The 144,179-nt window shown below is 45.2% G+C and overlaps 1 protein-coding gene across 1 annotated transcript; it reads right to left on the bottom strand.

Moving 5' to 3' along the window:
* Window positions 1–59,100: 59,100 nt before the first annotated feature.
* Window positions 59,101–120,124, bottom strand: LOC138662913 (zinc finger protein 665-like). The gene is made up of 11 exons (XM_069748914.1): window positions 120,070–120,124; window positions 69,148–69,297; window positions 68,839–69,018; window positions 68,633–68,756; window positions 68,452–68,549; window positions 66,805–66,954; window positions 66,496–66,675; window positions 66,290–66,413; window positions 66,109–66,206; window positions 65,822–65,912; window positions 59,101–60,938 (listed from the first exon to the last, which is right to left on the bottom strand). Exons 1-11 carry the CDS (start codon window positions 120,094–120,096, stop codon window positions 59,161–59,163), a joined length of 3,000 nt encoding a protein of 999 aa, XP_069605015.1. The 5' UTR covers window positions 120,097–120,124; the 3' UTR covers window positions 59,101–59,160.
* Between the last annotated feature and the right edge of the window lie 24,055 nt (window positions 120,125–144,179).

The raw sequence follows: 144,179 nt of genomic DNA, 5'->3' as shown, positions 1-144,179 counted from the left end.
ACACAGCCTAAGAACTAGCTAGCCCTAGAGATAGAAAATAAAGCCTACCTTGCCTCAGAGAAATTTCCCCAAAGGAAAAGGCAGCCCCCCACAAATATTAACTGTGAGTAAAGATGAAAGTCACAAACACAGAAAAGAAACAGGTTTTAGCAAAGGGAGGCGAGACTAACTAAACAGACAGAGGATAGGAAAGGTATCTTTGCGGTCAGCACAAAAAACTACAAAAGACCACGCAGAGTGTGCAAAAAGAGGTGCCACTCTGCATCCCAGAGCTTCCAGCTAGCAAAGAAAAATCATGAAAGCAAGCTGGACAAGAAAACAACAGAAAATAACAATCGGGGACTTAGCTTCTTGCAGGAAGAGACAGGTCACCAGAAAGATCCAAGAGCGAACTGAACCAGTACAGGAACATTGACAGCTGGCATGGAGTAACGATCTGAGTGGAGTTAAATAGAGAAGCCAGCCTAAGAATAACCTAGGTCACCTGTGGAAGAAACATCAGAACCATTAATTCCACTCACAGCCACCAGAGGGAGTCCATGGACAGAACTCGCCGAGGTACCATTCATGACCACAGGAGGGAGTTCGATAACAGAATTCACAACAGGCCCCCGTGTGGCCCCATATATTACTACTGGTCCCTGTGTGGCCCCATATATTACTACTGGCCCCTGTGTGGCCCCATATATCACTACTGGCCCCTGTGTGGCCCCATATATTATTTCTGACCCCCGTGTGCCCCCATATATTACTACTGGCCCCTGTGTGGCCCCATATATTACTCCTGGCCCCTGTGTGGCCCTATATATTATTACTGACCCCCGTGTGCCCCCATATATTACTACTGGTCCCTGTGTGCCCCCATATATTAGTAATGTCCCTATAGATAGAAGATTACAGTGCGGGGAAGACGGGATACCTTCATATAGACGGCCGGTGGGGATGGAGTCAGTGACCGACTCTGGCCAAATCTGTCTCTAGAGCCGTAGTAGAAGATGAAGATGTCATCTTCATCATGAAGTAGTTATTTCTCATGTCGTGTGTAATGAATATCTCCTGCAGTATTGCTAATGCCGATCCCAGGGTCGGTAAATGAGACGAGAATTAGCGTTATGGAAGATGAGTCTATGAGAAACGTATTCCGCTGCCGACTCCGAGGAGGAAACTGCTTGTTGTCTGTGGCCTAAATATATAGGATTTATTAGTAGATGTCAAGAAGGAAACTAAATACTGTAAAATAATAAATCTCCTCATATGTTCCCCTTATTATCTCCAGTAATTGTATTATTACATAGGATTCTTATGGTGTTACATCGGCTCATCTTCTCATTCAGGTCTCCACAACATTGGATCCTCTCAGTGAAGATCTTCTACAAAAGAACATTTTCCTGATTTACCCATCAAAGATGGATATGGACAGAGACAAGATGGCGGAGAGGATATTACACCTCACCCTAGAGATCCTCTTCCGGCTTACTGGAGAGGTGAGAGATTCTGATGACGTCACATTACATCATTCTTATCCATGGGAATAACAGATGGATAGAACTGGAGAGGTGAGGACTCTGGAAATGTCTGTAGTGAGATTTATTAATGTGTTCTCCATTACCAGGATTACACAGTGGTGAAGAAGACCTCTAGTGATCGCTGTCAGGACCCTGTGTCTGAGGGATGGGGAAGACCCCTGAGCCCAATCACGGGGCCTCCACCTCACTCCCTGATCCATGAGGACATCAATGACCAGAAGATCCTAGAACTCATCTACAAGATGATTGAGCTGCTGACTGGAGAGGTGACACTGCTGGGAATGCTGGGACATTATACAGTAACACTATGAAGGGATCGGGGATGACGGTATCATTGTATGTGTCAGGTTCCTATAAGGTGTCAGGATGTCGCCGTCTATTTCTCCATGGAGGAGTGGGAGTATTTAGGACACAGAGATCTGTACAAGGACGTCATAATGGAGGTTCCCCAGCCCCTCACATCTCCAGGTAATAGACAGGACTAAATACACACGGCCTATAATTATCTGTATGTAAAGAATGAATTCACTCCCTGTATGTGTTTCCTCCAGATCTATCCAGTAAGAGGACAACACCAGAGAGATGTCCCCGTCCTCTTCTTCCACAGGACTGTAACCAAGAAGATCCCAATGTTCCTCAGGACCATCAGGTAGATGGAGAGAAGGTGTCAGGAGATCTCCCCTATAATGTGTAGACGCCGGTGAAGGTCTTGTGCTCAGTCTTGTTTTATCCACCAGTATTATATGTTTTATACTTGTGTAATGAGAGCGGTGGAGATGGCAGGATTAGAGCTGATCTCAATCCCATATATAGTAAATCAAAATACCATGTAAACATATTCCCCTTAAAAAACCTTTTAATAGATAATTTTAATTTAACACCTTCCCAGTTAAAAACTAGGGTTAGATACCCAAGTAACCAGGCCGATCATCATGGCATCCGGCATGTTGGACATATGTATTACCTCCTGATGGACCGTGATTGACGGGGAAAAGCATTGGGGTGCATCCAGCTCATGCTAAGTTTACTTTTTATCATCCATCACTGTGATTTATCCTCCAGTTCTAAGTATCTGGTCTATATCGGATGTATGTGCTGAGAGCATTATGGTGGGCCATGGTGTGGATTCTCAGAAGGGGTGTACTGAACTCCGAATATTATCTGGCCTTTAATCATCACCACTAATATGACTGTCCATGTACTTGGCCTATATGTTGACTCTACGTCATAAATGGTTTTTTGTGTGGAATATTGTGGAGTACTAGACCTTGGTTGTGATGATAATGGAGACTTTGTCTTGTTGCCAATAAGATACCTGCAGGAAATCTATATGGAGTGTTGTTGGATTCATAAAAAGACTCTTCATGTCTATTCTATATTATATTGTTGTCCAACCTATATTTATAGGGGTGTGATAGGGAAGTGAGGGGCGCCAAAAAATTGTTCTTAGGATGCCAACCTCCCAGCCAGGCAGGGGCAACTCCAGGTCTACTGTAGGGTTTCTATAGGTAAATTTGTCAATTATTTGGGTACCTAATCCTAGTTTTTCACTGGCTAGATGTTATTTTAAAATTATCTATTAAAACGTTTTTTTTAAGGGGAATTTATGTTCACAGGATTAGAGCTGATCGTAGATGTGACTTCTCCATCTGTCGGTGACTTTTACAATATTTGTGTCAGGGTGAAGATCTGACCCATATTAATACTACAGAGACATATGTGAGGGGGGATGAGCGGTGTAAAGTGGAGATTCCTACATATGACTACCCAGGTGAGTAGTAACCACTAAATGCAGAGAAGTCACAGATTCACTCGACCTCATAAATTACATTGTTTTTGATCCTAAGAAATTCAGATTACTGCACAATCTCTCCTGGAACGGGGAGCAATATTATTTCCTCTAATATTCTGGTCAGGATTCATAGTAGCTCCAATGGTCCACCATAAATGAGTACAACTCTGGTTTACTGTTGTGTAATCTGTATTTGCAGTTTTGTTAATGAGATTCTCAGGCTTTGTGGGTGGGGCTTTATGTGGTGCTCTGGGGCGGTGCTGTGGGTGGGGCTTTATGTGGTGCGCTGATTACATATTCATCTGTATTGGCTTATGATAGGTCGCTGATCCCTCCCTGACCTGCTCCCCATTTTCACATAATGCATATAATAGCATTGATATTATTGTTGATAATGCCTATAATATCGTGACTATTGGGAGGCTTAGAAAAAAATTACATCTAGCAAAATGTCACCAGCGGCGCCTGTCCAGTATCATCTCTCTTTTACTTATAGATGCTACTGCGCAGGCGCCGCCATTGACCTTATGACCTGCTATAAGCCAATACACATGCATATGTAATCAGAGCACCACATAAAGCCCCGCCCACAGCCCCGCCTCAGAGCACCACATAAAGCCCCGCGTACAGCCCTGCCCAGAGCACCACATAAAGCCCCGCCCACAGCCCTGCCCCAGAGCACGAGAATCTCATTAGCTGAAAACTACAAATACAGATAAAACAACAACCACAAGATGGATTTCATCACCAGGTATCAGTGTAATCGGTATAACGGCACCGACCTGACAGTGTCTGTAGTCACTGAGCACAATCCTGCTGACAGGTTCCCTTTAAGACATCTCCGCTCTGCACTATTATACACAGTTCTCTTTAAATGTGTAATATTTCTTCTTGAAACTCATCTGACAGACAATATTGGAGCTTCCGATAGTTTAGATTGTTAACCCCTTCCCGACCTTTGACGCCACGTAGGCGTCATGAAAGTCGGTGCCATTCCGACCCATGACGCCTATGCGGCGTCATGGAAAGATCGCGTCCCTGCAGATCGGGTGAAAGGGTTAACTCCCATTTCACCCGATCTGCAGGGACAGGGGGAGTGGTAGTTTAGCCCAGGGGGGGTGGCTTCACCCCCTCGTGGCTACGATCGCTCTGATTGGCTGTTGAAAGTGAAACTGCCAATCAGAGCGATTTGTAATATTTCACCCATTATAACGGGTGAAATATTACAATCCAGCCATGGCCGATGCTGAAATATCATCGGCCATGGCTGGAAATACTAGTGTGCCCCCACCCCACCCCTCCGATCGCCCCCCCAGCCGTCCGATCTGGCCGGTACACTGCTCCGGCTCCCCTCCGTCCAGTGCTCCGCTCCCCCCCGTGCTCTTGTCCGCTCCCCCCGTGCTCCAATCACCCCCCCGTGCTCCAATCACCCCCCCTGCACTCCGATCCACCCCCCCCGGTGCTCCGTTCCACCCCCCCGTGCTCCATTCCAGCCCCCCCGTGCTCCGTTCCACGCCCCCCGTGCTCCGTTCCACCCCTCCCGCACTCCGATTCCCCCCCGTGCTCCGATCCCCCCCCCCGTGCTCCCCCCCCCCACCCCATCATACTTACCGATCCAGCCGGGGTCCCGTCCGTCTTCTCCCTGGGCGCCGCCATCTTCCAAAATGGCGGGCGCATGCGCAGTGCGCCCGCCGAATCTGCCGGCCGGCAGATTCGTTCCAAAGTGCATTTTGATCACTGAGATATAATCTATCTCAGTGATCAAAATAAAAAAAATAATAAATGACCCCCCCCCTTTGTCACCCCCATAAGTAGGGACAATAAAAAAATAAAGAAATTTTTTTTTTTCCACTAATGTTAGAATAGGGTTAGGGTTAGGGGTAGGGTTAGGGGTAGGGTTAGGGTTAGGGCTAGGGGTAGGGGTAGGGTTAGGGTTAGGGCTAGGGTTAGGGCTAGGGTTAGGGTTTCGGTATGTGCACACGTATTCTGGTCCTCTGCGGATTTTTCCGCTGCGGATTTGATAAATCCGCAGTGCTAAACCGCTGCGGATTTATGGCGGATTTACCGCGGTTTTTCTGCGCATTTCACTGCGGTTTTACAACTGCGATTTTCTATTTGAGCAGTTGTAAAACCGCTGCGGAATCCGCACAAAGAAGTGACATGCTGCGGAATGTAAACCGCTGCGTTTCCGTGCAGTTTTTCCGCAGCATGGGCACAGCGATTTTTGTTTCCCGTAGGTTTACATTGAACTGTAAACTCATGGGAAACTGCTGCGGATCCGCAGCGTTTTCCGCAGCGTGTGCACATACCTTTAGAATTAGGCTATGTGCACACAGTGCGGATTTGGCTGCGGATTCGCAGCAGTGTTCCATCAGGTTTACAGTACCATGTAAACATATGGAAACCAAATCCGCTGTGCCCATGGTGCAGAAAATACCACGCGGAAACGCTGCGTTGTACTTTCCGCAGCATGTCAATTCTTTGTGCGGATTCCGCAGCGTTTTACACCTGTTCCTCAATAGGAATCCGCAGGTGAAATCCGCACAAAAATCACTGGAAATCCGCGGAAAATCCGCAGGTAAAACGCAGTGCCTTTTACCCGCGGATTTTTCAAAAATGGTGCGAAAATATCTCACACGAATCCGCAACGTGGGCACATAGCCTTAGGGTTAGGGTTGGAATTAGGGTTGTGGTTATGGTTAGGGGTGTGTTGGGGTTAGGGTTGTGGTTAGGGGTGTGTTGCGGTTAGGGTTGTGTTTAGGGTTATGGCTACAGTTGGGATTAGGGTTAGGGGTGTGTTGGGGTTAGTGTTGGAGGTAGAATTGAGGGGTTACCACTGTTTAGGCACATCAGGGGTCTCCAAACGCAACATGGCGCCACCATTGATTCCAGCCAATCTCGTATTCAAAAAGTCAAATGGTGCTCCCTCACTTCCGAGCCCTGACGTGTGCCCAAACAGTGGTTTACCCCCACATATGGGGTACCAGCATACTCAGGACAAACTGCGCAACAATTATTGGGGTCCAATTTCTCCTGTTACCCTTGTGAATCAAAAAAAATGCTTGCTAAAACATAATTTTTGAGGAAAGAAAAATGATTTTTTATTTTCACGGCTCTGCGTTGTAAACGTCTGTGAAGCACTTGGGGGTTCAAAGTGCTCACCACATATCTAGATAAGTTCCTTGGGGGGTCTAATTTCTAAAATGGGGTCACTTGTGGGGGTTTCTACTGTTTAGGCACACCAGGGGCTCTGCAAACGCAACGTGACACCCGCAGACCATTCCATCAAAGTCTGCATTTCAAAAGTCACTACTTCCCTTCTGAGCCCCGACGTGTGCCCAAACAGTGGTTTACCCCCACTCATGGGGTATCAGCGTACTCAGGAGAAACTGGACAACAACTTTTGGGGTCCAATTTCTCCTGTAACCCTAGGGAAAATAAAAAATTCTGGGCTAAATAATTATTTTTGAGGAAAGAAAACGTATTTATTATTTTCACGGCTCTGCATTATAAACTTCTATGAAGCACTTGGGGGTCAAAGTGCTCACCACACATCTAGATAAGTTCCTTTCGGGGTCTAGTTTCCAAAATGGGGTCACTTGTGGGGGGTTTCTACTGTTTAGGCACATCAGGGGCTCTGCAAACGCAACGTGACGCCCGCAGAGCATTCCATCAAAGTCTGCATTTCAAAACGTCACTACTTCAATTCCAAGCCCCGGCATGTGCCCAAACAGTAGTTTACCCCCACATATGGGGTATCACCATACTCAGAAGAAACTGGACAACAAATATTGGGGTCAAATTTCTCCTGTTACCCTTGGGAAAATTAAAAAATTCTGGGCTAAATAATTATTTTTGAGGAAAGAAAACGTATTTATTATTTTCACGGCTCTGCATTATAAACTTCTATGAAGCGCTTGGGGGTTCAAAGTGCTCACCACACATCTAGATAAGTTCCTTTCGGGGTCTAGTTTCCAAAATGCGGTCACTTGTGGGGGGTTTCTACTGGTAAGCCACATCAGGGGCTCTGCAAACGCAACGTGACGCCCACAGAGCATTCCATCAAAGTCTGCATTTCAAAACGTCACTACTTCACTTCCGAGCCTCGGCATGTGCCCAAACAGTGATTTACCCCCACATATGGGGTATCAGCGTACTCAGGAGAAACTGGACAACAACTTTTGGGGTCCAGTTTCTTCTGTAACCCTTGGGAAAATAAAAAATTCTGGGCTAAATAATTATTTTTGAGGAAAGAAAACGTATTTATTATTTTCACGGCTCTGCATTATAAACTTCTATGAAGCACTTGGGGGTTCAAAGTGCTCACCACACATCTAGATAAGTTCCTTTGGGGGTCTAGTTTCCAAAATGGGGTCACTTGTGGGGGGTTTCTACTGTTAAGCCACATCAGGGGCTCTGCAAACGCAACGTGACGCCCACAGAGCATTCCATCAAAGTCTGCATTTCAAAACGTCACTACTTCACTTCCGAGCCCCGGCATGTGCCCAAACAGTGATTTACCCCCACATATGGGGTATCAGCGTACTCAGGAGAAACTGGACAACAACTTTTGGGGTCAAATTTCTCCTGTTACCCTTGGGAAAATAAAAAATTGCAGGCTAAAAGATCATTTTTGAGAAAATAATTTTTTTTTTTTTTTCATGGCTCTGCGTTATAAACTTCTGTGAAGCACTTGGGGGTTCAAAGTCCTCACCACACATCTAGATTAGTTCCTTTGGGGGTCTAGTTTCCAAAATGGTGTCATTTCTGGGGGATCTCCAATGTTTAGGCACACAGGGGCTCTCCAAACGTGACATGGTGTCCGCTAATGATTGGAGCTAATTTTCCATTTAAAAAGCCAAATGGCATGCCATCCCTTCCGAGCCCTGCCGTGCGCCCAAACAGTGGTTTACCCCCACATATTGGGTATCTGCGTACTCAGGACAAACAGGACAACAATATTTGGGGTCCAATTTCTCCTATTATCCTTGGCAAAATAGGAAATTCCAGGCTAAAAAAATCATTTTTGAGGAAAGAAAAATTATTTTTTATTTTCATGGCTCTGCGTTATAAACTTCTGTGAAGCACCTGGTGGTTTAAAGTGCTCAATATGCATCTAGATAAGTTCCTTGGGGGGTCTAGTTTCCAAAATGGGGTCACTTGTGGGGGAGCTCCAATGTTTAGGCACACAGGGGCTCTCCAAACGCGACATGGTGTCCGCTAACAATTGGAGCTAATTTTCCATTCAAAAAGTCAAATGGCGCGCCTTCCCTTCCGAGCCCTGCCGAGTGCCCAAACAGTGGTTTACCCCCACATATGAGGTATCGACGTACTCGGGAGAAATTGCCCAACAAATTTTATGATCCATTTTACCCTACTGCCCATGTGAAAATGAAAAAATTGAGGCGAAAAGAATTTTTTTGTGAAAAAAAAGTACTTTTTCATTTTTACAGATCAATTTGTGAAGCACCTGAGGGTTTAAAGTGCTCACTAGGCATCTAAATAAGTTCCTTGGGGGGTCTAGTTTCCAAAATGGGGTCACTTGTGGGGGAGCGCCAATGTTTAGGCACACAGGAGCTCTCCAAACGCGACATGGTGTCCGCTAACGATGGAAATAATTTTTCATTCAAAAAGTCAAATGGCGCTCCTTCCCTTCCGAGCCTTACCATGTGCCCAAACAGTGGTTTACCCCCACATGTGAGGTATTGGTGTACTCAGGAGAAATTGCCCAACACATTTTAGGATCCATTTTATCCTGTTGCCCATGTGAAAATGAAAAAATTTAGGCTAAAAGAATTTTTTTGTGAAAAAAAATTACTTTTTCATTTTTACGGATTAATTTGTGAAGCACCTGGGGGTTCAAAGTGCTCACTATGCATCTAGATAAGTTCCTTGGGGCGTCTAGTTTCCAAAATGGGGTCACTTGTGGGGGAGCTCCAATTTTTAGGCACACGGGGGCTCTCCAAACGTGACATGGTGTCCGCTAAAGAGTGGAGCCAATTTTTGATTCAAAAAGTCAAATGGCGCTCCTTCCCTTCCAAGCCCTGCCGTGCGCCCAAACAGTGGTTTACCCCCACATATGAGGTATCAGCGTACTCAGGACAAATTGGACAACAACTTTCGTGGTTCAGTTTCTCCTTTTACCATTGGGAAAATAAAAAAATTGTTGCTAAAAGATAATTTTTGTGACTAAAAAGTTAAATGTTCATTTTTTCCTTCCATGTTGCTTCTGCTGCTGTGAAGCACCTGAAGGGTTAATAAACTTCTTGAATGAGGTTTTGAGTACCTTGAGGGGTGCAGTTTTTAGAATGGTGTCACTTTTGGGTATTTTCAGCCATATAGACCCCTCAAACTGACTTCAAATGTGAGGTGGTCCCTAAAAAAAATGGTTTTGTAAATTTCGTTGTAAAAATGACAAATCGCTGGTCAAATTTTAACCCTTATAACTTCCTAACAAAAAAAAATTTTGTTTCCAAAATTGTGCTGATGTAAAGTAAACATGTGGGAAATGTTATTTATTAACTATTTTGTGTCACATATCTCTCTGGTTTAACAGAATAAAAATTCAAAATGTGAAAATTGCGAAATTTTCAAAATTTTCGCCAAATTTCCGTTTTTATCACAAATAAACGCAGAATTTATTGACCTAAATTTACCACTAACATGAAGCCCAATATGTCACGAAAAAACAATCTCAGAACCGCTAGGATCCGTTGAAGCGTTCCTGAGTTATTACCTCATAAAGGGACACTGGTCAGAATTGCAAAAAACGGCAAGGTCCTTAAGGTCAAAATAGGCTGGGTCATGAAGGGGTTAAGTCACCGAGCCCCGAGCTCTAATTACCCCAGAGAGGTTTCACCACTAGCTGCTCATTTATTACTGATGGAGACTGTTCAGTTTCAGCATTTCAGTAGATGTTATTGTCTATAGTCAGTTTTTGATTACAGTAGTGTCCAGAATCCTCTGATTTAACCTCTTCCAGTTTTGTGTTCTTAATCCGGCCCCATTTTTACAATCTGATGTGTGTCACTTTATGTGGAGATAACTTTGGAATTATTCACAAAGGATAATAGAAAACAAATGGATCTTACAAATTTATTTTCCAGCTTCTCACAATACCCTACATACGATTGTACACTACTCTCTGGGCACACGGCAGTGTTCAGAAGGGACGGAGCGCCATTTAGCTGTTTGAATGACAAACTCATGTTCAGTGGCCAGTGTCAGGCTGGTTTCACATTTGCGTTTTTTGCCGCTGCGTTTGTAACGCATAAAAACGCATGCGTCTTGTTTTCCTATATTTAACATTAAAAACTGTTTTTTTTGTACTCTTTTGACAACGCATGCGTCGTTTCGATGCTTGCATCTTGGCGCGGAAATGCAAGGGGGGACTGGATACCTTTCTGGAAAAGTATAATGTTACAGGATATATACACTAGATTTCTTGTTAGGACGGAGTCACACTACAGCGAGATACGGCCGAGTCTCGCAGGTTAAAAACAAGTTGTGGCACCAGCACTCCGGAGGGGAGCATGCGGCTCCATGTATTGCTATGCGGCCGCACTCTTCACTCTGGAGTGCTGGTGCCAGAGCTTGGTTTTAACCTGCGAGACTCGGACGTATCTCGCTGTGTGTGATCCCGGCCATAGGGCGTTTATCCAGGGAACTAGTCTGATTGCCATGTGTGGAGTTGGGAAGGAATTTTTTTCCCCAATGTGGAACTTACTCTTTGCCACATGGTTTTTTTTTTGCCTTCCTCTGGATTAACATGTTAGGGCATGTTAGGTTAGGCTATGGGTTAAACTACATAGTAACATAGTTATTAAGGTTGAAGGAAGACTTTAAGTCCATCTAGTTCAACCCATAGCCTAACCTAACATGCCCTAACATGTTGATCCAGAGGAAGGCAAAAAAAAACCATGTGGCAAATAGTAATATCCACATTGGGGAAAAAAATTCCCTCTCGACTCCACATACGGCAATCCGACTAACAAGAAATCTAGTATATATATATATATACCCTGTAACATTATACTTTTCCAGAAAGGTATCCAGTCCCCTCTTAAATGTAAGTAATGAATCACTCATTACAACATCATACGGCAGAGAGTTCCATAGTCTCACTGCTCTTACAGTAAAGAATCGGCGTCTGTTATTATGCTTAAACCTTCTTTCCTCCAGATGTAGAGGATGCCCCCTTGTCCCTGTCTCAGGTCTATGATTAAAAAGATCATCAGAAAGGTGTTTGTACTGTCCCCTCATATATTTATACATTAACATAAGATCACCCCTTAGTCTTCGATTTTCCAAACTAAATAGCCCCAAGTGTAATAACCCATCTTGGTATTGCAGACCCCCCAGTCCTCTAATAACCTTGGTCGCTCTTCTCTGCACCCGCTCCAGTTCAGCTATGTCTTTCTTATACACCGGAGACCAGAACTGTGCACAGTATTCTAAGTGTGGTCGAACTAGTGACTTGTATAGAGGTAAAATTATGTTCTCCTCATGAGCATCTATGCCTCTTTTAATGCATCCCATTATTTTATTTGCCTTTGTAGCAGCTGCCTGACACTGGCCACTGAATATGAGTTTGTCATTCACCCATACACCCAGGTCTTTTTCATTGACGGTTTTGCCCAGAGTTTTAGAATTAAGCGCTGTAAGACTCATGCTGGTGTGGTAGTTGGAGGCAGGTATATCTCGCCCAGGTGTTTGTCCTATGTGAATTAGGCCACTCAGTATCTTCAGGGTGCTAATGGGTTAATGATTGCAGGAATAAAAGATGACCAGCTGGGGGTTTCCAGTGTCTGCCTGGGGCACACAGATTGCCTGCCTGTGTGAGACAAACGTGAGTGAAGAGCTGTGCTCAAGATCTGTGTGATGTTAGCTGGGTGGGAGAAGCCCCCCAGTTGTTGAGATAGCAACGTATTTGTTTAGTTAGTGCCGGACAGGCTAGGATTTATTTTTATGTTTTGTTTTGTTCATGTTGCTTTCACGTTAATAAATCTGACCTGAGGTCAGCCTGCTCAGAAACCTGCTGTACGCCTCAGATTCAATGCACAAACTACGTGACCTTTGACCCCAGCAAAGGCGATCCCAGAGTGTTTTGTCACAGCGCATAGTTATTCATCTTATTACTTCTACCCAAGTGCATGACTTTACATTTATCCCCATTAAAGCTCATTTGCCATTTATCAGCCCAAGCTTCTAGTTTACATAAATCATCCTGTAATATAAAATTGTCCTCCTCTGTATTGATTACCCTGCAGAGTTTAGTGTCATCTGCAAATATTGAAATTCTACTCTGAATGCCCCCTAGAAGGTCATTAATAAATATGTTAAAAAGAAGAGGGCCCAATACTGACCCCTGTGGTACCCCACTGTTAACCGCGACCCAGTCCGAGTGTGCTCCATTAATAACCACCCTTTGTTTCCTATCCCTGAGCCAGCTCTCAACCCACTTGCACATATTTTCCCCTATCCCCATTATTCTCATTTTATGTATCAACCTTTTGTGTGGCACCGTATCAAAAGCTTTTGAAAAGTCCATATACACTACGTCCACTGGGTTCCCTTGGTCCAGTCCGGAACTTACCTCTTCATAGAAACTAATCAAATTAGTCTGACATGAACGGTCCCTAGTAAACCCGTGCTGATACTGGGTCATGAGGTTTTTCCTCTTCAGATACTCCAGTATAGCATCCCTTAGAATACCGTCCAGGATTTTACCCACAGTAGAGGTTAAGCTTACTGGCCTATAATTTCCGAGTTCAGTTTTTGTCCCCTTTTTGAATATTGGCACCACATTTGCTATACGCCAGTCCTGTGGTACAGACCCTGTTATTATGGAGTCTTTAAAGATTAAAAATAATGGTCTATCAATGACTGTACTTAATTCCTGCAGTACTCGGGGGTGTATCCCATCCGGGCCCGGAGATTTGTCAATTTTAGTGATTTTAAGACGCCGCCGCACTTCCTGCTGGGTTAAGCAGGTGACACTTAATGGGGAATTTTTGTTATCACTGATCATATTGTCGCCATGGGATTTTCTTTTGTAAATACTGACGAAAAAAAGTCATTTAGCAGATTGGCTTTTTCCTCATCCTCATCCACCATTTCACCCAGACTATTTTTTTTTTTTAAATTCGTTTATTGATTCCAAAATAAATCAAACATTACACAGAGATGCATTCGTTATTATCAATTATAACATGAAACACAAATAATTACAGTGCATCATCATATCCAAAGTTTTACAGAAATAGCAAACTGTGCATGTTAAATCATTAGTATCTTATAAATCACCTATTGTATAACATTAACTACTTTAACTACCAATAGTGAGTCGCCAAAAGGAAATTATACATAAGTCCCGCCCTGTAAGTGATGCCCCCCGAAACCATAAACTCAACTTCTTGCATAAGTGTCCAGTTAGTGTAGACTATAGAGTATGATAAGAGTTCCATCTACCCCAAATCTTCTCAAATTTACCAGGACATCCTCTATTTTGGTACAGTGTTCTTTCATACGGGATAATCGAGTTTACTAAATCAATCCAAGCTCTGAGAGACGGGTGAGAACCACCCATCCACCTTAACGCTAACACCTTTCGTGCCATAAAGAGCGTCTCTCAAAAGGTCCCAGTGTAATGATCCCAGGTTTCGGCATCCCATACCCCGAACAAACAGGTCAGCGGCTCAAGTGGGACAGGGATCGACAATAAAGATGTTAGTAATGTTGTCACCTCCTTCCAATAATGAAAAACTACAGGGCACCTCCAAATCATATGAATGAAATCTGCATCACAAGTATGTCACCACAAGCAATCTGACGAGTGGAGGTGACCCATTTTAAAAAGTTGTGTCGAGGTCAGATAAGATTGATATATAATATATAATTGGGTCATCCTATTATTAATTGAAGGGGAGACTTTAGTTGGAGATTCCAGAATATCTTCCCATTCCTCTCCCAATACATCGGGAAGAAGTCCCTACCACTTCCCTTTGATAGAGTCTATGGTAGACCCAAGTCCTAAGGACAGCAAATATGTATATAAAGATGAAATGAGTCCTTGTGGACCCTGTGAGTTGAGGATACCTATCAAAGTAAAAGATGAGATCACTCAACCTGTACCCATATCCCGCAAATGCGATTGGAAAGCTGACCTTAGCTGCAGATAACGGAAGAATTGAGATCTCGGGATATTGTAAATATTCTGTAGTTGTTCGAAGGATATAAAAACCCCTCGATTATGTATGTTGCCCACTGAGAGAACAAATGAAATCCAAAAATCGGTAGACGGGTGGTTCAGCAGCCCCGGGAAATAACTATTGTTCCACAATGGCACTTCAGCTACTATATCTACAAATCTAATGACTCTTTTAATTTGCCTCCATGTTAATCTTGCCAGTCGGAGTAAAGGCAACAGACGAGGAGCACTAACTTTCTCCATCTCCAAAAACCCCAGTGGACAGTAAATCCTGGTAGAGTGAAACACATGACTCTCAGAATTAGGTAGGGAATTATTAGGCATCCATTTGTTTATCGCCTTAGCCTGCCCGGCAAGATAGTACAAATAAAAGTCTGGCAAGGCCGCCCCGCCCCTCTGTTTCGGTCTCTGCAAAGCAGACAACTTAAGTTTGGGCCTGGTCTTCCCCCATATAAAAGATGCAATTAGGGAGTTTAAACGGCCAGCAACAGAGAGAGGGAGTTTGTTCCAGATTGCAAATTTAGATATGACCAAATCCAATAATGGACAGATATTAAGTTGTAGGTCAAGTCAACTATGTTGAGACATATGGATACCTAAATATTTGAAATTAGTGACGATGGGTAGTGATGAGAGAGTTTCAAGATGGGGTATTGGGGTATGAGAAAGAGGCAACAGAGTAGATTTATCCCAATTTATATAGAGACCGGAGAATTTACTAAATTTATCTATGGTCGCTATTACTTGTGGTAACGTTTCCTCTACTTTATCTATAAATATTATCATATCTTCAGCATAAAGACCGATGGTATCCACACGACCCACAATATTTATTCCCTTAATCTCCGTGGAGGATCTGATGCGTATTGCCAAGGCCTCTATCGAAAGGGCAAAAAGAGCCGGGGACAGCGGACATCCTTGGCGAGTACTCCTATGTAGGGCAAAAGGTTCATGGAGTTATTCACAATTATAGGCGCCCTGGGATTCCTATATAGTGTACCTATCCCTCTCAAAAACTTGTCCCCAAAACCGGATTTCCGTAAACATGCGGAAAGAAAGAGCCATTCAAGAGAATCAAAATCCTTGGCCGTGTCTAGCGATGCTAGTGCCCAATTATTATCTGACTCTAGAGAACTATATTGAATCACTGACTGGACCCGCCTGATGTTGATAGAAGTATTTTTTCCAGGCATGAAACCAGTTTGGTCTGGGTGTATAAGGTCTACTATGATCGTGTTCAGTCTAGTAGCCAAAATTTTGGTGAAAATGTTCTAATCTATGTTTATCAGAGATATGGGACGATACAATCCACATTCCAAGGAGTCCTTCCCCTCTTTCTTAAGCATAATAATATTTGCATCGTAAAATGCTTAAAAAAAAAAAAAAAAAAACAATCAGGTTCCTCGCATCATGTTCTCATTCACTTTATGCAGTTAATAGCCCTCTGTGTCTGTACTGCTACATACTTAGGCAATTAACTGGTTCATGCAGCTTTACATGAACACCCGAGCCTTATAGTATGGCCGGTCCAAATAACTAAAGCAATTGTTACCATCCACCTCTCGTGTCTCCCCTTTTCCTCATAGTTTGTAAGCTTGCGAGCAGGGCCCTCATTCCTCCTGGTATCTGTTTTGAACTGTATTTCTGTTATGCTGTAATGTCTATTGTCTGTACAAGTCCCGTCTATAATTTGTAAAGCGCTGCGGAATATGTTGGCGCTATATAAATAAAAATTATTATTATTATTATGTTTCAGGCACGGATTCTCCCTCCCATATTCCCCGGAGCACCTTCAACAAAAGTGGTGCCAGGTGGTCTCGATATTTTCTATAAAACTCAATGGGAAACCCGTCAGGTCCAGGGGCTTTTCCAGTAGCCATATCTGCTATAGCATGTTCTACTTTCTCCAAAGTGAACTCAGCATCCATAAAGGCCTGTTGGGTTGAGCTTAGTAAGGGGAACGTTATATCTGATAAATAGTCTAAACATTCAGAAGCATCAAGACCACTACTAGACCTATACAATACGATACGATACGATACGATACACTTTATTGATCCCGTGGGAAATTATGGTATCACAGCAGCACGACTTAAAACATAAAAATCATAAAGGAATTACATAGTTGACATGACAGTTTGTTGACAGAAGAACATTATACATTAGAATAGGACATACACAACGAGTGAACTGAAATGTAGAGAAATAAGTAGACATTCACCTTGGATTTATAGTAATCATGAAAACACCAAAGTATTTCATTAGTAGAAGATACCAATGAACCATCAAGTGCCCGAATCTGTGATATTGTATTAGAAGCATTATGTTTCCGCACTAAGAATGCTAGGAATGTACTGGCTTGATTCCCCAATTCGAAGTAGGACTGACGGGTAAAGAATAATTTGCGTTTCGATTTAGTGTCTATATGTTGAGCATACAACCTCTGGGAGGTAAGCCATTCAACCCTATTACCACTGGTTTGATTAGTTACATAAGCGGCCTCCGAATCTTTCAGCCGCTGCTCCATCTCATCATCCTCCCTCGCTGTTATCCTTTTAATATAAGAAATTGTGGAGGACAAACACCCCCTTAGGTATGCTTTTAGAGTATCCCAAAACAGACTAAGATTTGGAGGATCCGGATGGGTTGAGATAAAGCAGTTCAGCTGTTCAACCGTTCTATCACTAGAATCTATTAATTTCAACCAGAAAGGGTTTAATTTCCATGGCATATTATTATTTGATTGACCGTATTTAAGTTTAAGAATAACTGGACTGTGATCCTATATCCCCCTATTGCCATGCTCAACACTATCCACCCACAATACCAGGTCACTAGATCCAAATATATAATCTATACGAGATAGAGATCGCCTGGTTGAGGAGTGTCAGGTATTCCCCTTCGTCTCAGGGTGACGCATTCTCCACAGGTCCAGCCATCCGCTACCACCCATAAACAGTGCCAGTTGGGAGGGGGACTGAGGAAGGAGCCCTCCAGATATCATGTCGTCCAATCTCAATCTATCCATGGAGTTATCCATAACTTGATTAAAATCTCCCATACAGATAACACTAGCATCAGGATAATTTAGGGAGAAACCCATTGCCATACGGAGGACTGATGTACTAGCCGGAGGGGGGTTATAAACACATAATATCATGAATTTGCGTGAATTGATGAAGGCATGCACAAAAACAAAGAGACCCTCAAGATCCCGTCGTGCTTCCCTGGCCTCCCATCTGACATCCCTGTGTATCAGCAGAGAATCCCCTCTCGAGTAGCTAGTGTGGAATGTGTGAAGACACCACTGTACCCATGGCTTTTGTGTATATCTAGCTGTGTCTCTAGTCAGATGTGTCTCCACCAGAGCTACAACATGAGGATGATAATGTTTAATCTGCGAAAATACCTTGACTTTCTTTCGAGGAGTCTTAATGCCCCGTATATTCCAGGTCATGCATATAATCTCAGACCCCATATCCACACCTAAAAGAGTGATATGCATCATTACTTGAGCAGGAATCAGGGACATCACACAGAGCACAAAAATACTAATGACGGCGACCGTACACATCATACAATCAAAACTGGAATAAAAACCCAAACAAAACAAAACTTGAACAGTAGAGGAGCATGATCCTATACTCCTACAGTCAAATAGAAAGGGGGATACCCTCACTGAATCCAGTGTCCGGTATTGTTGATAAGCTCAGCACCTGTATGGAGAGCTCCATTTATACTGCCATTAAACGAGGAGAACAAATTAGGAGTCTGACACATTAGACACCCTATAGGACCGTAACCATTCAGCTACCTCCGCCGGATCTGTAAAAAATAAGGAGGAACCTTAATGGACAATGCGGAGTCAAGCTGGATAAAGCATGGAATAAATAATGTTTCTATCTCTAAGATGTTTCTTAATTTCCATAAATCACGCCGCTGTTTTTGAAGCTCCTTGGAGAAGTCCAGGAAGATCGATATGGTAGCGTTGTTGAATTTGATAGGGCCCTTCTGCCTCGCCAAATGAAGAATTTCATCCCTGTCTCTACAGTTGAGAAGACGCACCAGAAAAGGCCGGGGTGGGGTTCCAGGGGGAAGAGGTCTCGTTGGGTTCCACGGAGAATGTTGAGGAGAATCCATTCCCAGGGAGGTCTTAAGCCAGTCTTCCAGAAATTGCTCAGGTTGCTGACCCTCTGAGCGTTCCGGCAAGCCGATAATTCGGATATTATTGCGGCGTAATCTATTTTCAAAGTCATCTGCCTTTTGTTTCCAGGTGTTCACAGAGCCAGCGGCTTTTGTCAATTTAGCCTCCATAGGGGTAATGGTATCCTCTATATGAGACACTCTTGTTTCAACCTCTGAGATACGCCCTCTCATAGCTTGCATATCATGTCGCAGGCGACCCACTTCAGTATGTACGTCCTCTATTTTTTCCGTTAGAGAAGATCTAGTGAGGGATATAGCCTATATCAATTGCTCAGACGCTTGTTTAAGAGTCAGTTTGTCTTGTTCTCCCTCCTCATTACTATCAGAAAGACAATTTTTACGTTGGGCTTGTGTAGGATTATTTCTGAGAATGCGCACATTATCAGGGGCATATTCCCTGGCGTACCGCTACAATCTGTCAGCAGCCCCTGTTCCTTTGGATTGATCCATGGCAAATGGCAAAAGGACTCCACAAGATGACCACACTTGTAATTATGGCTGATCCACTCCCCAGTAACAGACACGACAGGGTTAAATACTGGAGTATATGCCAGAGACCACCGGGCGGGCAGGGAGAATGTCAAAGATTGTGAAAACAGTAACTGAATATTCAACCAGGCACTGTGTCTTAGAGCAGCCTCACAGCCCCCACAGGCAGAACAGCAGGGAGGGGGTTAATCCCTCCAAAGTTATGGCACTGACAGGAGAAATATCTGTCTGATAAGGGAGTGCAGGGGGCCCAATCTTCCAGGGCGCACACCGCACTACTCCTCTGGTATCTCAGGTCAGGCTACCCGCTCACCTCCTGAGCAGCACCGCAGGTATAATGTGAAGCGCCGTTCCCCTTACTGCTGAGGTGCATGTTGCAGTGATGGCCGCCATCCCCCTCAGGCACTGCAGACCACTCCAGACCCCAGCACCTGTGCTCCGGGTGTTCCACAGCGTTCCCCCGCTGCAGTGTGAAGATCCGCTGTGTCTCGGGGGAAAAAGGACGGCACCGACAGAGGCTGGCGCTGCGTCCTGTCTGTCGGAGCGTGTTTAAAGATGGCCGCCACTGCTCATGGGCCTCTCCGCTCGTTCAGGCCGCTCCAGTCTCCGACGTCCCGGGGCTCCACAGCTGCCGTCCAGAGAGGCCACCAGACTCCCGGGGTCCCAGAGTTATAGTACCAGCCGGTACAAACTGTAAATCAGGGTTTTTTATGGCAGGATGAGTCAGAATGGCAGGAGCTCTCACAAGGTGCGTCCTCTCTGCTGTGTTACATAGCCATGCCCCCCCAGACTATTTTTAAGGGGCCAACACTATCATTTTTTAGTTTCTTACTGTTTACGTAGTTAAAGAATATTTTGGGATTATTTTTACTCTCTCTGGCAATGAGTCTCTGTCTCAATCTTTGCTGCCTTGATTTGCTTTTTACAGAATCTACAGTACAGACCAAAAGTTTGGACACACCTTCTCATTTAAAGATTTTTCTGCATTTTCATGACTATGAAAATTGTACATTCACACTGAAGGCATCAAAACTATGAATTAACACATGTGGAATTATATACTGGAATTATATACTTAACAAAAAAGTGTGAAACAACTGAAAATATGTCTTATATTCTAGGTTCTTCAAAATAGCCACCTTTTGCTTTTATGAATGCTTTGCACACTCTTGGCATTCTCTTGATGAGCTTCAAGAGGTAGTCACCGGGAATGGTTTTCACTTCACAGGGTGTGCCCTGTCAGGTTTAGTAAGTGGGATTTCCTGCCTTATAAATGGGGTTGGGACCATCAGTTGGGTTGAACAGAAGTCTGGTGGATACACAGCTGATAGTCCTACTGAATAGACTGTTAGAATTTGTATTATGGCAAGAAAAAAGCAGCTAAGTAAAGAAAAACGAGTGGCCATCATTACTTTAAGAAATGAAGGTCAGTCAGTCTAAAAAATTGGGCAAACTTTGAAAGTGTCCCCAAGTGCAGTTGCCAAAACCATCAAGCCCTACAGAGAAACTGGCTCACATGAGGACCGCCCCTGGAATGGAAGACCAAGAGTCACCTCTGCTTCTGAGGATAAGTTTATCCGAGTCACCAGCCTCAGAAATCGCAGGTTAACAGCAGCTCAGACTAGAGACCAGGTCAATACCACACAGAGTTCTAGCAGCAGACACATCTCTACAACAACTGTTAAGAGGAGACTTTGTGCAGCAGGCCTTCATGGTAAAATAGCTGCTAGGAAACCACTGCTAAGGACAGGCAACAAGCAGAAGAGACTTGTTTCGGCTAAAGAACACAAGGAATGGGCATTAGACCAGTGGAAATCTGTGCTTTCGTCTGATGAGTCCAAATTTGAGATCTTTGGTTCCAACCACCTTGTCTTTGTGCGACGTAGAAAAGGTGAACAGATGGACTCTACATGCCTGGTTCCCGCCGTGAAGCATGGAGGAGGAGGTGTGATGGTGTGCAGGTGCTTTGCTGTTGACACTGTTGGGAATTTATTCAAAATTGAAGGCATACTGAACCAGCATGGCTACCACAGCATCTTGCAGCGGCATGCTATTCCATCCGGTTTGCGTTTAGTTGGACCATCGTTTATTTTTCAACAGGACAATGACCACAAACACACCTCCAGGCTGTGTAAGGGCTATTTGACCAAGAAGGAAAGTGATGGGGTGCTACGCCAGATGACCTGGCCTCCACAGTCATCAGACCTGAACCCAATCGAGATAGTTTGGGATGAGCTAGACCGCAGAGTGAAGGCAAAAGGGCCAACAAGTGATAAGCATCTCTGGGAACTCCTTCAAGATTGTTAGAAGACCATTTCCAGTGACTACCTCTTGAAGCTCATCAAGAGAATGCCAAGAGTGTGCAAAGCAGTCATCAAAGCAAAAGGTGGCTACTTTGAAGAACCTAGAATATAAGACATAATTTCAGTTGTTTCACACTTTTTTGTTAAGTATACAATTCCACATGTGTTAATTCACAGTTTTGATGCTTTTAGTGTGAATGTACAATTTTCATAGTCATGAAAATACAAAAAAATATTTAAATGAGAAGGTGTGTCTAAACTTTTGGTCTGTACTGTATGTAATTTTCTGTATTTATTTAATGCCTCATCACTACCTACTTCCTTTAATTCTCTATATTCTTTCTTTTTGTCCCTTATTGTGCCCCTTACAGCTCTATTTAGCCATATTGGTTTCCTCCTATTTGTATTATGTTTATTCCCATATGGTATATACTGTGCACAGGTCCTATCCAGGATGCTAATAAATGTCTCCTATTTTCTTTGTGTATTTTTATGTCTCAGGATATCATCCCAGTTAATTGCACCAAGATCATCTCTCATCCACTGGAAATTTGCCCTCCTGAAGTTTAGTGTCCTTGTCACTCCTCTACTACACATCTTATTAAAGGAGACATGAAAACTTATTATTTTGTGATCGCTATTCCCCAAGTGACCCCCAACCCTTATATTTTATGTGCGGTCTGGCCTGTTGGTTAATAGTCGGTCTAGCAGTGCCCCCCTTCTTGTTGGGTCCTGAACCAGTTGTGAAAGGTAATTATCTCTCATAGTTGTCAGACACCGATCACCTTTGCTGGAACTGCAGGTTTCTGTGCCCCAATCTATTTCAGGGGAGTTGAAGTCCCCAATAATAATGACTTCTCCTTGAGTCGCAGCTTCATCTATTTGCTTAATGAGGATATTCTCCATTGCTTCCATTATTTTTGGAGACTTATAACAAATCCCTATCAGTAATTTATTATTTTTCCCCCTCCCCTTATCTCCACCCACAGGGACTCTACATTTTCATTAGATTCCCCTATATTATCACGCAAGATGGGTTTTAAGGACGATTTTACATATAGACACACCCCTCACCCTCGCTTATCTGTTCGGTCATTTCTGAACAGACTATAACCCTGCAAGCTAACAGCCCAGTCATGGCTCTCATCCAGCCACGTCTCAGATATCCCCACCATGTCATCATTATGCTCCAACACCATTAATTCTAATTCATCCATGTTGTTGGGCGAGGCTTCTGGCATTAGTATACATGCACTTTATGTAGCTCTCTGCACCTATATTCTTTCTTAAATTATTAACTGTTCTAACCCCACCCCCCACGCCACCGCCAGCAACAACTTCCTTATTTGTGCCCAGGTCTCTATCTGCACTATCTTCCCCTCCTATAAAATGAATACCCTCCCCCATTCCCTAGTTTAAACACTCCTCCAATCTTCTAGCCATTTTCTCCCCCCAGCACAGCTGCACCTTCCCCATTGCGGTGCAGCCCGTCCCTAGCGTAGAACCTGTAGTCAACTGAGAAGTCGGCCCAGTTCTCCAGGAACCCAAACTCCTTCCTTCCTACACCAATTCTTGAGCCACTTATTAACCTCTCTAATCTCCCGTTGCCTCTCTGGCGTGGCACGTGGTACAGGCAGTATTTCGGAAAATACCACGTTGGAGGTCCTTGCTTTCAGCTTGCAGACCAATTCCCTGAAATCATATTAAATGACCTTCCACCTACCTCTAACGTCGTCATTTGTGTCAATGTGCACCATGACTGCTGGGTCCTCACCAGCCCCTCGTAGTAATCTGTCCACCCGATCATCGCTGTGTCGGACTCGAGCGCCAGGTAGGCATCACACCGTTCGATGATACCTGTCTTTGTGACAGATTGCCCTATCTGTTCCCCTAATAATTGAGTCCCCCACTACCAGCACCTGTCTGGCCTGCCCTGCACTCCTACTTCCCTCCTTACTGGAGCAGTCACTCCTCTGGCTTTCAGAAGACATGCCTGGCTTCAGCAGTGCTACCCCCGTATTGCCACCCCCTCATCTGCCAACTTAGCAAACTTATTGAGGTGTGCCAGATCGGGACTAGCCTCCCTGGCACTCTTCCCTCTACCCGGCCTTCTAACTGTCACCCAGCTTGCTACTTCACTGTCCTGCAGCTCCATCAAACCATCCTCCCATCTATCCCATTGAGCGTCTGCTCCGTGAGAAGAAGACTCCTCTCCATATTGTCTATGGATCTCAGTGTTGCCAGCTGCACATTTAGATCCAGAAGATTTGGGTTTCCAAATGCACAACATGCTCACATCTCGCACAGCAGTATGCACCCTCGACCGGCTGCTCAAGGACTGCATACATGTGGCAAGATGTGCACTGGATGGCATTAACAATAGCTGAGCACATTTCCTAATGGGGATTGCACCAGACAGAAAAGTTAAATAAAAAAAATAAAAAATAAATACAAAGTATTAATAAGAAACAGACAGCAATTCAGTAATTCCTCCCTTGGAAACTCCCTGACTCCAAAGTCACTGAATCACAAGTCACACTGACCGCTGTTCACACTTACGCTCAGGTCACACTCAGCTCGTTCACACTCACCAAGCTGAAGATTTAAGAGTTTTTTTTCCCCTCAGCAGCAATCCACCTTGTTGTTCAATGCACTTCCAAAAGGAAAAAAAAAAAAAAATGACGACCTGTGATCATGTTGCTTTCTGCAAGAAGGGTTTCCTCTACTGCCTTCAGCTCTCTGAAATTGGATGACCTGGCGCTTGTCTCCGAACTCCAGAGCCCTTGAAAGTGGGTGTGTAGAACTACACCTCCCCACCCCCTCATACTGGCATCGGTTGTTACCATAATTAGGGGAGACTGAGACCAGGCTAGACCTTTTTGGAGATTTCTGGGATTTAGCCACCAAGCCAGAGATGATTTCACTCTGCCCGGCGTGTGGACCTTCCTGTCTAGAGAGCAGGGGAGTCTGTTCCAGTTCCACAGAATATGGGCCTGCAAGGTACGGACTGGATACAGGCAGCCATGGAGCCCAAGACTGACATTGTCGCTCGGAGGGAAGGAGACCTTTGTTTCCTGAACTTGGATATTTTGGATATCAGACTTAGATGATGATCCTCGGGAAGGAAAGACATCTGCTTCCCCGATTCTAGGATCACTCCTAAGAACCTTCTTGTTGTGGAAGGTTGGAGTTTTGATTTTTCTAGGTTCGAGATCCATCCTAGGGACTGCAGGATGTCCAGTGACTTCTGTACATGAATTCTGAGTACCTGGGAGGACTGAGCTATGATTAGTAGCTTGTCTAACTTTGGTACAATACAAATGCCCTGCCCCCAGATGTAGGCTACTGTCTCTGACATCATTTTTGAGAATACACTTGGTACTGAGATGCCGAAAGGGATCACATTGTACTGGTAGTGCTTCACCTGCTGGTTTTGAAGAATGGCAAACCTTAAATATCTCTTGTGTCATGGGTGAAAGGGGAAATGAAAGTAAGCATCTTTCAAGTCGATGGTTGCCATCAGAAAATTGGGTCCTATCAGCGGAATTGCTGATTTCACTGACTCCATCTTGAACCTTCTGTAGTACACATGCCGATTTAGACCCTTCAGGTTTATGATCATCCGTGCATCCCCTGAAGGTTTCTTTATGATGAAGAAGCAGGAGTAATGATCTTCTCCCCGCTCTTTTGGTGGCTCAGGGAAGATTACATTTGAACTGAGCAATTTCTGGAGACCCGATATCAAAAGGTCTTGAGCTCCCTTGGACGGTAGGGAGGTGGCTATCAGACCCCGGGGGAGGACTCAAACTCTATAAGGAGGCCCTCTTTGATGATATTGAGGACCCACTGGCAATTGGAAATCGTCAGCCACTGATGAAAAAAATCTTGAGCCTCCCCCCACGACATCGGAGTAATTGTTTATCTTGATTCTGCTGCTGGGCAACAAGGGTGTTTCTGCCTGTCCCCTGTTATGATACGGTGGTCTAGGAGCAACATGGAACGAGCTCTGAAGGACGTGGTAACTGTACTGACCGCAGTCCCTAAGCTCAACACAACACTAGAAGTAGCCGTGGAATGCTCCTAACTCTCCCTAGGCATCTCGTCACAGCCTAAGAGCTAACTACCCCTAAATAAAGAAGCAGGAAAACTATCTTGCCTCAGAGAAAATCCCCAAAGGATAGATTAGCCCCCCACAAATAATGACTGAGTGGAGAGGGAAAAGACATACACAGAATGAAACCAGGATGAGCACAGGCCAGTGTAGCTAAATAGATAGGACAGGATGGAATACTGTGCGGTCAGTATAAAACACTACAAAAATCCACGCAGAGTTTACAAAAAAAACTCCACACCTGACTAAAGGTGTGGAGGGCAAATCTGCCTCCCAGAGCTTCCAGCAAGACAGAATTAATTCACACTGATAAGCTGGACAAATATAGAAAGCACAGAATGGATAAGTCCACAATCTATGGACAGAAAAGACCAAGCAAAAACTTAGCTTAGCTGAACTGGTCAGGATAACAGGGAACTCCAAAGAGATGAAAATCCAACCAGGAACCAATTACAAGTGGCACTGGCTGAAGACAGAGCCAGACCTAAATAGCCGAGCAGAAGAGAAGATAAGTGGAGGCAGCTGATGACAGCTAACTCCAAGGAGCAGCCATACCATTAGAACCACAAGAGGGAGCCCAAGAGCAGAACTCACAAAAGTGCCACTTACAACCACCGGAGGGAGCCCAAGAGCGGAATTCACAACAGTACCCCCCCTTGAGGAGGGGTCACCGAACCCTCACCAGAGCCCCCAGGCCAATCAGGACGAGCCAAGTGAAAAGCACGAACCAAATCGGTGGCATGGACATCGGAGGCAACAACCCAAGAATTATCCTCCTGGCCATAACCCTTCCACGTGACAAGATACTGAAGCCTCCGCCTCGAAAAACGAGAATCCAAAATCTTTTCAACCTCATATTCCAACTCTCCCTCAACCAACATCGGGGCAGGAGGGTCAACCGAGGGAACAACGGGCACCACATATCTCCGCAACAAAGATCTATGGAAAACATTATGAATGGCAAAAGAGGCAGGAAGAGCCAAACGAAAAGACACCGAATTAATAATTTCAGAAATTTTATTAAGGACCAATAAACCGAGCCTTAAATTTAGGAGAAGAAACCTTCATAGGAACATGACGAGAAGACAACCAAACCAAATCCCCCACACGAAGCCAGGGACCAACACACCGACGGCGGTTAGCAAAATGTTGAGCCCTTTCCTGAGACAACGTCAAATTGTCCACCACATGAGTCCAAATCTGCTGCAGCCTGTCCACCACAGAATTAACACCAGGACAATCAGAAGGCTCAACCTGCCCAGAAGAAAAACGAGGATGAAAACCAAAATTACAAAAGAAAGGTGAAACCAAAGTAGCCGAACTAGCCCGATTATTAAGGGCAAACTCGGCCAACGGCAAGAAAGACACCCAATCATCCTGATCAGCAGACACAAAGCATCTCAAATAGGTCTCCAAGGTCTAAAAATCAATGCCCATCCTAGCACAAAAGGCCCGCCAAAATCTAGAGACAAACTGAGAACCTCTGTCAGACACAATATTCTCCGGAATGCCATGCAAACGAACCACATGCTGAAAAAATAATGGAACCAGATCTGAGGAGGAAGGCAACTTAGGCAAAGGTACCAGATGGACCATTTTAGAGAACCGGTCACAAACAACCCAGATAACAGACATCTTCTGGGAAACAGGAAGATCCGAAATAAAATCCATGGAAATATGCGTCCAGGGCCTCTCAGGGACCGTCAAAGGCAAAAGCAACCCACTAGCGCGGGAACAGCAAGGCTTGGCCCGGGCGCAAGTCCCACAGAACTGCACAAAAGCACGGACATCGCGCGACAAGGAAGGCCACCAAAAGGACCTAGCAACCAAATCTCTGGTACCAAAAATCCCAGGATGAGCAGCCAACACTGAAGAATGAACCTCAGAAATTACCTTACTTGTCCATCTATCAGGAACAAACAGCTTCCCCACTGGACAGCGGTCAGGCCTATCAGCCTGAAATTCCTGAAGCACCCGCCGCAAATCAGGGGAGATAGCAGAAAGAATCACCCCCTCCTTAAGAATGCCAACTGGCTCAAGGACTGCAGGAGAATCAGGCGAAAAACTCCTAGAGAGGGCATCAGCCTTAACATTCTTAGATCCCGGAAGATACGAGACCACAAAATCAAAACGGGAGTAAAACAGGGACCATCGAGCCTGTCTAGGATTCAGCCGCTTGGCCGACTCAAGGTAAATCAGATTCTTATGATCAGTCAGGACCACAACACGGTGTTTAGCTCCCTCAAGCCAATGTCGCCACTCCTCAAACGCCCACTTCATAGCCAACAACTCCCGATTGCCGACATCATAATTGCGTTCCGCAGGCGAAAACCATCAGACTCCCTCTGAGACAAAACGGCCCCTGCCCCAATCTCAGAAGCGTCGACCTCAACCTGAAAAGGAAGAGTAACATCCGGTTGACGCAACACATGGGCAGAAGTAAATCGGCGTTTAAGCACCTGAAAGGCCTCAACAGCCTCAGAGGACCAATTAGTCACATCAGCGCCTTTCTTCGTCAAATCAGTAAGGGGCTTAACCACACTGGAAAAATTGGCAATGAAACGGCGATAGAAATTATCAAAGCCCAAAAATTTTTGAAGACCCTTCACAGATGTGGGTTGGATCCAGTCATGAATAGCTTGGACCTTAACAGGATCCATTTCTATAGACGAGGGAGAAAAAATAAAACCCAAAAAAGAGACCTTCTGAACTCCGAATAGGCACTTAGACCCCTTCACAAATAAAGCATTATCACGAAGGATCTGGAACACCATCCTGACCTGCTTCACATGAGACTCCCAATCATCGGAAAAAATCAAAATATCATCCAAATATACGACCATGAATTTATCAAGATAATTGCGTAAAATATCATGCATGAAAGACTGGAACACAGATGGAGCATTAGAGAGCCCAAATGGCATCACAAGGTGTTCAAAATGGCCTTTGGGCGTATTAAATGCAGTTTTCCATTCGTCACCCTGTTTAATACGAACAAGATTATATGCCCCTCGGAGGTCAATCTTAGTAAACCAACTAGCCCCCTTAATCTGAGCAAACAAATCAGTAAGCAAAGGCAAGGGGTATTGGAATTTGACCGTGATCTTATTAAGAAGACGATAATCAATACAGGGTCTCAAGGAGCCATCCTTCTTAGCAACAAAAAAGAAACCCGCTCCCAATGGTGACGAAGAGAGCCGAATATGCCCTTTCTCCAAAGATTCCTTAACATAGCTCCGCATGGCGGCATGCTCTGGCACAGACAGATTGAAAAGTCGGCCCTTAGGGAACTTACAACCAGGAATCAAGTTAATAGCACAATCACAGTCCCTATGTGGAGGAAGGGAACTGGACTTGGGCTCATCAAATACATCCTGGAAATCCGACAAAAACTCAGGAACCTCAGAAGAGGGGAGTAGTGTATCATACAGATGATTCGTCAAACTCAATCTGACAGGTGCCCCACCCCCTATCAAAGTGTATCAAAGTGTGTAACCCCTCCCCTCCTGTCAGCCAGCTGTCCCTGAGTCTGGCTGACTTCCCCTTTTGATATAGTTTGATATAGTTTTATATTAGATTTTGATAATCTCCTATTAGACGGGCCAATTATATACTTATAGCCTAGGATCTGGACGATTACATACTGCATTCTGTAATCAGTGCATTGTGTTTTATTCATGTTTTATAACACACCAAGCCATTTTTATATATTTTATATCCTAGTGTGTATCTGCAGCATGTTATGTGAAAGGCAATCTGTGTATCACTGTGCTCATGCAGGGAACAGAGCAATATCTAATTGTAGTAAACAAGCCATCCCTTTCAGCATGTTATTTGGAAATAAAGAACACATTATAAGGTAGCAATGCCTCAGAGATCTAAACCACTACTAATTTAAAACATTTACTGCCACAGGCCGACAGACAAAAAACAGACGGTCATTTAACACAGACAGAATAAGACAGCGTAGCTAATTGTTAGCACATGTAAGGTAACAAAGGAGGAAACACATTTTAAGTTAGCTGTAACTAATTTAAAATATTTACTGTCACAGGCCGACAGACAAAAAGCAGACGGTCATTTAACACAGACAGAATAAGACAGCGTAAGTAATTGTTAGCACATGTACGGTAACAATGGGGAAACACATTTTAAGTTAGCTGTAACTAATTTAAAATATTTACTGTCACAGGCCGACAGACAAAAAACAGACGGTCATTTAACACAGACACAATAAGACCTGGGGTAACACATTTTAAGTTAGCTGTAACTAATTTAAAATATTTAATGTCACATGCCACCCCGACAAAAAAACAGACGGTCAATGGTATAATTCTCAGTATTATGAAAAAATGACAGTCATTGTATGAGTTTTAAAGGCTTTATTAAAGCATGTATCAGACACAATACACTATATGTGAATTACTATATGTGAATTACAGTACGATATACAATTACACACTCAGCAAATTAGCCACAAGCATATGTGCAGGAAGATAAAAAATACATGATAGCTTAGTTAGCTAACAGCATAATGCTGACAAGTGCATCTTTGAGGAATCTGATAACGACGGTCTGGACAAAGGGTTAAGCCTGAAAATCTTGATGTCACAAAATCTGATACGATTCGATCATTATTCTGCAAGTCAGGCGTGAAATGTTGTAAAACCTTCTTAAATGGTAAGCCTTGCGCTAAATGGTGTAATACATATATGCAATAATGGGCGCATACACGGCTATACAAATCCTGGATTTGTGCGTTCTGATAACAATAAGAGTCACAATTCTTGTTCAGGAATGTCACAAAATCGCGTGGAAAGATAATATTGTCCGCACGGAAGCCGTAACTATCAAAAAATATGCCCGTCTTATCATCGCAGAGTACGATTAATATCCAGTGGCGTCCAGCTTGATTCGCCGGGTCTGTATTCACAATATATGCCGCGGGTCTCTGAGTCACTCTTTCTTCCGGAAGCAAATCACACAGAAACACACCGGCGAATATGCGGTCTGTATAATTATCGGCCCGCACTACAGCTGTAAGCTGCAGGCTGTCCATCGTTGCTTAATTAAAATCGTACAAGATCTCTCGCCTATTATTAATTTCCAGAATGGTGTGGTTGACTGCAAAAACAATCATATTTATCGTGTGGGGTGACGCTAGCGCAAAGCGGACTTCAGCACGCAGGTTACCTGTTTTAATGAGCGAGAAATGGCCTCCAGGCTCTTGATCAGGCGATAAATCAAAAGCAAATAGAGTGAATCCAGACATAAATTCTTCACGATCTATCGCCATGGCACAATCAGCCTTTTGCTTGCCAGATATATGGGCAAGCGCCATATACTCTCTGATGGCTAAATCATCATTAAAATTAGGATTATAAGGTCTCGCGGGTATCTGCTGACCATCCAGATATAATGCCGCGTGATTGACGTGGTAGTGGTGAAAGTCCAGCGGGTTTTTTGTATAAGAACCGCTGAAGGCCTCATTATCTACAAACCTCAATATAACAGTTTTTGGTATCTGCCCTAGGAAGAGGTTCTCGTGGTTCGTGATCCGTGTCCCTGCGGCGATGCTGTACACTTTCAGGCATGCTCGGTCAACAGCGCACTTGGCTGTTGCGGATAGGAGGGCCTGGCTGTGACCGATTCGGACAGCCGGAGATACCTGCACTCTTTTCACATAGAGAGCCGCCTGCGAGATTTGCACCTTCAGCGGCTCGGCTTCTGCGGACATGAGGCAGAAAGTATCCTTATTTCTTGATAGCTTAACCTTAAGGTCAAGGCCATTCAATATTAACTTTGGCTGGTTAAATATATCCCCAAAAATGGGGCCCAAGAGGTCGATGGGTTTTGAGCGAGAAGCGGCACTGGCTCTTTTGATAAACCCAGCATTTGCGCCATCCAAGCGCCTGTCATTATGATGCCCCGCAGTGTCTTTATAGAACAAACCGGCTGTAAATTGTGATGCCAGCGTCTGTGAACTGTAATTTAAAAGGGTCTCTATGTACGCTCTATAGCTGTAGAGATTGTCCGATTGTGAGATAAGCCGGTCTCCCAGAGTAATATCGACCTGGTTAAAAAGAGTGGCTAGAGGGTAGTTTATGAACGCCACACGCGCACCATCGGCGATGGCCGTATTATCCTGCTTCACGATGCGACAGCTTATATACAGCAGCGTGTTGTTCAAATCATAATAATAATCGCCGCTACCAGATATGTAAAATTCCAACGGGCAATTGTCTGACAGAGCCGCAATCGGCTGTACTTCTACAAATAGAGATTTCTCTATACTTGTTTGGGTCGGTGGTACGGCAAAAATATCCAGTTCAGATTTTGCGCACTCTACAGAAGCGTCATGCAGGAAAGCGATGATAACTGATTAGAAGATGTCGTCTGCAGAGCGTCTTACTCGTTTCTGACGGGTGCGTCTCTTCGATGTAGTTTTATTCATGAGCATCGGCGGTAAAGGTGGGCAAACGCGCCTCTTTCTTTTTTGTGCTTTTTTAGCGACATAGATTATCCCAGAGCCGTCTTGCTGGGTTGGTGTATTTATCCTTTTCATAAGGGCCGTCGAGGCTGTTGTGACGGCGTCTGCCGCCATGTTCCGGGCAGCCGTCCTAACGTGTGGTTTTACCAATTCTAAGCCTTTTCTGAAAAGCGGCACGGCGCGGAGAAATAAGCCTTTAAATATCCCGGCCAGGCCAGAGCCATACATGTACTCGCTCCCGCGGAACCCCTCTAGCCTGTGCCCCGAATGTGCAGTATAGTAGCGGGCATAAACAGCAGGATCTCCATACACCCTTTGAGACACCATTTTATCGTGTCAATGCTGTCGAGGTCTAAAATGTAATCGCACAATACACTTGCTGTATCTGAATTTAACCGGCGTACCCTGGTCCGACATGACTGTAATGTTTATGGAGTCAAAGTGTTGCTTGCACAGCGTTATGTAATCGGGCCGTGAGTAGCGCACCGTGACAATATCATTATCATCGCCGCTAACTTCTACGGTTCGTAACAGTTGAACGTAACTGTCCCCTACAAGCTGATGTTGAATTATATCAGTGTATACAAAAAGCGAATAAAAACCAGCCTTTGAATCGGGGTAAAAGCGGCGATTCCACGGCATTAAAGCAACGGGGGAGTCATCGACGGTCTGCAGGCCGAAAATAAATTTTAGCTTAGTACCCAGAGCAAACTGTATAGGGGATGGGTCGGGCAGGATCACCTCTCGGCGTAGCTCATCATACCGTATTCTGTAGGCAGGCGTGGATAAATACAGCGCTTCTATTCGGGCATTGACTGCGCCAACTAGCTTAGGAATGGTCGAGTAAAATCCTGATTTTATGTGATACTGTACTAACGGCTCGTCGTGTTTAGCCACGTAGAAGCTCCCTTTAAAAGCATCAAACGTGGGTAATGTGATGAAAAACGAACCCGCTTCCATGGTTATATATCTGTCAACTCCGAAGCCGGGATCCAACTATTGAATTTTTCGGGGTAGCCCAGCCATTTGACAAAGCAGTGACACACCCCTGACACGTTTTTTTCTCAAAATCTTTTCTACTCTGTAGACACGATTCTTATCCATAGGTATTTTTTGCAGCTCTTCCTTATAAAATGACTCCTCTACAGCCTCGCCGGCTAAATCACTGATTTTATAAAGGGGTTTATGAAATTTATTGGAGACTGCGGTAATTAAAAAAATCTCCTTGCTGTACGTTTTCTCATAGCCCTTACAGAAGGTCCCCTTATAGCGCGATATTCTGACATGATCCCCAACCTTTAAAGTCGGTTTAATAGGCTTATTAGTAATAGTAGAACTGTAAATATTGCGCCAGATTTGCATCACGTTTCTCTCTGACACAGACGCGGGACTACAGCGGATCGTTGAGTGGTACGTATGGTTGTAGCTATGCACCAAATCCGGTAAAATATCAATATACCTAAAGGTGTTATGCTGTAAGATAGCGCCACATACGGGTTTTTAATGTGCGATTAAAACGCTCGACCATAGCGGCTTTTACATCATTGTTTGTAAAAAAGTGATGAATATTATGCATATTACATAGTTGCTTGAGTGGTGAATTTATAAATTCTTTGCCGCGATCTGCAGTTTCTTCAGTATGCGCTTCAGTATGCGCTTATCATTTTGAAATATTAATTCGAACAATCTGGCGACACTAGCTCCGGTCTCGTTTGACAAGGCCACGCACCAGGCGTATCTCGATAGAACATCAATCACCGTCAGGATGTATCTGACATTATCATTTTCCCTTGAATAGTCAACTAAACTTACGAGATCCACCTGCCACTGCGCATCAATGTCCGAGACGTAAATTTTATTTGTCAAAAAGCGTTTTCTAGCAGGCTTGTGTAGCGTGTAGGCGTCTTGCTTATTCAGCCAAGCAATCACATCAGATTTCTTTATTCCGCACTCTCTCGTCGCTCTAAATAATTTGTCAATTCCGCAGAACGATCCGGGAGCCTTGGTTGTAAAATATTGTTTTTCTAATATGTCATCATACGATTTAGACGTCATGATTGATTAAAATGATTGTGTCTCGTTAATCAACAGCCTGCTTCTTTCAGAAATTCAGCTGTATAAAATTTCCGGTTTTAATCCGACTATATCATGCGTGAGTTAATACATGCAATAATTGCATGTATGGGTGTGTTCTGGGTGTTAACAGAAGGCGTGTGGCGGGGCGTAACTGGGTGTGTTTCTGGGTGTTAACAGCTGGCTTGTTTTCTGACACTCGGGATAAATACAGCTGGCTGTACCACTGCAGTACACCAGACATCCACCAGAAGCCAGACTAGACTAACAGCAGAGCCATTCTAAATGTAAGTATATAAGACAGTTGTCTTATTATTCGCAAATGCTTAATTATATTTAACTATGCATCTCTAAAACCACAATTAAGGATGTTATTTGTTTAATAAGTTAGTGTTATACTGGAAGCTAGCTGCATTATTTGTTTTGTTAATTTAAGCGGGCAGCTATTATGGCATAATTTGTGTAATACAGTAGTTAATAGCTGTTAATACAGCCTAACTTGTTGTGAATTCTGTGGCAGAGCTCCCTCCTGTGGTCACAAGTGGTACTTAGGCTGATTCTCTCTGGGAGCTTCCGTTTGTGGAGGAAACTGGTACTGCTGCTTCTGAGTTTCCTCCCTCAGGTGATCTGGTGAGGTCGTTAGGTGCTTCTCTACTTAACCCCACCTAATGCTTTGATTCATGCTTCCTGTCAATGTTCCAGTGTTGGACTTGTGTTTCTCTGGATCATTCCTGTGGCCTGCTGCTCTGCATAGCTAAGTGCTTCTTTGCTATTTGTTGCTATTTTTTCTGTCCAGCTTGTCTATTTGTTTTGCTGGAAGCTCTGGGACGCAAAGGGTGTACCTCCGTGCCGTTAGTTCGGTACGGAGGGTCTTTTTGCCCCTTTGCGTGGTTTTCTTTAGGGTTTTGTGTAGACCGCAAAGTTATCTTTCCTATCCTCGTTCTGTCTAGAATATCGGGCCTCACTTTGCTGAATCTATTTCATCCCTACGTTTGTCTTTTCATCTTACTCACAGTCATTATATGTGGGGGGCTGCCTTTTCCTTTGGGGTATTTCTCTGAGGCTAGGTAGGCTTATTTTTTCTATCTTCAGGCTAGTTAGTTTCTCAGGCTGTGCCGAGTTGCATAGGGAGCGTTAGGCGCAATCCACGGCTGCCTCTAGTTGTGTTTGGAGAGGATCAGGGATTACGGTCTGCAGAGTTTCCACGTCTCAGAGCTCGTTCTATTATTTTGGGTTATTGTTAGATCACTGTATGTGCTCTGACCTCCATGTCCATTGTGATACTGAATTGCCTTTCATAACAGTACAGGAAGCCAAAAGTACTAATGATTCTCAATAGAGGGAAAAAAGAGGTTCTGAGACCATTTTTTTTTCTTTGCATTGTGTTTTGTCTTTTTTTTCCCCTAGACATTTGGGTGGTTCAGTACACAGGTGTAGCGATGGACATTAGAAGTCTGTCTTCATTTGTGGATCAGCTCTCGGCAAGAGTACAAAAGATTCAAGACACTATTGATCAGAAATCTATGTTAGAACCAAGAATTCCTATTCCTGATTTGTTTTTTGGAGATAGAACTAAGTTTCTGAGTTTCAAAAATAATTGTAAGTTATTTCTGGCCTTGAAACCTCGTTCCTCTGGTAATCCAGTTCAACAGGTTTTGATTATTATTTCTTTTTTGCACGGCGACCCTCAGGACTGGGCATTTTCTCTTGCGCCAGGAGATCCTGCATTGAGTAATATCAATGCGTTTTTCCTGGCGCTCGGATTGCTGTACGATGAGCCTAATTCAGTGGATCAGGCAGAAAAGAATTTGCTGGCTCTTTGTCAGGGTCAGGATGAGATAGAGGTATATTGCCAGAAATTTAGAAAATGGTCAGTGCTCACTCAATGGAATGAATCTGCGCTGGCAGCTATGTTCAGAAAGGGTCTCTCTGAAGCCCTTAAGGATGTCATGGTGGGATTTCCTATGCCTGCTGGTTTGAATGAGTCTATGTCTTTGGCTATTCAGATCGGTCGACGCCTGCGTGAGCGTAACTCTGTGCACCATTTGGCGGTATTACCTGAGCTTAAACCTGAGCCTATGCAGTGCGATAGGACTTTGACCAGAGTTGAACGGCAAGAACACAGACGTCTGAATGGGCTGTGTTTCTACTGTGGTGATTCCACTCATGCTATCTCTGATTGTCCTAAGCGCACTAAGCGGTTCGCTAGGTCTGCCACCATTGGTACGGTACAGTCAAAATTTCTTTTGTCCGTTACCTTGATCTGCTCTTTGTCATCATATTCTGTCATGGCGTTTGTGGATTCAGGCGCTGCTCTGAATTTGATGGACTTGGAATATGCGAAGCGTTGTGGGTTTTTCTTGGAGCCCTTCCAGTGTCCTATTCCATTGAGAGGTATTGATGCTACGCCTTTGGCCAAGAATAAGCCTCAATACTGGACCCAGCTGACCATGTGCATGGCTCCTGCACATCAGGAGGTTATTCGCTTTCTGGTGTTGCATAATCTGCATGATGTGGTCAGGTTGGGGTTGCCATGGCTACAAGCCCATAATCCAGTATTGGATTGGAAATCCATGTCGGTGTCCAGCTGGGGTTGTCAGGGGGTACATGGTGATGTTCCATTTTTGTCAATTTCGTCATCCACCCCTTCTGAGGTTCCAGAGTTCTTGTCTGATTACCGGGATGTATTTGATGAGCCCAAGTCCGATGCCCTACCTCCGCATAGGGATTGTGATTGTGCTATCAATTTGATTCCTGGTGGTAAATTCCCAAAAGGTCGACTGTTTAATTTATCCGTGCCTGAGCACACCGCTATGCGCAGTTATGTGAAGGAATCCCTGGAGAAGGGGCATATTCGCCCGTCATCGTCGCCATTAGGAGCAGGGTTCTTTTTTGCAGCCAAAAAGGATGGTTCGCTGAGACCTTGTATAGATTATCGCCTTCTTAATAAGATCACTGTTAAATTTCAGTACCCCTTGCCTTTGTTATCTGATTTGTTTGCTCGGATTAAGGGGGCTAGTTGGTTCACCAAGATTGATCTTCGTGGTGCGTATAATCTGGTGCGAATCAGGCAAGGCGATGAATGGAAAACTGCATTTAATACGCCCGAGGGTCATTTTGAGTATCTAGTGATGCCATTCGGACTTGCCAATGCTCCATCAGTGTTTCAGTCCTTTATGCATGACATCTTCCGAGAGTACCTGGATAAATTCCTGATTGTGTACTTGGATGACATTTTGATCTTCTCGGATGATTGGGAGTCTCATGTGAAACAGGTCAGAACGGTTTTTCAGGTCCTGCGTGCTAACTCTTTGTTTGTGAAGGGATCAAAGTGTCTCTTTGGTGTGCAGAAGGTTTCATTTTTGGGGTTCATCTTTTCCCCTTCTACTATCGAGATGGATCCTGTTAAGGTCCAAGCCATCCATGATTGGACTCAGCCGACATCTCTGAAAAGTCTGCAAAAGTTCCTGGGCTTTGCTAATTTTTATCGCCGCTTCATCTGCAATTTTTCTAGTATTGCCAAACCATTGACCGATTTGACCAAGAAGGGTGCTGATTTGGTCAATTGGTCTTCTGCTGCTGTGGAAGCTTTTCAAGAGTTGAAGCGTCGTTTTTCTTCTGCCCCTGTGTTGTGTCAACCTGATGTTTCTCTTCCGTTCCAGGTCGAGGTTGATGCTTCTGAGATTGGAGCAGGGGCTGTTTTGTCGCAGAGAGGTTCTGATTGTTCAGTGATGAAACCATGCGCTTTTTTTTCCAGGAAGTTTTCGCCTGCTGAGCGGAATTATGATGTGGGCAACCAAGAGTTGCTGGCCATGAAGTGGGCATTCGAGGAGTGGCGTCATTGGCTTGAAGGAGCTAAGCATCGCGTGGTGGTATTGACTGATCATAAGAACTTGACTTATCTCGAGTCTGCTAAGCGTTTGAATCCTAGACAGGCTCGTTGGTCGCTGTTTTTTGCCCGTTTTGACTTTGTGATTTCGTACCTTCCGGGCTCTAAAAATGTGAAGGCGGATGCTCTGTCTAGGAGTTTTGTGCCCGACTCTCCGGGTTTATCTGAGCCGGCGGGTATCCTCAAGGAAGGAGTAATTGTGTCTGCCATCTCCCCTGATTTGCGGCGGGTGCTGCAAAAATTTCAGGCTAATAAACCTGATCGTTGTCCAGCGAAGAAACTGTTTGTCCCGGATAGGTGGAAAAATAAAGTGATCTCTGAGGTTCATTGTTCGGTGTTGGCTGGTCATCCTGGAATCTTTGGTACCAGAGAGTTAGTGGCTAGATCCTTTTGGTGGCCGTCTCTGTCGCGGGATGTGCGTTCTTTTGTGCAGTCCTGTGGGATTTGTGCTCGGGCTAAGCCCTGCTGTTCTCGTGCCAGTGGGTTGCTTTTGCCCTTGCCGGTCCTGAAGAGACCTTGGACACATATCTCTATGGATTTTATTTCAGATCTTCCCGTCTCTCAGAAGATGTCAGTCATTTGGGTGGTCTGTGATCGCTTTTCTAAGATGGTACATCTGGTACCCTTGTCCAAGTTGCCTTCCTCCTCTGATTTGGTGCCATTGTTCTTCCAGCATGTGGTTCGTTTGCATGGCATTCCAGAGAATATCGTTTCTGACAGAGGTTCCCAGTTTGTTTCGAGGTTTTGGCGAGCCTTTTGTGGTAGGATGGGCATTGACTTGTCTTTTTCCTCGGCTTTTCATCCTCAGACTAATGGCCAGACCGAACGAACCAATCAGACCTTGGAAACCTATCTGAGATGCTTTGTTTCTGCCGATCAGGATGACTGGGTGTCCTTTTTGCCTTTGGCTGAGTTCGCCCTTAATAATCGGGCCAGCTAGGCTACCTTGGTTTCGCCATTTTTCTGCAATTCTGGGTTCCATCCTCGTTTCTCTTCAGGACAGGTTGAGTTTTCGGACTGTCCTGGTGTGGATACTGTGGTGGACAGGTTGCAGCAGATTTGGACTCATGTAGTGGACAATTTGACCTTGTCCCAGGAGAAGGCTCAACGTTTCGCTAATCGCAGATGCCGTGTGGGTCCCCGACTTCGTGTTGGGGATCTGGTTTGGTTATCTTCTCGTCATATTCCTATGAAGGTTTCCTCTCCGAAGTTTAAACCTCGTTTCATTGGTCCTTATAGGCATTCTGAGGTTATTAATCCTGTGTCTTTTCGTCTGACCCTCCCAGATTCTTTTTTCATACATAACGTCTTCCATAGGTCATTGTTGCGGAGATACGTGGCACCTATGGTTCCATCTGTTGACCCTCCTGCCCCAGTTTTGGTGGAGGGGGAATTGGAGTATATTGTGGAGAAGATTTTGGATTCTCGTGTTTCAAGACGGAAACTCCAGTATCTGGTTAAATGGAAGGGTTATGCTCAGGAGGATAATTCCTGGGTTTTTGCCTCTGATGTCCATGCTCCCGATCTTGTTCGTGCCTTTCATGTGGCTCATCCTGGTCGGCCTGGGGGCTCTGGTGAGGGTTCGGTGACCCCTCCTCAAGGGGGGGGTACTGTTGTGAATTCTGTGGCAGAGCTCCCTCCTGTGGTCACAAGTGGTACTTCGGCTGATTCTCTCTGGGAGCTTCCGTTTGTGGAGGAAACTGGTACTGCTGCTTCTGAGTTTCCTCCCTCAGGTGATCTGGTGAGGTCGTTAGGTGCTTCTCTACTTAACCCCACCTAATGCTTTGATTCATGCTTCCTGTCAATGTTCCAGTGTTGGACTTGTGTTTCTCTGGATCATTCCTGTGGCCTGCTGCTCTGCATAGCTAAGTGCTTCTTTGCTATTTGTTGCTATTTTTTCTGTCCAGCTTGTCTATTTGTTTTGCTGGAAGCTCTGGGACGCAAAGGGTGTACCTCCGTGCCGTTAATTCGGTACGGAGGGTCTTTTTGCCCCTTTGCGTGGTTTTCTTTAGGGTTTTGTGTAGACCGCAAAGTTATCTTTCCTATCCTCGTTCTGTCTAGAATATCGGGCCTCACTTTGCTGAATCTATTTTATCCCTACGTTTGTCTTTTCATCTTACTCACAGTCATTATATGTGGGGGGCTGCCTTTTCCTTTGGGGTATTTCTCTGAGGCAAGGTAGGCTTATTTTTTCTATCTTCAGGCTAGTTAGTTTCTCAGGCTGTGCCGAGTTGCATAGGGAGCGTTAGGCGCAATCCACGGCTGCCTCTAGTTGTGTTTGGAGAGGATCAGGGATTACGGTCTGCAGAGTTCCCACGTCTCAGAGCTCGTTCTATTATTTTGGGTTATTGTCAGATCACTGTATGTGCTCTGACCTCCATGTCCATTGTGATACTGAATTGCCTTTCATAACACTAACTAGCGTATTCAGCGCTTACTTACTACATATGTTTTGTTTAACATAGACATATTTATAGTCATATTTATACAGTAACTGCATATTTAGTTGCGCTGTATAATATAGCTTTACTGCATAAACCATATTTGTGGTACATAATTAATATAGAAAGACTTATCCGTATTACCCATGATTTGCTTAGTATAAACATATTTATATACGGGGCGCAGTTTTATTTGTTGGGGTATATAAATGAGTTTGACGAGTGGTGGTGTGTGGTTAATATAGATTGCACAAAAAATTTAAACAGATAATTTATTTTAGATGGAATCCCAAAATTTTTCGGCTTTTTCCAGCCAAGTTGAGGATTCGGTATTAGGTATGTTTCAAGATTTATATAAATGTATCTGTTAGTGTGCCATTCTAAGTAAGGACTGTTTTTTATATTATCTTTATATTGTTTTATTCTTTCTTGTTTAAGATGAATTTATCAGGGACATCCCCGATAATGTAGATGAATTTATCAGGAACATCAGCGATGATTTTTTAAACAGCTTCAGCGTACCTGCTCTGGAGTGTGATACAGCTGGGGCTGAGTACAGTAACACTAATGAAACTGACGCTGCTGTGTGGGATCTGGTTTAAGACATCATAGGTGCGTTGTGTGTCTGCGTGTGTGTGTATATAGCTTTTAAGTATTTAGACGTGTAAATATATATATTAATTCTTTACAGATGTCGACATGTTTCCAGAATCAATCACCTCGGAACACAATCAGATGCCTGTTGAGGACCTGTTTTACCAGACCCCCACACCGAGAAACAGCCCTGTTTCTAGAGCCCCTAAAAAACAGCGCGGACCGGAGAGCCGGAAAGGAAAAGGTGACAATCATATGAAAACGTGTTTTTGCACAACCGCTCTGAGAAAATCCACCACGCCTCTACTAAGGCCTATATCTTTATTTATAGCTTGTAAACTGAAGCCTAGAAGAATTTTCACAAAAGAGAATATACCGCAGCTAATGGAGAACCTCACAGAAGCTCCAGAAGACGCCACGGCAATCATTCACCTCACATCGCTAGCCCGTAAGTGTATATTTTGATATACATGCATAGTCTCTGTACAATCAATGATACACGTGCTTCACCAATGAGATCCCGGGCCCGCACATATCTGACACATGTATAATCTTTCCTGCAGCTAAGCGCAGCGACATGCGGCGGTCTCACACATATCTGACACATGTATAATCTTTCCTGCAGCTAAACGCAAAGTCATGAGAAAAACTCCACCAGCACCTCTACAGCCGCTACAGCTCTCCGAGAATGGCGCAGTGCCAGTGTGGACGGCAATACAGACGGCTAATGGAGCTGTTAGAACATCTCCGCTATCACCGATCTGTGTGGTGCAGGGCGCAGGAAACCCTGTACCGTCGGACCATCGTGAAATACTCCATTCAAGTACCGGACAGCCATCGACCAACCGTGTGAATGACCCCGCGCTACTATATCCAGAAGTGGTAGAGGAACCCCGAAAACATAAGCGAAAAACAAAACATATTACAGAGCCACCAACCACATCCAGCGCCGTGGGTACCACAGCCACGATGACTCGTGAAGAGCTTGACCGCGAGATTGATCAGCTCGCTGATGGTAAGCAATCATCCGTAGAACCGCTCATTATACGTATGCCCCACACTGTGCAACCGTCAGCGACATGTCTAACTGTACCTGCTAATTCCTCTGGGGCCGGTCCCTCAGGAGCCTCTAATTTGGGCGGCCCATCTCATGTCTGTGTATCTAACTCTGTTAATGTTAAGAAACGGTCAAAGAGGTCTTTACCAGCGGATGTTAATGTGTGTAAAGAGCTTAAGAGCTTAAGCCACGGATTCAGGCGGCATCTACAAATCTGCTGCATGATTCCCGCAGCTGGGGCACCGCTGAAATGTTTGTGTTTCAGGAACACTTCGCCCGCTACTTACGCTACAAACTCTGGGCCCCCAAAATAATGTTTTTTTGTGATACTTTTGAAAAATTATTATCAACACAAATCCCAACACATGCTAATAAGGTCGAACTATACGCACTCCGGAACCTGCAACTGGATGGCGAGATAACAACTACAGCGACACCATTATGACTGAATATGGTCGGCTACGGCCTGCATAAACCACCTAAACTAACACTACCCAGGTATAATAGGGCTAGAGTTATAAAGAGGGCTCTAAAATTGTTGGTCAGCGCTAGACGGGCGCTATGCGCTAGGAGGCGTCGTGGTGGCATGTGTCCTGCAGTGCCTCTACAGACACCACAGCCGTCGTCACAAGAGTCAGAACACCAATCACATAGCCGAGACAACTCTGCAGATGCCGCACATGCATCTGCACAAAATTCACCAGCCTCAGACGCTGATGGTAATGTGCGGCGCCCCGATCATGCAGTATTTTTGCAACACATCCATCATCATGAAAGGGCCCTTCGCAATTTCAACGGCCATATACATACAGATCATTTTAGATTTGTAAATTTGGAGCGTGTACGATCATTTGAAGAGGGCGTGAATATTGTTCATGAAGGCATTCAGGCATTACTCGATAGAATCATCAGGGACATTGAACCTGGCGACTTTGTACAGTTAAGGTTTGATGCCGGCGATACTTTAGACCCTATTTTCACTACAAAACAAACCCGTGAAGATTTTAATTCTGAATCTTTTTTAAAGGCTGTTGCCAGCGCACTTCAAAGTAACAATGAATGCATATCAGCCAATTCGCTAAAGCTAGTCGTCACCATCATTAAAAACCGTCGCGGTGGTGTAAAAAGGCGCTTGAAATCTATAGCGAGCAGTCAGATCATTAAACAAAAGAGGCAATGGCTGTATGATTTTAACAATTACACGACAAATCTGTGTTTGGCTGCTAGTGTGTGCGCCCTGATGGACGACACGGATGTCACTGATGCTGTTTTACTGAGCCGCACTAAAAACATACACGCAGCACTGGGCATCCCTGATGGGCAATTAGTGAGTTTTAGCGACATCCCAGCATTTGAAAAATATTTGGGGGTCACCATTAAAGTACTGTACTATAGTCAGGGTGATTGGCGCTACTTTCAGAGCGGTAATACACCTAATGGTAAAACAGTATTCATATTGTTCCCTGATAATCACTACTACGGTATCAAAAATATGAAGGGTTTTATCGGTGCTAATTACTTTTGTGAGCTCTGCAATTCAGTGTTTCACCACAAAAACAATCACTCCTGCCAGTATTTTTGTAAAACCTGTCAGAGAGAGAATTGTGAAGAAAGCAGTGCCGACCAGCAGCCCAGGTGCCCTGTTTGCAGAGTTTATTGCCGCTCGAGCGAGTGCTTAGATTATCACAAACAATTGGGTGTAGGCGACCCAGCATTCTGCAGACTTAAAACATTTTGTGATAAATGCAACCGTTTTGTTCCCAGAAATAGCAAAACAGAGCATAAATGTAATGGTTTGCGGTGTCCTGTATGTCGCAGACATATAAATAAATTAGATGCCCATCTTTGTTACATGCGGAAGTATGTAGCACAGGATGAGTCAGATTGTTATATCTTTTATGATTTTGAATGTATGCAGGAGACAGGCACGCACATCCCGAATTACATTTATGCTACAACGCTGTATGGCCACCCCTCCTGGGAGTTTGAGGGTGATACCTGTACACATGACTTTGTACAGTTCTTTACAAGCGGTAAATTTTCAGATAATACATTTATTGCCCACAATGGTGGAAGATACGATGCATACTTTATTGTTAAGGAACTGATTTCTGAAAAACTACAAGTACAGTTGATAACCCAAGGTGGCCGTCTCTTGTGTGTGTCGCTACCCGATTTGTCTATAAGGTTCATAGACTCTCTAAATTTTATCCCCATGAAACTCAGTAAATTACCACAGGCCATGGGCTTTTCAGGCGGCAAAGGACATTTTCCACACTTTTTCAATACCAGAGAAAACCAAATCTATGTAGGTCCCATACCTGATGTAAAATATTATGGGGTGGAGTACATGTCACCTGGTGAGAACGTAGAGTTCCTGGAGTGGTATGAGACACAGGTAAATACAACTTTTGACTTCAAGGCCGAGCTAAAATCTTATTGCAAACAAGATGTTAAAATTTTGAGACACGCCTGCGAGATCTATAGAGAGCGTATTATGCAGATGACGCAGAAAAATGTTAAAAGATACTGTAAGCGTCAAAAGCAAAGGATTGTAGTGAGCAGATGTGTTGATCCTTTTCAGCTCATCACCCTGGCCTCGGTGTGTATGACAATGTACCAGTTTAAATTTCTTCCAAAAAAGACAATCGCCATTTTACCTGGTGATAATTATCACAAGGCAAAAAAGCGCTACTCGACACCCGCTATACAATGGCTCATGTATGTAGCCCACTCAGAGAACATCGACATACAGCACGCTTTGAGAGGCGGTGAAAAACAGGTCGGGAAGTATTTTCTAGATGGTTATGCCTATGTTAGCGGCCAGCACATAGCCTTTGAATTTCAGGGTTGTTTTTACCACGGGTGTCCCGTGTGCTATAATGAAAATGACACGAATAAGGTCACAAGCACGTCCTACGGACAATTATATTATACCTTTTTAGCTAAAAAGCGTTACTTACAGTGCTGCGGCTACACAATAAGAGTGATGTGGGAGCATGAGTGGAGTGAAATGGTTGAAAATGATTCTAACCTTCAAGCATTTCTCCGCCAGATGGAGTTCCCCATTTGTTTAGACCCCCGTGATGCGCTTTATGGCGGGCGAACTAACGCCATTAAGCTCTATCACCATCTGGAAGAAGGGGAGACTTTACATTACTACGATTTCACCAGTCTGTACCCCTTTGTAAACAAAACTAAAACATACCCTGTAGGCCATCCAGACATCATCTATGACAATTTTGGATTCATTAAAAAATACTTTGGCATTACTAGAGTCAAGGTCTACCCGCCGAGAGATTTATTTTTTCCAGTTCTACCGGTAAAACTCAACAAAAAATTAATGTTTCCCCTTTGCTACACATGCGCTGTAAATTCCCAGGCAGATATTTGTGCTCATAGTGATGAAGAACGAGCGCCGACAGGGACCTGGTGCACTATAGAGCTCGAGATGGCGATAGAAAAAGAGTATCGGATCGCGCACATCTATGAAATATGGCATTTTCCTAAAACCACTGATGATCTGATTGCTCCCTACATTAAATTACATCTTAGGGATAAGCAGGAAGCCTCTGGTTATCCTAGCTGGTGTACTGATGACGCCAAGAAACGGCAGTACATTGACTCTTTTCTTGAAAAAGAAGGTGTCCAATTACGGCCTGAAAATATAGCTGTCAATCCTGCTAAGAGACAGATCTCCAAGCTTTTCTTAAATTCTTTATGGGGAAAGTTTGCTCAGAGATCTAATCTATCATGCACCAGCATTGTTAGGGATCCAGATGAGCTTTTTAAGTATTTGTTCCTGCCTTACTATGACATTTCGATGTTACATTTCCTTGATGATGACACCGCAACCGTTAACTGGAAATATGCAAAAGGCCACCACACACTCAACAAAAACACAAACATTTTTATAGCGTGTTTTACAACAGCGTATGCTCGTCTAGAGCTCTATTCGCTGCTGGACCGGCTGCAGGAGAGGTGCCTTTATCACGACACAGATTCAGTTATTTTTGTACAGAGAGATGGTGAGTGGCAACCGCCTTTAGGCGATTACCTGGGGGAACTGACCAGTGAAATACCCGATGGTACACACATCACAGAATTTGTATCCGCGGGCCCCAAAACTTACGGATACAAACTCAACACCGGTAAAACTGTCTTAAAAGTTAAGGGAATAACACTAAATGTCGGTAACTCTCAATCTATTAATTTCAACAGTCTAAAAGATCTAGTTCTGGACTACCCGCACAATTCTGCCACAGAAACTCAGAAACGTATTGTCGTACAGCAGGCGTCCATTGTGAGAAATAAAAAGTACTGGGATATTGAAACAAGGCCATTACGCAAAACACAAAAGTGTGTTTATACAAAGCGGTGACTATTAGACGATTTCACAACATTAACTTTTGGTTATTAGCCGAGTATTGTGATGGATAAGCGTCTGCAACACCCGTTCTCATGCATTCTAGCAGGCCCGTCTAATTCTGGAAAGAGCTATTTTGTAAAACAGCTGCTATATAATATTGAAGCTAATTTTTCTCAGAAACCTGATAATATTGTATGGTTTTATTCGTGTTGGCAAAAACTATATGATGAAATCTCTCTCTCTTTTCCCCACGCCAGATTTGTGGAGGGTCTGCCGAATACATTCGTAGATGACGAATTATTCCCACCGGAGAAGGTGAATTTGGCGATTGTTGATGATCTCATGGAGAGTGCTAGTGAAAATTGTGAGATAGAAAAAGCCTTTACCAAGTATGTGCACCACAGAAATCTCAGCATTTTCTACTTGGTACAAAACATATTTTGTCAGGGTAAGAAAAGCCGTACGATAAACTTAAACACAAAGTACATGGTGCTTTTTAATAACCCCCGAGATAAATTACAAATTTTAACTCTGGCTCGTCAGATGTATCCCGGAAAAACACGTTTTTTTCCTAGAAGCTTTTGAGGATGCCACGCGGGACCCTTACGGGTATTTGCTTGTAGATTTGAGAGCTAATACCCCTGAGGATCTGCGCTTAAGGACTGGGTTGTTTCCACCCGCGTTGCCTGCTGTCTATGTTCAAAAGAAAAACACTTCTAAAAACTGAATTTTACCCGGTATCAGACATTCTATGCTGTGTGCGTTGTGATGTAAAGATGTCTGAGAGACTCCGGCGTAACTGGGCTCTCTTAAAAACTCTGGTGAAAGCAACCCCCGCTGTCAGAAAGTCTATTTTGCGCAATGCAAGCAATGATTTAATTACAGCCATAGGCGAGATTGCTTTAAATATCTTAAAAGGCCGGATTCCGCTGAAAGAGCGCCAAAATGGTATATTAAAGAAGTGGCGTAAAGCTATAAGAACCCTGAGCGACAGATCTCAGCCCATAAAGAAAAAGAAGCGCCTACTAAAGCAGGCCGGCGGGTTTATCGGCCCTCTTTTAGCTTTTGCAATTCCAATAATAACAAGCCTGCTCGCCGGAAGATAATGGAGCATGCAGAGAAAATGTATCTAGTGCCCAAACAGGAGCTAGACAAACTAAGACCCGGTGCTACAGATAACATACGCGACAGTGTTATTCGACGCCTTGATGGTGAGATTAGCGACATTTTACAGCGTCGTGACATTCCCGATGATGTGAAAATTAAAATGTAGAGCTCTGTGCTACAACGCTACTTGGTACATACGAGGCACAGCTCAAAAGAAGTAACGGCTTTAAATCTCATTAGCACTCCTGATCCTAGTCAGCAACAATTGCCAAATACCGACTCTGATAAAAATCAAGAGATCGCTGAAATTGTCAGCCATATAAACCAAAGATATAAAAAGAATGCTGAATTTTTACTAAACAGGTTGCTACAGAATAAAAATGTCACAGCCTGGAATAATAAAGCTGAATTTATTTTCAAAGGATCCGTAATACCAGGGTCTAACTTACTGGATTTGGTACGTAGTACAACGCAGAGCCATGCTCTGAACAGTAGAAATTTACCGCCTGGTTGGGATTCATTTATGCAGGCTATGGCCGAGCTAAATATGCCGTCTACAGTTGTGGGTAACCCCGCTACTAGGAAGCTTTTAGATGAATTAAAAATTTCCAACAGTGAGACACACGCTGTATCTACACCCCAGAAGTTAACACCGTTGACACGTACAATTCAATCTTCCCCGTCATTAGGTTCCACACGCGTTCCTGAACAAGAATTGTGACTCTTATTGTTATCAGAACGCACAAATCCAGGATTTGTATAGCCGTGTATGCGGCCATTATTGCATATATGTATTACACCATTTAGCGCGAGGCTTACCATTTAAGAAGGTTTTACATTATTTCACGCCTGACTTGCAGAATAATGATCGAATCGTATCAGATTTTGTGACATCAAGATTTTCAGGCTTAACCCTTTGTCCAGACCGTCGTTATCATAATCCGCAAAGATGCACTTGTCGGCATTATGCTGTTAGCTAACTAAGCTATCATGTATTTTTTATCTTCCTGCACATATGCTTGTGGCTAATTTGCTGAGTGCGTAATTGTATATCGTACTGTAATTCACATATAGTGTATTGTGTCTGATACATGCTTTAATAAAGCCTTTAAAACTCATACAATGACTGTCATTTTTTCATAATACTGAGAATTATACCATTGACCGTCTGTTTTTTTGTCGGGGTGGCATGTGACATTAAATATTTTAAATTAGTTACAGCTAACTTAAAATGTGTTACCCCAGGTCTTATTCTGTCTGTGTTAAATGACCGTCTGTTTTTTGTCTGTCGGCCTGTGACAGTAAATGTTTTAAATTAGTAGTGGTTTAGATCTCTGAGGCATTGCTACCTTATAATGTGTTCTTTATTTCCAAATAACATGCTGAAAGGGATGGCTTGTTTACTACAATTAGATATTGCTCTGTTCCCTGCATGAGCACAGTGATACACAGATTGCCTTTCACATAACATGCTGCAGATACACACTAGGATATAAAATATATAAAAATGGCTTGGTGTGTTATAAAACATGAATAAAACACAATGCACTGATTACAGAATGCAGTATGTAATCGTCCAGATCCTAGGCTATAAGTATATAATTGGCCCGTCTAATAGGAGATTATCAAAATCTAATATAAAACTATATCAAACTATATCAAAAGGGGAAGTCAGCCAGACTCAGGGACAGCTGGCTGACAGGAGGAGGGGAGGGGTTACACACTTTGATAGGGGGTGGGGCACCTGTCAGATTGAGTTTGACGAATCATCTGAATGATACACTACTGAGGGGGAAGAGGAAATTGACATCAAAGGAATGTCACTATGTACTCCTCGACAACCCCAACTAGTCACCGACATAGTTTTCCAATCCAGCACCGGATTATGTTCCTGTAACCATGGAAATCCCAGTACAACAACATCATGCAGCTTATGCAACACCAGAAAACGGCAATCTTCCTGATGTGCAGGAACCATGTACATAGTCATCTGTGTCCAGTACTGAGGTTTATCCTTGGCCAAGGGTGTAGCATCAATGCCCCTCAAAGGATTAGGGCTCTGCAAAGGCTGCAAGGAAAAACCACAGCGCCTGGCGAATTCTAAGTCCATTAAGTTCAGGGCAGCGCCTGAATCCACAAATGCCATGACAGAAAAGGACGACAATGAGCAAATCAGGGTCACAGATAAGAGAAATTTAGGCTGTATAGTACCAATGGTAACAGACCTAGCGACTCTCTTAGTACGCTTAGGGCAATCAGAGATAACATGAGCCGAATCACCACAGTAAAAACACAGCCTATTCTGACGTCTGAATTCCTGCCGTTCTATTCTAGTCAAAATCCTATCACATTGCATAGGTTCAGGACTTTGCTCAGAGGACACTGCCATATGGTGCACAGCTTTGCGCTTGCGCAGACGCCGATCAATCTGAATGGCTAGAGACATAGATTCGCTCAAACCGGCAGGCGTAGGAAAGCCCACCATAACATCTTTAAGGGTTTCAGAAAGATCTTTTCTGAAAATAGCAGCCAGAGCCTCTTCATTCCATTTAGTGAGCACAGACCATTTTCCAAATTTCTGGCAGTATAACTCTGCCGGGTTTTTTCAGCATGATCCACAGAATTAGGTTCGTCATACAATAATCCGAGCGCTTGAAAAAATGCATCTACATTCAATAATGCCGGATCCCCTGTTTCAAGAGAAAAAGCCCAGTCTTGAGGGTCACCACGCAGCAAGGATATGATGATTTTTACTTGCTGAATGGGATCACCAGAAGAACGGGGTTTCAAAGCAAAAAACAATTTGCAGTTATTTTTAAAGTTCAAAAACTTGGATCTGTCCCCAAAAAACAAATCAGGAGTAGGAATTCTGGGCTCTAATGCCGGAGTCTGGACAACATAGTCCTGGATACTCTGTACTCTTGCAGCAAGTTGATCCACACGAGAAAACAAACCCTGAACATCCATGCCAAAGCATATATCCTGAACCACCCAGATATCAAGAGGAAAAGAAAAAAAAAAAGACAAACCAAAGCACAGAAAAAAAAATGGTTCAGAACTTTCTTTTCCTTCTTTTGAGATGCATTTAATTCATTTTCGGCCACTTGTACTGTTATGATACGGTGGTCAAGGAGCAATATGGAACGAGCTTTGAAGGACGTGGTAACTGTACTGACCGCAGTCCCTAAGCTCAACACAACACTAGAAGTAGCCGTGGAATGCTCCTAACTCTCCCTAGGCATCTCGTCACAGCCTAAGAGCTAACTACCCCTAAAGAAAGAAGCAGGAAAACTATCTTGCCTCAGAGAAAATCCCCAAAGGATAGATTAGCCCCCCAGAAATAATGACTGTGAGTGGAGAGGGAACAGACATACACAGAATGAAACCAGGATGAGCACAGGAGGCCAGTCTAGCTAAATAGATAGGACAGGATGGAATACTGTGCGGTCAGTATAAAACACTACAAAAATCCACGCAGAGTTTACAAAAAATACTCCACACCTGACTAAAGGTGTGGAGGGCAAATCTGCCTCCCAGAGCTTCCAGCAAGACAGAATTAATTCACACTGATAAGCTGGACAAACATAGAAAGCACAGAATGGATAAGTCCACAATCTATGGACAGAAAAGACCAAGCAAAAACTTAGCTTAGCTGAACTGGTCAGGATAACAGGGAACTCCAAAGAGATGAAAATCCAACCAGGAACCAATTACAAGTGGCACTGGCTGAAGACAGAGCCAGACCTAAATAGCCGAGCAGAAGAGAAGATAAGTGGAGGCAGCTGATGACAGCTAACTCCAAGGAGCAGCCATACCACTAGAAACCACCGGAGGGAGCCAAAGAGCGGAATTCACAACAGTCCCCTTAGCGTAGCTCCATCTTCCCCTTGCCTCTGGCTTGAGAGGTCTGAGGCATAGAGGGACGAAAAAACTTTGTCTCAGCAGGTTTCTGCTCCGAATGGTTTTCTTTTTCTAATGGTTTTCGCCTTTTCTAATATATCATCAAGGGGAGGCCCGAAGATGTACTCTCCTTTAAAGGGTATGGAGCATAGCTTAATTTTTAACGTAACTTCTCCGCTCCACATTTTAAGCCACAAGGCTCTCCTGGCAGTTTGACTGGACCATGGATCTGGCAGCTACACAAACTGATTCCACTGAGGCATCAGCTAGAAATCCAGCTGAATTTTTCAGCAACTGAAGGGAATCTAATAGTTCCTCTCTTGAGGTCCCTCTTGTTATGTGACTCTCCAATAGGTCCATCCATCTACAGAGGGATCTAGCCATGCATGTAGAGGCTATATTAGAAGAGGAGGAGGTGTCCCAGGATTTTCTCAGGAGACTCTCCACTTTTCTATCCATAGGGTCCTTTAACGGAGGAGTCCTCAAAGGGGAGAGCAGTTTTCTTAGCTACTCTCGCAACTTGAACGTCTACTTTAGTAACGTCCCAGGATACAGAATCACCCTCTAAAGGGAATCTATGTTTTAACTCCGAAGGGATGCTCATTTTTCCAGAAACTCCCATTCTTGGGAGATCATGTTTACGATGTTCTCATGAACCGGGAACCCTATTTGCCTCTCTGCTTAAAAGCCCCCAAACATCTGATCTCGTACTGTTTGGGGAACCTGTTCCTCCTCTTGGCTTATAGTGTTACAGACCGCAGTCATTAATTCCTCCATGTACTCCATAGGGAAGTATTTCCTAGCTTCTGTGCTGTGAAATGAACATTTTTCCCATCTCCCCGAGGCCTGTAAGAGCCCTCAGAATCTGAATCAGAGTCCTCAACCTGCAGCTTCCTTTTCTTAGGGAGACATGGTCCCGCAGAAGGAGTAGGCGGGGGTGCAAAGGTAGCTAAGGAGGACTGGACCTTCTGCTTCACTATGGTACAGATTTCTTCTAGGAGCGAGGGATGTTCGGCCCTAACCACCCTGTCCGTACAATCCTGACATAACTTCTTTTCCCATCAGGATGGAAGTTAATTAGAGCAGAGGGCGCACTTACGAATTTTCCTTGTCGGGTTTTTGTGGGTAGATCTGTCTTCCTATGGAAGAGAGGGGAGAGTAATACAAGAAAACAGGAACCGGATTAGGAACCCCCCCATTTCCAGTACTTACTAGGGCAGCGCTGAGTTCTGCAGAAGCAGTGCTGAGTTCTGCAGAAGCAGTGCCAGAGGCGGAAGCACCCTCCATAGTGTAGGTGATCAGCCTTACCTGAGGGTGTCTACTGGCAGGTTTACATAAGAATAAACCCTGCCCACTGCACATCAATCATTCCCCCTCTCCTTCCCTGGGTCCAGAGCAGGCGTCCGCTGACTTTCACGTACTCTGTACGCCGTTCGGAAGTCTAGAGGCCGAAGAGGGCCAAAACCTGAAAGTTCCAGCGGTGGAACGCAAGTCCCAGAAGTGACATGCGCCCTTTGATGTCATCACTTCCGGGTCACAGAACAGTGCGCGCGTGCGAGAGGAAGACCAGAGAGCTGAGGGAGGTCTCTGGCATGGGGGGTCCCTGTCATGTTTTACCCTCACGGGGGCGCAGGAGGGCCAGGGGAGGGTCCGATAATCCACACGAGGGGAGACAGGAGCAGAACGGAGGAGGGAAGCAGAGCCCCGACCACCACTGCCCAGCTATACAAATACCAGGTAACTGCAGTCGCCAGCCACGCAGCATACCAGAACCTCTCCGTGCCCCATGGGGGACAGGACAGACACTGGCAAGTGGATGGAGGGAGGGTCTTTTAAACCTCTCTGTGCTTCCTGTCCCCCATTAGAGCGTGGAGACAACATCCTATGCTGTCGTGGAAGGTGACTAGAGAAAAACGCATTACACTCGTCTGACTCTCCTGCATCAAAATCGGACGGATTTTAAAATCGCTAGTGTGACACCAGCCTGAGTGTTTATACGTCACCTCACCCTATATACTAAGATGTGGGGTATTTGTGTTTTCTATTAGTCACCTACTGACTAACCTTCAGGGGGTGAATTCTGGGATTAGTTTTACATTTGGAATTGATAAAGTTTAGCTTTATCCTTTTGTCAGCAAACATGAGGAATGACAAGAGACAACCATTTTAAGAAGATCCAATTTTGTAATAAAGAAGTGCACACTGGCGCTTACCACTCAGAAATAGATTGTTGATAAGTCTCAGATGCAGCTGGTGAAAGTGACAGGCCCTGTGCCCGTTCCTGTAAAAAATTTGGGGCTAATAAACGAGAAACCAATTCACCGCGCTATGCTGAGATAATAGAGAAAAAAAATACTCACTGTGATTGTGTTAATATGGAGCATTTATCAGGAAACTCATAAGAATGAAATCCTTTTGGTGGTCACTGCCAATAAAAAATAGTATAGATCATATATGGAAATGGATAGAATTACCAGTAGTACTGCTGACTAAAAACTGTTCAGTACTTACTACTTGGTGCGAATGTCCACGAGAGACTTCTTGAACCTGGTACTTGGTTCTAGCGTCAAGGGGTTCTGCTAGTAGTGAAATACTCGCATAGAGTTAAATGCTAGAGATAGAATCTACTATTTAATTGTCTAAGGGTCACTTCCGTCTTTCTGTCTGTCACGGATATTCATTGGTCGCGGCCTCTGTCTGTCATGGAATCCAAGTCGCTGATTGGTCTCGCCAGCTACCTGTCATGGCTGCCGCAACCAATCAGCGACGGCCACGGTCCGATTAGTCCCTCCCTTCTCCCCTGCAATCGGTGCCCGCTCCATACTCACCGCAGTCACCACTCACACAGGGTTAATGCCAGCGGTAACGGACGGCGTTATGCCGCGGGTAACTCACTCCGTTACCGCCGCTATTAACCCTGTGTGACCAAGTTTTTACTATTGATGCTGCCTATGCAGCGTCAATAGTAAAAACATTTCATGTTAAAAATAATTAAAAAAATAACAAATCATTGTATACTCACCTTTCGCGACGCTCCGGTGACCTCCGGCATGTTCCGGTGCCAAGGATGGTATGGGAGAAGGACCTGCCATGACGTCACGGTCATGTGACCGCGACGTCATCACAGGCTCTGCACGCCTGTGCGAGAAGGACCTGCCATGACGTCACGGTCATGTGACCGAACTACAAGGGGCCCTCGGAAGGTGAGTATATGTTTATTTTTTAGCCTGTGACATACGTGGCTGGGCAATATACTACGTAGCTGGGCAATATACTACGTGGCTGGGCAATATACAACGTAGCTGGGCAATATACTATGTGGCTGGGCAATATACTACGTGGCTGGGCAATATACTACGTGACTGGGCAATATACTACGTAGATGGGCAATATACTACGTGGCTCTGTGCTGTATACTACGTCACTGGGCAATATACTACGTGGCTGGGCAATATACTACGTGGCTGGGCAATGTACGTGGCTGGCCAATATACTACGTGGCTGGCCAATATACTACGTGACTGGGCAATATACTACGTAGCTGGGCAATATACTACGTGGCAGGGCAATATACTACGTGGCTCTGTGCTGTATACTATGTCACTGGGCAATATACTACGTGGCTGGGCAATATACTACGTGGCTGGGCAATATACTACCTGGCTGGGCAATATACTACGTGACTGGGCAATATACTACGTGGCTGGGCAATATACTACGTGGCTGGGCAATATACTACCTGACTGGGCAATATACTACGTGGCTGGGCAATATACTACGTGGCTGGGCAATATACTACGTGGCTGGGCAATATACTACGTGGCTAGGCAATATACTACGTGGCTGGGCAATATACTACGTGACTGGGTAATATACTACGTGGCTGGCCAATATACTACGTGGCTAGGCAATATACTACGTGGCTAGGCAATATACTACGTGGCTGGGCAATATACTACCTGACTGGGCAATATACTACGTGGCTGGGCAATATACTACGTGACTGGGCAATATACTACGTGGCTGGGCAATATACTACGTGGCTAGGCAATATACTACGTGGCTGGGCAATATACTACGTGGCTGGGTAATATACTACGTGGCTGGGCAATATACTACGTGACTGGGCAATATACTACCTGGGCTGGGCAATATACTACATGGCTGGGCAATATACTACGTGACTGGGCAATATACTACGTGACTGGGCAATATACTACCTGGGCTGGGCAATATACTACGTGGCTGGGCAATATACTACGTGACTGGGCAATATACTACGTGACTGGGCAATATACTACGTGGCTGGGCAATATACTACGTGACTGGGCAATATACTACGTGGCTGGGCAATATACTACGTGACTGGGCAATATACTACGTGACTGGGCAATATACTACGTGGCTGGGCAATATACTACGTGGCTGGGCAATATACTACGTGGCTGGGCAATATACTACGTGGCTAGGCAATATACTACGTGGCTGGGCAATATACTACGTGACTGGGCAATATACTACGTGACTGGGCAATATACTACCTGGGCTGGGCAATATACTACGTGGCTGGGCAATATACTACGTGACTGGGCAATATACTACGTGACTGGGCAATATACTACGTGGCTGGGCAATATACTACGTGACTGGGCAATATACTACGTGGCTGGGCAATATACTACGTGACTGGGCAATATACTACGTGACTGGGCAATATACTACGTGGCTGGGCAATATACTACGTGGCTGGGCAATATACTACGTGGCTGGGCAATATACTACGTGGCTAGGCAATATACTACGTGGCTGGGCAATATACTACGTGGCTGGGCAATATACTACGTGACTGGGCAATATACTACATGGCTGGGCAATATACTACGTGACTGGGCAATATACTACGTGACTGGGCAATATACTACGTGGCTGGGCAATATACTACGTGACTGGGTAATATACTACGTGGCTGGCCAATATACTACGTGGCTAGGCAATATACTACGTGGCTGGGCAATATACTACATGACTGGGCAATATACTACGTGACTGGCCAATATACTACGTGACTGGGCAATATACTACCTGGGCTGGGCAATATACTACGTGACTGGGCAATATACTACGTGGCTGGGCAATATACTACGTGGCTGGGCAATATACTACGTGGCTGGGCAATATACTATGTGCTAGGCAATATACTACCTGGGCTGGGCAATATACTACGTGGACATGCATATTCTAGAATACCTGATGCGTTAGAATCGGGCCACCATCTAGTTGCAATTATAATGCGCTTACTTGTAGAGCCTAATTCCTTGCGGGTGCCGGCTGGGTGCTGCTGCTAAGTGTGGTGGTGCTTGCTGGCAGTGACAGTGCGGTCTGAGGACGCACCGACTCCTTGCGTGCTCCAGCCGCAAGCAGCGCTAAGGGTTGTGGCGTGGAAAAAAACTTCTGTGACGTCACGTAGAAGCAGGACGGGTGCGCAATAGACTTAATCCTACGCCTTTAACCCAATGCGAGTATTTCTCTAATCACCGCTGTCTTATAGAATTTATTTAGTGCTTGCTATCAGTGTTTCCACTAGTTGGGCTGTCATCACCTACAATTATTACACACTGCCTCTGCCCGTATCTTATATCGCAGTAAGGTCTTATGGGCTCATACTAATCTTACACATATAAGCACAGGTTATTCAAGCACTCAGCTGCACGAGCGATTTTCTCTAATTACCGCTCTCATTTACCTAGTGCTTTCTATCAGTATCTCACTGGTTGGACTGCCTTCACCTTCAAATGTCAATTGCTGCCTCTGCCTATACCGCAGTAAGCCTCAAATACTCAGAGGCTCGTATTTAGGTATAGGGAACACATCCATTAATCATATAACATATTGTTATTCCCTGAAATACTAAATACACACAATTAAAGCACACTACTAGCAGAACCCCTTGACGCTAGAACCCAGTACCAGGTTCAAGAAATCTCTCATGGACATTCGCACCTAGTAGTAAGTACTGAACATTTTTAGCCAGCAGTAATACTGGCAATTCTATCCATTTCCATATATGATCTATACTATTTTTTTATTGGCAGTGACCACCAGAAAGACTTAATTCTTATGAGTTTCCTGATATATCCTCCATATTAACACAATCACAGAGTGAGAATTTTTTTTTCCTTCTCTCTCTATTATCTCAGTGGAGCGCCCCCAGACCCAGGGCCGCGGGTTACTCGGTACCGGTCCTCTCTGTCTCGGTTCTAGGGTTGTCACGGTGGCTGGACCCGGTCCTTGACCCTGCTAAGGGGCGTCCAATAAAAGAGTGGTGTAAGTTTGTCAAGGATTCGTGACGCCACCTGTGGTGTTCGGTCAGGGTGACCGACGCTGCTTAGGGGCCCGCTGGGGTGATGGAATGGCAGCTAGATGGTATACCTTCCCACAGGTGAAGTATATCCCCAGGGCTTCCCAGTAGTGTAGATGGCGATGGTGTGAGGTGGTTAATAACGAGGACTCAAGGTTGCAGTCTCTTTACCTTTTTACTGAAGACTTCAGGATCCTCAATCCAGAGCACTGTTAACAGGGCTGGCTGAGACCGGCCGGTCCGAGGGCACATCCAGAGTTCCCTTTGCAGGTGGAAATCAGTGCCTACCAACTAGCACCTGTGTGTTGTAGTTCTTCCCTGCTGAGCATTCGGCCGGTCCGAGGGCACATCCAGAGTTCCCTTTGCAGGTGGAAATCAGTGCCTACCAACTAGCGCCTGTGTGTTGTAGTTCTTCCCTGCTGAGCATTCGGGATATTGTGTTCGTTTGTTCTCTCTCTCCGTCCCCCAAGTTTATCTGGATAGGACGCTCCCGTTTGACGGGAAGGCTCGGAGCTATTCTGGGACCCTAGAGACGCCCCTCTCCACGTTTGCCCCCTATGTCTGCTTAGGTGATTTTAGGTAGACAGCCAACCTATAATCAACTATCCTGCCGCTGTTTGAAGTAATGCTTGGAGTCAGTTACTTCCTCGGCGTTCCGGCCACGCGCCTCAGTAGGATGTTGCCGATGTCGGGGCACGACTCCTACTGGCTCTCCTTTGTGCTGTGATCTCGTTTCTCACTTCTCCACAATATCCTTCGCTTCGTGTCCTTCCTTAGGATGCCTCCGCAAGGTAGTGCAGGCGCAGCTCTTTTGCGTTCTGTCCTTCTGCTAGGTACCTGCCAGGAACCCACCCCTGACAGGTCCTCCCTGGAGCTGCGTTCTGACTAACTTCCTATCCAACCCCCAGTTTTACCAGAGTGTGAGGAGTGGCCTAATACATAGTGTCTTTTGCTCCCCCTGGTGGCCGGAGTGTGAAGTGTAATGTGTGACTGTGATACCTGGTCAGGTGAACTCCTTTAGTGCAATCAGACATAACATCACTGCCCTAGTGGCAGAGCGACATTACTGCAACGACCAGGACTCTGGGGCGCTGCATCAGCATAGCGCGGTGAATTGGTATCTCATTTATAAGATCCAATTTTGGTTAAAACAATATCAACATTCTGAATATAAAAAAGGCATCTTCCCTATGTGACATCTCTGATGTTTATTAACAGTTGATTTCCAAATAAAATATTTCCCACATTAAGAAAATGAAAAAGGCTTCTCCCCTGTGTGAGTTCTCTGGTGACTAACAAGATGAGCTTTCCGGTAAAAACATTTCCCACATTCGGAACAGGAAAAAGCCTTCTCCCCTGTATGGGTTCTCTGGTGGCTATCAAGAGTCGATTTCTGGCTAAACCATTTCCTACATTCTGAACAGGAGAACGGCTTCTCCCCTGTGTGAGCTCTCAGGTGGATATTAAGAGCCGATTTCCAATTAAAACATTTCCCACATTCTGAACAGGAAAAAGGCTTCTCTCCTGTGTGAGTTCTATGGTGAGTAACCAAATCTGATTTTTTGTTAAAACATTTCCCACATTCTGAACAGGGAAAAGGCTTCTCCCCTGTGTGAGATCTCTGGTGGATATCAAGAACTGATTTATGATTAAAACATTTCCCACATTCTGAACAGGAGAAAGGCTTCTCCCCTGTGTGAGCTCTCAGGTGGGTATTAAGAGCCGATTTCCAATTAAAACATTTCCCACATTCTGAACAGGGAAAAGGCTTCTCTCCTGTGTGAGTTCTATGGTGAGTAACCAAATCTGATTTTTTGTTAAAACATTTCCCACATTCTGAACAGGAAAAAGGCTTTTCCCCTGTGTGAGATCTCTGGTGGATATCAAGAACTGATTTCTGATTAAAACATTTCCCACATTCTGAACAGGAAAAAGGCTTCTCCCCTGTGTGAGATCTCTGGTGGATATCAAGAACTGATTTCTGATTAAAACATTTCCCACATTCTGAACAGGAAAAAGGCTTCTCCCCTGTGTGAGATCTCTGGTGGATATCAAGAACTGATTTCTGATTAAAACATTTCCCACATTCTGAACAGGAGAAAGGCTTCTCCCCTGTGTGAGCTCTCTGGTGAATAACAAGATGAGCTTTCTGGATAAAACATTTCCCACATTCTGAACAGGAAAAAGGCTTCTCCCCTGTGTGAGCTTTCTGGTGGAGATCAAGAACCGATTTCCGATTAAAACATTTCCCACATTCTGAACAGGAAAAAGGCTTCTCCCCTGTGTGAGATCTCTGGTGGATATCAAGAACTGATTTCTTATTAAAACATTTCCCACATTCTGAACAGGAAAAAGGCTTCTCCCCTGTGTGAGCTTTCTGGTGGATATCAAGAACTGATTTCTGATTAAAACATTTCCCACATTCTGAACAGGAAAAAGGCTTCTCCCCTGTGTGAGCTCTCTGGTGAATAACAAGATGAGCTTTCTGGATAAAACATTTCCCACATTCTGAACAGGAAAAAGGCTTCTCCCCTGTGTGAGCTTTCTGGTGGATATCAAGAACCGATTTCCGATTAAAACATTTCCCACAATCTGAACAGGAAAAAGGCTTCTCCCCTGTGTGAGCTTTCTGGTGGAGATCAAGAACCGATTTCCAATTAAAACATTTCCCACATTCTGAACAGGAAAAAGGCTTCTCTCCTGTGTGAGTTCTATGGTGAGTAACCAAATCTGATTTTTTGTTAAAACATTTCCCACATTCTGAACATGAAAATGACTTATTTGCTTTAGGAGCAGTTTGTTTTTTAATGCCTCTTTTGTGACTTTGATTTTCCTTAGTATTTAGTAATGAATCAGAAGATTGGACCTGTTTTATAGGATCAGATGACAGATCTTTGCTGTGAATGGATGATGATATATCTGGAGTAACAGCAATCACGTCAGTTGTATCTTGTAGGATCTCAAGATCATCAGATTTAAAAATTGAAGATGTCATCTGTCCCTCTGATCTCCTGGTACAGTCATCTGCTAAGATAAACAATTTTTTTAACAAAATATCCTTGAGTTTTAGAATATTGAACATTTCTACTTAAACTGTCCATAAAAATGGAAAGTTATGTAAAAAAACTAATTATTTACCAAGACAATGACTGTTCACAGTCTAATAGAAAACCTTGTTGGATGAACCAGTAGTGTGTGGCGTTCAACTGTTTGTTCATTCTGCCTCCCAAATATTGAATAAAAAGAAACCAATCAATGTTATGTAGGCGAAAATAAAGTAAATATGTATGAGCAGGCACCACCTCAAAATAAATTGGGATCACCTAATGCATATCAATAGTAAACATAGCAACAAGCAAGGAAAGTATATGCACACAAAACAGGGATCACTAAAAAATAAACAATTCTCTATTAGAGAACACATACAATTTAAAAACAATTAAAATAGTCCACAACATGGACTGAAAAAAATCAAGATCCATAATAAAGAGTATAATACTCGTGGACCCGTTAGCCTAATAAATGACAGTCCGCGTATCACGCAATATCCCTGGAATAAAGGGCATCAATCTATAACACTTATCAACCAGAGGAATATGCCCCATTTACCATATGTAGATGCTGTCAGCACAATAGCTGCACCATGCCACAGTGAGAGCAAAGCAATCTATACAATGTCAGCACCAAAGTGTGCATAGACACTTCAGGTGTTGATACGCGTGGGTCCATGAACCCGTTTAGCCGAATTATTTGTACACAGGGGAGACTGTAGGACTTGTATCACATTTCTATATCTTTGTATTTTTTTTATTATGTTCCCATGTTTTTTTATTTTACAATGCCACTGTGATTATGCACATTTTGGTGCTGACATTGTATAGATTGCTTTGCTCTCGCTGTGGCATGGTGCAGCTATTGTGCGGACAGCATCTATATATGGTAAATGGGGCATATTCCTCTGGTTGATAAGTGTTACACATTGATGCTCTTTATTCCAGGGATATTGCTTGATAGTCTGACTGTCATTTATTAGGCTAACGGGTTCTCGAGTATTATACTCTTTATTATGGATCTTGATTTTTTTCAGTCCATGTTGTGGACTATTTGAAGTGTTTTTAAATTGTATGTGTTCTATAATAAAGAATTGTTTATTTTTTAGTGATCCCTGTTTTGTGTGCATATACTTCCCTTGCTTGTTGCTATGTAGGCGAAAATAATATCAATTCTCATCTGACAAAAACAAGTCCCCACTCAGGTCCATCATCTGTCAATGGAAAAACAGAGGTTTCCACACTATTAGTGGCTCAAAGGTTGTTAAAAACCAACAAAGTTTCTATAAACCAATTGAGCAAAATCCGCTCTCACTTCTGAGTCTTGCAGTGTGCTCAAACAACATTTAGGATCCCTGTATCTAACAATACTATAGTGAGAAGAATCCACTTAATTTGCAGTGTGTGTCTCCTGGAGCACAATCTGGGCATTATGTGCTGGGTAATAAAATGGCAAATGTGTAATTTTCACTCTCCAACATCCACTGCGTGTTCATTTCTGAAAAGTGGAGTCAAAATAGTCACTCCTATACATTATAACCCTCAGTGAATTAATTTATAAAATGGAATCACTTTATGGGGATTTTGACTTTTCTGGCTTTCTGTCATTTAGTCATATTAGGGCTTCTGCATATGGTGTGTCCAATCTCATCTGGGATCTGTTCCTGCTGTCCAGCTGGAGTAATCTGCTCCCTATTTCAGCCAACTGGAAAGTACCACACCCTACTAAAGCTCAAAGCATGAACCACAACAGGAGAAAAAAAAAGGGAGGAAAAAACCTCCACTATTCTAGAAAAAACACCACAGAAAAACAGACAAAGGTGCTTACCTGTCTAGGCCTCAAATCATGGTGCAGCGGGCCCAAGTAAAGATGGCGACTGCACAGGTGCGGTAATACAAAATGAGACAGCCAGCCTACAATCAGGGATTGGCCGCTTGGCACACCAGTGCAAATAAATAATCTGCAGCAGTGATCGCACAGAGTATGCACAGCAACTGGATCATGGCCTATTAGTAACGCCCTGTTTTGTAAGTTGTGGCCTCTGTTCACACAGGACGCATTACAGTTAGCACTGGGCAGCCCGCCACAGGGTGTTACTAATAGGTTATGATCCAGTTGCTGTGCATACTCTATGTGAACACTGCTGCAGATTATTTATTTGCACTGGTGTGCCACACCTGTGTAGTCACCATCTTTACTTGGGCCAAGTGCACCATCTGTTTGTCTGTTTGTGTTTCTCTGTCACGAAAATCGCGTGTCACTGATTGATCGTGGCTGGCTGGGCACGACCAATCAGCGACAGGCACAGTCCGGCCGCGAATTGGCCCCTCCCTAATCCTCTCCAGTCGGTGCCCCCTCCATACTCCCCTCCAGTCAGCTGCCATTACCCCTATAAGTGTGACCAACTTTTTACTATTGATGCTGCCAATGCAGCATCAATAGTAAAAACATATCATGTTAAAATATTATATTATATTAATTATAATATTATATTCTCACCTTCCGGCGTCCGCGGCAGCCTTTCCCGCTCCTCGCGACGCTCTGGTCCCAAGAATGCATTGCAACAATGACCCCAGATCGCGAGACCGCTACATCATAGCGGGTTATTGCCGCAAAGGCATTATTGGGACCAAAGGGTCTCCCGCATCGCTGATTGGTCGTGGCCGGCCGGGCATGACCAATCAGCGACATTGGGGCGGTATATTCTGCGTGGGCTGGGCTATGTACTACATGGCTATGCTATATACTACGTGTCTGTGCCATATACTACGTGGGCTGTGCTATATACTACGTCTGCTGTGCTATATACTACGTCTGCTGTGTTTTATGCTACGTGGGCTGTCAGACTCTTTCGCCCGGGCCCTCAAAAACCTGGAGTTGGCACTGGCTTCACTAATTGGTCACCCCCCGCCGGCAGCGAACAATCAGCAACAGACGCAGTCCGGCCACAAATTCGAGCGGGATTTCAACCACGCTTCGCTAATTGGTCGCGCCCGGCCAGCCGAATCCTGTGTATTCATTGCATTATTCTGAAATCTTCATAAATAAACTACATACATATTCTAGAATACCCGATGCGTTAGAATCGGGCCACCATCTAGTCAGTAATAAATGAGGAGCTAGTGGTGAAACCTCTCTGGGTAATTAGAGCACAGGGCTCGGTGACTTCACAATCTAAACTATCGTAAGCTCCAATATTTTCTGTCAGATGAGTTTCAAGAAGAAATATTACACATTTAAAGAGAACTGTGTATAATAGTGCAGAGCGGAGATGTCTTAAAGGGAACCTGTCAGCAGGATTGTGCTCAGTGACTACAGACACTGTCAGGTCGGTGCCGTTATACTGATTACTCTGATACCTGGTGATGAAATCCGTCTTGTGGTTGTTGTTTAATCTGTATTTGTAGTTTTCAGTTAATGAGATTCTCGTGCTCTGGGGCGGGGCTGTGGCCGGGGCTTTATGTGGCGCTCTGATTACATATTCATCTGTATTGGTCTATGACTGGTCGCTGATCAATCACTGACCTGCCCCCATTTTTACATAATGCATATAATAGTGTTGATATTATTGTTGATAATGCCTATAATATTGTGGCTATTGGGAGGATTAGAAAAAAAAATGACATCCAGCAAAATGTCACCGGCAATGGCAGCACCTGCTCAGTCTATAAGTAAGAGATAGATGCTACTGGACAGGCGCCGCTGGTGACTTTTTGATGGATGTAATTTTTTTTCCTAAGCCTCATAATAAAACTACAAAAACAGATTAAAACAACAACCACAAGACGGATTTCATCCCCAGGTATCAATGTAATCAGTATAACGGCACCGACCTGACAGTGTCTGTAGTCACTGAGCACAATACTGCTGACAAGTTCCCTTTAAATTTGGATCTTAGGCATTTGGAAGAGGTGATGGAGAGGTTTTTTTTTAAGACTATCGGAGTTACAGGGTATGTGCACACGTTGCGGATTTTGCTGCGGATTTTTCCGCAGAGGATTTGGAAAATCCGCAGTGCAAAACCACTGTGGTTTTCACTGCGGATTTTCACGCGGTTTCTTCTGCGGATTCCTCTGTGGGTTTTCAACTGCACTTTCCTATTGGTGCAGGTTGAAAACCGCTGCGGAATCCGCAGAAAGAAGTGACATGCTACTTCTTTTTTTCTGCAACGTTTCCGCGCGGAATTTTCCGCAGCATGTGCACTGCGGTTTTTGTTTTCCATAGGTTAACATTGTACTGTACACCGCATGGAAAACTGCTGCGGATCCGCAGCGTCAAATCCACTGTGGATCCGCAGCAAAAACCGCATCGTGTGCACAAAGCCACAGACTCATAAGTGAGGCAGGCAGATCCCACCACAATCAAACTATCATACAGAATGAACAGGTGAAAAAAGATATTTTTTATTCTATATTACATCCCCAACAACAACGTATCTATGATGGGAGAACTCCAACAGTAAACCAAAGTAGCATTCATTTATGGTGGACCATTGGAGCTACTATGAATCCTGACCAAGAAGATTAGAGAAAATAATATAGCTCCCCATTTCAGGAGAGATTGTGCAGTAATCTGAATTTCTTAGGATCAAAAACAATGGAATTTATGAGGTGGAGAGAATCCATGAAACCAGAGCTGGAGCCAACACATCTCCTGCAGGCGGAGCTGTAACTAATATAGAAAAGGGCTTTCAATGCCCAAAGCCATTTGAACATTTTTGGGTGGAGGAGAATGTTGTGGTCTAGAGGCAAAATGGTGATCATGGTAATACGGCCGGACTACACCACCGATAAAGCAGCCACAGCCGGTGATGAGAAGAATCTGTGACTTCTCTGCATTTAGTGGTTACTGCTCACCTGGGTAGCCATATGTGGGAATCTCCTCTTTACACCGCTCATCCCCCCTCACATATGTCTCTGTAGTATTAATATGGGTCAGCTCTTCACCCTGAAACAAATATTATAAAAGTCACCGTCAGATGGAGAAGTCCCATCTATGATCAGCTCTAATCCTGCCATCTCCACCGTTCTCATTACACAAGTATAAAACATATAATACTGGTGGATAAAACAAGACTGAGCACAAGACCTTCACCGGCGTCTACACATCATAGGGAAACTCCTGACACCTTCTCTCCATCTACCTGATGGTCCTGAGGAGCATTGGGATCTTCTTGGTTACAGTCCTGTGGAAGAAGAGGACGGGGACATCTCTCTGGTGTTGTCCTCTTACTGGATAGATCTGGAGGAAACACATACAGGGAGTGAATTCATTCTTTGCATACAGATAATTATAGGCCGTGTGTATTTAGTCCTGTCTATTACCTGGAGATGTGAGGGGCTGGGGAACCTCCATTATGACGTTCTTGTACAGATCTCTGTGTCCTTCTAAATACTCCCACTCCTCCATGGAGAAATAGACAGCGACATCCTGACACCTTATAGGAACCTGACACATACAATGATACCGTCATCCCCCGATCCCTTCATAGTGTTACTGTATAATGTCCCAACATTCCCAGCAGTGTCACCTCTCCAGTCAGCAGCTCAATCATCTTGTAGGTGAGTTCTAGGATCTTCTGGTCATTGATGTCCTCATAGATCAGGGGGTGAGGTGGACACCTCGTGATTGGGCTCAGGGGTCTTCCCCATCCCTCAGACACAGGGTCCTGACAGCGATCACTAGAGGTCTTCTTCACCACTGTGTAATCCTGGTAATGGAGAGACACATTAATAAATCTCACTACAGACCTTTCCAGAGTCCTCACCTCTCCAGTTCTGTCCATCTGTTATTCCCATGGATAAGAATGATGTAATGTGACGTCATCAGAATCTCTCACCTCTCCAGTAAGCCGGAAGAGGATCTCGAGGGTGAGGTGTAATATCCTCTCCGCCATCTTGTCTATGTCCATATCCATCACTGATGGGTAAATCAGGAAAATTCTCTTTTGTAGAAGATCTTCACTGGGAGGATCCGATATTGTAGAGACCTGAATGAGAAGATGAGCCGATGTAACATCATAAGAATCCTGTAATAATACAATTACTGGAGATAATAAGGGAAACATATGAGGAGATTTATTATTTTACAATATTTAGTTTCCTTCTTTACATCTACTAATAAATCCTATATATTTAGGCCACAGACAACAAGCAGTTTCTTCCTCGGAGTCGGCAGCTGAATACGTTTCTCATAGACTCATCTTCCATAACGCTAATTCTCGTCTCATTTACCGACACTGGAATCAGCATTAGCAATACTGCAGGAGATATTCATTACACGCGACATGAGAAATAACTACTTCATGATGAGGACTTCATCTTCTACTACGGCTCTAGAGACATATTTGGCCAGAGTCGGTCACTGACTCCATCACCACCAGCCGTCTACATGAAGGTTTCCCGTCTTCCCCGCACTGTAATCTTCTATCACGTTAGACCTCAGGTCTGATTCCCATGCCGAAGTTTGTTTATAGCCTAGGAAGGGGGTAATACCCATGGAGCTTCAATGGCTAGTAATATCAGCTCACAACTGTATACTTAGCCTTTAGTGGCTATTAAAATGGGGGACCTCCCCAAAAATTGATGTGGGGTCCCCCTATAATTAATAACCAGCAAAGGTTATGCAGACAGTTCCGGGTTGATATTAATAGCCTAGGAAGGACCATTGATACGGTGGCCCCAGGCTAAAAAAAATCAGCTCTCAGCCACCCAGAAAAGGCACATCTCTAAGATGCACCAATTCTAGCACGTAGCATCTCTCTTCCCACTTGACCGTTAGTGGATATCGCTGAAATTGTGATGATGGGAAGGAGAAGGTAACCAATACCACACCCCACCGAGCCCTGTCAATTCATAGGCATCATAGCAACCGAGTGGGCTACCGTTTTGGATTATACACTCCTGCCTATTCAACTATCGTATGGGAAATATCTCATAGATCCTGGGTTCATTAGTATTTGCACCAAGAATGAGGCTAAGTGAGTATTTATTGTCAGTGGTCGGAGGTAGTCAGTGAGGTGGATGGTACCATATTGTGCATGTAGGGGGCAGTGCTGTGGGAACATTAAAAAGTGGGGGGATGGCAGTACTGTGTGTGAGGGGGATGCCAGTCCTGTGGAAACATTATCCTGTGTCTGTGGGAACAAAATACTGTGTGGTGGGATGATGGTACTGTGGGACCTTTATACTGTGTGTGGGGGTATGGCGGTACCATGAGAACATTATACTGTGTGTGGTGGGATGGAGGTACTGTAGGAACTTTATACTGTGTGGAGGGGGTAAGGCGGTACTATGAGATTATAATGTGTGTGGTGGGATGAAGGTACTGTAGGAACTTTATACTGTGTGTGGTAGTATGGCGGTACTGTGAGAAGATTATACTGTGTGTGATGGGATGATGGTACTGGGGAACTTTACTGTGTGGGGGGGTATAGCGGCGTCTACACATCATAGGGGAGATCTCCTGACACCTTCTCTCCATCTACCTGATGATCCTGAGGAGCACTGGGATCTTCTTGGTTACAGTCCTGTGGAAGAAGAGGACGGGGACATCTCTCTGGTGTTGTCCTCTTACTGGATAGATCTGGAGGAAACACATACAGGGACTGAATTCATTCTTTCCATACAGATAATTATAGGCCGTGTGTATTTAGTCCTGTTTATTACCTGGAGATGTGAGGGGCTGGGGAACCTCCATTATGACGTTCTTGTACAGATCTCTGTGTCCTTCTAAATACTCCCACTCCTCCATGGAGAAATAGACAGCGACATCGTGACACCTTATAGGAACCTGACACATACAATGATAGCGTCATCCCCCGATCCCTTCATAGTGTTACTGTATAATGTCCCAGCATTCCCAGCAGTGTCACCTCTTCAGTCAACAGCTCAATCATCTTGTAGATGAGTTCTAGGATCTTATGGTCATTGATGTCCTCATGGATCAGGGGGTGAGGTGGAGGCCCCGTGATTGGGCTCAGGGGTCTTCCCCATCCCTCAGACACAGGGTCCTGACAGCGATCACTAGAGGTCTTCTTCACCACTGTGTAATCCTGGTAATGGAGAGACACATTAATAAATCTCACTACAGACATTTCCAGAGTCCTCACCTCTCCAGTTCTGTCCATCTGTTATTCCCATAGATAAGAATGATGTAATGTGACGTCATCAGAATCTCTCACCTCTCCAGTAAGCCGGAAGAGGATCTCTAGGGTGAGGTGTAATATCCTCTCCACCATCTTGTCTCTGTCCATATCCATCTTTGATGGGTAAATCAGGAAAATGTTCTTTTGCAGAAGATCTTCACTGAGAGGATCCGATATTGTAGAGACCTGAATGAGAAGATGAGCCGATGTAACATCATAAGAATCCTGTGTAATAATACAATTACTGGAGATAATAAGGGAAACATATGAGGAGATTTATTATTTTACAGTATTTAGTTTCCTTCTTTACATCTTCTAATAAAACCTATATATTTAGGCCACAGACAACAAGAAGTTTCTTCCTCGGAGTCGGCAGCTGAATACGTTCCTCATAGACTCATCTTCCATAACGCTAATTCTCGTCTCATTTACCGACCCTGGAATCAGCATTAGCAATACTGCAGGAGATATTCATTACACGCGACTAGGGTTGAGCGACTTTTACTTTTTAGGGTCGAGTCGGGTTTCGCGAAACCCGACTATCTCAAAAGTCGAGTCGAGTGAAATCGGCCGATTATCGCGAAAAGTAAGGGATCGACCGAAACACGAAACCCAATGCAAGTCAATGGAAAAGCATAGTCGGCAGTGAGTGGAGGCCAGGAAAACACCTACAGTGCCCATTTTAATGGCAAAAACATACATTCTTGTTACTGAAGCTTGTCAATCTTAATTTACCTTATAATAATAGTTAGGCATTGGAAATTGGGGGTCATTTGGCTAAAGTTGTGGGGGGTAGGGCTGGTTCAAGTATTTAGTGGACCCAGGAAACGTGAACCACGTCACGGCAGTGACGGAGCAGGGAGAGGTAAGTATTTTAAGTTTGCAAGTGCTGTGATCCTGAGCAAGCAGGAGGGGGGCACTCATTCGCATTGGCACAGGGCCCCTCAAAGTACGGCGGTGTGTTTGCACGGTGGGGGCGCCTCCCACCGGCAGCGACACTTTTGCGTACTATGAGGGACCCTGTGCCAGTGATGTCACCAATCAGTATGCCCCCCCCCACCTGATGAAGGAACGTGCACTTTCATCTGCACCTTCCTCTTTATCCCCGTGTAATGTGGTATAGTATGCGGGAAGGGGCACCTGACTTGCAGCAGGGTCACATTCAGGCTGTGTAGCGTGCAAGGGGAATGTAGCGGTCTGGGTCAGTGTACCAGTATATCCCCCTGAGGAAGGTTTATTACCGAAACGTGCGTTGGGGAGGGCGCACGGACCCCGGATCTGGTCCACTCACTTGCCCTGCTTTCCTGGTAACGTATAACCATGATACTTATATTATTGGGCTTTGTTTAGTAGCTAGTATGCTGATGGCGGCATTATACTGTGTATTATAGTGGTAATGACTTTCTAATCCATCTGGCACTAGTCATGAGTGGACTTTGACCCCGGCTCCGTGCGCTCCGTTTATGCTCTTTTCAGTGGTGTCCCTGTACACCTTGTGGTACTTGGCCACATCTGCTCTATTGTTTATATTTATACATAGTTTTTGCCTATTCAATAAAGTTGATATTTTATAGATATATTGGGTGTTTTGATCGTTTTTGGGGTCTTTATTGATCCATTTTCGTTTGTCAGTGTACCAGTATAGTAGAGTAAACAAAGAGCTAGCACTCGACTGTAGATGGAATGTGGACGGTGCAAGTGAACGGAGTCAGATGACCCCAAATCTCTGAAGAAAAACGAATCACCGCACACGTCAGGACAAGTCAATTTTGCTGAAGTGAATGTCTTTATTGAAGGTGCAAAGACTGAAGACGTAACAAGGCAACAATTTCTAACGTTTCGGCCACATATTGGCCTTGATCACAGAATGGTGCCTTAATAGTAGTCCAAATCGTATCGTATGGTAAGAGTTGAATTCAAAAGTAAGTACGGCCCTGTGATCCCCCAGATGGACGCCGGCGGGTACCTATTTTCAATCCCAATAGTACGTGATCGTGCAAATGTAGTTCAAGTATATAAGTCCAATGTGAGCTTCAGCTAGGGTCCTAATGCAACACATGTTCCATGGCAATGTAGGGAAGGACCGTAGAAGGTAGACGCAGAGGATACCAAGCGGCATAACTGTATCAGTGTGGAGTAGGCACACGAAAAGCTCTAGGGTCCTACTGCAGCAAATGTTCCTTAGCAAAAAACGGAAGAAATGTAGGAAGTGGAAGCAAAGAATACCACGTAGCGTTAATGAACCAGTGTTGAGTGGATTCGCCCGTATAGAATATCCATAGGTGGCGCAGGGGTCACGAAGTCCGCAACGTTTCGGCCACATATTGGCCTTGATCACAGAATGGTGCTGAAAAAACGGAAAAAAAATCGTATGAATATACAGTATGTACAGTGATAAACAAAATATATACATCATATATACAATATATACAGACTCAGTATGGAAAAGAACGCCAAAAACTGAGACGTAGGAAAAACAGAACTCATGTCGGTAGAAAGTCAATGACTAGGCAGGTAAAGGCAGTCACCATCCTGCAGACCACGTTATCAATCGGGACATTCAGACAAGGAACTGGGTCCTTATAGGAGATCTACCTAGATATGGATGAAGAAAAACAGCAGGAGGACAAGATAGATAAGCATACCCTTAATAGTAGTCCAAATCGTATCGTATGGTAAGAGTTGAATTCAAAAGTAAATACGGCCCTGTATGTATGTATGTGTGTATATATATATGTATGTATATATGTGTATCTTCCACCAGTGCATTTAGTTTTGCCTGCGGTTATTCCCTCAGTTACTTTCCTCTTCTATTTCTCTCTTGGTACTACTTAGGATTGTACAATTATCCCCATATAATCTATATCCCCTCTCTCGGGCCTTTAATTATACCCGGTGTTACTTCTCCTCCACACCGTTATCATTAGACTCTAACTGCGCAGCGATCAGGCACACACATATACACTCCACTTCTCCCATGTCGGGTTTCCTGACTGTGCGGACACCGCCGCAGTAGATTGGCGTCCTATGCCTTTATACCCTCAGTTGCTAGTACACAAGCGCAGGTTTTTTTTACAGCGCCCGCCCACACCCTTTTCATGACGGCGCGTGCGCCGTCGGGCCTGGCTTTACGCCAGTGCATAATGGACACAGCACAGGCGCCGGCCCCTTCTGGCTGTCCTCGTACAAAGACTACATACACTGCGCAGGCGCCGGCGTTCTACCCGCACATCCGGCCAGGTGGTTCCGGGATCGCTTAAGAATAGCGTCCCCCGGCGCATCCAACGGGACCACCTTTGCGGACTTCGTGACCCCTGCGCCACCTATGGATGTGAGACCTCCGACCTCAGATAAGTTCCCACGCAGTTACACCGCTCAACATTTATAACATGCATCTTTCCATAGATTCTATACGGGCAAATCCACTCAACACTGGTTCATTAACGCTACGTGGTATCCTTTGCTTCCACTTCCTACATTTCTTCCGTTTTTTGCTAAGGAACATTTGCTGCAGTAGGACCCTAGGTAGTGCTTTTTTCCGTTTATATACATGTTATAGATATGGGACCTCTTTCCTCCTATGCGGTTATACCACTTTAGATTAATAACGCGCATCTCTTCGTAGAGCTTTTCGTGTGCCTACTCCACACTGATACACTTATGCCGCTTGGTATCCTCTGCGTCTACCTTCTACAGTCCTTCCCTGCATTGCCATGGAACATGTGTTGCATTAGGACCCTAGGTAGTGTTTTTTCTTTTCAAGTACATGTTATTACTTTGCAACTACACTATGACTTTCTACTGAGGGACCTATATGTATATGTACATGTGTGCATGTTCTTGTTTCAGCTGAAGCTCACATTGGACTTATATACTTGAACTACATTTGCACGATCACGTACTATTGCGATTGAAAATAGGTACCCGCCGGCGTCCATCTGGGTAAATACCTTTCTATATGTATCTATCCCCCTAAACTGCATCTGGACTATTAATCACATAAGACCACCATAGTCTCCCCTTTTTTTCACCAGGTAGCTTCAATACTTGGGTGGTGCCTCTACTATACACCACATAGGGGATCACATATACCATTACCCTCTCTTACTCTCCTATTGCTTCTACAGGGGATCACAGGGCCGTACTTACTTTTGAATTCAACTCTTACCATACGATACGATTTGGACTACTATTAAGGGTATGTTTATCTATCTTGTCCTCCTGCTGTTTTTCTTCATCCATATCTAGGTAAATCTCCTATAAGGACCCAGTTCCTTGTCTGAATGTCCCGATTGATAACGTGGTCTGCAGGATGGTGACTGCCTTTACCTGCCTAGTCATTGACTTTCTACCAACATGAGTTCTGTTTTTCCTACGTCTCAGTTTTTGGCGTTCTTTTCCATACTGAGTCTGTATATATTGTATATATGATGTATATATTTTGTTTATCACTGTACATACTGTATATTCATACGATTTTTTTTCCGTTTTTTCAGCACCATTCTGTGATCAAGGCCAATATGTGGCCGAAACGTTGCGGACTTTGTGACCCCTGTGCCACCTATGGATATTCTATACGGGCGAATCCACTCAACACTGGTTCTTTAACGCTACGTGGTATCCTTTGCTTCCACTTCCTACATTTCTTCCGTTTTTTGCTAAGGAACATTTGCTGCAGTAGGACCCTAGAGCTTTTCGTGTGCCTACTCCACACTGATACACTTATGCCGCTTGGTATCCTCTGCGTCTACCTTCTACAGTCCTTCCCTTCATTGCCATGGAACATGTGTTGCATTAGGACCCTAGCTGAAGCTCACATTGGACTTATATACTTGAACTACATTTGCACGATCACGTACTATTGCGATTGAAAATAGGTACCCGCCGGCGTCCATCTGGGGGATGACAGGGCCGTACTTACTTTTGAATTCAACTCTTACCATACGATACGATTTGGACTACTATTAAGGCACCATTCTGTGATCAAGGCCAATATGTGGCCGAAACGTTAGAAATTGTTGCCTTGTTACGTCTTCAGTCTTTGCACCTTCAATAAAGACATTCACTTCAGCAAAATTGACTTGTCCTGACGTGTGCGGTGATTCGTTTTTCTTCAAAGATTTGGGGTCATCTGACTCCGTTCACTTGCACCGTCCACATTCCATCTACAGTCGAATGCTAGCTCTTTGTTTACTCTACTATATTGGCCTTTGGAGTTTTGAGCACCGACCAGACTCATGTCAGCCGAGACCTACGTTTACGACGACGCAACCGGATCCACTATCTTGTCTAAGATAAGGACCAAAACCGATTTTCTACACGTCCCCAGCAAGGACGTGAAGACAAGGGACTGGGAGAAGGAGAGAAAAAGACTTGTTTCATTTGATCTACACTGTGCTACATTGGGTGAATACCACCGTCTAGGGAAAATACCCCGGGGACTACGCTGCAACCTACGACCTACCCTCTTCGCCGACAACGAGAAATACTGCACTACATTTCAAAAAATCCTGAATAAGTGTTCCTTCGACATTATCCTGTTAACCATCGAGTACCTCCAGGAGGCCATTAAGACAACCGAGGAGAAAATCACATCTATTGAGACCCAGCTGACTACAACGTTAAGCAGTACTGAATTCTCCACCCTGAAGGCGAAATTTGATTCTATATTATCTACCCATCAAAAAAACTTAGAAGAAAGAAAGAGGACAAAATTCCAGAGGGACACTGAGGACTATCTCACGAACAAAGTTTACAAATGGGAGGACCCATTCCCCCGTCAATCACGTCAACGATATCGTCGGACACAAAAGGGGAACTACCGCTCAGGGGGCTCATCACCTGCAGAAGGTTCCTCAGCAGGATCCGGCAGCGAGGTTACATCACTAGGACCGCGTTTTTTAGGGTCAAACGGACGCCTACCAGGAGGTCAAGGAGGAAGAGCACCAGACCGTCACATGACCTTGAGGTCTCAGGTAGGAGTCCAAATTCGGTAATTAACATATCTGATTATTCTTTGTCCCCCCTTGAGTTGAAGGTACTTAATATGGGTCTATCCTTTTGCCCCACACCGAGATGGGATTCATTTCAACTAGAGAAGGACCTACAACGCTTCTACAGGAGTATCAGGTTGAAAGTACACTTCGACACGAATACAATAGATAGGGTTAACACGCTAGACACAACACCCGATCATGTTATACCCAAAATCACCATTGATTCTCTAGGACTCAGGAACCCAAGTACGTTTATGCCACCTAAATCATACCACGCAGTAGAAACATTCATTAGTCTACTAGATAGAGATATCAAAAATACTAATCGTGATCAACGTTTGGGCCTCTTCCCCGTTCAACACAATCTCAGCACTTCTGAGAAACAAGCCCTTGAGGCTTTGAGGAATAACAAAAACAACATTATAAAGCCAGCTGATAAAGGGGGCGCCACGATCGTTATGAATAGAAGCCAATATGTCGCGGAAATCAGACGGCAACTCGCTGATCCCATCACGTACAGAAAATTACATACTGACCCCACCCACAACATACGCCAGAAAATCAACACGGTTCTGGACAAATATGTACAACTCAAAACCATCGATTCTAAAACCAGAACATACCTCACAAATCACCACCGGGTCACTCCAGTTCTCTACATCTTGCCCAAAATCCACAAAGATCTCCATAATCCCCCTGGTCGTCCGATAGTGGCTTCCACCAACTCCATATTGAATCCGTTGTCCATTTTTCTTGAAAAAATTCTCACCCCACATGCCCGTTCAACTAAGTCCTACATCCTTGATACCGGCGATTTCCTGAACAAAATTCATAACCTCCAAAATGTTCCACCAGAGAGTACTCTATGCACTCTAGATGTAAACAGCCTGTACACCTCCATCAAACATGACAGGGGCATTGAAGCAGTAGCTTTAACCCTTCGTGAGGCTAATGTGGATACTGATTCCCAGAATCTATGTATCGATTTGCTTAACCTGGTTTTAAGAGAAAACTTCTTCATGTTTGAGGATGATTTCTTTCTACAGACCTGCGGTACAGCCATGGGGTCCAATGTGGCCCCGGCATACGTGAATCTATACATGAATCACTTTGAACATACGCATGTATACCCCAATCCGATCTGCTAACAGAATGCCTTAACATGGTATAGATATATAGACGACATTTTTTGTATCTGGAAAGGGGATCAAACGAGTTTACAGGAATTCTATAATACCATCAATGGGGCCAGACCTGAGTTATCATTCACACTGGCACAACACCACGAGGAAATTGCCTTTCTGGACACTAAAATCCTGAAGGATTCTGCCGGACATTTAAGCACTGATTTATATGTCAAACCAACTGATTGCAATAGTTTACTACTCTACAATAGCTGTCACCCTAAGCCTACCCGGGATAGTCTCCCTAGATCGCTATTCAAGAGAGTGGCTAGGATTGTCTCTAACCCGGAGACCAGGAGCACCAGAGTTAACGAAATGGCCGACAAATTTAGGGCACGAAACTACCCAGAAAAACTTCTTGAACTTGAATCCTCTAAAGCCCTTGACAGTACCACCAATACCGGGATTACCACACAAAAAAACCCCAGACTCCCTTTCGTTCATGACCACCACCCGACCATGCACAAAATCCACAATATCATTCGGGGGCATTGGCTACTCTTAAACAAGGCCTATCCACAGATCCAGATTTTCAGAGATCCTCCCCTGATGAGCATGAGACGTCCGAACAATGTGAAGGATAAGGTGGTACGGGCCGACTTAGGCTCATCTAGATCCCTTCCACAAAGGACACTCACAGGTCAGAAAAGAACAGGCACATTCCCCTGTTTGAATTGCATGTGTTGCTCCAATATCATTAAGGGTAATGAAGTCCTACATCCTCGGACTGGGAAGGCTTTTCCGATTAGGGATTATTACACATGCGAGTCAAACTTTGTAGTCTATATCATCAAGTGTCCTTGTGGACTATTGTACGTGGGTGAAACCACCCAAGCCATCAGAAATAGGATCTCGAGCCATAAATCCACCATTAGATGTGGCAAGACCTGGCTGCCACTACCTCTACACTTCAAGGAAGCCCAACACACAGTTGCCCAACTTAGATTTCAGATTATTGAAAAAGTCCCGTGGCCAAGGAGAGGGGGCAACCACATTCAATTACTCAAACAACGGGAGTCCTTCTGGATCTATACGCTGGATACTCTTCACCCTAAGGGTCTAAATAGGGAACTTGAGTGGCTATCTTAACCAGGTTTCTATTTTTTCTTAGGCGAACTAACCCACTGCATCTATAGAATTCGCACTATACTTCAGCAGGATGGTAAGACACATACCCTATAGGAGTTTCGAAAAAGTTTCCTTTCAATTTTTTCCCCCCATTTTTCCCCCCCTTTTTTTTACATTTATTTGTACCCAGTTTTTTGTTTCTTTTTATAAGCCCCTTTTTCCTTTTATAAGACCCTTGTTCATTTGACCCCCCCAACTCAAGGTTCCTTCTGTGAATAATCGTGGTGTGTTTTGGACTCCTACTATGTACATGCCTTGTATGATTATACTGTCTCTCCACAGCATATTGTGATACCTCGGTCTAGGAACTTGTATACTTGGATCTATATATATGTACGTATGTATGTATGTGAGTATATATATATATATATATGTATGTGTATATATATATATATATATGTATGTGTATCTTCCACCAGTGCATTTAGTTTTGCCTGCGGTTATTCCCTCAGTTACTTTCCTCTTCTATTTCTCTCTTGGTACTACTTAGGATTGTACAACTATCCCCATATAATCTATATCCCCTCTCTCGGGCCTTTAATTATACCCGGTCTTACTTCTCCTCCACACCGTTATCATTAGACTAACTGCGCAGCGATCAGGCACACACATATACACTCCACTTCTCCCATGTCGGGTTTCCTGACTGTGCGGACACCGCCGCAGTAGATTGGCGTACTATGCCTTTATACCCTCAGCTGCTAGTACGCAAGCGCAGGTTTTTTTACAGCGCCCGCCCACACCCTTTTCATGACGGCGCGTGCGCCGTCGGGCCTGGCTTTACGCCAGTGCATAATGGACACAGCACAGGCGCCGGCCCCTTCTGGCTGTCCTCGTACAAAGACTACATACACTGCGCAGGCGCCGGCGTTCTACCCGCACATCCGGTCAGGTGGTTCCGGGATCGCTTAAGAATAGCGTCCCCCGGCGCATCCAACGGGACCACCTTTGCGGACTTCGTGACCCCTGCGCCACCTATGGATGTGAGACCTCCGACCTCAGATAAGTTCCCACGCAGTTACACCGCTCAACATTTATAACGTGCATCTTTCCATAGATTCTATACGGGCAAATCCACTCAACACTGGTTCATTAACGCTACGTGGTATCCTTTGCTTCCACTTCCTACATTTCTTCCGTTTTTTGCTAAGGAACATTTGCTGCAGTAGGACCCTAGGTACTGCTTTTTTCCGTTTATATACATGTTATAGATATGGGACCTCTTTCCTCCTATGCGGTTATACCACTTTACATTAATAACGTGCATCTCTTCGTAGAGCTTTTCGTGTGCCTACTCCACACTGATACACTTATGCCGCTTGGTATCCTCTGCGTCTACCTTCTACAGTCCTTCCCTACATTGCCATGGAACATGTGTTGCATTAGGACCCTAGCTGAAGCTCACATTGGACTTATATACTTGAACTACATTTGCACGATCACGTACTATTGCGATTGAAAATAGGTACCCGCCGGCGTCCATCTGGGGGATCACAGGGCCGTACTTACTTTTGAATTCAACTCTTACCATACGATATGATTTGGACTACTATTAAGACACCATTCTGTGATCAAGGTCAATATGTGGCCGAAACGTTAGAAATTGTTGCCTTGTTACGTCTTCAGTCTTTGCACCTTCAATAAAGACATTTACTTCAGCAAAATTGACTTGTCCTGACGTGTGCGGTGATTCGTTTGGGTCAGTGTACCAGCAGACTCATCTAGCACTGGCTGGGCAATGGGCAGGATGAGGAGGAAACACAGATATAGGCCCAAATAATAAAGTGGGCTAAATGCAGTTCAAAATTGGTAACAGGACTAACCAGGCGGCATTGCTTTGTTCAGTGGAGGACAACTGTAATGAGAGGCTGACACAGTGAGTAGGCCCAAATCAGTAAGTAGGCTAAATGCAGTTCAAAATTGGTAACAGTAGTAAACAGGCGGCACTGCTTTGTTCAATGGAGAACAGCAAGGAGCGGCAGACACAGTTAGTAGGGCCAACAAAACTAGTAGGCCAAATGCAGTGTTATATTAAAAACAATTTTACGAGAGCCTGAAGATAGAAGCTCAGGAAAGGCAACCAGGAGAACACCTTGAAGCGGCAGACACTGTTAGTAGGCCCCAACCAAACTAGTAGCCCCAATGCAGTTGTTAGATTTAAAACTATTTAACGAGAGCCTGAAGATAGAAGCTCAGGAAAGGCAACCAGGAGAACACCTTGGAGCGACAGACACTGTTAGTAGGCCCCAACCAAACTAGTAGCCCCACTGCAGTTGTTCCATTTAAAAACTATTTAACAAGAGCCTGAAGATCGAAGCTCAGGAAAGGCAACCAGGAGAACACCTTGTTGCGACAGACACTGTTAGTAGTCCCCAACCAAACTAGTAGCCCCACTGCAGTTGTTCCATTTAAAAACTATTTAACGAGAGCCTGAAGATAGAAGCTCAAGAAAGGCAACCTGGAGAACACCTTGGAGCAGCAGACACTGTTAGTAGGCCCCAACCAAACAAGTAGCCCCACTGCAGTTTTAAAATTCTGATAGGCTGAAAACCTGACAATTGCAGCTCAGTTTTTTTTAAGAGAACAGCTGTATTGAGTGGCGCAGACAGACACTGCTAGTAGGCCTTACACCACAAAGTTGGCTCGATGCAGGTTTAAAAAAGGTCACATGGGTACACAGGCAGCATTGGTTTGGTCAGTGGAGGACAATTGGAAGGAGGGACCGCATACAGACTTAGTAGGCCTAAAATAAAAAAAAGAAGGCTCTATGCACTTTTAAATAGGTTCCAGGGGTACACAGGCAGCATTGGTGTGGTCAGCGGAGGACAATTGGAAGGAGGGACCGCAGACAGACTTAGTAGGCCTAAAATAAAAAAGTAGGCTCTATGCACTTTTAAATAGGTTCCAGGGGTACACAGGGAGCATTGGTGTGGTCAGCGGAGGACAATTGGAAGGAGGGACCGCAGACAGACTTAGTAGGCCTAAAATAAAAAAGTAGGCTCTATGCACTTTTAAATAGGTTCCAGGGGTACACAGGCAGCATTGGTGTGGTCAGCGAAGGACAATTGGAAGGATTGTCTGACACAGTTAGTACTCCAAAATAATACTTAGATGTTAATGTCTCGCAAAAAAAACAAAACAAAAAAAAGGGTGGCATACTTAGGTACAGGGGTGGGCTCCTCTGCTGACTTTCATACATTGTTATTTGGCGCAAAGTATTTACTGGTGTAAATGTAGGACAGGGCCACTGAATATTTTAACCCCTTCATGACCCAGCCTATTTTGACCTTAATGGCCTGGCCGTTTTTTGCAATTCTGACCAGTGTCCCTTTATGAGGTAATAACTCAGGAACTCTTCAACGGATCCTAGCGGTTCTGAGAGGTTTTTTCGTGGCATATTGGGCTTCATGTTAGTGGTAAATTTAGGTCAATAAATTCTGCGTTTATTTGTGATAAAAACGGAAATTTGGCAAAAAGTTTGAAAATTTCGTAATTTTCACATTTTGAATTTTCATTCTGTTAAACCAGAGAGTTATGTGACACAAAATAGTTAATAAATAACATTTCCCACATGTATACTTTACATCAGCAGAATTTTGGAAACAAAATTTTTTTTTGCTAGGAAGTTATAAGGGTTAAAATTTGACCAGCGATTTCCCATTTTTACAACGAAATTTACAAAACCATTTTTTTTAGGGACCACCTCACATTTGAAGTCAGTTTGAGGGGTCTATATGGCTGAAAATACCCAAAAGTGACACCATTCTAAAAAATGCACCCCTCAAGGTGCTCAAAACCACATTCAAGAAGTTTATTAACCCTTCAGGTGCTTCACAGCAGCAGAAGCAACATGGAAGGAAAAAATGAACATTTAACTTTTTAGTCACAAAAATTACCTTTTAGCAACAATTTTTTTATTTTCCCAATGGTAAAAGGAGAAACTGAACCACGAAAGTTGTTGTCCAATTTGTCCTGAGTACGCTAATACCTCATATGTGGGGGTAAACCACTGTTTGGGCGCACGGCAGGGCTTGGAAGGGAAGGAGCGCCATTTGACTTTTTGAATGAAAAATTGGCTCCACTCTTTAGCGGACACCATCTCACGTTTGGAGAGCCCCCGTGTGCCTAAAAATTGGAGCTCCCCCACAAGTGACCCCATTTTGGAAACTAGACGCCCCAAGGAACTTATCTAGATGCATAGTGAGCACTTTGAACCCCCAGGTGCTTCACAAATTGATCCGTAAATATGAAAAAGTACTTTTTTTCACAAAAAAATTCTTTTAGCCTCAATTTTTTCATTTTCACATGGGCAACAGGATAAAATGGATCCTATAATTTGTTGGGCAATTTCTCCTGAGTACACCGATACCTCACATGTGGGGGTAAACCACTGTTTGGGCACATGGTAAGGCTCGGAAGGGAAGGAGCGCCATTTGACTTTTTGAATGAAAAATTATCTCCATCGTTAGCGGACACCATGACGCGTTTGGAGAGCCCCTGTGTGCATAAACATTGGAGCTCCCCCACAAGTGACCCCATTTTGGAAACTAGACCCCCCAAGGAACTTATCTAGATATGTGGTAAGCACTTTGAACCCCCAAGTGCTTCACAGACGTTTACAACGCAGAGCCGTGAAAATAAAAAATCATTTTTCTTTCCTCAAAAATGATGTTTTAGCACAAGGGTAACAGGAGAAATTGGACCCCAGTAATTGTTGCACAGTTTGTCCTGAGTATGCTGGTACCCCATATGTGGGGGTAAACCACTGTTTGGGCGCACGTCGGGGCTCGGAAGTGAGGGAGCACCATTTGACTTTTTGAATACAAGATTGGCTGGAATCAATGGTGGCGCCATGTTGCGTTTGGAGACCCCTGATGTGCCGTAACAGTGGAAACCCCTCAATTCTACCTCCAACACTAACCCCAACACACCCCTAACCCTAATCCCAACTGTAGCCATAACCCTAACTCCAACACACCCCTAACTACAGCCCTAACCCCAACACACCCCTAACCCTAATCCCAACTGTGGCCATAACCCTAACCACAACCCTAATTCCAACCCTAACCCTATGGCTATGTGCCCACGTTGCGGATTCGTGTGAGATTTTTCAGCACCATTTTTGAAAAATCCGCGGGTAAAAGGCACTGCGTTTTACCTGCGGATTTACCGCGGATTTCCAGTGTTTTTTGTGCGGATTTCACCTGCGGATTCCTATTGAGAAACAGGTGTAAAATGCTGCGGAATCCGCACAAAGAATTGACATGCTGCGGAAAATACAACGCAGCGTTTCCGCGCGGTATTTTCCACACCATGGGCACAGCGGATTTGGTTTTCCATAGGTTTACATGGTACTGTAAACCTGATGGAACACTGCTGCGAATCCGCAGCGGCCAATCCGCTGCCGATTCGCAGCCAAATCCGCACCGTGTGCACATAGCCTAATTCTAAAGGTATGTGCACACGCTGCTGAAAATGCTGCGGATCCGCAGCAGTTTCCCATGAGTTTACAGTTCAATGTAAACCTATGGGAAGCAAAAATCGCTGTACACATGCTGCAGAAAAACTGCACGGAAACGCAGCGGTTTACATTCCGCAGCATGTCACTTCTTTCTGCGGATTCCGCAGCGGTTTTACAACTGCTGCAATAGAAAATCGCAGTTGTAAAACTGCAGTGAAATGCGCAGAAAAACCGCGGTAAATCTGCCATAAATCCGCAGTGCTAAACCGCTGTGGATTTATGGCAGATTTACTGCGGTTTTTCTGCGCATTTCACTGCAGTTTTACAACTGCGATTTTCTATTGGAGCAGTTGTAAAACCGCTGCGAAATCCGCAGCGGAAAAATCCGCAGAGGACCAGAATACGTGTGCACATACCGAAAACCTAACCCTAACCCTATTCTAACCTTAGTGGAAATAAAAAATTCTTTATTTTTTTATTGTCCCTACCTATGGAGGTGACAAAGGGGGGGGTCATTTACTATTTTTTTTATTTTGATCACTGTGATAACGTATCTCAGTGATCAAAATGCACTTTGGAACGAATCTGCCGGCCGGCAGATTCGGCAGGCGCACTGCGCATGCGCCCGCCATTTTGGAAGATGGCTGCGCCCATGGAGAAGACGGACGGACGGACCCCGGGAGGATCGGTAAGTATGATGGAGTGGGGGGAGAGTGGAGGGGGGGGATCGGAGCATGGGGGGTGGATCGGAGCGCCGGGGGGTGGATCGGAGCATGGGGGGGTGGATCGGAGCACGGGGGGGTGGATCGGAGTGCAGGGGGGTTGGATCGGAGCACGGGGGGGTGATTGGAGCACGGGGGGAGCGGACAAGAGCACGGGGGAGCGGAGCACAGGACGGAGCGGTGCCTAGGACTGATCGGAGGACTGGGGGGGGCGATCGGTGGGGTGGGGGCACATTAGTGTTTCCAGCCATGGCCGATGATATTGCAGTATCGGCCATGGCTGGATTGTAATATTTCACCAGTTTTAAGAGGTGAAATATTACAAATCGCTCTGATAGGCAGTTTTACTTTCAACAGCCAATCAGAGCGATCGTAGCCACGGGGGGGGGGGGGAGGGTGAACTACCACTCCCCCTGTCCCTGCAGATCGGGTGAAATGGGAGTTAACCCTTTCACCCGATCTGCAGGGACGCGATCTTTCCATGACGCCACATAGGCGTCATGGGTCGGATTGGCACCGACTTTCATGACGCCTACGTGGTGTCAAAGGTCGGGAAGGGGTTAAGTAGCATCATACATGTCAACAAATTGGTATTGTCAGTGCCAGGCATTGAAGGATTTCACCGCATAGACTAAACAGCGGTGGAGCAGTGACAGATAATTTTGCAAGTGGTAGAGCACAGTTTGAGCTGGGGGTGGGGAGTCAGCCAATTTAGGGAGGTGTAAACATGTTGTATGCTGGAGATACAGCAGCTGCAAATTAAGAGATTGGAACAGTCAGTAAGACCAGTCCAAAAGAAAGACCTTTTTACAGGAAAGCTAGGTGTCAGCCGGGAAAGGTGGGGCAAAATAATTAGAAATCCATGAGTGGTTCATTTTAATGAAGGTTAGATCATCAACATTTTGGGTAGCCAGACGAGTCCTTTTTTCGGTCAGTATTGAACCTGCAGCACTGAATACTCTTTCTGATAGCACACTAGCTGCTGGGCAAGCGAGCTCCTGCAATGCATATTCGGACAATTCAGGCCAGGTGTCTATTTTGGATGCCCAGTAATCAAATGGGAATGACGGGTGAGGGAGAACATCGATAGGGGAGGAAAAATAGTTAGTAACTATACTGGACAAATGTTGTCTCCCGTCACTTTAAATTGATGCTGCAGTACCTGTCCTGTCTGCGGTCATTGCAAAATCACTCCACAACCTGGTCAGAAAACCCCTCCGTCCAATGCCACTTCTGATTTGTGCACCTCTAACACCTCTGGTCTGCTGCCCCCTGCAGCTCATGTGAGAACCATCACCGCCGCTGTGTGCTGGGAATGCCTGAATCAAACGGTTGCTTGTTTGGTTGCCAATATTTGTCCAAGGTTCTCATGTGGCATGATATTTTGCAGTTTCCCCTTATAGCGTGGATCCAGGAGGCAGGCCAACCAGTAATCGTCATCGGTCATCATTTTTATAATGCGGGGGTCCCTTTTTAGGATACGCAAGGCATAATTCGCCATGTGGGCCAATGTTCCAGTTGTCAATTCTCTGCTTGTGCTGGGTTGAGGAGCACTTTCGGGCAAATCAACGTCACTCGTCTCCCTCAAAAACCCTGAACCTGGCCTTGCAACGCCACCAGTTTTTATTGCCCCCTGAGAAGCTTCCTCATCCAAAAAATACTCATCCCCATCATCGTCCTCCTCTTCGCCCGCCACCTCGTCCAGTAGACTTTCCTGACCAGACAATGGCTGACTGTCATCAAGGCTTCGCTCGTCCTCGGCTGCAGACGCCTGCTCCTTTATGTGCGTCAAACTTTGCATCAGCAGACGCATTAGGGGGATGCTCATGCTTATTATGGCGTTGTCTGCACTAACCAGCCGTGTGCATTTCTCAAAACACTGAAGGACTTGACACAGGTCTTGTAGCTTCGACCACTGCACACCTGACAACTCCATGTCTGCCATCCAACTGCCTGCCCGTGTATGTGTATCCTCCCACAAATACATAACAGCACGCCTCTGTTCGCACAGTCTCTGAAGCATGTGCAGTGTGGAGTTCCACCTTGTTGCAACTTCGATGATTAGGCGATGCTGGGGAAGGTTCAAAGATCGCTGATGGTTCTGCATACGGCTGGAGTGTACGGGCGAACGGCGGATGTGTGAGCAAAGTCTGCGCACCTTCAGGAGCAGGTCGGGTAACCCCGGATAACTTTTCAAGAAGCACTGCACCACCAGGTTTAAGGTGTGAGCCAGGCAAGGAATGTGTTTCAGTTGGGAAAGGGCTACGGCAGCCAAAAAATTCCTTCCGTTATCACTCACTACCTTGCCTGCCTCAAGGTGTACACTGCCCAGCCATGACTGAGTTTCTTGCTCCAAGAACTCGGACAGAACTTCCGCGGTGTGTCTGTTGTCACCCAAACACTTCATTGCCAATATAGCCTGCTGACGCTTGCCACTAGCTGTTCCATAATGGGACACCTCGTGTGCAACAGTGGCAGCTGCGGATGGAGTGGTCGTGCGACTGCGGTCTGAGGACGAGCTCTCGCTTCTGCTGGAGGACGAAGAGGAGGAGGAGGGGGGGCGAACGCCTACAGCCAACTGTTTCCTAGACCGTGGGCTAGGCAGAACTGTCACAATATTGCATCCCCTGTGGACACTGCATCCACCACATTAACCCAGTGTGCCGTGATGGACACGTAACGCCCCTGGCCATGCCTACTGGTCCATGCATCTGTTGTCAGGTGCACCTTTCTACTCACAGATTGCCTGAGTGCATGGACAATGCGGTCTTTTACATGCTGGTGGAGGGCTGGGATGGCTTTTCTCGAAAAGAAGTGTCGACTGGGTAGCTCGTAGCGTGGTACAGCATAGTCCATCAGGGCTTTGAAAGCTTCGCTTTCAACTAACCGGTAGGGCATCATCTCTAACGAGATTAGTCTAGCAATGTGGGCGTTCAAACCCTGTGTACGCGGATGAGAGGATGAGTACTTCCTTTTCCTAACGAGAGTCTCTTGTAGGGTGAGCTGGACTGGATAGCTGCATATGGTGGAACTAGCAGGGGTGCCGGTGGACATGGCAGACAGAGAGGGTTGGTGATGGTATTCTTGCTGTTGCCCTACATACAGTGCTTCCTACCAAGAACCTGGTGATTCCCTGACTGCTTTGGCCTTGCGACGAAACTTCCACATTTGCTGCAGGTGGTGTGGTAAACGGTGGGCTTACAGTGAGGGAAGGGATGTAGCGTTGCTGACTAGCTTCTTTGTGAGAGGGTGCAACAACGTTAAGGGACGTTTGGTAGTTAGTCCAGGCTTGCAAGTGCATGGTGGTTAAATGTCTACGCATGCAACTTGTATTTAGATTTTTAACATTCTGACCTCTGCTGAAGGTCCTTGAGCATTTCTTACAGATGACTTTGCACTGATCATTTGGAACTTGTTTAAAAAAGTGCCAGACTGCACTCTTCCTACTATCGGATACCTTTTCAGGCATTGCACACTGAGCTACTTTAACCAGATGGCCACGCTGTCCTACAACAGTTTTAGGTTTTGACACACATTTTTGGCCAGATACGGGCCTGCCAGATGGAAGCTGTTGCGATGTTGATGCCTGCTGTGGCTCCTCCTCCTCCGTTTCAGAGCTACTGCCGGCTGCACCCTGTTCCCCCAATGGCTGCCAATCAGGGTCAACAACTGGGTCATCTATGACCTCCTCTTATATGTCCTGTGCACCTTCCTCTGTGTCACCGTGTAAGCCGGTGCTATAGCGTTCGTGATGGGGCTCCATAGTCTCATCAGGGTCAGATTCTGGATCAGTACACTGCGAGGGCAATGTTGTGATCTGAGTCAAAGGAACAGCATAAGAATCTGGCTGTGGCTGTGCATCTGTGCACTCCATGTCCGATTCATCTTGTAATGGGCATGGCCTGTTAACAATTTCCCTTTCTAACCCAGGCACGGTATGTGTAAAGAGCTCCATGGAGTAACCCGTTGTGTCGCCTGACGCATCCTTCTCTGTTGTTCTGGGTGAAGAACACAAGAAAGCGACTTATCCCTGACCGGGAACATCCACTGACGACGCGCTGCTTTTACATTTTGCACTTTCCGAAGAGGAGGCAAAAGAGCTAGAAACAGAGTCAGCAAGGAAAGCCAAAACTTGTTCCTGCTGCTCTGGCTTTAAAAGCGGTTTTCCTACTCCCAGAAAAGGGAGCGTTCGAGGCCTTGTGTAGCCAGACGATGACGCTGGATCAACAACTCGAGACTTAGGTGCTATATTGCTTTTCCCACGACCACCTGATGCTCCACCACCACTACCATCATTACTAGCTGGCAATGACCGCCCACGGCCACGACCTCTTCCACCAGACTTCCTCATTCTTGGAAAAATGTAACCAAACTAACAAACGGTATTTGGTACTGTAAAACCAGTTAGAAGGTGGACGCAAACTTGTTGTGAATTTAAATCTCCCTTTATAGGTGGGTGAGACTGCAGGGAAAATCAGGCCCACTGTATTACAGTACACAGCTTCAGTGGCAGACAGTGGCTGACAGATATGCCACTAACAGGACTGACGCAGATGCACACACTGGAAATAAAAATCTCCCCCTTATTTTTTTTTTTTTATATGGGAGACTAGTGAATAAATCTGGCCCACTGTATTACAGTATAGTTTCTGTGGCAGAAAATGACTGACAGATACCACAGACTGGACTGGCACAGATGCACAGATTTGCCAATATTAAGCTCCCCTTTTTTTATATGGAAGACTAGTGAATAAATCTGGCCCACTGTTTTACAGTATAGTTTCTGTGGCAGAAAATGACTGACAGATACAACAGACTGGACTGGCACAGATGCACTGATTGGCAATATAAATCTCCCTTTTTAGGTGTGGGACAGTGCAGAAAAATACAGGCCCACTGTTTCACACTACACAGTTTCAGGGGCAGAAAGTGGCTTGAAGATTATATATATATATATATATATATATATATATATATATATATATATATATATATATATATACACATATATATATATATATATATATATACATATACATATATATATATATATATATATATATATATAATCTCTCTCTCTATATATATATATATATATACTGGGGCAAAAAAGTATTTAGTCAGTCAGCAATAGTGCAAGTTCCACCACTTAAAAAGATGAGAGGCGTCTGTAATTTACATCATAGGTAGACCTCAACTATGGGAGACAAACTGAGAAAAAAAAATCCAGAAAATCACATTGTCTGTTTTTTTAACATTTTATTTGCATATTATGGTGGAAAATAAGTATTTGGTCAGAAACAAAATTTCATCTCAATACTTTGTAATATATCCTTTGTTGGCAACGACAGAGGTCAAACGTTTTCTGTAAGTCTTCACAAGGTTGCCACTCACTGTTGTTGGTATGTTGGCCCATTCCTCTATGCAGATCTCCTCTAGAGCAGTGATGTTTTTGGCTTTTCACTTGGCAACACGGACTTTCAACTCCCTCCAAAGGTTTTCTATAGGGTTGAGATCTGGAGACTGGCTAGGCCACTCCAGGACCTTGAAATGCTTCTTATGAAGCCACTCCTTCGTTGCCCTGGCGGTGTGCTTTGGATCATTGTCATGTTGAAAGACCCAGCCACGTTTCATCTTCAATGCCCTTGCTGATGGAAGGAGGTTTGCAATCAAAATCTCATGATACATGGCCCCATTCATTCTTTCATGTACCAGGATCAGTCGTCCTGGCCCCTTTGCAGAGAAACAGCCCCAAAGCATGATGTTTCCACCACCATGCTTTACAGTAGGTATGGTGTTTGATGGATGCAACTCAGTATTCTTTTTCCTCCAAACACGACAAGTTGTGTTTCTACCAAACAGTTCCAGTTTGGTTTCATCAGACCATAGGACATTCTCCAAAAACTCCTCTGGATCATCCAAATGCTCTCTAGCAAACTTCAGACGGGCCCGGACATGTACTGGCTTAAGCAGTGGGACACGTCTGGCACTGCAGGATCTGAGTCCATGGTGGCGTAGTGTGTTACTTATGGTAGGCCTTGTTACATTGGTCCCAGCTCTCTGCAGTTCATTCACTAGGTCCCCCCGCGTGGTTCTGGGATTTTTGCTCACCGTTCTTGTGATCATTCTGACCCCACGGGGTGGGATTTTGCGTGGAGCCCCAGATCGAGGGAGACTATCAGTGGTCTTGTATGTCTTCCATTTTCTAATTATTGCTCCCACTGTTGATTTCTTCACTCCAAGCTGGTTGGCTATTGCAGATTCAGTCTTCCCAGCCTGGTGCAGGGCTACAATTTTGTTTCTGGTGTCCTTTGACAGCTCTTTGGTCTTCACCATAGTGGAGTTTGGAGTCAGACTGTTTGAGGGTGTGCACAGGTGTCTTTTTATACTGATAACAAGTTTAAACAGGTGCCATTACTACAGGTAATGAGTGGAGGAAAGAGGAGACTCTTAAAGAAGAAGTTACAGGTCTGTGAGAGCCAGAAATCTTGATTGTTTGCTTCTGACCAAATACTTATTTTCCACCATAATATGCAAATAAAATGATAAAAAAACAGACAATGTGATTTTCTGGAATTTTTTTTCTCAGTTTGTCTCCCATAGTTGAGGTCTACCTATGATGTAAATTACAGACGCCTCTCATCTTTTTAAGTGGTTGAACTTGCACTATTGCTGACTGACTAAATACTTTTTTGCCCCACTGTATATATATGGGACTGTACTACAATTACTATCTCCCTACAGTAATCTCAGAAAAGTATGGCAGGCAGCAAGAAAAAGGACTGCTGCACAAAAAAGTGTGGACAAGCAAACAAGATAGCTGTGCAAAAAGGAAGGAGCAACAGGATTTGTGCTTTGAAAAAAGCAGTTGGTTTGCACAGCGGCGTACAAACAGCAATGCAACTATCAGGAAGCCTTATAAGCTACAGAGCTGATGCACAGAAATCTAGCCTCCACTGTCCCTGCAAAGAAAAGGTGGTGTTGGACAGTGGAAATCGCTACAGCACAAGCGGTTTGGGGGTTTATATTCCCTGCCTAACGCTATCCCTGCTTCTGATGAAGCGGCAGCAACCTCTCCCTATGCTCAGATCAGCAGAAGTAAGATGGCGGTCGGCGTGCACGCCCCTTTATAGCCCCTGTGACGCCGCAGACAGCAAGCCAATCACTGCCATGCCCTTCTCTAAGATGATAGGGACAGAGAACCATGTCATCACGTTGCCCACACTCTGCGTCCTCCTTCATTGGCTGAGAAATGGCGCTGAATGCGTCATATGAAACACGACTTTGGCGCGAAGGTCGCCGACCGCGTGGCCGACCCCACACAGGGATCGGGTCAGGTTTCATGAAACCCGACTTTGCCAAAAGTCGGCGACTTATGAAAATGACCGATCCGTTTCGCTCAATTCTAATGGTGACTGGTTCTTGCTCTAGGTGGTTGCTGTGTTTCATTCTCAGATATTGCAGCCACATTGCACTGCTGTTGTGTTTTTTACACTTTGGATGGTTCTTTGGAGAACAGGGCATTTATCTTCTTGGCCTCAGCTTCTCTAATGTATCTCCCTAGTCTTGCAGCGAGTGCTGTGAGCCTTTGTTTAGCAGTCTCTAGAGTTAGGGTCAGGCCTTTGTACTTGTCCAGCTTGGTTTTATTCTTGATCTTTTCACACTTCTGTATTTCTGATAGTTTGCTGACTTTCCTTCGTGGCACCTTGATCTTTGTCTAGTCTTCTTTTGCAAGGGGAGCACGTACTTCTGTTGTTCTTTCTGGTTGTATAGCCAAGCATTTCTATTATTGCTGAGGCAGTAGCGTAGATCAGGTTATTAGTTTGAGTTATGGTGGTCGTAGGTATTGATGCAAGAGCTGCTCTATTGGCATCCTCTAGCATACTATCTGGTGGTGTTTCTTTGCTGAGCCTTGGCAGTCGACAATTGGTATTGATGGTATTTAGTTTATCTAAGCTCTTTTGTCAGACCAGCTGCAGTGCTCTCTAGTTGCAGGGTTGGATCAGAATCATCAGGGGGTTGCACATGTTGTTCTTCCAGGTCTTCATGTGGGGTGGATCTACAGTGCAGTTGATCCATCTCAAGTTGTGATAATAGCTTTCTCTTTATGATATTGAAACGTTGTGTGACTAGTTTTCCAGATCCAGGTTCTCGTGCCTTGTCCATGTATGGTTTGGTCCAGTAGCCCAGGTATCATCAGATTGTCCTGGTTCCTGGACATCTGACGCGGACCTTGTTAATCCAGACAAATCCAAGCAGGCATGACTCTCTTTGCTCGTGACACTCTCATGTTTATTGAGGTAGGCACCATAGTGTTATGGACCACTACAGGTATATTATGTCCAACAGGGCAGAGCCAGGATTTGATCCCCAGTCTCCCACACTGGTGGCTGTGATTTTACAAAACGCGGCACATGTATTGCCGACTTCTATTATATCTTTTATCCAATGTTGCCACCTTTTTCCGATCTTAAGAAAAATGTTCGTGTTACCGATCATGAATCCGAATATAGAATATTCGTGACAAATTTATGTTTAGCGATCGTTTTCTGAACATATTCGCTCATCTCTAATTATGGCCACCACAACCTGCTACACAAAATAAAACCCCCAATAAGTATGGAGGCATTTACAGTCCACCACAACCCCGGTATAATGGCCCCTACCAGCCACACAGTCAGTATGAGAGTCCCAACAGCTCTTCTCTTAATATGATGCCCCCACAATTCCTGATATAAACACACACTACTCAGCCAACCTGGTCCTGAGGAGCGCTGCTCTGGTCTGTGCGGTGTGAGTACTGAGGCTCCGTACTACAGGTGTGATGTAGTGACGTCATTGTGCCTGCAGTGCACGGAGTCTCAGACTCAGAAGTGAAGGCTGAATGGTGGATCAGGAGCTTTCCACTCCCTGATTCACTAATCTATTCAGCGGTATCACCGTCATGGGAATGTGGATATCGCTGACATTGTGATGAAGGGTGACCAATACCACACCCCACCGAGCCCTGTCACTTCATAGGCATCATAGCAACCGAGTGGGCTACCTTTATGGATGATACACTCCTGTCTATCCAACTATCGTATGGAAATATCTCATAGATCCTGGGTTCATTAGTATTTGCACCAAGAATGAGGCTAAGAGAGTATTTACTAATTGTCAGAGGTAGTCAGTGAGGTGGATGGTACCATATTGTGCATGTAGGGGGCAGTAAATTATACAGTCTGTGAGGGGGATGCCAGTCCTGTGGAAACATTATCCTGTGTTTGCGGGAAGCCACAAGTGTGGGAACATTATACTGTGTGTGGGGGTATGCCGGTAGTGTGAAAATACCTTTTTTTATGAGAGATGCCAGTACAGTAGGAACATGATGCTGTGTGATCGGGATCATATACAGTGGGGCAAAAAAGTATTTAGTCAGTCAGCAATAGTGCAAGTTCCACCACTTAAAAAGATGAGAGGCGTCTGTAATTTACATCATAGGTAGACCTCAACTATGGGAGACAAACTGAGAAAAAAAAATCCAGAAAATCACATTGTCTGTTTTTTTATCATTTTTTTTGCATATTATGGTGGAAAATAAGTATTTGGTCAGAAACAAAACAATCAAGATTTCTGGCTCTCACAGACCTGTAACTTCTTCTTTAAGAGTCTCCTCTTTCCTCCACTCATTACCTGTAGTAATGGCACCTGTTTAAACTTGTTATCAGTATAAAAAGACACCTGTGCACACCCTCAAACAGTCTGACTCCAAACTCCACTATGGTGAAGACCAAAGAGCTGTCAAAGGACACCAGAAACAAAATTGTAGCCCTGCACCAGGCTGGGAAGACTGAATCTGCAATAGCCAACCAGCTTGGAGCGAAGAAATCAACAGTGGGAGCAATAATTAGAAAATGGAAGACATACAAGACCACTGATAATCTCCCTCGATCTGGGGCTCCACGCAAAATCCCACCCCGTGGGGTCAGAATGATCACAAGAACGGTGAGCAAAAATCCCAGAACCACGCGGGGGGACCTAGTGAATGAACTGCAGAGAGCTGGGACCAATGTAACAAGGCCTACCATAAGTAACACACTACGCCACCATGGACTCAGATCCTGCAGTGCCAGACGTGTCCCACTGCTTAAGCCAGTACATGTCCGGGCCCGTCTGAAGTTTGCTAGAGAGCATTTGGATGATCCAGAGGAGTTTTGGGAGAATGTCCTATGGTCTGATGAAACCAAACTGGAACTGTTTGGTAGAAACACAACTTGTCGTGTTTGGAGGAAAAAGAATACTGAGTTGCATCCATCAAACACCATTCCTACTGTAAAGCATGGTGGTGGAAACATCATGCTTTGGGGCTGTTTCTCTGCAAAGGGGCCAGGACGACTGATCCGGGTACATGAAAGAATGAATGGGGCCATGTATCGTGAGATTTTGAGTGCAAACCTCCTTCCACCAGCAAGGGCATTGAAGATGAAACGTGGCTGGGTTTTTCAACATGACAATGATCCAAAGCACACCGCCAGGGCAACGAAGGAGTGGCTTCGTAAGAAGCATTTCAAGGTCCTGGAGTGGCCTAGCCAGTCTCCAGATCTAAACCCTATAGAAAACCTTTGGAGGGAGTTGAAAGTCCGTGTTGCCAAGCGAAAAGCCAAAAACATCACTGCTCTAGAGGAGATCTGCATGGAGGAATGGGCCAACATACCAACAACAGTGTGTGGCAACCTTGTGAAGACTTACAGAAAACGTTTGACCTCTGTCATTGCCAACAAAGGATATATTACAAAGTATTGAGATGAAATTTTGTTTCTGACCAAATACTTATTTTCCACCATAATATGCAAATAAAATGTTAAAAAAACAGACAATGTGATTTTCTGGATTTTTTTTTCTCAGTTTGTCTCCCATAGTTGAGGTCTACCTATGATGTAAATTACAGACGCCTCTCATCTTTTTAAGTGGTGTAACTTGCACTATTGCTGACTAACTAAATACTTTTTTGCCCCACTGTATATTGCATAAGGTGTCTAAAAAGTGAAGGGGTGCCAAGCAAAGGAAAGCATACCTCCCAACCGTCCCGGATCTAGCGGGACTGTCCTGATTTTGACAGTCAGCCCCGCGATCCCGGGCGGGACATTAATTGTCCCGCACTGGTTGGGAGGTGTGTAATATCACCCGGTCAGTTGAGAGCTCGCTGAGTCCCTGCACCCGCAGAACAGCACACCACATAATCATAATGGCTGCTCTGTGCGCACAGGACCTGTGATGAGGTCACAGGAGGGAGGAGTCAGGGGTCACATGATCGATCAGGAGGACCTCTGTGTACAGGACTCTGCTGGTTGCCATGGCGCAGGACGAGGGTAAGTATGTGTGAGGTCAGGAGGTGTTTACAGTGTGGATGTAGCAGAGTTGTGTGTGTACGAGGTGTGTGGATCGGAGCAGCGTGTGAAAGGTGTATGGAGCGGAGTCGTGTGTGCATGAGGTGTACGGAGCACAGCCACGTGTGTACAAGGTGTACGGAGAGGAGCCGTGTGTGTACGAGGTGTACGGAGCGGAGCCGTGTCTGTACAAGGTGTATGGAGCGGAGCCACGTGTGTACGAGGTGTGCGGAGCAGAGCCACGTGTGTACGAGGTGTGCGGAGCAGAGCCACGTGTGTACGAGGTGTACCGAGCAGAGCCACGTGTGTACGAGGTGTGCGGAGCAGAGCCACGTGTGTACAAGGTGTGCGGAGCAGAGCCACGTGTGTACAAGGTGTGCGGAGCAGAGCCACGTGTGTACGAGGTGTGCAGAGCATAGCCACATGTGTACGAGGTGTACAGAGCAGAGTCATGCGTGTACAAGGTATACGGAGCGGAGCAGTGTGTGCAATGTGTATAAAGCTGAGCCATGTGTGTACGAGGTGTATGGAGAGGAGCCGTATGTGTATGAGGTGTACGCAGAGGAGCCGTGTGTGTGCAAGGTATACGGAGCGGAGCAGCGTGTGCAATGTGTATGGAGCGGAGCGGTGTTTGTACGAAGTGTACGGAGCGGAGCAGCGTGTGAAATGTGTATGGAGCAGAGCCGAGTGTACGAGGTGTACGGAGTGGAGCTGTGAGTGTATGAGGTGTATGGAGCGGAGCCGTGTGTGTACGAGATGTATGGAGCAGAGCCGTGTGTGTATGAGGTGTATGGAGCGGAGCCGTGTGTGTATGAGGTGTATGGAGAGGAGTCGTGTGTGTATGAGATGTATGGAGCGGAGCCGTGTGTGTATGAGGTGTATGGAGCGGAGCCGTGTGTGTACGAGGTGTATGGAGCGGAGCCGTGTGTGTATGAGGTGTATGGAGCGGAGCCGTGTGTGTACGAGATGTATGGAGCAGAGCCGTGTGTGTATGAGGTGTATGGAGCGGAGCCGTGTGTGTATGAGGTGTATGGAGCGGAGCCGTGTGTGTACGAGGTGTATGGAGAGGAGTCGTGTGTGTACGAGATGTATGGAGCGGAGCCGTGTGTGTACGAGGTGTATGGAGCGGAGCCGCGTGTGTACGAGATGTATGGAGCGGAGCCGTGTGTGTATGAGGTGTATGGAGCGGAGCCGTGTGTGCAAAGTGTACGGAGCGGAGCCACGTGTGTAGGAGTAGCTATGTGTGGCCATTATACGGTATGGAGCATCATGTGCGGGGAAGAATCTGAGGTACCAGCTCATGGTAAAGTGCCCGAGGCCAGGGCTGCCACTAGAAATTTTGGGGCCCCATACTGGCAAAATTCTCGGGGCCCCCTTGAAACTCCGCCCAGGCTCCACCCCAGCCCCGCCTCCATGCTCCACCCCTCGAACTGTCCACAGTACCTCCACTCTCTCTTGGAAAATCTCCACTTCTCACCTATCACACATTAACAGTTCCCATCACCAGATCACACATATAGCCGGCAGCTTTTGTTTTGGCCAAAAGATTTTTTAAGCCGCCACCATAACACGGTAGACACTTTTGGCCGGGCCCTACTCTGCTGTAACCTATTAAATATTTGTTAAAATATGCAATACAATTTAGGTATATTTTTATTTATTTTTCAATTTTTAAAATGACCTATAATACTACATACAAGGAACAAATACCACAGCACTATGACCAGATGACATATTACCACCACAGTGATCGAATAATATAAAATACAAGGAACAAATACCGCTACACCAGACCGCATATTACCACCAATGACTGAATACTATATTGATCAGTAATAAAAAAAAAAAACCACAATACTATCACCATCAGTGCCATTATGCACAGGAGATCTGTAATTAGTAAGCAGTGTCTGTGTACAGGTAATACAGTGATCACCGGTGACATTACACCAGTGGCGGACACTGACAGCTTTGGGCCCCTGTGCAAGAAATTTGTCTGGGCCCCCCGCCCTGCCCAGCATGCTGCTTATGATGAGTGCAATCTGGCTCCGAGCAACAAACCAGATTGCCCTCATTATCAAAGGTTAAGATTTGGTTCTGCTGGTTCCAGTGCAGTCAGACTTGCAGTCAGGTGACAACTAGTGTTCGCTGTCAGTGAATAGAACACTGCAGACTCTCTAGTTGGCACAAGACAGCAAGTGTGCGAAGTGCATCCTCTTGGTTATGTGATTACTGTGGGAACCGGCAGAGCCTGACCATGTACCTATATATTGTATTACATTATATGTCAGGTATCTGATAAAATACTACAAATAAAAGTATGGAATCGTGTAGTAGACTGCATTATTCCATACAACAGTATCATGTAAAAGACGTACTACAGGGAACCCCCACACAGCTCTCCCTATATACAATTTGTGCCCTCACAGAGTCCCCGATGAAATCTGGATGCAGGTCAGCTGTATATTGCGACCTGTGGACCAGTGTTTCCGGGTGTTTTGTTATCACAGATAGCCCGGTCCGATTTCCACATTTTGCCCAGGTCTGTTATATATGAGCCATATACTAATCTGTGTACTAGATGTTACGTACTATACCACTGATGGCGAACCTTTTAGAGACCGAGTGCCCAAACTGCAATCTAAAATCCCCTTACGGTATTTATTGCAAAGTGCCAACACAGCAATTTAACCGGAATACTGTGGTTTTAGATTAGAAAATCTCCTACATTAGCACACCATAGCAAAGAGCTTGTAAGCACTGCACTCCAAGCCAAAGATACTAGTCACAGATTGCAGTGGAGGTCTGTTCTTGAGAATGAAGAGGATTTTTATTCCAAAGTAATATTGCCAAGTTGTTTGGTTTTTACAGCCTCTTTGCAATTGTAACCCTTTATCATGATGAGAATAACCCTTTAAGCCAGGCATGTCAAACTATATTCACATATTCCTCCATACAGTGAAATGGCCCTCACATAGTGCTCCATACTGTATAATGGCCACACATGATGCTCCATACTGTATAATGGCCGCACATAATGCTCCATACTGTATAATGGCCATATATGATGCTCCATACTGTATAATGGCCATATATGATGCTCCATACTGTATAATGGCCATATATGATGCTGCCTACTGTGCAATGGCCACACATGATGCTTCATACTGTATAATGGCCCCACATGATGCTGTGTACTGTATAATGGCCACATATGATGCTCCATACTGTATAATGGCCACACATGATGCTCCACACTGTATGTGATGGCCCTACATGATACTACATACTGTATAATGGCCACACATGATGCTCCATACTGTATAATGGCCACACATGATGATCCATACTGTATAATGGCCACATATGATGCTCCATACTGTATAATGGCCCCACATGTGGATGCTCAATACCGTATAATGGCCCCACATGATGATGCATACTTTATAATGGCCCAACATGATGATGCATACCGTATAATGGCCCCACATGATGATGCATACTTTATAATGGCCCCACATGATACATACAGTATAATGGCCACATATGATGCTCCATACTGTATAATGACCCCACATGATGATGCTTAATACTGTATAACGGCCCCACATGATGCTGCATACAGTATAATGGCCAAATATGATGCTGCATACATTATAATGGCCACATATGACGCTGCATACAGTATAATGGCCAAATATGATGCTGCATACATTATAATGGCCACATATGATGCTACATACAGTATAATGGCCCCATATACTGCTCCATACTGTGTAATGGCCTTGCATTACAAAAAAAATACTCACCTCTGTCCGTTGCAACACTGATCTAGTCTCTTCATATATCAGTCCTACCTGTGGGCATGCGCACCATCTCGGCAATAGTGCCGCCGTCACTCTCCTCAGATCGCGCACCATCCCCGTCCTCAGCAAGAGCGCAGACTGATGGAACGGCGTGCGGCCTGATGGGAGAGTTGGGGTGCATGTCCACTGTCCAGATTACATCCGGATTAGCTGCGGATTGAATGCTGCGTACAACAGCAGAGCCATGTAGTATATTGCCCAGTCACGTAGTATATTGCCCAGCCACGTAGTATATTGCCCAGCCACGTAGTATATTGCCCGGCGACGTAGTATATTGCCCAGTTACATTGTATATTGCCCAGCGACGTAGTATATTGCCCAGTTACATTGTATATTGCCCAGCCACGTAGTATATTGCCCAGACACATAGTATACAGCAGAGCCACGTAGTATATTGCCCAGACACATAGTATACAGCAGAGCCACGTAGTATATTGCCCAGACACATAGTATACAGCAGAGCCACGTAGTATATTGCCCAGACACATAGTATACAGCAGAGCCACGTAGTATATTGCCCAGACACATAGTATACAGCAGAGCCACGTAGTATATTGCCCAGACACATAGTATACAGCAGAGCCACGTAGTATATTGCCCAGACACATAGTATACAGCAGAGCCACGTAGTATATTGCCCAGACACATAGTATACAGCAGAGCCACGTAGTATATTGCCCAGACACATAGTATACAGCAGAGCCACGTAGTATATTGCTGTGACTTATTGCTGCAGCTTCAGCTTACATGCAGATCGGGTGACGCTGGAGCCGGGACCTTATCTGTATGTAAGTTTATGGTGCAATAAATCTCAGCACAGTACAGATAGATCCTCTGCAGATAAGAAAGCAGGAATTAGATGAAGCAGTCACATACCTCCTGCCCCGACCCCCTGGCTCGCTCTCTGCCAACTTCTTCTCTCCTCTCCAGGCCTCTAGCAGAGTGAAACGGGCGCGCAGGTGACGTCAGATCAGCAGACACACAGCCTGCTGTCTGCAATGGGGGATGCCGGCCGGCACTTGTACACTGCTAATACAGTGCGGGCCCGGGCCTGCATCGATCTACAGCGGCAGCAGAAAGCCCCTGTCTGCAAGGGCCCCCCTCCACCTCCGGGCCCCGGTGCGACTGCACCGGTTGAACCGGCAGTAGGTCCGCCCCTGCATTACACACAGGAGCTCTGTATATAATGTATAGGTAATACAGTGATCACTGGTGACATTGTACACAGGACCTCTGTATATAGTATACAGTGTATAGTGTCAGTGTATAGGTAACACTGACTCACCAGTGACATCTCTAGGTGAAGTCCTTCATCTTTCATCCAACACAGACCGCCATCACTTCATCCAGCCAGGACTCGTCTCTGCAGGAAATAAAACAGTTATCTCGAGTTCCGCTTGTAGAACAGATTACTTAATTTTCCCAACTTCTACATTACACCACATGAAGAAGGCAACATAGTATCACTCTACACAGTAACAGGACCGCCCCCCATTTAAAACAGTATACTCAAAAAATAAAATAAATACATCACTGCAATAATAATATCCCTTAATTAGCCCCTATGGTAATATTCGCCATCCTAGCCCCTGTGTGTCTCATTCCAGGCTCCAGCCATATGTTCTCCCATCTGTTGTGAATTCTGTTATCGAACTCCCTCCTGTGGTCATGAATGGTACTTCGGCGAGTTCTGTCCATGGACTCCCTCTGGTGGCTGTGAGTGGAGTTGCTGGTTCTGAGGTTCCTTCCACAGGTGACCTAGGTTATTCTTAGGCTGGCTTCTCTATTTAAAGGGAACCTGTCACCGCGTTTTTTCAGATTGAGATATAAATACTGTTAAATAGGGCCTGCGCTGTGCGTTACAATAGTGTATGTAGTGTACCCTGATTCCCCACCTATGCTGCGAAATACATTACCAAAGTCGCCGTTTTCGCCTGTCAATCAGGCTGGTCTGGTCAGGTGGGCGTGGTGACATCGCTCTTTTCTTCCCCAGCTTTCCGTTGGTGGCGTAGTGGTGTGCGCATGTCGCAGTGACGAATCCACTGCGCGCACGTGAAGAAGCAGCGCGCGATCTGCGCTATTACCCCCTGTCATCGGTGGGGGCGGCCATCTTCCTGGGGCCGCGCGTGCGCAGATGGAGTGCTCTGCTGCACGGGGCTTCAGGAAAATGGCCGCGGGATGCCGCGCGTGCGCAGAAGAGATCGCGGCGGCCATTTTCCCAAAGCCGAGATGCAAACTCGGCTTTGGGAAAATGGCCGCCGCCATCTCTTCTGCGCACGCGCGGCATCCCGCGGCCATTTTCCTGAAGCCCCGTGCAGCAGAGCACTCCATCTGCGCACGCGCGGCCCCAGGAAGATGGCCGCCCCCACCGATGACAGGGGGTAATAGCGCAGATCGCGCGCTGCTTCTTCACGTGCGCGCAGTGGATTCGTCACTGCGACATGCGCACACCACTACGTCACCAACGGAAAGCTGGGGAAGAAAAGAGCGATGTCACCACGCCCACCTGACCAGACCAGCCTGATTGACAGGCGAAAACGGCGACTTTAGTAATGTATTTCGCAGCATAGGTGGGGAATTAGGGTATACTACATACACTATTGTAACGCACAGCGCAGGCCCTATTTAAGTATTTATATCTCAATCTGAAAAAACGCGGTGACAGGTTCCCTTTAAATAGAGAAGCCAGCCTAAGAATAACCTAGGTCACCTGTGGAAGGAACCTCAGAAGCAGCAACTCCACTCACAGCCACCAGAGGGAGTCCATGGACAGAACGCGCCGAAGTACCATTCATGACCACAGGAGGGAGTTCGATAACAGAATTCACAACAGATGGGAGAACATATGGCTGGAGCCTGGAATGAGACACACGGGGGCTAGGATGGCGAATATTACCATAGGGGCTAATTAAGGGATATTATTATTGCAGTGATGTATTTATTTTATTTTTTGAGTATACGGTTTTAAATGGGGGGCGGTCCTGTTACTGTGTAGAGTGATACTATTGTCACGGTGCCTGGATATCTATGCTGCAGGGGAAGCTGCAAACAGCAGCTGAACAAAACGCCAAGTTACTAACCTGAACCCACGGGACCTTAGACATGAAACAGAGTGGACAGGTAACGAACAGGACCTAGACCATGTGACAGAGTGGGAGGAGGAAAAGGGGGCGGAGCCAGACGCCAGGGAAACAGAGAAGGGACAAGCACTAAAGAATTGTCAAACAAGCAGAAGTCGTAGCCAGGAGATTACGAGGTACCAAAACAGAGAGACAGGGGATCGTCAGAAGCAAAGCCAGAGTTCAGAAGCCAGGAACACGAACAGGGTAAAGCACGGAAAGCAAGACAACGCTATGCAAACCAAGCACACAATCCAGGAGTCACGCATACAGACAAACACAGAATCTATAGCTGACAGAGAAACCAGGCTAGGAGCGAGTATAAATACCCCTCCCAATATAGAAAAGAGGCTAGCAAAAATTAACCCTGACAGGACATTAACCATGTCCTGACCATGACAGTACCCCCCCCTTAACGGGGGGCCACTGGACCCCCAGGCTTCTCAGGGTATCTAACATGAAAAGCCCGCACCAGTCGATCAGCATGCACAGAACTGGCCGGAACCCATGACCTATCCTCAATAGAAAACCCCTTCCAATGTACAAGGTACTGAAGCCTACGACGCACCCACCGTGAATCAATGATGCGCCCTACCTCGTACTCCAGCTGACCCTCTACCAATACTGGCGGAACATTCAATGAAGAATCTTCTCTAACCGTCCCCACAGGTTTTAATAGGGACCTGTGGAAGACATTAGAAACTTTGAAAGAGGTGGGCAACTGTAACCTATAGGCCACCGGGTTGATCATCTCAATAATCTTGTATGGACCTATAAACCTGGGGCCCAACTTCATGGAGGGAATCTTAAGTTTGATGTTACGAGTAGGCAACCATACCTTCTCCCCCACCGTCAGTGTAGGAGCTGACCCCCTCCTCCTGTCTGCAAAATGTTTGTACCTCTTTTGGGCTTTGGAGATGTTCGCCTGACCCTCCCTCCAAAGGGTTCTTAACTGTTGCACCAGACCCTCAGCACCAGGGCAACCAGAATCCATGCGGGAAAATTCTCCAAACTGTGGAACAAACCCACAATTGACTTCAAAGGGAGATTTGCCAGTAGACTGATTAATATGACAATTGAACGCAAACTCAGCCATGGGTAAAACCTCACACCAGTCCTCCTGTCTGGAAGAGGCCAGGCATCTCAAAATCTGTTCCAACGACTGGTTGGTGCGTTCAGTCTGTCCGTTGGATTCCGGGTGATAAGCAGAGGAAAATGACAACGTAACCCCCAACTTCTTACAAAAAGCTCTCCAAAACCTGGCCACAAACTGCACACCCCTGTCAGACACCACATTCACAGGGACCCCATGCAACCGAACTATATGCTGAATAAACAAGCGAGCCAAGGTTTCAGCAGAAGGCAACGCAGGTAGCGGCACAAAATGGGCTTGCTTTGAAAACCTATCAACCACAACCCAAACTACAGTGTTGCCCTTGGAAGACGGAAGATTAGTGATAAAATCCATGGAGAGGTGTGTCCAGGGTTTATCCGGAATTGGCAAAGGTACCAATTCCCCGGCCGGCCGGACCAGAGAGCTCTTAGAACGAGCACACACCCCACAAGAATTCACAAACTTTTTGATATCCGAACCCATAGAAGGCCACCAAAAGTTCCTAGCTACTGCTCCCCGGGTAGCTGCAATCCCAGGGTGTGCACTCAACACAGAATAATGAAATTCTTGCAGAAGTGTAAAACGGAAGTGATCGGGTACAAACAGTTTACCTTGGGGTTTATTCCTGGGAACTTGTGCTTGTGCATTCAAAATCTCCCTCTGTAACTCAGACGAGACTTCAGCCACAACCACTCCAGGTTGAAGAATGGAGGAAGGAGGTTCTGGAGGGGACACAGAATCAAAACTACGAGATAAGGCATCCGCCTTCACATTTTTAGACCCTGGTCGGAATGTAATGGTAAAATGAAACCGAGAAAAAAAAAGTGCCCACCGAGCCTGTCTGGGGGTTAATCTCTTAGCGGACTTGATATAGGCCAAATTTTTATGATCAGTGATGACCGTAACGGGAAAAACAGCCCCCTCCAGAAAATGCCTCCATTCTTCGAAGGCCAATTTAATTGCCAACAATTCTCTGTTGCCGACATCATAATTTCTCTCGGCCGAAGAGAATTTTTTAGAGAAAAAGGCACAGGGTTTAAGGTTAGTAAGGGTGGACGGACCCTGAGACAACACTGCCCCCACCCCCACCTCCGAGGCATCAACCTCCACGATAAAAGGTTTCGATGGATCGGGTTGTATCAACACGGGTGCTGAAGTGAAACATTTCTTCAGTGCCAGAAAGGAATTTTTTGCGGCCATGGACCAATTTTTTACATCCGCCCCTTTGAGTGTGAGGTCCGTCAAGGGTTTCACTACCTGCGAAAACCCTTTAATGAACTTCCTATAATAATTAGCGAAGCCCAGAAATCGTTGCAACCCCTTCAGGTCCTGAGGTTGCACCCAATCAGAAATGGCCTGAACCTTCCCAGGATCCATGCGGAATCCCTCCTCAGATACAATTAACCCCAGAAAAGACAGTTCTTGCAAAAAGAACGAGCACTTCTCCAGCTTAGCATATAAATGGTTCTCCCTGAGTCTTACAAGAACCGAGTGAAGATGGTGTAAGTGTGACTGACTGTCCTCTGAGTATATCAAGATGTCATCCAGGTAAATGACAACATAACGCCCAATCAGATCAGAAAACACAACATTAATAAAACTCTGGAAAACAGCAGGAGCGTTGGTGAGACCGAAGGGCATGACCAAATTTTCAAACAAGCCCTCGGTCGTCAGAAATGCTGTTTTCCATTCATCCCCCTCTCGGATCCTTATCAGATTATAAGCCCCTCGTAAGTCAAGCTTGGAAAACCACTTGGCCCCAGTGAGTTGATTACATAAATCAGGAATCAGAGGAAGAGGATACGTGTTTTTAACAGTAATCTTATTTAGTTCTCGAAAGTCGAGGCACGGTCGCAAACCACCATCTTTTTTCTTGACAAAGAAAAACCCCGCTGCAACGGGTGAGACAGAGGGCCGAATATGCCCCTTGCGGAGGCTCTCTGTGATGTACTCTTTCATAGATTGGCGCTCAGGCCCAGACAAATTGTACAGACGAGCCTTGGGTAATTTGGCTCCCGGGATCAAATCAATTGCACAATCACCGGGTCGATGTGGTGGAAGCGCCTCAGCCTCACTTTCGGAAAACACGTCTTCGAAGTCCTTCAGGTACTCCGGAATACCCTCCAGACCGACAGACGACACAGATACAGACTTAATAGGGTTAACAAGAGGTCCCAGGTTACAACACGGACCATTACCCTTTCATCTCCATTGAGTGATTTCCCCTGCCACCCAATCAATGACAGGATTGTGGCGTTGCAGCCAAGGCATACCCAGTACCAGTCCTGCAGGTAGATTATTCATTACAAAGCAACTTAATTTTTCCACATAAGTGGAACCCACTTTCAGAGAAAAAACATCAGTCCCGAAACAAATTCCATCCCGGGTAAGAGGGGATGAATCAACAGCCACAACTTTAACAGGGTTTTTCAGCCTGACTGTCCCTATCTTATGACGAGTCACTAGGGTTGAGCGAAACGGGTCGTTCATTTTCAAAAGTCGCCTACTTTTGGCAAAGTCGGGTTTCATGAAACCCGATCCGACCCCTGTGCGGGGTCGGCCATGCGGTACGCGACTTTCGCGCCAAAGTCGCGTTTCAATGACGCGAAAAGCGCCATTTCTCAGCCAATGAAGGTAAACGCAGAGTGTGGGCAGCGTGATGACATAGGTCCTGGTCCCCACCATCTTAGAGAAGGGCATTGCAGTGATTGGCTTGCTGTCTGCGGCGTCACAGGGGCTATAAAGGGGCGTTCCCGCCAACCGCCATGTTACTGCTGCTGATCTGAGCTTAGGGAGAGGTTGCTGCCGCTTCGTCAGAAGCAGGGATAGCGTTAGGCAGGGTCCATTAACCACCAAACCGCTTGTGCTGTAGCGATTTTCACTGCCCAACACCACCTTCGGTGTGCAGGGACAGTGGAAGCTACATTTTTTTTTTTTTTTTCCCTCAGCGCTGTAGCTCATTGGGCTGCCCTAGAAGGCTCCCTGATAGCTGCATTGCTGTGTGTACGCCGCTGTGCAAACCAACTGCTTTTTTCAAAGCACAAATCCTCTTGTTCCTTCCTTTCTGCACAGCTATCTTTTTTGTTTGTACACACTTTTTATTTAATTTGTGCATCAGTCCACTCCTTATTGCTGCCTGCCATACCTGGCTGAGATTACTGCAGGGAGATAGTAATTGAAGGACACTCCCTGTTTTTTTTTTTGTTTTTTTTGTGGGAGATTAAGATTGACATTTCTGCTAGAGTGCCATCCCTGTGTGTGCCATCTCTCACTCAGTGGGCCATAGAAAGCCTATTTATTTTTTTGCTTGATTTGGGTTATAAAATCTATCTGAAAAAATCACTACATCAATCAGTGGGAGAAAAATATTGGCCTCAGGGCTTGTGTGCCACTCTTGACTCCTGTGTGCATCATCACTCACTCAGTGGGCCATAGAAAGCCTATTTATTTTTTTGCTTGATTTTGGTTCTAAAATCTACCTGAAAAAATCACTACACCAATCAGTGGGAGAAAAATATTGGCCTCAGGGCTTGTGTGCCACTCCTGACTCCTGTGTGCATCATCACTCACTCAGTGGGCCATAGAAAGCCCATTTTTTTTTTTTTTGCTTTATTTGGGTTCTAAATTCTACCTGAAAAAATCAATAAATCAATCAGTGGGAGATTAATATTGGCCTTTGGGCTTGTGTGCCAGTCCTAAGCGTGCCATCTCTCTCTCTCAGATAGTGGGCCATAGAAAGCCTATTTATTTATTTTTTTTTTAATGGGTTTATAAATTTTCCCTGGAAAAAAAAAAAAAAAGTGGGAGATTAATATTGGCCTCTGGGCTTGTGTGCCAGTCCTGAGCGTGCCATCTCTCTCACAAATAGTGGGCCATAGAAAGCCTATTTATTTTTTTTTGGTTTTATAAATTCTCCCTTAAAAAAAAAGGGGAGATTAATATTGGCCTTTGGGCTTGTGTGCCAGTCCTAAGCGTGCCATCTCTCTCTCTCAGATAGTGGGCCATAGAAAGCCTATTTATTTTTTATTTTTTTTAATGGGTTTATAAATTTTCCCTGGAAAAAAAAAAAAAGTGGGAGATTAATATTGGCCTCTGGGCTTGTGTGCCAGTCCTGAGCGTGCCATCTCTCTCACAAATAGTGGGCCATAGAAAGCCTATTTTTTTTTTTTTTTTTGGTTTTATAAATTCTCCCTTAAAAAAAAAGGGAGATTAATATTGGCCTTTGGGCTTGTGTGCCAGTCCTAAGCGTGCCATCTCTCTCTGTCTCTCAGATAGTGGGCCATAGAAAACCTATTTATTATTTTTTTTATTGGGTTTATAAATTTTCCCTGGAACAAAAAAAAAAAAGTGGGAGATAAATATTGGCCTCTGGGCTTGTGTGCCACTCCTGACTCCTGTGTGCGTCATCTCTCACTCAGTGGGCCATAGAAAGCCTTTTTTTGTTTTATTTGTTTTCTAAATTCTTCCTGAAAAAATCATTTTATTCTATTTTTTTTTCCTAAAGTCTCCCTGAAAAAAAAAAAAAAAAACAACAAATCAGTGGGAGATTAATATTGCCCTTTCTGCTTGTGTGCCAGTCTTGACTCCTGGGTGTGCCATCTCTCTCTCTCTCTCCAATTGTGGGCCATAGAAAGCCTATTATTTTTTTAGCTTGATTTGGTTCCAAAATCTACCTGAAAAAATCACTACATCAATCAGTGGGAGATAAATATTGGCCTCTGGGCTTGTGTGCCACTCCTGACTCCTGTGTGCGTCATCTCTAACTCAGTGGGCCATAGAAAGCCTTTTTTTGTTTTATTTGTTTTCTAAATTCTCCCTGAAAAAATCATTTTATTTTATTTGGTTTCTAAATTCTTCCTGAAAAAATCATTTTATTCTATTTTTTTTTTCCTAAAGTCTCCCTGAAAAAAAAAACAAAAAAACAAATCAGTGGGAGATTAATATTGCCCTTTCTGCTTGTGTGCCAGTCTTGACTCCTGGGTGTGCCATCTCTCTCTCTCTCTCCAATTGTGGGCCATAGAAAGCCTATTATTTTTTTTAGCTTGATTTGGGTTCCAAAATCTACCTGAAAAAATCACTACATCAATCAGTGGGAGATAAATATTGGCCTCTGGGCTTGTGTGCCACTCCTGACTCCTGTGTGCGTCATCTCTCACTCAGTGGGCCATAGAAAGCATTTTTTTGTTTTATTTGTTTTCTAAATTCTCCCTGAAAAAATCATTTTATTTTATTTGGTTTCTAAATTCTTCCTGAAAAAATCATTTTATTCTATTATTTTTTTTTCCTAAAGTCTCCCTTAAAAAAAAAAAAAAATCAAATCAGTGGGAGATTAATATTTACATTTGTGCTTCAGTGACAGTCCTGCGTGTGTGGCATCTCTCTCATTTGTTGCCACCAACAACAGAGTGTGTAACATTGTGCCTGATTTTCGTTGTGGTCTCACTCACCTGTAAAGGGGTAGCTAAATCATACTGAAGTTATAGCTCACCGTGTAATTTGTGTGACAGCAACAAATACCGTTAGTTTGTTTACGTTTTTAAAACAATGAGGAAGTATGGTGGAAGAGGTCGTGGCCGGGGGCGTTCATTGTCAGCTGGTAATGAGGGTAGTGGTAGTGGTGGAGCATCAGCTGGTCGTGGGAAAAAAAATATTGCACCTAAGTCTGGAGCTGTGGAGCCAGGTTCGTCGTCTGGCTACACAAGGCCTCGAACGCTCCCTTTTCTGGGAGTAGGAAAACCGCTTTTAAAGCCGGAGCAGCAAGAGCAAGTTTTGGCTTATCTTGCTGACTCAGCCTCTAGCTCTTTTGCCTCCTCTCGTGAAACTGGTAAATGTCAAAGCAGCGCGTCGTTAGTGGATGTTCACGGTCAGGGACAAGTCGCTTCCTTGTCCTCTTCAGCAAAAACAACAACAGAGAAGAATGCAGCAGGCGACACAACGGGTTACTCCATGGAGCTCTTTACACATACCGTCCCTGGCTTAGAAAGTGAAGCAGTTAACAGTCCATGCCCATTACAAGTTGAATCTGAAATGGAGTGCACTGATGCACAGCCACAGCCAGACTACTATGCTGGTCCTTTGACTCAGACCACAACATTGCCCTCGCAGGGTGCTGATCAAGAATCAGACCCTGATGAGACTATGTTGCCCCATCACGAACGCTATACCACCGACCGACACGGTGACACAGACGAAGTTGCACACGAGCTACAAGAAGAGGTAATAGATGACCCAGTTCTTGACCCCGATTGGCAGCCATTGGGGGAACAGGGTGCAGGCGGCAGCAGTTCTGAAGCGGAGGAGGAGGGGCCGCAGCAGGCATCAACATCGCAACAGGTTCCATCTGCCAGGCCCGTATCTTGCCCAAAACGCGTGGCAAAGCGAAAACCTGTTGGAGGACAGCGTGGCCATCCGGTTAAAGCTCAGTCTGCAATGCCTGAAAAGGTATCCGATGCTAGAAAGAGTGCAGTCTGGCATTTTTTTAAACAACATCCAATTGATCAGCGCAAAGTCATCTGTCAAAAATGTTCAACTACCTTAAGCAGAGGACAGAATCTGAAAAGTCTCAATACAAGTTGCATGCATAGACATTTAACCACCATGCATTTGCAAGCCTGGACTAACTACCAAACGTCCCTTAAGGTTGTAGCACCCTCGGCCAATGAAGCTAGTCAGCAACGCAACATCCCTTCCGGCAGTGTAGGGCCACCATTTTCCGCACCACCTGCAGTATCTGTGCAGGTTTCTTTGCCAGGCCAAAGCAGTCAGGGTCAGGGAATCACCAGTTTCGTAGTAGGAAACACTGCATCTAGGGCACCGGTGGCAACAATACCATCTCCCACCGTCTCTCAGTCTGCCATGTCCACCGGCACCCCCGCTAGTTCCACGATCTCCAGCTCTCCAGTCCAGCTCACCCTACATGAGACTATGGTTAGAAAAAGGAAGTACTTAGCCTCGCATCCGCGTACACAGGGTTTGAACGCACACATAGCTAGACTAATCTCGTTAGAGATGATGCCCTACCGGTTAGTTGAAAGCGAAGCTTTCAAAGCCCTGATGGACTACGCTGTACCACGCTACGAGCTACCCAGTCGACACGTTTTTTCCAGAAAAGCCATCCCAGCCCTCCACCAGCATGTTAAAGAGCGCATCGTCCATGCACTCAGGCAATCTGTGAGCACAAAGGTGCACCTGACAACAGATGCATGGACCAGTAGGCATGGCCAGGGACGTTACGTGTCCATCACGGCTCACTGGGTAAATGTGGTGGATGCAGGGTCCACAGGGGACAGCAAGTTTGGGACAGTTCTGCCTAGCCCACGGTCTAGGAAACAATTGGCTGTAGCCGTTCGCACCCCCTCCTCCTCCTCTTCGTCCTCCTGCAGAAGCGAGAGCTCGTCCACAGACCGCAGTCGCACAACCACTCCATCCGCAGCTGCCACTGTTGCACACCAGGTCTCCCATTATGGGGCAGCTACTGGCAAACGTCAGCAGGCTGTATTGGCTATGAAGTGTTTGGGCGACAACAGACACACCGCGGAAGTTCTGTCCGAGTTCTTGCAGAAAGAAACGCAGTCGTGGCTGGGCACTGTAGATCTTGAGGCAGGCAAGGTAGTGAGTGATAACGGAAGGAATTTCATGGCTGCCATCTCCCTTTCCCAACTGAAACACATTCCTTGCCTGGCTCACACCTTAAACCTGGTGGTGCAGTGCTTCCTGAAAAGTTATCCGGGGTTATCCGACCTGCTCCTCAAAGTGCGTGGACTTTGCTCACATATCCGCCGTTCGCCCGTACACTCCAGCCGTATGCAGACCTATCAGCGTTCTTTGAACCTTCCCCAGCATCGCCTAATCATAGACGTTGCAACAAGGTGGAACTCAACACTGTACATGCTTCAGAGACTGTGTGAACAGAGGCGGGCTGTTATGTTTTTGTGGGAGGATACACATACACGGGCAGGCAGTAGGATGGCAGACATGGAGTTGTCAGGTGTGCAGTGGTCGAAGATTCAAGACATGTGCCAAGTCCTTCAGTGTTTTGAGGAATGCACACGGCTGGTTAGTGCAGACAACGCCATAATAAGCATGAGCATCCCCCTAATGCGTCTGCTGATGCAAAGTTTGACGCACATAAAAGATCAGGCGTCTGCAGCTGAGGAAGAGGAAAGCCTTGATGACAGTCAGCCATTGTCTGGCCAGGGCAGTGTACAGGACGAGGTAGCGGGCGAAGAGGAGGAGGAGGACGAGGAGGATGATGGGGATGATTATATTTTTAATGAGGAAGCTTTTCCGGGGCCACTGGAAATTGGTGGCGCGGCAAGGCCGGGTTCTGGTTTTTTGAGGGACACAAGTGACGTGGATTTGCCTGAAACTGCCCCTCAACCAAGCACAACCGCAGATTTGAGAACTGGAACTTTGGCCCACATGGCGGATTATGCCTTACGTATCCTCAAAAGGGACACACGCATAACTAAAATGATGAATGATGACGATTACTGGTTGGCCTGCCTCCTTGATCCTCGCTATAAAGGCAAATTGCAAAATATAATGCCACATGAGAACTTGGAACTAATATTAGCAACCAAACAATCAACTCTTGTTGACCGTTTGCTTCTGGCATTCCCTGCACACAGCGCCCGTGATCGTTCTCACACGAGCTGCAGGGGCCAGCAGACCAGAGGAGTTAGAGGGGCAGAAATCAGAAGTGGCGTTGGCCAGAGGGGTTTTCTGACCAGGTTGTGGAGTGATTTTGCTATGACCGCAGACAGGACAGGTACTGCAGCATCAATTCAAAGTGACAGGAGACATTTGTCCAGTATGGTTACAAACTATTTTTCATCCCTTATCGATGTTCTCCCTCAACCGTCATTCCCATTTGATTACTGGGCATCAAAATTAGACACCTGGCCAGAATTGGCAGAATATGCATTGCAGGAGCTTGCTTGCCCGGCAGCTAGTGTCCTATCAGAAAGAGTATACAGTGCTGCAGGTTCAATGCTAACAGAAAAAAGGACTCGTCTGGCTACCCAAAATGTAGATGATCTAACCTTCATTAAAATGAACCACAACTGGATTTCGAAATCTTTTGCCCCACCTTGCCCGGCTGACACCTAGCTTTCCTATGAAAAGGTCTTGCCTGTGGACTATTCTGAATGCCTTTTCCAATCTCGTAATTTTCTGCACCTGATTGTCCAGCATACGACATGTTTACACCTCACTAAATGGCCAAACTCCCCACACGGGGCCGTGGTATCGACACTTGGCGACAGCACCCGTGAGAGTGCAGTTTGTCTGAAGAGGTGGGTGAGCCCGCTTTTGGTCGACGGCACTGCCACTGGGTCCCTCCTAGTACAATAAAGTGTCTCTGGCGGTGGTGGTGCGCACCCAACGTCAGACACACCGTTGTAATATGAGGGGCCCTGGGCCTGTACCGCCGGCCACAAGACAGTTCCCCCCCCCCAGCTCAAACAGTGCTCTACCACTTGCAAAATTATCTCACAGCTCCACCAATGTTTAGTCTATGCGCTGACATCCTTCAATGCCTGCCACTGACAATACCATTGTATTCACATTTTTGTTATGTTAGGCCTTCGATGCCTGTCTGTGGTCACTCCTTCCACTAGGCCTCCACTGACCACACCACTGCTGCCCATGTACCCCTGTAACCAATTTAAAATTGCCTACAGCCATGTGTTATTATTTTAGGCCTTCGATGCCTGTCTGCGGTCACTCCTTCCACTAGGCCTCCACTGACCACACCACTGCTGCCCGTGTACCCCTGTAACCAATTTAAAATTGCCTACAGCCATGTGTTATTATTTTAGGCCTTCGATGCCTGTCTGCGGTCACTCCTTCCACTAGGCCTCCACTGACCACACCACTGCTGCCCGTGTACCCCTGGAACCAATTTAAAATTGCCTACAGCCATGTGTTATTATTTTAGGCCTTCGATGCCTGTCTGCGGTCACTCCTTCCACTAGGCCTCCACTGACCACACCACTGCTGCCCGTGTACCCCTGGAACCAACATCAGAAAATATAAAAATAAGTATTTTGCTTATAAAAAAGAAAATACTGGAGAGATATCAAATGCAGACATTTTAACATTAAAAACAAACACATACAACAAAAATCTGGTACAGTACTAAAAATGGCCACCAGCTACAATAACTTTCTCCTGCAAGTAGTTAACTGAAAGGTTTTTTCAATTTTAAACACAGATATGGCATCCACCGAGTGTTGTCCTGTCGCGTCTTCTTTATATTATTGCCAAGAAGATGCAAAACAATGAAAATAATAAAATCATTATTTACCAAAAAAATAGAGTAAGTCAAAACCACATTGCAAATAAACATTCATTACAAATAAAGAAGCAGGGCGCGTCCGAGGGTGAGTATATACCTAATAAGAATATAATCACCCTCGGACGCGCCCTGCTTCTTTCCGACAGCCTTCCTTCCTAAGAATCAGCCCTTCCGTGGTGTAGAGAGAGGGTTTGTTACACTCCAAGGTGTTCCCCAGGTTGCCTTTCCTGAGCTTCGATCTTCCGGCTCTCGTTTAGTAGTTGTTGGAAACTACGCTGCATTAGGCCTACAAATTGGGTATGGGGTGTAGAGAGATGGTGTGTTACACTCCAAGGTGTTCCCCAGGTTTCCTCTCCATTGCTTCGATCTTCCGGCTCTCGTTTAGTAGTTGTTGGAAACTACGCTGCATTAGGCCTACAAATTGGGTATGGGGTGTAGAGAGATGGTGTGTTACACTCCAAGGTGTTCCCCAGGTTTCCTCTCCATTGCTTCGATCTTCCGGCTCTCGTTTAGTAGTTGTTGGAAACTACGCTGCATTGGGCCTACAAATTGGGTATGGGGTGTAGAGAGATGGTGTGTTCCACTCCAAGGTGTTCTCCAGGTTGCCTTTCCTGAGCTTCGATCTTCCGGCTCTCGTTTAGTAGTTGTTGGAAACTACGCTGCATTAGGCCTACAAATTGGGTATGGGGTGTAGAGAGATGGTGTGTTCCACTGTAGAGAGATGGTGTGTTCCACTCCAAGGTGTTCCCCAGGTTTCCTCGCCAATGCTTCGATCATCATGCTCTCGTTTAGTAGTTGTTGGAAACTACGCTGCATTAGGCCTACAAATTGGGTATGGGGTGTAGAGTGATGGTGTGTTACACTCCAAGGTGTTCCCCAGGTTTCCTCTCCATTGCTTCGATCTTCCGGCTCTCGTTTAGTAGTTGTTGGAAATTACGCTGCATTATGCCCACAAATTGGGTATGGGGTGTAGAGAGATGGTGTGTTACACTCCAAGGTGTTCCCCAGGTTTCCTCTCCATTGCTTCGATCTTCCGGCTCTCGTTTAGTAGTTGTTGGAAACTACGCTGCATTAGGCCTACAAATTGGGTATGGGGTGTAGAGAGATGGTGTGTTACACTCCAAGGTGTTCCCCAGGTTTCCTCTCCATTGCTTCGATCTTCCGGCTCTCGTTTAGTAGTTGTTGGAAACTACGCTGCATTAGGCCTACAAATTGGGTATGGGGTGTAGAGAGATGGTGTGTTACACTCCAAGGTGTTCCCCAGGTTTCCTCTCCATTGCTTCGATCTTCCGGCTCTCGTTTAGTAGTTGTTGGAAACTACGCTGCATTAGGCCTACAAATTGGGTATGGGGTGTAGAGAGATGGTGTGTTCCACTGTAGAGAGATGGTGTGTTCCACTCCAAGGTGTTCCCCAGGTTTCCTCGCCAATGCTTCGATCATCATGCTCTCGTTTAGTAGTTGTTGGAAACTACGCTGCATTAGACCTACAAATTGGGTATGGGGTGTAGAGAGATGGTGTGTTCCACTCCAAGGTGTTCTCCAGGTTGCCTTTCCTGAACTTCTATCTTCAGGCTCTCATTAAATTGTGGTTAAACGGAACAACTGCATTTGGCGTACTAGTTGGTTTGGGGCCTACTATCGGTGTCTGCCGCTCCTTGCTGTTCTCCTGGTTTCCTGTCCTGAAATTCCGTTTTCAGGCGCTCGTTAAGTAGTTGTTAATGTTAGACTGCATTTGGCCTACTAGTTGGGTTGGGGCCTACTATCGGTGTCTGCCACTCCTTGCTGTTCTCCTCCACTGAACAAAGCTGTGCCGCCTGTTTACTACTGTTGCCAATTTTGAACTGCATTTCGACTACTTACTGATTTGGGCCTACTCTCTGTGTCAGCCTCTCATTCCAGTTGTCCTCCACTGCAATGCCCCCTGATTAGTCCTGTGTTATCAATTTTGAACTGCATTTAGCCCACTTTATTCTTTGGGCCTATATCTGTGTTTCCTCCTCATCCTGCCCATTGCCCAGCCAGTGATAGATGAGTCTGCTGGTACATTGACCCATAACGCAACATTTCCCGTGCACGCTACACTGCAAGATTGTGACCCTGCTGAAAGTCAGGTCCCCCTTCCCGCATACCATACCACCTTACACGGGGACAAACAGGAAGGTGCAGATGAAAGTGCAGGTTCCTTCATCAGGTGGGGGGAGGAATACTAGTTGGCGACGTCACTGGCACAGGGCCTCTCATGGTACGCAAAAGTGTTGCTGCCGGTGGGAGGCGCCCCCGCCGTGCAAACACACCGCTGTACTTTGAGGGGCCCTGTGCCAGTGCCAATGCCAACGAGTGGGCCCCCCCTGCTTGCTCAGGTTCACAGCACTTGCAAAGTTGAAATACTTACCTCTCCCTGCTCCACTGCCGTGACGTGGTCCAGATTTCCTGGGCCCACTAATTACTTGAACCAGCCCTACCCACCACAACTTTAGCCAAATGACCCCCAATTTCAAATGCCTTCCAATTATTATAAGGTAAATTACGCTTGACAAGCTTCATTAAGAAGAATGGATGGTTTTGACATTAAAATGGGCACTCTAGGTGTTTTCCTGGCCCCCACTCACTGCCGACTATGCTGCCCCATTGACTTGCATTGGGTTTCGTGTTTCGGTCGATCCCGACTTTACGTCATAATCGGCCGATTTCACTCGACCCGACTTTTGAGATAGTCGGGTTTCGCGAAACCCGGCTCGACTCTAAAAAGGTCAAGGTCGCTCAACTCTACGAGTCACAACTTGGGCATCAATCAAATTAATAGAAGAGCCACAGTCAACAAAGGCGGTGGTCACCACAGGACCGCCAGCAAGTTCCAATTCCACTTGAAGCAATATTTTGGCAAGTGAAAAAACATGTACCTGGGAGTCTGGACAACCTCCTCGATTGTTGCCCAGACTCAGTCGTTTCTCAGACGGTTTCACAGAAGAAGGGCAGAGTGGACAGTTGCTTTTCCAATGTCCAGAGGCTCCACAGTAAAAGCACAATTGATTGTCTCTCCGGCGCCTCCTTTCTTTTTCCATAACCGAAACTGACCCAATCTCCATGGGTTCAGATACAGGAGCAGCGTCACGCAATTTGGAAAACAAGGAAGTCTCTTGCTGCATCACTCCTCTAGCACGGAGTCTCCGGTCCATTCGAACTGCCTGAGTCATGGCGTCCTCCAGGGTATTAGGAGGAGGATGAAGTGCCAGAGCGTCCTTCAGACGGTCGGACAGACCCATGCGGAACAACCCCCTCAGGGCTGCATCATTCCAAGAAATTTCAGCTGCCCAGCGCCTAAACTCTGAGCAGAACCATTCAGCAGAGTGCTTCCCTTGTGTCAAACTCATCACCATTTCCTCCGCCAGATGTACTCTATCAGGTTCATCATAAATGAGCCCCAGGGACTCAAAAAACAGGTTCACAGACATACGTTCAGGAGCAGAGGGAGAGAGGGAGAAGGCCCATGCTTGAGGGGACCCCCTTAATAAAGACATAACTACCCCCACCCTCTGTCTTTCATTTCCCGAGGCCCGGGGGACGCAACTCAAAAAACAACCTGCATCCCTCCCTAAAGACCCTGAATAACTTTTTATCCCCAGAAAAAGAATCGGGTAATTTTACAGGTGGTTCGGGGTCCACCAGGGATACATCAGTGGTGCCCCCCTCCCGGGACCGCAAGGAAGCAGACATCTGTAAAGCACCTGCCACATCTCTCTGCACCTGCTGGTGAGAGTGGACCAGGGCTTGCTGTTCCAAAGACAGCTTCTGCAACAACTGGGAGAGCTCATTAATCTGCCCCGTGAGAACCTGTACAGGATCCATGGCATACCAACAACCCCCCACCAGGGAAAAAGACTGTATGGTCAGCTATAATGTCACGGTGCCTGGATATCTATGCTGCAGGGGAAGCTGCAAACAGCAGCTGAACAAAACGCCAAGTTACTAACCTGAACCCACGGGACCTTAGACATGAAACAGAGTGGACAGGTAAGGAACAGGACCTAGACCATGTGACAGAGTGGGAGGAGGAAAAGGGGGCGGAGCCAGACGCCAGGGAAACAGAGAAGGGACAAGCACTAAAGAATTGTCAAACAAGCAGAAGTCGTAGCCAGGAGATTACGAGGTACCAAAACAGAGAGACAGGGGATCGTCAGAAGCAAAGCCAGAGTTCAGAAGCCAGGAACACGAACAGGGTAAAGCATGGAAAGCAAGACAACGCTATGCAAACCAAGCACACAATCCAGGAGTCACGCATACAGACAGAAACAGAATCTATAGCCGACAGAGAAACCAGGCTAGGAGCGAGTATAAATACCCCTCCCAATATAGAAAAGAGGCTAGCAAAAATTAACCCTGACAGGACATTAACCATGTCCTGACCATGACAACTATGTTGCCTTCTTCATGTGGTGTAATGTAGAAGTTGGGAAAATTAAGTAATGTGTTCTACAAGCGGAACTCGAGATAACTGTTTTATTTCCTGCAGAGACGAGTCCTGGCTGGATGAAGTGATGGCGGTCTGTGCTGGATGAAAGATGAAGGACTTCACCTAGAGACGTCACTGGTGAGTCAGTGTTACCTATACACTGACACTATACACTGTATACTATATACAGAGGTCCTGTGTACAATGTCACCAGTGATCACTGTATTACCTATACATTATATACAGAGCTCCTGTGTGTAATGTCACCGGTGATCACTGTATTACCTGTACACAGACACTGCTTACTAATTACAGATCTCCTGTGCATAATGGCACTGATGGTGATAGTATTGTGGTTTTTTTTTTTTTATTACTGATCAATATAGTATTCAGTCATTGGTGGTAATATGCGGTCTGGTGTAGCGGTATTTGTTCCTTGTATTTTATATTATTCGATCACTGTGGTGGTAATATGTCATCTGGTCATAGTGCTGTGGTATTTGTTCCTTGTATGTGGTATTATAGGTCATTTTAAAAATTGAAAAATAAATAAAAATATACCTAAATTGTATTGCATATTTTAACAAATATTTAGTAGGTTACAGTAGAGTAGGGCCCGGCCAAAAGTGTCTACCGTGTTATGGTGGCGGCTTAAAAAATCTTTTGGCCAAAACAAAAGCTGCCGGCTATATATGTGATCTGGTGATGGGAACTGTCAATGTGTGATAGGTGAGAAGTGGAGATTTTCCAAGAGAAAGCGGTGGGACTGTGGACAGTTCGTGGGGTGGAGCCTGGAGGCGGGGCTGGGGTGGAGCCTGGGCGGAGTTTCAAGGGGGCCCCGAAAATTTTGCCAGTATGGGGCCCCAAAATTTCTAGTGGCAGCCCTGCTCTGCCCCATCTGTGTCCAGCACTCTGCCCCATCTGTGTCCAGCACTCTGCCCCATGTGTCCAGCACTGTGCCCCATCTGTGTCCAGCACTGTGCCCCATCTGTGTCCAGCACTCTGCCCCATCTGTGTCCAATCCTGCCCCATCTGTGTCCAGTACTCTGCCCCGTCTGTGTCCAATCCTGCCCCATCTGTGTCCAATCCTGCCCCATCTGTGTCCAGCACTCTGCCCCATCTGTTTCCAATCCTGCCTCATCTCTGTCCAGCACTCTGCCCCATCTCTGTCCAGCACTCTGCCCCATCTCTGTCCAGCACTCTGCCCCATCTCTGTCCAATCCTGCCCCATCTGTGCCCAGCACTCTGCCCCATCTGTGTCCAGCACTCTGCCCCATCAGTGTCCAGCACTCTGCCCCATCTGTGTCCAGCACTTTGCCCCATCAGTGTCCAGAACTCTGCCCCATCAGTGTCCAGCACTCTGCCCCATCTGTGTCCAATCCTGCCCCGTCTGTGTCCAGTACTCTGCCCAGTCTGTGTCCAATCCTGCCCCATCTGTGCCCAGCACTCTGCCCCATCTGTGTCCAGCACTCTGCCCCATCAGTGTCCAGCACTTTGCCCCATCAGTGTCCAGCACTCTGCCCCATCTGTGTCCAGCACTTTGCCCCATCAGTGTCCAGAACTCTGCCCCGTCTGTGTCCAGCACTCTGCCCCATCTTTTTCCAATCCTGCCTCATCTCTGTCCAGCACTCTGCCCCCTCTCTGTCCAGCACTCTGCTCCCTCTGTGTCCAGCTTTCTGCCCCCCCCTGTGTCCAGCTTTACTGCTCTGGGATTCACCCCCCCGCCGCGCTCCTGCTCCCTCCACGCAGCTGCAGCTTGCACTCGCCGGCTACTGACAATGACGTCAGACGCTGGCGACCTGCACGCTGCGGCTGGTGTTAACTATTGACGTGCGGGCCCGCATGTCAATAGCGTTAAACAGCCGTAGCGCCGGCCGCCGCTAAGGGCCCGGTTCAGCCTGCGGCTGCCGGTAGGGGCCCGGTGAGCAGGTAAGATGTGGGCCCCCTCTGCTCACCGGGCCCCATACGCCAGTCACAGCTGTAATGCCCTGATGGCGGCCCTGCCCGAGGCAGCTGGGTGTGGGGCAGAACCCTGCTTACAGGGCATAATGGGGGCATTACACTGTGTGGGGCCAAGAAAGGGGCCCTGTACTAGGAGAACAATCCGCTCCCTCACTTCCTGTCCTCCATAGTTGGCTCGTATGTATCTATTACAGGAAACAGAACAACAACGTTATGATTCTTATAAAGAGTCTCCGTGCAGAAGGGGTTAATGTCCCCGCGCTCAGTAATGGGGAATCTCCACATACCTCCACCTGCAGAGCCGCACTCCACATATATGGCTGCTCTGTGCGCACAGGACCTGTGATGAGGTCATGCCCATGTGACCGGAGGAGGTGGAGCCTCTTCCTCCATAGAGCAGACAGGAGGGAGCTGTGGATGTCAGGGCGGAGTCCGAGGATTTTGTGCAGAATTTGGAGGGTTTGGGGTCGATCTCCATAGTCACAGATCAGGTATGTGGGGGTCTGCCTGAGGAGAAAGGGGAGATGTTGCATGGGGCTGCATGTGCATGCAGGAGAGGGTGTCTGCCTTGGGAGAAGGGGGTGGTGATGCTTGCATGGGACTGCGTGCTGGAGGGGCCTGCCTGGGGAAGGGTGACTGCATGCTGGGGGTCTCTGTGGGAAGGGGGTCATGTTCCTTGCGAGCGGGGCTGGGTGTCTGTTGGGAAGGGGGGCTGCGTGCTGGGGGTCTCTGGGGAAGAGAGGCTGTGTGCTGGAGTCTCTGTTGGGAAGAGGGTCATGTTGCATGCGTGGGGGATCTGTGTGCAGGGGGGTCTACCTGCAGAGTGGGGCTGATATTATTTGCATGGGTCTGCATGGTGTGGGGGGCTGATGTCACGTGCTGTGCAGGTCAGTGTGTGATGTTGCGGTGGGGGGTGTAGGGAAGTATGGTGCTACGTGTGAGGGGGCGAACAGGGGACGGGATGAATGATGATGGAGATCTGAGGGATTGATATTACTTAACATGAGAATCTCTGCCTGATGGTGCGGGGTCCGTCCTGTTTTTTTTTTTTTACATAAAACGTTTTCTCATTAATATTATTGGGGAAACATGACGTCAGGTTGATGACTGACCTATGACCTCTGGGAGCGAAACTGTGTGATAATAATGTCTCCAGATCCCGGGCTTTATTCTGTGCTGTCAGTATTACCCCGGTGGCCGCTGGTGTCGGCCATTACTTGTATCCAGTTTTCTGCATGATTTCTTCTCTTTTATTCTCGGTATTGTGGCTTTTCCCCATCCTGTGCCCCCCGGAGCAGTGACCTCCCTGCAGATGTCATCTCATCACTTGACGTCTCTTCACCAAGTGGAGCTGGAGCCCCCACAATCCATGTGAGGACCCAAAGGGAGGACACTGTGGGCGTCTGATAATGTCACATAGATGAGTAGAATTACTTACAAAAAAAACGAAACCTCCCTTTTCCTTAATTTTATATTGTCTCCCCCGCTGAGAGGAATTTTGTGTTAAAGGGAACCTGTCACCCTCCAAATCGATGGTGAGCTAAGCCCACCAGCATCAGGGGCTTATCTACAGCATGCTGTAATGCATTCTGTAACGCTGTAGATAAGCCCCCGATGTATCCTGAAAGATGAGAAGGAGGTTATATTATACTCACGCAGGCGGTCCGATCTGATGGGCGTCGCGGTCTGGTCCGGGGCCTCTCATTTTGATAGGATGACGTCCTCTTCTTGTCTTCACGCTGCACTTCAGTATTTTGCGCTGGATCTGCAGCGTGAAGACAAGAAGAGGAAGTCATCTGATGAAGATGGGAGGCACCAGACCGCGATGCCCATCGGACAGAACCGGGACTGTCCGTGGGTGAGTATAATCTAACCTCTTTTTCTCATTTGTTTAGGATACATCGGGGGCTTATCTACAGCATTACAGAATGCATTACAGAATGCTGTAGGTGAGCTCCTGATGCTGGTGGGCTTAGCTCGCCCTTGATTTTGGGGGTGACAGGTTCCCTTTAAGCACAATACAATTTTTGCAGCTAAAGCACAGGGGACTTTGGTACAAAATGTGTTTTGCTTTTTTGTCATTAATCTGTCTTTAATTCATTGTTTTGATTTCCAAAACTCTTTATTATTCATTTGTATGTATGCATATATTTATATATCTCTTTTTTTATTTCTAACTATTTGATTTGTAATAAACTTGTTTGACAGCTATGAGTTGAATTTTCATTTCTATAATTCTTAAGCGCGGGGTGATATTAGTGGAGGGTAACGCAGTTGGATCTGTATCAGGCTGAGTTCACACATTGCAGGTTATTGGGGAAACGATCTGTAGGGACGTCCTCACCAGTAGACCGGACCCGCACTGCCATGTAGCCCATACAGCCGGACTAGCTGTGTGGTTTTTGTTTTTTTTTTAAATCTATAATTGTTTTTTCTTTATAAGGCATAAGCTGGTTTTTTGCGGAGGGTCTGACTGCTGCTGCCACCACTGATGGGACAGGCTGTGACATTTTCCAGAGGAATAATGTATCTCTGTAATGTTAGGCAATACTCACAGTTTTATTTTTTTGTACTAATGGTTTACAAAATTCTGACGACCTGTGACACAGCTGGAATAAATGTGTTGCAATGATTTATCTTGCTCCATCAATTAAGGAATGTTCCCCTCAGACAACCTGGAGACTTCACAACCCTGGATCAGACCTAAATCTCAGGACAATAAAACCTCACCCTCCTCATCTATGAACTGCTGCAGTATTTCTGGCCACAACTGTTTTCCCCTCCCATATTGATAGTTCTGCATCACTTGTCTTATTTATGGCCAGTTCTGTATAATATGTGACTCTTCACATTTTATCTCGCTTTTGTTAGCATAACAATCAGATGAGGGCAATCCTGTAAATGTCGGCCGCCCTCGGAGCAATGTTCTTCTATCAGGCCGGGCAGATCTGTATTCAGCTGCAATGTGACTGAGATCAGATGGGTGTGAGCAGAAAACATTGGACGCCGTATGGCCCATCAGTGCGACATTTATAAAGATACAATTCTGTAATATGGAAAACTGGAAATGGTCCTGTAAGATTAATAAAAACTGGGCGAGCTCAGCAATGAGAAGTGAGAACAAATCACCCGTTCTCCTGGATGAGGACGGCAGCGCTTTCTGTATCCACTGCTGTCAGCGTCCTCCTATACTGAGCCTGATCGAGACCGGAGGAGACGCCGGCTGCAATCATTGTTACACTTCTCCCTTAAAAGGTTATCGACCACTGATGATTCTCAAATTTTAATATTTTACTAATTCTTTTGTTTGTTTTTTTAAGAAAAATGTAGACAATTACCGTATACTGTTTGTTTACCACCCTTGTGCAGCATGCCGTAACAACCTGATGCACGCTGCCAGAAATGAAGCATGGTTCAGTGTGCCCTAATTCAGCCTCTTCTCTACTGGGAATTATTGTTGGGGGAGTCACATGAGGAGAGCATCAAATGAAGGTCGTGGTGGAGGTGTACCTGCTTCAAGGAGATGACATGGTTGATCTGGCCCTTTACGTGTCCACATGAAACACATTCCTCTGGTGCATGCAGTCCACGGGATGTTCTGCACCGTATCCTAGGCACGAGCACCGCTGGATGGATAGTGAGGCAATAACATGTGCAGACGGTGTTAGATTGGACGGCTGATAGCGCCTCCAGTTCCTTCCACTGGGTCCACTGCTGAAAGCGCAGAGTTTTCACCTGAGGACCGTGGGCATCTTTCTACCACCTCACCCCCTTGCAAATTGGCCAAGCAGTATCAGCCCAAAGTCATGAAGCAGTCTCTTCTGTTTGTTTTTTTTTAACATTTTCTTAACCTGAGCACCACCTGCATCTGAGTTCTAAGTACGAGCTGCGGTAGAGTAGACACCTTAAAAACATGACAGATGTGAGCTTTCCTTCTGCTGTGGTCTTGACCTCTTCATCCAGCTCACGAACAACAGCCTACCTGCAAAGACAGGATGTGACCGCACCACCACCACCAGCAGTGTCACCAAGCATCTCCACCCCTGTCCCATGGAAGTGTTCATCTCTCCATCACCCAAACCCCATAAAGAGGAAATACCCCACTACCCGCCCACAGGCCCTGGTCCTGAATAACAGCATTTACCAATTCCTGGCCTTTGAAACGCTGCTATTCCAGCTCATGGAGAAAAACCATTAAAAAAAAAATGATGGTGGTGGCTGTTGCGAAATACGTGGTTCTCATCCACCACTAATGTTTCAAGTTGGCCATCCCTGCCCAGCACATACATGTTGCAACCAAAATCAGGTGTGCACTGTGCAACGCCATCAGTGGCAAGGTCCTGATAACTACCGATACGTGGACCAGTAAGTATGGGCAGGGACGTTACATCTCCCTATCTGCACACTGGGTAAATGTGGCAGCTGGGACAGAGGAGGAAGGCGTTCTAGCGCATGTCCTACATCTATTGTTGGACATTGCTCTGCCCATGTGGCCTATTCCGCTTACTCCATCACCTAGCAGTAAGACTTGCACCAGCAACTTCAACACAGCCAGGGGGAAAAGACAGTAAGCTGTTCTCAAACTCATCATTTTGTGGGACAAGTTCCATACTACGCAAGAGCTGTGGACAAGGAATAAACAAGAGACTGATGAGTGGTTGGTGCTGCTGGACCTAAATCCAGGCCTGATGGTGTGCAATAACGGGCGAAACCTGGTAGCAGCTCTAGGCCTAGCTGGTTTGACCACATCCCTTGCCTGGCACATGTGTTAAGTTTAGTGCTGCAAATCTTTCTTAAAAATTACCCATATGTTAGAGGTCGTCTGTGCACGATTATGGCGTTCACACCCTGCAGCTGCTCGACGGTCTGCGCTGCAGCATAACTTATGCCTTCTCGCTCGGCGCCTCATATGTGACATATCAACAAGGTGGAACTCAAAAGTTGAATGCGCTGTAGAGGCTGTGCGAGCAGAAGCAACACTGGAGTTTAAGCTGCAGCACGCACGGGCGAGTAGTTCTGTGGAACAACACTTCACCATGTCGTGAACACAACAGGGTGGCACTCAAAGTAGCTCACGGGCATCACTGGAGCATGGCAGGGAGGACATAGATCATACACCTCCCACAGAGGACAGTTTGTCTTTGCGTCTGGGCAGCCTGGCATGAATTATTATTTATATAGCATAATTAATTCCATGGTGCTGTACATGAGAAAGGGGTTACATACAGAGATATAGATATCATTTACTGTGAGCAAATTTACAATGACAGACTGGTACGGAGGGGAGAGGACCCTGTCCTTGCGGATTTACATTCTATGGGATAATGGGGAAGAGACAGAAGGTCGGGGGTGCAGCAGCTCTGGTGGTGGTGAGGCGGCAGAATGGTTATTGCAGGCTGTAGGCTTTCCTGAAGAGATGGGTTTTCAGGTTCAGTCTGAAGGATCCGAGGGTGGTGGATAATCGGATGTGTTGAGGCGTGGAATTCCAGAGGATGGGGGATATTCGGGAGAAATCTTGGAGGCGGTTGTGTGAGGAATGAATAAGTATGGAGGAGAAGATTATGTGAGGGAAGATATTGGGAGATTAGTTCAGAGATATAGAGAGGGGACAGGTTGTGGATGGCTTTGTAGATCAGTGTTAGTAGTTTGAACTGGATTCGTTGGGGAATTGGGAGCCAGTGGAGGGATTTGCAGAGGGGAGAAGAGAGGTGGATTAGCCGGGCAGCAGAGATGAGGACAGACTGGAGTGGCGCAAGAGAGTTAGCCGGGAGGCCACAGAGGAGGATGTTGCAGTAGTCGAGGCGAGAGATGATGAGGGCATGAACAAGCATTTTAGTAGATTGAGGGCAGAGGAAGGGACGGATTCTGGCAATATATTTGAGTTGGAGGCGACAGGAGGTGGCAAGAGTTTGGACGTGCGGTTTGATGGACAGGGCAGAGTCGAGAGTTACCGCGAGGCAGCGGATTTCAGGTGTAGGAGAGAGCGTGATGCCACTTACCAAAATAGATAGATCAGGTAGGGGGAGTACGTGAGATGGAGGAAAGATGAAGAGTTCGGTATTGTCTACATTGAGTTTTAGGAAGCGAGAGATGAAGAAGGATATGGCTGCTAGACACTTCAGGATTCTGGACAGCAGAGAGGTGACATCTGGGCGAGAGAGGTAGATCTGAGAGTCATCAGCAGAAAGGTGGTACTGGAAGCCATGGGACTTTGAGTTGCCCTAGGCCAAGGGTATAGATGGAAAAAAGTAGCGGCCCCAGGACAGAGCCTTGAGGGACTCCAACAGAGAGAGGGCAGGATGAGCCAATACAGTTTGCTGTGCCTGCGCAACGACCGCAGAGTTGCCCAGATCATACCCCTACTTATTACTGGGTGGCCACCCTGCTGGATCCCTGCTGCAAAGACAAAGTACCATTATTAATTCCGTCACTGGAGCGGGATGGCAAAATGTGTGAATACAAGCACATACTGGTAGGGGCACTACTGATGGAATTCCCACCTGACAGAAGAAACACAAGGCAGAGGAGGAGGAAGTCGCCAATGCAGCTGGGGTACCACCTCGGAAGGGAGGGTTAGGTTGGCTAAAATGTGAAAAAAAATTCATCAGCATGCCACAGCATCCAGCACCACCATCTGATACGGTCTATACAACCAGGTGCCAGCATTATAACAACATGGTGGAAGAGTCCATGTCCACACGTCTGCATGTACTAAGTGATGGGTCTGCCCATTTAACTTCTTGGTATCCAAACTGGACACATGGCCTAGGCTTGTACTTTTTGACTTGGAAGTGCTGGCATGCCCCGTGGCAAGTGTAATGCTGGAATGTGTGTTTATCACAGCAGGGGATATAATCACACATAGGCGCATCCACCTGTCCAAAGCCAACGTGGGCACTCTCGCATTCATTAAAAGAAACCAGGAGTGGAGTCCACAGGACTTGTCTGTACCTTTGGCTGCCCAGACAAATGTACCATCTGCACCCAGACATTGTTATATTTTATTTGCCATTTGTTTTATTTTGGGGCCTTACCAAAAAGGAAGAGAAATAAAATCCACAAAAATAAAGTTGGATACCATCAGGCCAGCCTCTTCCACCTACACTGCAATGTCCACCTCCTGCTAGTCCACCTACACCACCTCCTCCTCCACTAGGACATCCGACTAGTGTATCTACATTGTTCTTTTTTATTTTATACTATGTTCTTTTAAGTGCTGTCTCTAAAAAAAAAATTAATAAGAACCACCCCCCCCAAAAAAAAAAAAACCTGTTGGATACCTCATCCCCTGCCTCTTCCACCTTCATTGCCACATTCGCCTCAAGCTCATCCACCTACTACACCTCCTCCTACATTTGGACCTATGCCTCTTTTTTCAAGATTATTATTATTGCTTTTTATTCTCTGTTATTTTAAGTGATCTTACTATCCACATTTGTTTTCAGGGCTATTGTCCTGCTTACCCCCTTTTTGTTCCATTTTTCACCTTTACCGCTTACTACCCCCATTTTACAGCATGAAAGTTCGAGACCACATTGGCTGTGAGCTGGTCTCATTATGCTGGGAAGGGTACAATAAAGATTTACCTTTTCAGCCTATTAATCAGTCAACAGCTGTCTGCTTTTTCTTTGCTGGTTATTAAAAAATGGGTGGACTCACCCAAAAAATTAATTGGGGCCCCCTCCATTTTTAATAACCAGCTAAGGCAAAACAGACAGCTAAGGGCTGATATTAAAAAGGTGTGAAGGTCCATGGATATTGGCCCCTTCCAACACTAATAAGACTAGTCCTCAGCCGCACGAGAAATGGAGCATCTATTAGAAGCGCTAATTCTTGAGCATCGACTCGGCTCTTCCTGATTGCTTTTGTGCAGTGGCAATTGGGGTAATATATACAGCTCTGGCAAAAATTAAGAAATCACAACATCAAAACCCTGTCATGGGCAGCCCATTCTCCAGACCTGAACCCCATTGGAAACCTCTGGAATGTAATCAAGAGGATGATGGATAGTCACAAGCCATCAAACAAAGAAGAACTGCTTACATCTTTGCGCCAGAAGCAGCGTGAAGCACTGCTGGAAAGCTGCCAAGATGCATGAAAGCTGTGATTTAAAAATCATGGTTATTCCACAAAATATTAATTTCTGAATAGTGATGGGCGAGCATTAAAATGCCCGGGTGCTCGTTGCTCGGGTCGAGCAGATTGAAATACTCGGGAACTCGGACAGAACAACTAACCCAATGTAAGTCTATGGGAGACCCGAGTATTTTTACCACGTCCCCCCCCCCCCTCTCATCCCCCCCGGGGGTCCTTTTAAGGTCTAAAAACATCTGAAAATGATGGAAACACTGCTCAAATGACACAGGAACATCATGGGGATCACCCCTGGAAGCATTCCTGACTCCTAGTTCACAGCCTTAATCATTATTTTCCAAGATTCATGCCATTTTTCCAGGTGCCACAAAAACACATTAAAACGAAACCAAAATGGGTTTTGCTGGGAAATATGTCAAGGTCCATCCTCTGCAGGTTAATGACCTGTCTGTAAGGCCAAATATTTAACCCCAGACCGAAAATTTCCTCTCCCTCTTAGGCTTAGTTCAGACGCAGCGTTTTTGAAGCTTTTTTCAACTTTAACATTGCTTTCAACCACTACAAATGCATTCACTGGGAAATCTCATTGTAACATGTAACAACCCTAGCTGGCCATGTGGTGTGTGACACATGCGCAGACCCATCTTGTTTCATGTACGCAGGAGAGACTCTTAACGTCACAGAGCCTATTTTTACTGGTGCATCAGGTGGCATTAATTTTCTTAAAGAGCAATTATTAAACAGTGGGTCTCCTAAGCTGTTGTAGCCTATGCTGTGAGTGGATGGGCTGCCAAGAATTATGACGCACCACAATACCCCTGTCATAAGATGTCCAGGGGGACTCCTGAAAAAGTGTTGCATTGAATTCAAGGCCTGCCCTGCTACCAATTCATATGCACCCAAATAAGCCTTTGAACCCACATAGTGTATGGGCCCATGAAAATACACTTCACAATATGCATTTTGTACTCCGTACTCCTTTGTTTTACACATTAGCGGCAAGGCCAGCCCTGCTGCATAGTCATATGCACCCCATTAGGCCTTTGACCCACATTCTGGATGTGCCCATGAAAATCCACTCGAATTTTTTATGGTATGATCTGGTATGATCTGGTATGGTATGATCTGGTATGGTATGATATGGTATGATTTTTTATGGTATGTTCCCTCTTTGCAGAATTATTTACAGGAGAATTTGGCAATTGTGTTTGCCATGTTTTTAACACTAAGGTTCAGATATGGCTTTAAAAAAGTCTAATCCATGCAATACAACGCAATTTCATTGCAAACTACAAAATTCAAGGAATATTAAGATTGAATAGTGAGTGCGTACATTTTTCTATATGTTAACAATAACAATAACATAGAAAGGTTAATAATTACATATAAGGATTACATAAATATACTGATTACGTATATATGAAGATTAACTTCATACAGTCTACTTAGATCATCACCAAGAGGCTTTTAAACATCATCCGTCTGGAATATCCGAGAAGCAACACCAAGACAGAGAACCCCTGGGAGATTACCTACACTGCATGGTCATCCCCAATTATGCAGATATCAGCACACTGTACATGTACAGGTACCCCAGTTTTGGCATCTGTCTTAGTCATGTTTCTCTGGTCTTACATAATGATTTACACTATGTAGTATGTTAGTATGTTGTGAATTCTGTGGCAGAGCTCCCTCCTGTGGTCACAAGTGGTACTTCGGCTGATTCTCTCTGTGAGCTTCCGTTGGTGGAGGGAAGTGGTACTGCGGCTTCTGAGTTTCCTCCCTCAGGTGACGTGGTGAGGTCGTTAGGTGCTGCTCTACTTAACTCCACCTAGTGCTTTGATCCTGGCTTCCTGTCAATGTTCCAGTATTGGACTTGTTTTCCTCCTGGATCGTTCCTGTGGCCTGCTGCTCTGCATAGCTAAGTTTTCCTTTGCTATTTTGTTTGCTTTTCTTCTGTCCAGCTGATCTATTTGTTTGCTGGAAGCTCTGGGACGCAGAGGGTGTACCTCCGTGCCGTTAGTTCGGTACGGAGGGTCTTTTTGCCCCCTTTGCGTGGTTTTTAGGGTTTTGTGTTGACCGCAAAGTTACCTTTCCTATCCTCGCTCTGTTCAGAAAGTCGGGCCTCACTTTGCTAAATCTATTTCATCTCTACGTTTGTCTTTTCATCTTAACTCACAGTCATTATATGTGGGGGCTGCCTTTTCCTTTGGGGTATTTCTCTGAGGCAAGGTAGGCTTATTTTCTATCTTCAGGCTAGCTAGTTTCTCAGGCTGTGCCGAGTTGCATAGGTAGCGTTAGGCGCAATCCACGGCTGCCTCTAGTGTTGTTGGAGAGGATCAGGGATTGCGGTCAACAGAGTTCCCACGTCTCAGAGCTCGTTCTATGTTTTCGGATTATTGTCAGATCACTGTATGTGCTCTGACCTCTATGTTCACTGTGGTACTGAATTGCCTAATCATAACAGTACAGGAAGCCAAAAGTACTAATGATTCTCAATATAGGGAAAAAAGAAGTTCTGAGACCATTTTTTTTTTCTCTGCACTGTGTTTTGCCTTTTTTTTCCCCTAGACATTTGGGTGGTTCAGGACACAGGTGTAGCAATGGACATTAGAAGTCTGTCTTCATGTGTGGATCAGCTCTCGGCAAGAGTACAAAAGATTCAAGACACTATTGATCAGAAATCTATGTTAGAACCAAGAATTCCTATTCCTGATTTGTTTTTTGGTGATAGAACTAAGTTTCTGAGTTTCAAAAATAATTGTAAACTATTTCTGGCCTTGAAACCTCGCTCCTCTGGTGATCCAGTTCAACAGGTTTTGATCATTATATCTTTTTTGCGTGGCGACCCTCAGGACTGGGCATTTTCTCTTGCGCCAGGAGATCCTGCATTAAGTAATATCGATGCGTTTTTCCTGGCGCTCGGATTGCTGTACGATGAACCTAATTCAGTGGATCAGGCAGAAAAGAATTTGCTGGCTCTTTGTCAGGGTCAGGATGAGATAGAGTTATATTGTCAGAAATTTAGAAAGTGGTCCGTGCTCACTCTATGGAATGAATCTGCGCTGGCAGCTATGTTCAGAAAGGGTCTCTCTGAAGCCCTTAAGGATGTCATGGTGGGATTTCCTATGCCTGCTGGTTTGAATGAGTGTATGTCTTTGGCCATTCAGATTGGTCGACGCTTGCGTGAGCGCCAATCTGTGCACCATTTGGCGGTATTACCTGAGCTTAAACCTGAGCCTATGCAGTGCGATAGGACTTTGACGAGAGTTGAACGGCAAGAACACAGACGTCTGAATGGGCTGTGTTTCTACTGTGGTGATTCCACTCATGCTATCTCTGATTGTCCTAAGCGCACTAAGCGGTTCGCTAGGTTTGCCACCATTGGTACAGTACAGTCAAAATTTCTTCTGTCCGTTATCTTGATCTGCTCTTTGTCATCGTATTCTGTCATGGCATTTGTGGATTCAGGTGCTGCCCTGAATTTGATGGACTTGGAGTATGCTAAGCGTTGTGGGTTTTTCTTGGAGCCCTTGCAGTGTCCTATTCCATTGAGAGGAATTGATGCTACGCCTTTGGCCAAGAATAAGCCTCCGTACTGGACCCAGCTGACCATGTGCATGGCTCCTGCACATCAGGAGGTTATTCGCTTTCTGGTGTTGCATAATCTGAATGATGTGGTCGTGTTGGGGTTGCCATGGCTACAAGTCCATAATCCAGTATTAGATTGGAAATCCATGTCGGTGTCCAGCTGGGGTTGTCAGGGGGTACATGGTGATGTTCCATTTCTGTCAATTTCGTCATCCACCCCTTCTGAGGTTCCAGAGTTCTTGTCTGATTACCGGGATGTATTTGATGAGCCCAAGTCCGATGCCCTACCTCCACATAGGGATTGTGATTGTGCTATCAATTTGATTCCTGGTAGTAAGTTCCCAAAAGGCCGATTGTTTAATTTATCTGTGCCTGAGCACGCCGCTATGCGCAGTTATGTGAAGGAGTCCCTGGAGAAGGGGCATATTCGCCCGTCATCGTCGCCATTAGTAGCAGGGTTCTTTTTTGTAGCCAAGAAGGATGGTTCGCTGAGACCTTGTATAGATTACCGCCTTCTAAATAAGATCACGGTTAAATTTCAGTACCCCTTGCCGTTGTTATCTGATTTGTTTGCTCGGATTAAGGGGGCTAGTTGGTTCACCAAGATAGATCTTCGTGGTGCGTATAATCTTGTGCGAATTAAGCGAGGCGATGAATGGAAAACTGCATTTAATACGTCCGAGGGTCATTTTGAGTATCTAGTAATGCCATTCGGACTTGCCAATGCTCCATCAGTGTTTCAGTCCTTTATGCATGACATCTTCCGAGAGTACCTGGATAAATTCCTGATTGTGTACTTGGATGACATTTTGATCTTCTCGGATGATTGGGAGTCTCATGTGAAGCAGGTCAGAACGGTTTTTCAGGTCCTGCGTGCTAATTCTTTGTTTGTGAAGGGATCAAAGTGTCTCTTTGGTGTACAGAAGGTTTCATTTTTGGGGTTCATCTTTTCCCCTTCTACTATCGAGATGGATCCTGTTAAGGTCCAAGCCATCCATGATTGGACTCAGCCGACATCTCTGAAAAGTCTGCAAAAGTTCCTGGGCTTTGCTAATTTTTATCGTCGCTTCATCTGCAATTTTTCTAGTATTGCTAAACCATTGACCGATTTGACCAAGAAGGGTGCTGATGTGGTCAATTGGTCTTCTGCTGCTGTGGAAGCTTTTCAAGAGTTGAAGCGTCGTTTTTCTTCTGCCCCTGTGTTGTGTCAACCAGATGTTTCGCTTCCGTTCCAGGTCGAGGTTGATGCTTCTGAGATTGGAGCAGGGGCTGTTTTGTCGCAGAGAGGTTCTGATTGCTCAGTGATGAAACCGTACGCCTTCTTTTCCAGGAAGTTTTCGCCTGCTGAGCGAAATTATGATGTGGGCAACCGAGAGTTGCTGGCCATGAAGTGGGCATTCGAGGAGTGGCGTCATTGGCTTGAAGGAGCTAAGCATCGCGTGGTGGTATTGACTGATCATAAGAACTTGACTTATCTCGAGTCTGCCAAGCGGTTGAATCCTAGACAGGCTCGTTGGTCGCTGTTTTTTGCCCGTTTTGACTTTGTGATTTCGTACCTTCCGGGCTCTAAAAATGTGAAGGCGGATGCTCTGTCTAGGAGTTTTGTGCCCGACTCTCCGGGTTTGTCTGAGCCGGCGGGTATCCTCAAGGAAGGAGTAATTGTGTCTGCCATCTCCCCTGATTTGCGGCGAGTGCTGCAAAAATTTCAGGCTAATAAACCTGATCGTTGTCCAGCGGAGAAACTGTTTGTCCCTGATAGGTGGACGAATAAAGTTATCTCTGAGGTTCATTGTTCGGTCTTGGCTGGTCATCCTGGAATCTTTGGTACCAGAGAGTTAGTGGCTAGATCCTTTTGGTGGCCATCTCTGTCGCGGGATGTGCGTACTTTTGTGCAGTCCTGTGGGATTTGTGCTCGGGCTAAGCCCTGCTGTTCTCGTGCCAGTGGGTTGCTTTTGCCCTTGCCAGTCCCGAAGAGGCCTTGGACACATATCTCTATGGATTTTATTTCAGATCTTCCCGTTTCTCAAAAGATGTCAGTCATTTGGGTGGTCTGTGATCGCTTTTCTAAGATGGTCCATTTGGTACCCTTGTCTAAATTGCCTTCCTCCTCTGATTTGGTGCCATTGTTCTTCCAGCATGTGGTTCGTTTGCATGGCATTCCAGAGAATATCGTTTCTGACAGAGGTTCCCAGTTTGTTTTGAGGTTTTGGCGAGCTTTTTGTGGTAGGATGGGCATTGACTTGTCTTTTTCCTCGGCTTTCCATCCTCAGACTAATGGCCAGACCGAACGAACCAATCAGACCTTGGAAACATATCTGAGATGTTTTGTTTCTGCTGATCAGGATGACTGGGTGTCCTTTTTGCCTTTGGCTGAGTTCGCCCTTAATAATCGGGCCAGCTCGGCTACCTTGGTTTCGCCATTTTTCTGCAACTCTGGGTTCCATCCTCGTTTCTCGTCAGGACAGGTTGAGTCTTCGGACTGTCCTGGTGTGGATACTGTGGTGGACAGGTTGCAGCAGATTTGGACTCAGGTAGTGGACAATTTGACCTTGTTCCAGGAGAAGGCTCAACGTTTTGCTAATCGCAGACGCTGTGTGGGTCCCCGACTTCGTGTTGGGGATCTGGTTTGGTTATCTTCTCGTCATATTCCTATGAAGGTTTCCTCTCCTAAGTTTAAACCTCGTTTCATTGGTCCGTATAGGATTTCTGAGGTTCTTAATCCTGTGTCTTTTCGTCTGACCCTTCCAGATTCTTTTTTCATACATAACGTATTCCATAGGTCATTGTTGCGGAGATACGTGGCACCTATGGTTCCATCTGTTGACCCTCCTGCCCCGGTTTTGGTGGAGGGGGAGTTGGAGTATATTATGGAGAAGATTTTGGATTCTCGTGTTTCAAGACGGAAACTCCAGTATCTGGTTAAGTGGAAGGGTTATGCACAGGAAGATAATTCCTGGGTCTTTGCCTCTGATGTCCATGCTCCCGATCTTGTTCGTGCCTTTCATGTGGCTCATCCTGGTCGGCCTGGGGGCTCTCGTGAGGGTTCGGTGACCCCTCCTCAAGGGGGGGGTACTGTTGTGAATTCTGTGGCAGAGCTCCCTCCTGTGGTCACAAGTGGTACTTCGGCTGATTCTCTCTGTGAGCTTCCGTTGGTGGAGGGAAGTGGTACTGCGGCTTCTGAGTTTCCTCCCTCAGGTGATGTGGGGAGGTCGTTAGGTGCTGCTCTACTTAACTCCACCTAGTGCTTTGATCCTGGCTTCCTGTCAATGTTTCAGTATTGGACTTGTTTTCCTCCTGGATCGTTCCTGTGGCCTGCTGCTCTGCATAGCTAAGTTTTCCTTTGCTATTTTGTTTGCTTTTCTTCTGTCCAGCTTATCTATTTGTTTGCTGGAAGCTCTGGGACGCAGATGGTGTACCTCCGTGCCGTTAGCTCGGTATGGAGGGTCTTTTTGCCCCCTTTGCGTGGTTTTTAGGGTTTTGTGTTGACCGCAAAGTTACCTTTCCTATCCTCGCTCTGTTCAGAAAGTCGGGCCTCACTTTGCTAAATCTATTTCATCTCTACGTTTGTCTTTTCATCTTAACTCACAGTCATTATATGTGGGGGGCTGCCTTTTCCTTTGGGGTATTTCTCTGAGGCAAGGTAGGCTTATTTTCTATCTTCAGGCTAGCTAGTTTCTCAGGCTGTGCCGAGTTGCATAGGTAGCGTTAGGCGCAATCCACGGCTGCCTCTAGTGTTGTTGGAGAGGATCAGGGATTGCGGTCAACAGAGTTCCCACGTCTCAGAGCTCGTTCTATGTTTTTGGATTATTGTCAGATCACTGTATGTGCTCTGACCTCTATGTTCACTGTGGTACTGAATTGCCTAATCATAACAGTAGTAACTCTACTTTCACCCAGACCTTCAAGTGGCCAGCTTTTAAGGTTGAATGAAACTGAGATATCATGGAGTCATCAGACGAGGGGCCATAAACCACTAGAAAATAAAAGCCACAAGGATTTAGATCAAACCACCACAGGCAGAGTTTCAGTAAACCTTAGGCCGGCGTCACACTAACATAGTAACATACTGACCTAGTTATTAAGGTTGAAGGAAGACTTTAAGTCCATCTAGTTCAACCCATAGCCTAACCTAACATGCCCTAACATGTTGATCCAGAGGAAGGCAAAAAAACCCATGTGGCAAATAGTAAGCTCCACTTTGGGGAAAAAAATTCCTTCCCGACTCCACATACGGCAATCAGACTAGTTCCCTGGATCAACGCCCTATCAAGGAATCTAGTGTATATACCCCGTAACATTATACTTTTCAAGAAATGTATCCAATCCCCTCTTAAATGTAAGTAATGAATCACTCATTACAACATCATATGGCAGAGAGTTCCATAGTCTCACTGCTCTTACAGTAAAGAATCCGCGTCTGTTATTATGCTTAAACCTTCTTTCCTCCAGATGTACAGGATGCCCCCTAGTCCCGGTTTCAGGTCTATGATTAAAAAGATCATCAGAAAGGTCTTTGTACTGTCCCCTCATATATTTATACATTAAAATAAGATCACCCCTTAGTCTTCGTTTTTCCAAACTAAATAGCCTCAAGTGTAATAACCTATCTTGGTATTGCAGACCCCCCAGTCCTCTAATAACCTTGGTCGCTCTTCTCTGCACCCGCTCCAGTTCAGCTATGTCTTTCTTATACACCGGAGACCAGAACTGTGCACAGTATTCTAAGTGTGGTGGTCGAACCAGTGACTTGTATAGAGGTAAAATTATGTTCTCCTCATGAGCATCTATGCCTCTTTTAATGCATCCCATTATTTTATTTGCCTTTGTAGCAGCTGCCTGACACTGGCCACTGAATGAGTTTGTCATCCACCCAGGTTCTTTTCATTGATGGTTTTGCCCAGAGTTTTAGAATTAAGCACATAGTTATAGATCCTATTACTTCTATCCAAGTGCATGACCTTACATTTATCCCCATTAAAGCTCATTTGCCATTTATCAGCCAAAGCTTCTAGTTTACATAAATCATCCTGTAATATAAAATTGTCCTCCTCTGTATTGATTACTCTGCAGAGTTTAGTGTCATCTGCAAATATTGAAATTCTACTCTGTATGCCCCCTACAAGGTCATTAATAAATATGTTAAAAAGAAGAGGGCCCAATACTGACCCCTGTGGTACCCCACTGCTAACCGCTACCCAGTCCGAGTGTGCTCCATTAGTAACCACCCTTTGTTTCCTATCCCTGAGCTAGCTCTCAACCCACTTGCACATATTTTCCCCTATCCCCATTATTCTCATTTTATGTATTAACCTTTTGTGTGGCACCGTATCAAAAGCTTTTGAAAAGTCCATATACACTACGTCCACTGGGTTCCCTTGGTCCAGTCCGGAATTTACCTCTTCATAGAAGGTGATCAGATTAGTCTGACATGATTGGTCCCTAATATTCCCATAGTCCTTATTGAAACACAAGGCTGTAAGTCACTTCAAAAATCAAATAAGTCACATATTCAATTGTGGGATACCACAAAAGAAACAGAAGTGAGGAAGGAAAGAGGATATTTTTTAAAAAGTAATAAATTTATTGAAACAATATGTTTAAAATAACACAGAACATTTAATATGGGGAGGGAAAAAAGAAAAGGGGAGGGGGTTAAACCACCAGACTGGAGAAACGAATCTGCACTACAGTTCTTAAGAGCTAGACGCATTTGTTCCGAGAACTCTGATTTTGAAAAACAAGCAGTAGATCTTATGAATAGGTTCCTACAGCGGGGGTATAGTAAAAGAAATATTCAGAAAGGCTACAGAAGGGCTCAAAATACTCCCAGAGACTGTTTGTTATATTCCACCCAAAAAAAAGCCAAAAGAAACTGGAAACAAGGTAAGATTCATCACAACATACAATAATCGCTGGAATGATCTTAAACTAATATTTAAGAAACATTGGAATATTCTTTTGACTGACCCTATTCTTCAAAAAATCCTCCCTTCTGGTCCATCTACGGCAGGAATTTACGGGATTTGTTAGTACACAGTCACTATGACCCAATTCCCGAACTTAGGCAGAAGCCACTACAGCAGGGATTCTTCCCATGTGGAATTTGCAAGGCTTGCCTCAACATTTAACCCCTTTACCCCCAAGGGTGGTTTGCACGTTAATGACCGGGCCAATTTTTACAATTCTGACCACTGTCCCTTTATGAGGTTATAACTCTAGAACGCTTCAACGGATCCCAGTGATTCTGACATTGTTTTCTCGTGACATATTGTACTTCATGAAAATGGTAAAAATTCTTTGATAGTACCTGCGTTTATTTGTGAAAAAAATGGAAATTTGGCGAAAATTATGAAAATTTCGCAATTTTCCAACTTTGAATTTTTATGCAATTAAATCACAGAGATATGTCACACAAAATACTTAATAAGTAACATTTCCCACATGTCTACTTTACATCAGCACAATTTTGGAACCAAAATTTTTTTTTGTTAGGGAGTTATAAGGGTTAAAAGTTGACCAGCAATTTCTCATTTCTACAACACCATTTTTTTTTTAGGGACCACATCTCATTTGAAGTCATTTTGAGGGGTCTATATGATAGAAAATAATGAAGTGTGACACCATTCTAAAAACTACACCCCTCAAGGTGCTCAAAACCATATTCAAGAAGTTTATTAACCCTTCTGGTGCTTCACAGGAATTTTTTGAATGTTTAAATAAAAATGAACATTTAACTTTTTTTCACAAAAAATTTAATTCAGCGCCAATTTGTTTTATTTTTCCAAGGGTAACAGGAGAAAATGGACCCCAAACATTGTTGTACAATTTGTCCTGAGTACGCAAATACCCCACATGTGGGGGTAAACCACTGTTTGGGCGCATGGCAGAGCTCGGAAGCGAAGGAGCGCCATTTGACTTTTCAATGCAAAATTGACTGGAATTGAGATGGGACGCCATGTTTCGTTTGGAGAGCCCCTGATGTGCCTAAACATTGAAACCCCCCACAAGTGACACCATTTTGGAAAGTAGACCCCCTAAGGAACTTATCTAGAGGTGTGGTGAGCACTTTGACCCACCAAGTGCTTCACAGAAGTTTATAATGTAGAACCGTAAAAATAAAAAATCATATTTTTTCACAAAAATTATCTTTTTGCCCCCAATTTTTTATTTTCCCAAGGGTAAGAGAAGAAATTGGACCCCAAAAGTTGTTGTACAATTTGTCCTGAGTACGCTGATAGCCCATATGTGGGGGTAAACCACTGTTTGGGCGGATGGGAGAGCTCAGAAGGGAAGGAGCGCCGTTTGACTTTTCAATGCAAAATTGACAGGAATTGAGATGGGACGCCATGTTGTGTTTGAAGAGCCACTGATGTGCCTAAACATTGAAACCCCCCACAAGTGACACCATTTTGGAAAGTAGACCCCCTAAGGAACTTATCTAGAGGTGTGGTGAGCACTTTGACCCACCAAGTGCTTCACAGAAGTTTATAATGCAGAGCCGTAAAAATAAAACAAAATTTTTTTCCCACAAAAATTATTTTTTTAGCCCCCAGTTTTGTATTTTCCCGAGGGTAACAGGAGAAATTGGACCCCAAAATGTGTTGCCCAATTTGTCCTGAGTGCGATGATACACCATATGTGGGGGGAACCACTGTTTGGGCACATGGGAGGGCTCGGAAGGGAAGGAGTGCCATTTGAATGCAGACTTAGATGGAGCGGTCTGCAAGTGTCACATTGCGTTTGCAGAGCCCCTAATGTACCTAAACAGTAGAAACCCCCCACAAGTGACACCATTTTGGAAAGTAGACCCCCTTAGGAACTTATCTAGATGTGTGCTGAGCGCTTTGACCCACCAAGGGCTTCACAGAAGTTTATAATGGAGAGCCGTAAAAATAAAACAAAATTTTTTTCCCACAAAAATTATTTTTTAGCCCCCAGTTTTGTATTTTCCCGAGGGTAACATGAGAAATTGGACCCCACAATTTGTTGTCCAATTTGTCCTGAGTGCGCTGATACCCCATATGTGGGGGGGAACCACTGTTTGGGTGCATGGGAGGGCTCGGAAGGGAAGGAGCTCCATTTGGAATGAGGACTTAGATGGAATGGTCTGCAGGTGTCACATTGCATTTGCAGAGCCCCTAATGTACCTAAACAGTAGAAAGCTCCCACAAGTGACACCATTTTGGAAACTAGACCCCCTAAGGAACTCATCTAGATGTGTTGTGATAGCTTTGAACCCCCAAGTGTTTCACTACAGTTTGTAACGCAGAGCCGTGAAAATAAAAAAAAAAAATCTTTCCCCCCAAAATTATTTTTTAGCCCCCAGTTTTGTATTTTCCCGAGGGTAAGAGGAGAAATTCAACCCCAAAAGTTGTTGTCCTATTTGTCCTGAGTACGCTGATACCCCATATGTTGGGGTAAACCCCTGTTTGGGCACACGGGAGAGCTCGGAAGGGAAGAAGCACTGTTTTACTTTTTCAAGGCAGAATTGGCTGGAATTGAGATCGGACGCCATGTCGCGTTTGGAGAGCCCCTGATGTGCCTAAACAGTGGAAACCCCACAATTTTAACTGAAACCCTAATCCAAACACACCCCTAACCCTAATCCCAACAGTAACCCTAACCACACCTCTAACCCTGACACACCCCTAACCCTAATCCCAACCCTATTCCCAACTGTAAATGTAATCTAAACCCTAACTGTAACTTTAGCCCCAACCCGAACCCTAACTTTAGCCCCAACCCAAACTGTAGCCCTAACCCTAGCCCTAACCCTAACCCTAGTCCTAACCCTAGCCCTAACCCTAGCCCTAACCCGAGCCCTAACCCGAGCCCTAACCCTAGCCCTAACCCTAGCCCTAACCTTAGCCCTAACCCTAGCCCTAACCCTAACCCTAGCCCTAACCCTAGCCCTAACCCTAATGGGAAAATGGAAATAAATACATTTTTTTAATTTTTCCCTAACTAAGGGGGTGATGAAGGGCGGTATGATTTACTTTTATAGCGGGTTTTTTAGCGGATTTTTATGATTGGCAGCCGTCACACACTGAAAGACGCTTTTTATTGCAAAAAATATTTTTTGCGTTACCACATTTTGAGAGCTATAATTTTTCCATATTTAGGTCCACAGAGTCATGTGAGGTCTTGTTTTTTGTGGGACGAGTTGACGTTTTTATTGGTAACATTTTCGGGCACGTGACATTTTTTGATCGCTTTTTATTCCGATTTTTGTGAGGCAGAATGACCAAAAACCAGCTATTCATGAATTTCTTTTGGGGGAGGCGTTTATACCGTTCCGCGTTTGGTAAAATTGATAAAACAGTTTTATTCTTCGGGTCAGTACGATTACAGCGACACCTCATTTATATCATTTTTTTTATGTTTTGGCGCATTTATACGATAAAAGCTATTTTATAGAAAAAATAATTATTTTTGCATCGCTTTATTCTCAGGACTATAACTTTTTTATTTTTTTGCTGATGATGCTGTATGGCGGCTCGTTTTTTGCGGGACAAGATTACGTTTTCAGCGGTACCATGGTTATTTATATCTGTTTTTTTGATCGCGTGTTATTCCACTTTTGTTCAGCGGTATGATAATAAAGCGTTGTTTTTTGCCTCGTTTTTTTTTTTTTTCTTACGGTGTTTACCGAAGGAGTTAACTAGTGGGCCAGTTTTATAGGTTGGGCCGTTACGGACGCGGCGATACTAAATATATGTACTTTTATTGTTTGTTTTTTTTATTTAGATAAAGAAATGTATTTATGGGAATAATTTTTTTTTTTTTTCATTATTTTGGAATATTTTTTTAAATTTTTTTTTACACATTTGAAAAATTTTTTTTTAACTTTTTTACTTTGTCCCAGGGGGGGACATCACAGATCGGTGATCTGACAGTTTGCACAGCACTCTATCAGATCACCGATCTGATAGGAGTGCATGCTGCTTCACAGTGCCTGCTCTGAGGTCGACTTGGGGACACGTGGTGGTGATTTGGCCAAGTCTTTAGCACAACTGGAAAGCAAGTGGATTTATCGACTTGGTACAATCACCCCACGTGGCCTCAACGAAAGTTTTGGATTTAATTCTTTCCTGTAACTGCATTCTCATCTATATTCTAAGGCAGGGGTCCCCAACTCCAGTCCTCAAGGCCCACCAACAGGTCATGTTTTCAGGATTTCCTTTGCATTGCACAGGTGATGCAATTATTACCTGGGCAAGACTAAGGAAATCCTGAAAACATGACCTGTTGGTGGGCCTTGAGGACTGGAGTTGGGGACCCCTGTTCTAAGGGACCGGTTTTTAGGTGTTTTTACTCATTTTTCTTGTTGATGTACTTTTTAACCTTCCTCTTCTACCCCTTTGTGGGGTATTTTTAACCTATTACTGTAAGTGTTTGTATTACGTATTAATTATGCTGTTCTTACCCTAGGCTTGTATATATATGTGGCGTTGTTCCTGATTATTGTGCCTCTTTATCTTGGCCCTCCTTGCATCCTATCCTGGATCACGGCAGACGTCCTGTTCCAAAGGATTGGCCCTCCTCTACGCTTTTTGAGACGGAATCTGGACATCTGGTGTTTTCCTGCGTTCCTGCGTTTCCTGAAAGAGAATGGGTGGTTTACACTCTAACATATGGACTCAAAAATCATTCAGCTATATATATTCATTATTTATGAATTTTTTCTACCAACTTTTTTTCAGTATGGCCCATTTTTTTAGGCATTAACCCTAAGTATATATATTGACATCTGGGTCTCTGGGCAGACATTTTTGTTATATTATTTTTAAATTCTATATAGTCTTGTATTTGGTGTTGGGGATAGTTTTCCCTTTTTATGTATTTATTCTTTATACATTTATTCATGTACCTGCACGTTTAGTACAGTTATATCCTATACACCATAGTATAGGTATAGCCTATATACTTATACACTGGCCACCTGTATATTAGTCATTGTGATCATTATCTTTACACACCCTCTTTAATTTTTGTCATATATCCCTCCTTCACTAGATATTTTTTCACACACACTTCTTGTCCCTGCCACATTCGTCACTACCAGCCTTTTTATATTCTGGCCATATATATATATGTATATCCACACACTTTGTCCTTTAATTCCACTACCACATAGTGCCGTTCCGCTTATGATTATTATTTACTTAAGTAGGCTCTTTTTTCCTTCCCTCCCCCCCCTACTATTTACATTTTATTTTATCTTGGCCCGCGGTACCACGCTGTACTTGCTCACCTACTATGCCCCTCCTTATAGTTTATTCTTTGTTTTGCTCAGCGCTAATGGATATACTGTACTTATCCTCGGTCCCTCTGTATGTTTTCATTACAGTACGCATGCCCAGTTAGAGTGACTCTTTCTTCTTCTATGTGCCTGGAAGCGGTACTGCGCACGCGCGGGGTCCGCGCTCCCCCTCTGACTCCCGAGAGGCACCAGCCACGTGACCGCAGTGTGTTCCACTGCGTGTCACGGTGCGCACGCTCGGGAGTCCCTTTTGCATGGTGGGACGGCCCTTGCTTGCGCGCGCAGCTATTACCCCTCTGGCACATTCGGATAACTCCTCCTCCGTCTTGCAGGATATTCCTTATTAGCACTGCGCACGCGCAGGGTCCGTACCCCGCCCCTGACTTCCGAGAGGCGCTATCACGTGACCGCAGTGCGTTCCACTGCGTGTCACGGTGTGCAGGGTCGGAAGTCCCTTTGGTCTGGTGGGACGGCCCTTGGAAGCGCGCGCAATTGAAGCTGCCTAGGTTTTTTTCCGGCTCATTCTGTGCAACCCCCATATACTATAAAAGCCCTTCACACCTCCCTAACCTTGTCCTCGCCCCATTGAAGAAGCTACGGCGAAACAGCGCTTGTCGGGCGCATGGGAACCGCGTCTGCACCTTACCACCAGCGCTAGTTACCACCGCACTTGCTCGGCACTACAGGTAATTTATTCCCTGGCAATATATCCTTCCCTCTGCAGCCCCTTTGTTTACATTGGCACTTTACATTAGATGTACTCACCAGGACATTAGCAGGTTTTTCTCTTGCTTTGTATTCCTGGACAGACATGTACTCATTTTGTGCTTGTTTATTAACCCTTCAATAGGATACTCTTTAGGTTGTCGGGGATTATACCTTGCCCTGTGTGGATATTTATTTTGCTCAGTGTACCTAGATCGCCTTTTCTTGTACCAGTATTACCATCATATTTTCATTGGGTTTATTTATTTTTCTTTAACCCATTATGGTATAGTGCAGATTCGTTTCTCCAGTCTGGTGGTTTAACCCCCTCCCCTTTTCTTCTTTTTTCCCTCCCCATATTAAATGTTCTGTGTTATTTTAAACATATTGTTTCAATAAATGTATTACTTTTTAAAAAATATCCTCTTTCCTTCCTCACTTCTGTTTCTTTTGTGGTATCCCACAATTGAATATGTGACTTATATGATTGGTCCCTAGTAAACCCGTGCTGATACTGGGTCATGAGGTTATTCCCCTTCAGATACTCCAGTATAGCATCCCTTAGAATGCCCTCCAGGATTTTACCCACAAGGCGTATGAAAATACGGTCCACTTTTTACGGCCGCAATACGCAGAAATTGTCCCAAAACACTGTTCCGTACTCAATGCGAGGATGCGTTTTTTACGCACAAATTTATCCGTGTGTCATCGGTATGGCTTCCATACGGCGTTTTTTTCACGCAG

Source organism: Ranitomeya imitator, chromosome 2 (assembly GCF_032444005.1).
Source record: "Ranitomeya imitator isolate aRanImi1 chromosome 2, aRanImi1.pri, whole genome shotgun sequence".
NCBI classification, from domain to species: domain Eukaryota; kingdom Metazoa; phylum Chordata; class Amphibia; order Anura; family Dendrobatidae; genus Ranitomeya; species Ranitomeya imitator.
This window is presented reverse-complemented; position numbering and strand designations above follow the sequence as displayed.

Bases quoted from the DNA above. Each gene is read 5' to 3' on its own strand.
- LOC138662913 (XM_069748914.1), bottom strand. From the start codon at position 120,096: ATGTGGAGTGCGGCTCTGCAGGTGGAG. The intron at 69,298-120,069 runs GTATGTGGAGAT...CTTCTCATTCAG, and splicing joins GTGCGGCTCTGCAGGTGGAG to GTCTCTACAATATCGGATCC. The intron at 66,676-66,804 runs GTGAGAGATTCT...CTCCATTACCAG, and splicing joins TCTTCCGGCTTACTGGAGAG to GATTACACAGTGGTGAAGAA.